Here is a 144179-nt window from a genome sequence, read left to right on the forward strand (position 1 = left end):
TCATATGCCTATAAATAAATCATTTGAGAGCTTCAAATTCACAACATCCAGAGCATACAACATTCATTCAAAGCTTTCATTCTCTCTTCTCTAAGCATTGAGCCTTAATCCTTATTCATTTTGAGAGATATAGATTGCATTGTATTGTTCTTATTTCACTCATTGAAGAGTATTTTCTGATAACCTATCCACTATCAGCTCTTGTATCAAAAAAAGGGTGTGTATAACCCTTGTGCGTGTAGAAAGTGTTCTACACAGGAAATAGTTGAATCACCACGTGTAAGGTGATTGCAAATGTAGAGAGTGTTCTACACGGATCCTTTGTAGCGGTATTGTTCAAATATGTAATAGGTTTTTATCTCCACCTGAAAGAGGTTGAATAGTAAATTTGAGAATTCTCAAGGGATAACTTGAGGCGAGGACGTAGGCAGTCGGGCTGAACCTCGTTAACATACTGAGTTTGCTTCTCTCTTACTCTTACTCTTTATATTTATTGCTATTTCATATTTTGTTTATATTTTATATTATATATTTGATTTATAATTGTTATTTTTTTTAATACAACTCAATTCACCCCCCTCTTGTGTTAGTCATCTGGGCAACAATTGGTATCAAAACTAAGAGTTCTATTATAAGATTAACTGTCTTTTGAGTTAAGATCTTATGGCTAACATTGCAGCTTCATTTGGTAAAGGTTAATCTAGCAGTCGGCCTTCACTTTTTTGTGAAGATAATTACTCATTCTGGAAAGTTAGAATGAGAATATTCCTTCAAGTTCAAGGTCGAGAAATCTAGAAATGCATTGTAAATGGACCTTATATTCCAACAAAAGTGGTTGATGGAGTAAAGGTCAAAAAGGAAGAAGAAGAGTTTGATTGTGAAGACGATAGACTTTATACTTTAAATTTAACTGCTATGAATTTATTATTTAATGCTCTTAATAGAAATGAGTTTAATAGAATAATGACTTGTGTTACGGCAAAAGAAATTTGGGATAACTTGGAAGTTATTTATGAAGGAATTTCGCAAGTCAATGAATCAAAAATTTACATTCTTACTCATGAATATGAAATATTTAAGATGAATGATGATGAATCTATTTCTAGTATGCACACTCGTTTTACTAACATTATAAACAGTTTGACAGCTCTTGGCAAAATTTATTCCAAGGTAGAGATAGTAAGAAAAATTCTCAACTCTCTACCAAAACGTTGGGAATCAAAAGTGACAGCGATTTTTGACGTTAGAGACCTCAAGAAACTCGAAGTGAATGAACTCATCGGGTCACTTATCACCCATGAGTACACATTGAAAAGAGGAGAAGGAGAAGGAAAATCAAAAAAGAGCTTGACACTTAAAGCTGTTCCTTATGAAAGTGAAAGTCATGACGATGAGGAAAATGAAGACAAAGATGAAGAAGTTACGATGATAACAAGAAGAATTCAGAGGTTCTTAAATAAAAATAAAACTCCTCCGAGGAAATCCTTCAAAAAGTTTTCCAACAAAGATTCAGGTAAAAATGACACTTCAATTTGTTATAAATGCAATAAACCTGGTCATATCAAGCCAGATTGTCCTCTGCTAAAGAAATATCAAAACAAGGGCAAGAAAACAATGAAAGTTACATGAGATAATGAAACAAGTAATGGAGAATCAGTAAATCTTTGTCTTATGGCTAAAGATGAGATTGAGGTATGCATGAAGTCATTCATAAGCAAAAACAAATGGTTTTTAGATATTGAATGTTCAAGACCCATGACGGGTGACAAAATTAAGTTCTTTGATCTTATATGTAAAGAAGAAGGACACGTGACATTTGGAGATAACTCGAAATTAAAGATTGTGAGAATATGTAAAATTGGTAATGAATCTTCTTTCATAATTGAAGATGTTCTACTTGTTGAAGGTCTAAAAAATAATCTTTCGAACATAAGTCAATTATGTGATAAAAGATTTACAGTTACTTTCAAAATGGATAAGTGCATTATTTTGAAAGATCATAATTATAATATTTGTTTTATTACTTTTAGAAGCAACAATGTTTATATAATTGATTTTGAAAAAATTACCTCACAAGATACAATTTGTTTTTCAGCTCAAAATGAAACTAGTTGGTTATAGCATAGAAGACTAGGTCATGCCAACATGGAACTTATTTCCAAACTTTTAAAATATGATCTTGTGAGAGGTTTACCAAAAATATATTTTCTTAAAAATAAAATTTGTGATGCATGCCAATTTGGTAAATAAACAAAAACTTCTTTTAAAACCAAGAAACATATTTCCACTACTAGACCATTGCAACTAATACACATGGATCTTTTTGGACCAAATAGAGTTGCAAGTCTAGAAGGAAAATATTATGCATTTGTTATTGTTGATGATTTCTCTAGATATACTTGGGTCATCTTTCTTGTTCATAAAGATGAGGCACATAATATCTTTATCAAGTTATGCAAGAGAATTCAAAATGAAAATGGCTATACTATTTTAAGTATCCGAAATGATAGGGGAAAAGAGTTTGTTAATAAAAATACTGAAATATTTTGTGATGAAAATGATTTTGTGCATAATTTTTCTACTCCTCGAACTCCTCAACAAAATGGGGTGGTAGAGAGGAAAAATAGATCTCTTCAAGAGATGGCAAGAACAATGCTCGATGAGAATAACTTGCCTAGTTATTTTTGGGCCGAAACGGTAAGTACTGCATGTTATATTATAAATAGAGTTATGCTAAGGTCTAAATTAGATAAAACCCCCTATGAGCTTTGGAATGAGAAAAAGCTCAACATTGATTACTTTCATGTATTTGGATGTAAATGTTTTATTTTGAATGACAAGGATAATTTAGGCAAGTTTGATGCAAAATCTTATGAAAGTATTTTTCTCGGGTATTATACTAATAGTAAAACTTATAGAGTATTCAATAAAAAGACTTTAACTGTACAAGAATCTATGCATGTAGTATTTAATGAATCTAATTTTTCACTCTCCAAGAAATCTATTGATGAAGAAACATGAGATATAAATATTACGGAAAGTCTCAATCTCAACAAAGAGAACACAATAGAAGAAGTTCAACATGGAACCATCAGGAAAAACATCAAAATTTAATACAAGATGCAACCAAACAGTGAAAATTTGTGAAATATCATCCAGTGAAACAAATTTTGGGAGAACGTTCACGAGGTGTAAGTACTCGATCATCTCTTAGAAATATTTGCAATCATACTGCTTTTCTATCTCAGATTGAACCCAAAAATATTGATGACGCACTTCTCGATGAATCTTGGATTCTATCTATGTAAGAAGAGTTGAATCAATTTGAAAGAAATGATGTTTGGACACTTGTTCCTAGACTCAAAAATCATACTATTATTAAAACAAAATGGGTTTTTAGAAACAAGAAAGATGAGTCCGGAGTCATTACTAGAAATAAGGGTCGACTTGTAGCCTAAGATTTTAATCAAGAAGAAGGAATCGATTATGATGAGACATATGCACCAGTCGCAAAATTAAAAACTATTCGAATGCTACTTGCATACGCTTGTTATAAAGATTTCAAATTTTTTCAAATGGATGTTAAAAATGCTTTCTTAAATGGTTTTATAAATGAAAATGTATATATTGAGCAACCTCCAGGTTTTGAAAATCATATTTCCCCAAATCATGTTTTCAAACTCACAAAAGCACTATATGGACTTAAACAAGCTCCTAGAGCTTGGTACGAGAGATTCAGTGGTTTCTTAATTGAAAAAGGGTTTTCAAGAGGAAATATAGACACAACTTTTTTCATTAAATATGAAAATGATGATATTTTTTTTATTCAGATTTATGTTGATGATATAATATTCGGTGCTACTAATGAAAATATGTGTCAAGTTTTTGCTAAGACTATGCAGGAAGAATTTGAGATAAGCATGATGGGAGAACTTACATTCTTTCTCGGATTGCAAATTAAGCAAGCAAAAAGTGGGACATTCATCAATCAATCAAAATATATTAAGGAATTACTGAAAAAGTTTGGGAAGGAAAGTGCTAAGGAAATTGGAACACCAATGAGCCCATCAACTAAACTTGATAAAGATGAATCCGGTAAGCCAGTTGATTTGAAAATACATCGAGGTATGATTGGTAGCTTATTATATTTAACAGCCAGTAGACCATATATTATGTTTAGTGTGTGCTTATGTGCACGCTTTCAATCATCTCCAAAAGAATCACATTTAATTGCAGTTAAGTACATTCTTAGATATCTTAGTGGTACAATTAACCTAAAGTTATGGTATCCTAAGCACACATCTTTCGATCTAATCAGCTACACAGATGCAGATTATGCTAGCTGTAAAATAGATCGAAAAAGCACTAGTGGAGCATGTCATTTCTTAGGTCATGCACTAGTTTTCTGATTTAGTAAAAAATAAAATTTTGTTGCACTATCTACTGCTGAGGCAGAATATGTTGTTGCGGGTAGTTGTTGTGCTCAAGTTCTCTACATGAAGCAACAACTTGAAGATTTTAAACTCATGTATAATTACATTCCAATGAAATGTGATAATACAAGTATTATAAATCTTTCAAAAAACCCAATACAACATTATAGAACTAAGTATATTGAAATAAGATATTATTTTCTTCGAGATCATGTGTAGAAAGGCGATATAATACTAGAGTTCACAAACACACACGATCAGTTAGCAGATATTTTCACAAAACCTTTATCAGAAGATAGATTATGTATGATCAGAAGAGAAATAGGGATGATGCATGCTATGAATATCTCTTAAAAGATAGACAACAGTTAATAAAAATAGAGATAGATTTTTTAAATACTTTTACATAAACTTGAGATTCTTAGCCTCATGTTTGAGAAGCTCATTCTCTTCATACAATATCATGTCATTCTTATCCATGAGAACCGGCAAGCGGAATGAAGAATCTAATAAAGATTTCAACTGTTTATTCTTCTGCCAAATGATTCCTTCCCTTGTATGAGACTCTTGAACAATTCGTTGAAGTACAACAATTTGTTCTTTGAACTTTTTAACTTCATGATTTTTGGCTTGTAGCCGCTGGGAAAAAGCAACAATAGAGGAAGAGTAGCGAGTCCCAAGACTCACCAAATCATAGATAGCATCAGAATCTGACTTATTAGCCAAATTATTATTTTCTTGCTGCAACATGGCACCAATGGCAGCTGCAGAAAGGACAAGAGGTTGATGTGCAGAATGTCTCATGGATGGATTTAGAGAAATGTTATAAGAATGAGCTATTGAGAAAAGAATAGAAAGCTTAAAATGAGAATGTTGAAGGAATGCAGATGAGTTATAGAGATGAGAAGAAAACTTGATGTGGATTGGATGAACTTTAAGACTGATTTTATAGAGATAGCATAAAGAACCAGACAAGCTATCATCCAAGTCAAAGAGCAATGTGATTTTTTTTCCCGATCGGTGAAAATGACATTTATTAGAAACTCGGAGCCTTCAATCTCGTTTGTCAACAACATCAAGCGATTTTTTCAAATCTCTAGCCACACTTGTCAGGTCACGGATGGATTCAATTTTTTTTCAACTATCTACAGTGTCTACTAACGCACCGTTTTCTTCAGTCCATTTACTTGTTGCGGATCCTTTTTAATGATGCCAAAAGGGAGAGAAGTGTTAGATTAGAACATTAATATTGTTTGAATTGCTAAATTTGTTATATATGCTTGGAATTATATTCATACTTTTGCTTGAAAAACTAACGCACATTCTCAGGGGAAGCTTAAGTATTAATACAGGTTTCAGGTTCTATCGAGTATTTGTCATCATCAAAAAGGGGAAGATTGTTGGACCCAAAGTTTCAAATTTTATATAATTATATATCTACACATGAATTTTGATGATAACAAATGAATTCAAAGAATAAAGGAGTCTCAAACTCAAGTTATCTACACAATGGAATCAAGCACATCAAGAAAACAAGTATGAGCAAGAAGGGAACAAGTTTATATTAAAGTGATAGAGTAATGTTGTGAATCTCTTAAAAATTCAAAATTAGGATTAAGGCTCAAAATTAATATTTTATCATAAAGCATTAAAATACATTTTCCACATGTGCATGAATATTTTGAAAATTAAATTTGAAAATTTTGAAGGATGATTGATTGTCATCTCTCATATGTGCATACCTTGATTAAAGGGTTGAACTTTGAAAATATTAAAGATGATTGATTGTTATCTTTCATATGTGCATGTTTTATTTGAATATTTTCAAAAGTGATTGATGCTTTTTTTGACTTATGCAAAAGGTAGATGATTTTGTTTGAAATATTTGAAAAGTAAAGTGTGCTCCTTTTATCATATGCAAAAAGTAAAAAATTAGGTTTGAATTTTTTTTAAAAGTAAAGTGTTCTCTTTTTGTCATATGCCAAAAGTAAAAGATTTGATTTGATTTTTTTTTTAAAAGTAAAGTGTGCTTCTTTTGTCATATGCCAAAAGTAAAAGATTAGGTTTGAAATTTTTGAAAAATAAATGATGTTGTCTTTGATAATTGAAAAAGAAGAACTTTTTATTTGAATTTTTTGAAAAAATGAATGATATTGTCTTTGACATGTGAATCTTTTTTAATTTGAATATGAAGTCTCATATGCCTATAAATAGATCATTTGAAAGCTTCACATTCACAACATCCAGAATATACAACATTCATTCAAAACTTTCATTCTCTCTTCTTTAAACATTGAGCCTTAATCCTTATTCATTTTAGGAGATATGGTTTGCGTTGTATTATTATTTGAGGAGTGTTTTCTAATAACCTATCCACTATCAGCTCTTGTATCAAAAAAATGGTGTGTATAACCCTTGTGCGTGTAGAAAGTGTTCTACACGGGGAATAGTTGAATCATCACGTGTAAGGTGATTACAAATGTAGAGAGTGTTCTACACGGATCCTTTGTAGCGGTATTGTTCAAAAATGTAATAGGTTTTTATCTCCACCTGAAAGAGGTTGAATAGTGAATTTGGGAATTCTCAAGGGGTAGCTTGAGGTGAGGACGTAGGCAGTGGGGCCGAACTTCGTTAACATACTGAGTTTACTTATCTCTTACTCTTACTCTTTATATTTATTACTATTTCATATTTTGTTTATATTTTATATTATATATTTGATTTATAATTGTTATTTTTTTTAATACAACTCAATTCACCCCTCCTCTTATGCTAGTCATCTGGGCAACATCTCTCGAACCTATTTCGAAGGAGATTTCGGATGAGTTGTCACCTATTTCTCCGTATTCTAAATGAGGTAGAGTCTTACGAGCCGTATTTCGTCCAGGGAAGAGATAATGCCAGAAGACTCGGTTTATCTTCTATGCAAAAGATAACTGCAATATTTAAAATGTTGGTGTATGAGTTACTGGAGATTTTATGGATGAATAAATACGTATTGGTGAAAACAATGCAATTGAGAGCCTTAAAAAATTTTCTGAGACAATAGTAAGTGTTTTTTCATATGAATATTTGCGATCTACAAATACTAATGATATTGGGAGAATGCTTACGATTGGTGAACAATGGGATTCTCAAGAATGCTAAAAAGCATTGACTACGTACATTGGAAGTGGAAAAATTATCCCGAAACCTATAAAGGTAAGTACTCTAGTCACATTCATGAACCAACTCTTATTTTAGAAGCAATTGTTTCATATGATTTTTGGATATGACATGTAATTTTTCACGAAACTTGTCCAAGGGCATGCTTCTCCAGTCAATTACACATTCAATGACAGCAAATACACTATAGGGTATTACCTTGCGGATGGTATTTATCCCAAGTGGTAAAATTTTGTGAAGACCATTCCATCACCACAAGGGAAGAAGGAGAAAAATTTTGTGAAGGCATAAGAATCTTCAAGAAAAGATATCGAGTGTGCATTCGGGGTACTTCAATAACGATTTGCAATCATTTGTAGACCTTCTCGAATGTTCAAAGTGAAGGAACTAAAAAATATAATGAAAGCATGTGTTATTCTACATAATATGATTATTGAAGACGAGTGTAAGGACAGTGAGGATAAACTTGATGATGAAGTCCCGGACCTGTTGAGCAATCATACAACTGAGCTTACAGACTTCCTTAAGCGTTATCATCATATTAGAGACAGCTAGGCGCATCATCAGCTCCAAGCAGATCTAATTGAACATAAACGACTATTATATTCCCAACAATAGACATGTCGCATTATAGTATGGTATTTCCTTCATGTTAGTAGTGACTATGTTTGAATTAATCAAATTTTCATTTGTATTTCCTTTATGTTAGTAGTGACTATATTTGAGGTAATCAAATTTGTGTTCGTATTTCCTTCATGTTAGTAGTGACTATATTTGAGGTAATTTGTAAAATTTTTTGCAATTGTAATGGTCAATTTCCTTGTTTCAAAATATTAATTTACACCACAAAAAAAAAAAATATTATTGTATCAATAATATACGCATCCATCGTTGTCTGAAACATAAAATAAAGAAATAAACTTTTTACAAACATAAAGTTAATTAATTCAAATATGCTGTAGCATTGCATCTTGTCATATTTTCTTTTACAGTTGCTAGAAATATAACCGTTGCATTTCTGGCATGGCACTCATGTCCATCATTATAATGTGCTAATTTGCTTCCTTCAATGTGAGCTTTACTTTATGCGCTTCCAACCTCGATCTTTCGTCCTCTTGAAGAATTTTATTTAGCTCTTTTTTCTGATCAATTGCCATCTTCTTGTCCTCCAACCTCTGTTTTTCTTCTTCGAGATGCAATTTTTGTTCCTCTTTTTCCTTGTCATATTGTATCTTCTCAGCTTTTAGGCGATAAAACTCTTTCTCTTGACTACGTGACTTCTTCAAAGCATATACTTCATCTTCCTGAGTTCAAAATTTCCTCTACTTGCTTGCCTTGGACTTTTCATTTTCCTTTCTCAGTTTTCCTTCCCATTGGTTGGTCCAATTCGATCACCTCATTCTTTATCACATTATCTGCCTCGAGATCAAAGACTGAATTTACTACAGCGCCTGAACATCAAGTTGGGGTCAGGGATGGGAACATCTTCTTCATTCGCTTTGGATCTTCTTTTGTGGAATGTCAAATCCACTTAAGTTGGTCCTTCAACAGGTGCCAACAATGTTTGAATTAGAAGGAGCATTTCTCTAGTGATTGGTACATAACCTTGGTCTTATCAAACTTGCATGTAGACAAAAAATTTCATGTTAAACCAATGTACACAAAAATTAAGTATTCGTAAAACAAGTAAGAGTATGAATATTCTACCTTGTCTTGCTTGGTCATGCCACTTTGATTCAAAATTTTAACCTGGGTTAGTTTCGCACAAAATTTGTTTGTCGCTTTTTGAATAACCAACAGCTAGACTTTTTTGTCTAGTCATTTGTGGTTTCTTTAAATTCTTAGAAGTACTCAAATATTTTTTTCCCAAAGTTGTGAGTATTTTTGGTCTGTTCCCTACACAACATCAAGGCTACAATTTAACCATGCGAAGACAAGTAACTTGTCTTTTTCGGAGGTGAAATTCGCACCCCTAACTGATTTCCTAACATTGATAGGATCATTATGGGGTACGGGTGAAGAGTCATCAATAGTCATAGGAGAGTTTCCACTTTGCTCACCGTAAACTTGGTCGAGTTGAGGATCTTGACTTAGGAGGTTGGTAAAGTACATATGTCTAGCGTCTTGTGAATCCATCTCTAAAAATTCATTGAAATGTTAAGACACATAATAGCATGAAGTTTAGGGTTTATCCATTGCCGGCTCAGAAATCGAATGGTGACATTTTAGAAATTTGGCCACCCTCTCATGGCTACAATAACAGGTTACCACAACTTGTTGGTCGTCCGGGTTACTTACCCATTGAGGAAATGACTATAAATTTTATGTATCCCTACCAGGCTTATCATCATCACAACTGATGGTCATTAGTTTTCACATTACTTCTCTATCACAACATAATACAAAACAACAACCAAATAGCATACAAATCATATTGCTAAATAAGAGCATTTCCATCTGGTCTATTTATATCGAATATATTAATAAATAGAGTTCATAATGGTATAAATATTGACAGCATGCGTAAGCAAGGAGCCCAACATTAAATGGCTGCAAAACTCCGCCCAAATCTTGATTACCTTTTGTAAAAAGTACCACAAACTGCATTATGGCCATCTGGGTGAGGATTACCCTGTCATATCGATGGGGCCTCATTAACACTAGTGAATTAACCCGCACTATAACACCATTATCACAGCCTAATAACAACCCTCTTCCCTGAGAGATACAAAACACTACAAATGACCCATCAACATAGAACAAATTACCCTTTGGAAATAGCAATGAAAGTGCACATAGCTAATAACTTAATTTGGGGAGAAAACAAATGTAACCATGCCAACCATAAGACCATGTAACCATGCCAACCATAAGACCAACTATCCACATGATAGGATACACATAAGACCAACTATATAAAAGCATGTAAATATATCTCTCACAAGAACTTTATTTTCTTTGTTGTTTCAATTTGTGAATCCTCATTTGGAGAGCTATGTACTTTCCAAGGACAGCAAAAAATAAAATAAAATAAAATAAAAATACAGCCTGAAAAAACATAGAAGAAACTAAGGTCATATACAGACCTAGATGGGGATGCTCTAAGAAAGAAAACATTTAATAGAAGACACCAAGTGAAAGACAAGGAAAAAGTGAGGCGCTTCCTTACTAACAAAATTTTATATACTATGTTTCTATTTTAATATATATGCAAGATGTGAAGCATTTATTATTTTTAATTATAGATATAAATATGATCTTAGAGTGTGGCATCATTACTCAATCTGAAAATAACTTTTTTGAGACCTTGAACTTAATCAACATTTCACAGAACAAACACTTCTTGCTTTTTTTTTTTCATTACTATTCGTAATTAATATTTCAGTGTGAAAAAATGAGAAGGTAGCTGCATCTAGTACCAGTATGTAATGAGAGAGGTCTTAGAAACCAAGGCTGCAATGGAGCAAGTGCCTACTTCATCAACCAAGAATTTAGATCACATAACTATAGAACTAAAGAAAAGACCAATCAACATCCTGTCAAGGTATGACAAACTCTTATTGCAATCATGTAGTATCTGTAAGGGAAAAGTCAAACTAATGATTGTGATAAATAGTTCCCGTTTTCAATGCATCACTGATATTTTATTTTGGAAATTGGTAGCATCTACAACTTTCTAAATAAAATACCAGGAATACCTTAAAACAGAGATTAGTAAGGCACAACAAATGGTTTTTTGATTAATTTATCAGTTTACTCCGATGAACAGATTCGATTATCACTTTCTTTATGCTTATCTATAAAAATTAAAAAAGAAAAAAGAAAAAAGAACACATCAGGAAGAAGAAGTGGATTGAAATTAATGGATGTTGAGGGTCATGCCTTATAAGCGAAATTTGGTGGACAGTAGCCCATGCTGGTTATACAAATATGGTTGTATGATGGGTGGTGTTAGGCCTGGAGAGGTGGCTTGTGGGCAATATTGATCCAATGCAAAAGACTTATCCATTATTGCATGCAATAAGGGGATCTGAATTGACAGAATATCATAATTTATGTACTCTTGACTTCATGGAGTCAATATAACAAGCAATGTTTAATTCATGCACATATTATAATTGAGCTAATGCAAAATCAAACATTCCATAAAACACATGCACGAAAAGTCCTCTAACGTGGAAATCACCATCTGCGTGGTTCTAGAATTTGCAGTATAGTCATTCACTACAGAGATTATTTGTAAGAAACATTTTAATATCCTAACCAAAAATTGGAATAGTGTTGATCATTAGGATCTAAGTAAGGCGCATCTTGATTCAATTAGAAACATTATACATAGGAAAACATATTTCAGTGATAAAAACTCAACATGCCATGTCAAATACCTTAACAGAAGCAAAAATACACTGATTCTTTTATTTCCTAACATTTGATTGTCCAAATAAAGCACAGGATAAGAGATATAATAGTCTTATAGCTACATAACATATAATCATTCACTACAAGATAAGAGATTAAACATCCGAAGGGAGCTTCATATCCAAGCCAAGAAATAAAGAAAATAGCTGCAATGAACACAATTTAAAAGGAAAAAAAAAAAAAAACCCCAGAATCTTTTCAATAACAATTACTTCTCAACCGATCCAATTAGTAGAACAAAACCTCATGCAAACCATAAAATATACGGATATAGAAAATAGAAAGAAACCCATGGAAGAAATAGACTAGCACAATAAATTGCGTCCAGAATTAGTATCTAGAAAAGGTGTTCATCAATGGGAAATCTACCAAAAATTGGTATCCCAAATCAAGCAAAACACATACAGCTAAATACACTAACTAGATATGCATTTCTCTCACAGACTTGATCATGGCGTCGGGAGGAAGAAAAAGGAGAAGAGAGAAAGAGAGAAGAGGAGAGAGAGAGAGAGAGAGAGAGAGAGGAAAAGAAAAATAGAAGAAAATGAGAGAAGAGAAACATACGATGGAGAAGAGAAAACATTTTTCACTTACAAAAATTGGCGATGAAGAGCTGCAGTCGATGCTGCTGAAATATGAAGGAGGGGCCAACCGTTTTACCCTAATGAGAGAGAAGAAGATGCGGGATGAATGGGAGAATACTGGAGCCAAGGAACGATGCGGATGTGCAGTACTTCAACAAATATGGGAAATTTCTATACATACCAGAAATGAAGTCCGTAAAATGGGGATTGAGATGTAGATGAGTTTTTTTTTTTTTTATTATCAAAATCCTAAATTATTCCCTAAATTATAGAGAAAAATGTCATATGCAGACCCGAATGTGGATGCTCTCAAACTTGTCCTCTAAATGTTAGTTATGCTAATCGAGTATGGATTTGAATGGTCCCCCCTGTGAGCCAAAGTTTGCTTCCCTCAAACTTGCCATCTAAATGTTAATTATGCTAATCGAGTATGGATTTGTCACTTAAATTCAATTTTCTTATTTTAATTTATTTATTTCATTTAATTGGTGTTAATTTCAAATGTAATTTTTGTAGTGATACCTAGGATGGCGTCTACGACTACCCCCTTTGCAGCATGACTTCATGTATATTAGAGTCTAGACCCACCATTGCTTATGGTTTGCACAATTAATCCATTAGTTTTTTTTTTCATTTTTATAACTTTATATTTATATTTCTAATTCATTTTATTTTTAACTTATTATTATTGCATGTTTTATGATCTTGAATTTGATTCTTACAACACTCAACAGTAAACACAACTCAAGTTTGAGACTCTCATTGAACTTACCGCCACCCAAAATTGATCAAACTTCTCCATGTTATGATTTTGTTAATTTACAATTAGTTGTAACGTTAATAATACGATTTGGTATTTATTATTTTTATATGTCTTTGTAATTTTGTAGTAGTTTACTAGTTGTCTTAGTTTATATCATTATAAATTTGTTATAGCTTAGTGCCTTACAAATGGTTAGTACTTAATAGACTAGTAGTATTAGTTGGAACTTTGAACTTAGTAATTAGTATATAGTTAATAGTTTCTATTCATATTTTTTTAAAAGTTTTTTTAATATCTAAATATAGTTGTACTTAAATTTTAAGCACATAAATAAGTTTAAATGTGTTGGGCCCAGAAAACTTATCTAGGCCCAAAATGACCCAAAAAATCAAAATGGGCCAAAGGCCCAAATGGGTGCATGCACCAGGGGGGAGGGGGTGGACGGTTGGATGTCCGCCCCCGCACCCCCGTTGACAAACGGGGTACCCTAGCCCTACATGGATGGGGGTGGAGCATAAGGGAAAAACCTCTCTCTCTCTCTCTCTCCCCCCCCCCCCATGTGGGGGCGGAGGGCGGGTAGCACCCATAATCGCATGTCATTTGATGGTTTTATTGGGCTCCAACCACGCCGAAAAATTACATCAACACTACCATATATTTTGGTAGCTTTACCTTCTTGCACGTGGTGAAAGGTCCCTATCCGAGTCATTACCAATCTAAGGTGTACCTCTAATTTACTTTCGTATTTGCCTTGTAAATGAAAACCAATTTGAAATAATGCCACATGAACAAGAATTGTCATCTCAAACTTTCAATGTTATAAATGCAAGGACAACATATCCATATTGAAATGGATAACTTGAATAGGGTATTTGGAAGTAGCTCAAATTCAATTTGGTCGAATTCGATTTGCACTCGATTTGTTTAGTAAAGGAGCACGTTTATAAACATAGAATCACAATGAATTATTGAACGATACAATTCGTATAGAACTTTGCTTGGTTGAATTAATGTTTATGAATAAACTCATATGCTTCAAACAAGTTTGTATAAAGATTGACCCAACCCCACTTGTAGGTAAACTTGCTAGCATATATAGTAATACACACATATATTAATAAAATTATGTTATATAGATTGAGGTATTATATGTAAATATTTGATAAGATATAGAGCAATAACACATATTAGAAACATTTACAATATATAGACATATGCAAAAATTTAATCAAATTTAACTAAATAGAGCCACTTCTTTTAGTTTGCATAATCTAAAACTTACTTTACGTTGAAATACTATCTTTCCTTTATACTATAAAAATATTATTATTTTCTTTACTCCCTTGTTTATTTATATTTTTCTTACAAGATAAAAAAGAAAGTACTTACATAAAGAGAAAGAAAAATACTAATTTATTATTTAAATGTTACAGTGCCACTTATATTTGTAGGAGAGTTTAACCTAAACTTGTTTTAGCTAATTTTTACATATGCCAAGGCAAATAAAATTTGATCCATATTCTTTAAACTTTGGCTGCCTAAATACAAAATATTTTACAAAAATACATACCAGAATATTAGTCACGCTTTAGTTAGAGAAATGACACATACAAGTTCCAAATGCACAAGCTTCGTGCAAGTTTTGTTTTTATAAAAAAGTGGATCCCATTATGAAAAATGTGAAAACCTTCTTCTTCTTTTTTATGGGATTCACATTTTTACAAAACACTTGTACAAAATTTATACATTTAGTGTTTATACCTAGTATTACTCTTTACTAAGTTCAAACAGAAGTCTTGCCACACTCTTAGGATTGGGCAAAAGCTCCGACCACTCCGACGTCGCTCCAACTCCGAGTTCAGAGTGCACATGCACTTCGAGCTCCAACTCTGAACTTCGACACTTTTTAAAGCAGAACAACATCGTTTTATTTACAATGAGGTCTAAAATGCAGGATCCCATTCGTTTTGTTCTCACTCCTCCCCCTCATTCTCACACGGGAACTCTCTCTGCTCTTTGGTTCTCCTTTTCCAACATCTTCTCTCCCCATCTCTCTTTTCTCCCTATTGCCTGCATCGCCACGAGCCACTGTAGAGGTAAGCCTTACATCTTATATTTTGTTATAAGGGTTTTAATTGTTTGTTAATTGAATGATTTGGGGTTTCAAAACTGTTGAAGTTGTTTGTGAAATTTGTTTTTTTTAATAGTTTTTGTTGTTGATTTAATGTTTGAATTTGGGGATTTCTATTTTTAGGGTTTTAGTCATGAGATTTGTGGATTTTGTTTGGAAAAAATTGAATGATGCTCTTCAGACAACGTCCACTCAATGTTCGCTTGAGTGTGGCTTAAGCGAATGTTCAGTTTTTGTGTTTTATTTATTTTTAAAACTTTAAACACCACTAGACACATATGTTTTTCCTTTTCAATATGTAGATAATTCTCAAAACATGTTAAATGACGGTTTTTTGTTAATTATTTCAAATTATTTTTATAGCAAATTATGGATGTTACAACATCTTGTCACAATTCTTCACAAGAGGATGATGCACAATCATTGGAGTCACTGACAGGTACTCCAGGCGGTAGACGTACCTCTTGTGCAAGTAGTTGAGTCTAAATAAATTTAGAAAACATTGAAATGCTTAATGAGGATGAGGAGTTGATGAATGTTGAGGTTGGTCAACCAGCACGACCTAGTAAAAGAAGGTCGTGAACGTGAGAATACTTCACCAAAGTTCCTAGTGATCATGATAACCTATAGGCACGATGCCACTATTGTGAGCAAGTATGCGGTTGTCATTCGAAAAAGTAAGGCATGTTAGTATTAATAGCACATCTTACGAACTGCCAGTGGTATAAGATAAACAAAGGGATGATGGCAACTGATCAGAAGAACCTGAGTTACAAGACTTCTATGGTCACTAATGACATGCAGATTTAGAAACTTTCAATCCCTTAATACAGTGAAAAGATGTTGATGGATGTTCTTGCAGAGATGATCATCACTAATGAGATGCCTTTGACCATAGTTGACAAGGTAGACTTCCACAAATTTGTGCACCCTTTAGAGTCACGCTTGTCCATATGGTGATCTGTGATTGTTTGAAGAGGCATGCCAAAAAAAAGGTAGTGTCAAATGAAATGTTTGTTGCCACTGACCAGAGAATGCCATTTATAACTGACACGTGGACCTCCATATAGAATTTGGGCTACATGTGTATCACGGCCCACTTTATTGATAATAAGTGGACATTATAGAAGCAGATTATCAACTTCAAATAAATTGTTGATAATAAGGGTTCATCCATTGGTAATGAGATTGATGATTGTATAAAAGATTGGGGGATCAATAAAGTGCTTTCTATCATGGTTGACAATGGCAATGCGAGTGACACTGCCATTGGTTCAGGTGGAATACAACGATAAATGAAGATATCATTCATGAGCACCAGTTTATCTATGTTTGATGTTGTGCTCATATTATTAACCTCATAGTTTCTGAGGGGTTGAAGGAGATTGATGATTCTATTACTAAAGTCCGAAAACCTTGTGAGATATATGAGAGCTTCACCCTAGCGGCTCCCCCAGTTTAAGGCAATGGCCGAATAGCTTGAGATCCCATCTTCCAGTATGTTGTAGTTAGACATTCTGACTTGATGGAAGGTTACATACATGATGCTGTATGCTTTGTTGGAGTCTGTTGGAGAGAGAAGGGGGAGAAAGGGGCTCGGTGTGTTGGACATAGTTGATTAGGCTAATGTCAGGTATTTTGTTCAATTTTTAAAATTATTTTATGACATAATTATGTAGATATCTTGGACAAAATATCCTATTGCGAACATGTACTCAAGGAGCTCTTTGAGCTTTTTGACCACTTACAATATAGTTGTGCTGATAGTATGGGGTTTGTTGAATGGTATGGCTATGAAGATGAAATAAAAATATAATAAATATTGGCAAATGTTGAGTTGAGAAGATAAATAAATTATTATTTGTGGCTACGATTCTTGACCCCCAATATAAGTTGGCGATTTCATAATTTTGGATTAGGGATGTCCTTGATGATAAGGTTGCTGATTAGTTTATTAGAGAGCTTAAGTATGATATTGATGATTTTATATACCCATTACAACAATAGTGGTTGGTCTTCAACCGAAAGAGATAGCTCTTCATGCCCAACCGGCTCGACATCTTCATTAGATGACACATATGCACATAATTTAAGTTTATTGAGGCTATGACAGTATCATCAAAATCGTGTATCGGGGAATATTATGCAATGTAAGTCTGAGCTAAAGCGTTACTTTATGGAAGATGTCAAGTCACCTAGTGAAATATTCCAAATATTAACTAGATAGAAAGATGAATTTTGGCAAGTTTTTAGTCCTTTTCTCAGTAGCCAGGGTTATACTAGTCATTCCTATTACTATGGTTGCCTCTGAGTTGGTTAGCACCGAAGTCATGTCTTAGATGCTTATTAGAGTTCATTATCCCCTACCATCGTCAAGGCCCTCGTTTGCACATAGAGTTGGTTAAGTTCAATTCTCATTTGAGTATATACCGTTGATGTCAAGAGCTATAGATTTGAATCGGGTAACTTTATGATTTTAAATGGTTCTTTACATAATTTTACTATTTTTATCATTTAATTTATAATTTATATGATTTTGTAGATCTAACTATGAACCCTAGACTAATTGTTGATGAATGAGGCAAACGCACCGTGAGATGGAGAATCCCTTGGCCCATTTATTGGTGAGAAACTCAATATCATGATTACCATTATGCAAAACTCGTCAGAATTAGAGGTGGAGGTGAATTCATAATGTGTCCTATTTTATGTCATGTATGACTTGACTGATGATTTAAAAGTCTATAGTTAAATGACTAAAGAAAAGATAGTGCATCTGATCAGTAAAACTTTATGTAGGAAAGCACTAACAAGTATCGAGTCGACGAGTCATCGACTCAAATAAATGAATTGTTAGGACTGATGCGGGAGACTGTGGCTATTTGAATCAAATATGTGACATTATTTATATTTTGGTGTTATAAATTTAAATTTATTGCAAATTTGTAGTTTTAAATTCAAATTTATCATTTGTGGACATTTACTCACATATTGTTGTATTATTTACTCACATATTGTTGTATTATATATGATTTAGTCATTGTATTGAGATTTTAGCTTTTTAACTTATTTTTTAAAGTATTTTAGCTTTTTTAATTATTTTTTTACATTATTTTTTTTTATCTTTTTTTAATATTTTTAAATAGAGATGAGCCAATTTTAATTTTAGATTGGGCTTAGATATTAGGTCGTGGGCCAAGAGCTGGGCAAGCCCACGTACACCTCGATCAAAGCATCAAGCTCCAATTATGAGCTCTGAACTCCCATCGGAGTCGAACTAATCAAAGATGATTTTTACCTCCAATTTCAATCGGCGTGGGGGTCGGAAGTGGGCATTGCGATTCCGACTCGGAGCCCATCCCTGCACACTCCCAAGGACAAAATAGTCGTTTGGTTATCTAACAGGTGTCGAGGTTGAAGTCGGTACTGTCCCCCACTTGTCACCGCACCTGATATTTCCTCGTCCACGCCTTTTAAAAAATAGAGAGAGAGGAGTGCAAAACGTTCTGGTTCACGCAGCCAGACGACTCAGGGCGAGACTCTCAAAAGTATCTGACAATTCTCCGTGAAGAAGTGAGAAAAAAAAAAAAAAAAAAATGCAGTACAATAACTTGGGGCGCTCGGGGCTGAAGGTGAGCCAGCTCTCGTACGGGGCCTGGGTCAGCTTCGGCAACCAGCTCGACGTCAAGGAGGCCAAGTCTCTGCTCCAGTGCTGCCGCGACCACGGTGTGAACTTCTTCGACAACGCCGAGGTCTATGCCAATGGCCGTGCCGAGGAGATCATGGGCCAGGCCATCCGCGAGCTTGGTTGGAAGCGCTCCGATATCGTTGTTTCCACCAAGATCTTCTGGGGCGGTTCCGGACCCAACGACAAGGGCCTCTCCAGAAAGCACGTCGTCGAGGGCACCAAGGCCTCCCTCAAGCGCCTCGAGATGGAATACGTAGACGTTCTTTACTGCCACCGCCCGGACATCTCCACCCCGATCGAGGAGACAGTTAGGGCCATGAACTATGTTATTGATAAGGGCTGGGCATTCTACTGGGGTACCAGCGAGTGGTCGGCCCAGCAGATCACTGAGGCTTGGGGGGTCGCCGAGAGATTGGACTTGGTGGGGCCGATCGTCGAGCAGCCGGAGTATAATTTGTTGTCCCGTCACAAGGTCTCTGATTTTCTTCTCTAATCTTTTTCTGTTTTGGTTTCTTTATAATATTATATTGCTTAATTGTTGTTTTTGGGAGTTTAATAATAAATTCAATCATAGTGCTTGTTGTAACAAATGTGTGGTTTTGGCCACCGGTATCTTGTCGGGATTTTGTTTTTGGTCCAGTGCTCTGTCTGTGGATTTTTGGACTGGGTTTGATTAACTTGTGCTCACTCTGAAGGCACAGTTTTTAGCAGGGAATGAGTGTATATTTATTTATTTCTTTCATTCAAGTTAATTAACCTGAATCAGGTTCCATTGAGTTTGCTGCACATCATGTGGTGGCTTCTAACGCACCGGTTTGGGAGTTGAGGATTTAAAGTCATATTTCATCTTTCATAAATGGGAGTTTGATAGTGAACATCTCGTGCTTGAAAAAGAAATTCGATTTTAACCCTTCATCTCGATACCACTTGAGTTTTGCTATAGTGACTTTGTCAGCTCTCCGTTGACATCAAACTCAATACCTAATGCCTAATGGAACAAAAAAAGCAACCAGAGATGCTTATCTTCTGTCACTTCTCCCACGTGAAGAGGAACCCCTGCAATGATTACGTGACTAAAATCCATCATATCCCAGTCCTCGGTTGGTTTGGTTTGTTGCAAATGCGCATCTGAATCAGAATCGCTCAGCATTCTTCATTTCACTACATGGTCTCTTATGCCTACCTAGCGGTCTCTTGTACCTCCCTCGTGTTAGAGCTGAAAATTTTCAATATCTTCCTCTTGGTGTCAGCGTTCTTTCAAGGTAGAACTCATATATCTTGAAAGCTACCGTAAAATGAACTAGGTGTCCAGTTCATAACCGCTATTTAGCCCATGAATTCTGACTCATAATCAATATTGAAGACATGTACATGTCTTGTATAGTTGTAACATACGAACCTAGAATTTAGATTAATTCAGTTAGAAATTATTTAGTTATGTTATTATTTTATTTATTCTTTTTATTAATTATTCATTTATTTATCTTCATATGCTTATAATTATTTATTTGTTAAATAAGATAATAAACCAGATTAAGTAGAGTTTTAAAGAGGTTTCCTTTATCTTGTATTCTTTATTTTTATCGGATGGATTTCAAATTGTTTTAAAAAAGATTCTGAGATCAGAACAACACTCAAATCAGATCCTATCTAAACTCCTTCTGAAGATCACGTAAATAAGAAACCCTTTCTCCATAAAACCCCACATTACTCAGACTCTTCACACACAAAGATAGGCAGAAAACTCACACCAGCCCAACGTAACAGCTCCTACAAACCTGGAAAACCACTCTCACAGCCAACCAAGGCAACCAACTCGCCAGAAACCGCCACAGAAAGTGCCGACCAGCCCATTCACGTCGAACCCACTCCCTTCCGGTAAGCCCACGCTGGAATCTTCTCTTCTTTCTCCCTTCTTGGTTTCGGTTTGACAGATCTCTCTCTCTCTCTCTCTCTCATGTCGTACACCAGAAACTGTCGGCCTGCTTGTGCCTCTGTGACCAGTACCAAGACCCACCAGTACCTTGATTCTCCTTCTCTTGGTGAGTTCTCATTTGCATCGCATCACTGTTTTCCTTCATTACTCTCTGACCCGTGTGTTCTCCAGAAGGGTAGCCACCCTTTAATTTCTTAATGGGACCTTGGGCCTTAAGCCCATTCGGCCAGATGCCTGGTTAATCCTTAAAAGGACTGTTTTTTTTTTTTTGTTTTCCACAAGCCTTGGGCCTTCCTATCTTCTAAAGAAGCTGTTTTCACAAATTAGTATATTGTTTTAAAGTGGACTGGTTGTGTTTACAGAAACTATTTTAGCAACTTAAATGGGTTGTTTTCTTTATTTGAGGCTGGGCTGAAAGTTAAGTCAGACCAAGTTTTACAACTTGTTTTTATTAGAAACTATTTAAGTGATTTAAAGTATGTTTATTATGTTATACTTTAATTAGAAAACCAACGAATATGTTATGAGTTTTGTAAAATATTATCTTATGAAGTCCTTGTATAATAGAATAGTTATTAAATTATCTCTTTGGTATTATTTAAGTATTTAGAATGCTACGACACGTTTTTCTAGAAAGTTTAGTAACGTCTAGTGCGTCGTATAGGTCACGAGCTACGACATGAGATCTCGGAAGCAGCACTAAGAGGTAAATAGTATGATCATATAAATGTACGCGTAATGTAAATATTATAATTGGGTATGATAATATGATATGGTTTTGATGGTTATCTACGTTGCGCTAAGAGCCAAGTCAAGGTTAGATTGCTTTCACGAACTTCTATGAATTACGATGATTTACATGAAAGTAACCCTATATATATGTTATGCTTTTATGGATTGTTGATCGATAGATTGAATGTTACTAAAATCACATGGAAGTCATGATATGATCATAGAATAATTTAAGATAGGTATTCTATGAATTAAAATAGCCAGATCATGCATGCTTCATTCATGTAGTACTTAGACCATGTATGCCATGTATTGTTCATGCAATAACTTAAGTCAAGCATGCCATGTAATAAATAGCCAGTCATGTATGCCATATTCATGTAGTTCTGAGATCATGCATGCCATGAAATGTCATAAAATGATTAAATCATGTTAGGCCATGTCATGCTATGCTATACCATGTACAAGAATATATCATGTTATGCCATGTACAAGAATATGCCATGCTAGAAAAGTCTAAGAAGTCCAAGAAAATTATCATGCATCAAGAAAGATAAACATTTTAAGGTAACACGGACCCAAGCGTGTTTACCACAATTATGCTAAGACAGTAACACGGACTCAAGCGTGGTTACCACAAGTTAAGTGAAACACGGACCCAAGCGTGTTTCACTCCATGTCATGCAAGTTAAGTGAAACACGGACCCAAGCGTGTTTCACTCCATGTCAGGCAAGATAAGTGAAACACGGACTCAAGCGTGTTTCACTTCATGTTATGCAAGTTAAGTGAAACACGGACTCAAGCGTGTTTCACTACATGACAAGTTATGTGGTGCCATAGACTCAAGCGTGGTTCACCATGAAATAAGTACAATTCAAGATAAACAAGTTACTCATGCATTCACGCTTCATGTTTGCCATGATTATGAATGTTTCCGCTCATGTTAATCCACGAATGTTATATGAAAGTTATGATAAGACTTTAAAAATCAAATTTATGCTAAGCTAGATAGTATTTTACGGTATGATGTATTATTTGCTGAGTATTTGACTCATTTTTTTGTTATTTGTCTTTTTGTTTTCTTCTATGTTGATTGCCACAGATGGTGATTATGATGATGCAGAGCTGGATGGCCAGGAGTAGATTTAGTATAAGGACTTAGAGATGAATAAGTGTCATTTACACAAGGATTAAATTTCTTTTATGTCATTTCAATAACTAGTCCTGTTTAAGACTAGCTCAGGTTTTGCTTTATTCAGTTTCAAGTTTCAAGACTATTTCAGAGTAATGAGGTATTTCAATAAAGTTTTTTTTTTTTCAATAAATGAGGTATTTCAGAGTAATGAGTCTCTTTACCGGGCATTTTATCATGTTTGTTAGTAACGTCTCTATCCTACGGGAACAGGGTGTTACAATAGTTTCCACCCTTTTCAGTACGAGTTCCTCCACATTTTCCCTCTAGTTTCTACAGTTATCCATCAGTCTGTTTCCTCACTGATAGTAGAAACTACAAGGGAGGAAACCATTAGTAGTTTACTAGAATTAAGTTAATATTGTTGCTAAGAATTATTAGCGGTCCTTTTTTCACACCAGAAGCGAATGACTGATTCGTGGGATAAGATCTTTCCCTGTTATTCCTTTGAGTTTTATTCCTAACTGGCCTTCAATTGTACAACATCTTTCTTAATATTTCACATTCTTAGTCAACACAATCAATCATTGCAGATATGGTCTTCCTGTTTTACGTGAACCCGGAATGTTAACATAGCCAGCCAGTTTGCTTCAAACCTTTAGTATTTTATCGTGCAAGTAAAACCAGTTTCTGTTCATATGTTGGAAAATCTGAAAAACCCAATTAACCTGGCAAATGCATCTTGTAGTTTATTGAATTTCTGAGTAATCAATACATCAAGCCTGGTATGCTATTCCTTATCTTTGTGATATGACTAGCATTCATTAATTTTGATATCTTTTACAAGAATCGCCATTTGTTGTAATTTGGTTTGGTAATCAATATGGAACGATCTTTTGAAATCGGGTGGCTGTGACTACTTAATGTTCTTATTGATTCAATGCATACATTGACATTTGAACTTTACCATGTTATTGTCTGTTTTGTTGCTAGTTAAGTGTTGAAGGTTCCTGATTTATCAAAAAAAAAAAAAAAAAACAGTGTTGAAGGTTCCTCTAATGCTTCTATGAATGTCTCTCTTTTTTTTTCCCCTCGAAAGGTTAGTTTTGGAAATCATGTAGTTTTGCAGCAGTGTTCATGGGATATAACCCTTTGCTTATGCTTGATTTCTAATCTTCTGAATGTCAATAACTTGTTATTGTCTCATTATCTGCAATATCTCTCTCAATTAATAAATTGTTGTCCTGTTACCTGCAATCACTTGACTAGGTTAAGTTGTCTGGGATTCTGTAGCTTGGATAGGATATTTCTGTTCCTTGGTTTTACCATAAATGTGGGGAGTTTGTTTCTTCAACTGCCTTTTGCTTGTTTGATTTTTCTTTATGGAATAGTTACTGCTGAAGGTCATGAGGATTCAAATGGTTGCAGCGATAGCCATTTATATGCATTTCAGTTCTGTGTATTCATATTTTTGTATGCTTACATTCTGACTGGATGCAGGTTGAGTCTGAATTCCTTCCTCTGTACAGCAACTATGGCTTGGGTCTTACCACATGGAGCCCACTTGCATCTGGAGTGCTCACTGGAAAATACAACAACAAAGCTATACCATCTGATAGCCGGTTTTCATTGGAAAATTACAAGGTAAGCCTTTTCTGTGTGAAGCACTTAGTTTTAGTTTTTGTGCCCATATTGTACGTTCATCTGCATAGTTCAATATAAAAGGGAAAAAAAATCAGTATAATACAGATACTTGTGTTGGTTTTGTTATTTATGAGTACTTTTCCTTGGTGTTATACTTAGTTGAACCAGAGTTCTACCCTTTTTTCTCTGAATGAAGGGAAAAAAAAAAAGAAAAAAAAGAAAGTAGAATGTTGTTAAACTGCGATTTTTTTTCTTGTAGAATCTCGCTAATCGGTCATTGGTTGATGACGTGCTGAAAAAAGTCGAAGGTCTGAAGCCAATTGCAGATGAACTTGGTGTGCCGTTATCTCAACTAGCAATTGCATGGTGTGCTGCGAATCCTAATGTCTCTTCTGTTATTACTGGAGCAACAAAGGAATCTCAGGTTAGATCCCAAAGTCTCGCATTTTTTTAAGCATATTGGCATGCAATTCCGCATTTTCCCTGATATTGTTGGGTTTGCTCATCATTCAACTTCATTAAAGAAGAAAATTAAAAGCTTTATTGATAATATATATGCAGCACCTGTTCGTTAACTGAAAAAAAAAAAAAAAAAAAACCTGCAAGAATAAGTAGCTAGTTAGCATCTAAATCTAATAAGAGAAATGATATTGGAAGTCGTGGTTGTGTAAGCGGCGTGCAGTCGCTTGGAAAAAAATGAATTAATATGGGACCCACATAAAAAAAAAAAAAACTAACTTTTTAATCGTGGACCTCATTCTTTTTCAAAGCGATTGCGCGGCGTTTGCAATTCCACGACTGTATGTAGCATTGCTCATCTAATAATTGATACTACCCATAATATCTAACATCTTGGGCCCCTTTTTCATAGCCAATTAATGAGTTTTTTTTATCCCTAGATTCAAGAAAACATGAAAGCTATTAATGTCATCCCACGACTGACTCCTGCCGTGATGGAGAGTATTGAGGTTGTCGTTCAAAGCAAGCCAAAGCGTCCAGATTCGTATAGGTGAAACAATATTTTCAATGCTATTCTCTATGCTACACATTGCAGCGTAGACTTCATTGTTCCAATGTTCCTGATGCTTAATTATTTCTTGTTTGGTTGAACCATTCATGGGACTTCATGTGTACCTGGTCTTTTTTCCTTTTTTTTCTTATTTTGCCCTTTGGGGGCAGCAAGGAGACGATCGTGGTTTGATATTGTACGGATTGGTCATGTGCTATTGAGAAAATCAGGTCAAGTTTATATTCCTTCTGAACCATTATGCCCATTTTTATCTCACATCTCATGCCTTCCATTCTATTCCTTCCATCTTTTCCTTGTAACTTGGTCTAGATTGAGCATAGATGGCGATGCATTTTAACCAAAAGATTTGCTAGTTTAGAAAGAAGGAAAAATCTTCTTGCAAGCAGAGTTTGTGTACCAATTCGCGTATCGATATTGATATGTAAGGCATTTGTTTAACGAAATGATGTGAATTGAAGATGGAAATAATTTTCATGAGATATAAGATAATTAATACTAAGTTTTTAAAGTAATAAAATATTAAAAAAAATTAATAAGTCTATAAGAATCCAGTGAGATATACATATACATAATTTTATTTATCAAAAAAAAAAAGATATACATATATATAATTATTTCCAGCCTTATATTAAAAAAGATTTAAGAAGTAAAAAAGAAAATTAAGAAAAGCAAAGAAATTGGTGCGACAAAAATATTAAAATTACTCTTAAAAAAATCTATATATGCTCCCCTAAATTTGTTCATGACACTAATGGAGACTGAATTACAAGTATAATTATAATTTGATAAAATATAATAAGATAATTAATGATGTCACTTCAAAGAGATAAATTTGATGTTTGTAAAATGAATAGGTTACTTGATAAGCAGTTTAAATTCAATTCGAATTGTATATTAAATGAGCCGTTAGATTATTAAACGATACAAACTCAAATAAAGCTAGATTGACTTGAATAATGTTCGTGAATAAACTTGTGTGAAGCTCAACTCCACTCGTCAACTCGACTCGTAAATATTTATACATATATAATACAATATTGATATAATTAATAATATACATAATTATGTATATAGACTTATAGTCCCCTACATATACTATATATAAATTTATAAATTATAATATTATATTCTAGTCTTAATGAACTATAAGTTATGATACATACATGAGTCTAGATTCCAATAAATATATAACATTATATATTTACAAATTACACCATATAGATGATATAGTCCATATTATATATATGCATTCATATTAGTATATGTATGTTAGAAAGATGGTATATTAATATTAGTAATAGTATATGTATGTTAATATATTAGTGTTGTTAGAAAGATGGTGGTGTTAGAACTAATTTACATTCATAATTTCATATACTATAGTCTATTACCAATGTATGGTGGTGTATTAGCATAACATATACTAATATACTAATATTAATATGAAAGAAAGATGGTGGTTTATTAGTATAATATCATATTAGCATATCATATGGTGGTGTATTAGCATATGTTGATATTATTATATTAACATATCATATTAGTACTTGTATTATAGTATATACATATGGTGGTGTATTAATAAATATATAGTATTATAAATTAATAACTTGTTAGTAGTATGGTCTTATATAATATATAACATTATAAATTTACAAATTACACCATCTTGTTCTCGTATTAGTATAATAGTATTATAGAGTCATATACTATAGTATATAATATATCTATAATATTATATTATGAGTAATAAATTATAATGTTTGATAAAATATAAAGCTTTTATAAAAATAAAATAAATATAAAGTAGACAATGTTATCTTTACGAGGAGTATTAATATTGTTTTAATCTATTTTTAATAAAATATGAACTTGTAATAATATGAATTAAAATGTTCCGTCAAGCAATATAAAGTTTTTATAATATATATATATATATATATATATATCTATATAAAGTTAGAAAATGTTATAAACTTATATATGTATTATTTTATACAATATAAATATTAAATATATAGTTTTATAAACTCTAATATATAACATATTTTATAGTCTTAACTCTTAGTCGTTGGATCTCTATAACTAAATCTAAGCTGGATCTCTATAACTAAATCTAAGCCATTAAATCATAAAGTTACATACCTAATTCTTAGCCGTTAGATCTGTAAATTTAAATCTAAGCCGTTGATTCATAAAGCAATAGCCCTAATTCGGAGTCGTTGGACCTATAGAAGCCAATCATAGCCATTGAATAAACTCATTACAACCCTAATTTCTAACCCTAGCCACCTCCTCAATTTCTAACCCTAGCCACCTCCTCAGTCCTTTCACCTTTGTCCTTCATGCTTATGCCATTTCACTTTCACTTTCACTATTTCACACGTCTCACTTCCTCTCAGATTCATTACGATTCACAATTCATGAAACCCTAGCCTCGTTGCTTACCTTGTGACTTCCATGGAAAGAAGCCTTGAATCAAGCCATTAAAGGCTTGTTGTATGTCTGTGAGCCTGAGACTGCTCGAAACCCTCGTAGATGGAGGCATCAACCGGATTTGAGGGGAGCTGTGATTGTAATCTCAATCTCAGAGATGGCAGTCAAGCCTCAATAGATAGGCCATTAAATGCTAGCATTTATGACTCCCAACCAATTGAATCCCTAATTTCGTGGTTCATGCTTCTTTGGTTCTATGTTTGGTTCGTCCATTAGTCGATTAGCCAAGTTATTTTCTTGTTTCTAACGATTTTGTTAGGAAGTTTGGAGATTTGGTCCTTGACTTCTTTAATCCTTTGGAAGTTTGAAAGCACTTATATAAGTATTAGAGTATTTTTTAACCTTTGGTTCTCTCATAAATATTTCTAAATTCTAGTGTTGTAAATCTAATCATGTGATTCATGTTTGTATTTGTAAACCCTAGTACTCCTTGATTTTGTGACTGTCCTACCATATGCCCATACATGTTTAATGGCGGCATATATGATATATTAATATGCATGCTTGAATGCAACTGTGAGAGTCTGAGACTGTGACTGCCTCTGTCTCTATCTATCACTCCAATCTATCTTGATCTTGCTGTTGTTTGCACATTGCACTTGCACTATATTATCAGTTTCAAGCTTTATTGTTGTCAAACTGAAAATTTTGAGGGAAAAACCTTCTAAAGCAAGAACTTACAAGTTAACATGCTTTGCTTCTGAAAGTTGAAGCAAAACTTGCAGTCCACAATGTAGTGAGTTATAATTATTCTTCCTTGATTTGGTTCTTGTTTTATGTCTATTGAAAGTATGTAAACATGCTTTCTTTAACATGTTTATGTGTTTATAAATTGTTTTGTTCTGTGTTTATGTGTTTATAAATTGTTATGTTCTGTGCATATGTGTTTATGAAATGGTATTCTATGTTTATGTGTTTATTTTATGTTATGTGTTTATGTGTTTATAAATTATTTTGTTCTATTCTGTGTTTATGTGTTTATAAGTTATTCTGTTATGTCACTTCTGTGTTTATGTGTTTAAGTTCTATTCTGTTTTATGTTGATGTGTTTATGTTCTATTCTGTATTTATCCAATGTGTTCTCTCTTCAAATATGAGAAATATTGGAGCTTTGCTTGACAAGTTTTGCTTCATAAAACTTTTTGTCTCTTCAAATATGAGAAATATTGGTGTTGTCCTTAATATCTTTTGCTTCATAGAATATGTTGTCTCTTCATCCCTATATCCATGTATTAAAGTATTTCCACATTTATTCTTTCTTTAAGTATTAAAGTATGCTTGGTTGAACATATTTTGGTTGATTATAAATGATCGTATACATTTCTTGCTTCAACTATTTAATTGTGACATCTTGAATATGTCTTGATTGATTAAACTCATTACATTTGTCATGTGTTTATGTTCTCGTTTCAAGTATTAAAGTATGCTTTCTTGAACTTATTTTGGTTGATTATAAATAATCATATATGGTTCTTGCTTCAACTATTTGATTATGACATCTTGAACATGTTTTGGTTGATTAATTTTATCCAATCTGTCTTGTGTTTATGTTCTTACTTCAAGTATTAAAGTATGCTTTCTTGAACCTGGTTTGGTTGATTATAAATTATCATATATGGTTCTTGCTTCAACTATTTAATTATGCCATCTTTTAACTTGTCTTGGTTGATTAATCTTATCCAATCTGTCTTGTATTTATGTTCTTGCTTCAAGTATGAAATGGTGTTGTGTTTAACATGTTTTGGTTGATAAATTTTATCCAATTTGTTCTATGTTTATGTTGTTAAGGTGCCTTGCTTTTGGAGGCACATCGAGCCACCAAGGCAAGACTCTATACTAAAACTGTTCCAGTCAAATTTGTTTGATTTTAATATCTTTTAATTGATTACTATCAACTGTATCAGTCTTACCTTCTGGAAGCACATTGAGCCCCATCAATGCAAGGCTGTAAACAAAATTGTTAGAGTCAAATTATTTTGACTTTAACATCTTTTAGTATCCTTACTTTTAGAGGCACCTTGAGCCACCAAGACAAGGTTATTTTGATTTTTGGTCAATGTCTATATGCTTATTAAGCATATATGTTTCTAGTTTGGTGTTTAAAAAATTTTAGACCCTAGCAAATGGATGATCGTGTGAATGAAGTTGATCCAGTAGAGGAGTATGAAAATGAAAACTCCATTGGGATTAGCTTAGTTGAGCCCATATCTAATGTTGATGGAAACACTACAAATACTGAGGCTCCTAGAACTACTGAGGGCCCAGCAGAAGTTCAAACAATAGCATATGAAAGAAAAAAAAAAAAAAAAGAAAGAGGACTTTTGTTGTATGGAATGATTTTGTTGAAATTGATAGAGATGAGGTTAAACAGCTTCAATGTAAGTGGTGTAGAACTTTGTTTAAAGCATCTCAATCAAGTTCTATGACTATACCACGTAGGCACTTGCTAATCTGTTTGCCTTATATGGGGTCTAAGAAAAAATAGGAAGTCTTAGTAGTTGAGTCTAAGGAAGCAGATGGTGGCTTTACTGTCTCAAACTTTACCTATTATTGTAGTAGGGTTTGATAGCTTGCCTCTCATATGATACTTTATCATGAATATCCATTTTCTTTAATAGAGCATAGGTATTTAATAAATTTATGAGTGCAAACACTCCACATTGGAAAAAAAATGTCTTAGCTGTTACAAAGACAAAATGCATGAGAACTTATGAGAATGAAAATACAGTTAAAAGTTTTACTTAAACCTGTTAACAAAGTTCATATCACAACTGACATGTGAAATTCTTGTAAAAAACTTTCATATATGGTAGTGATATGTCATTTTATAGATATTGACTGGTATCTTCAGCTACGTGTGTTAAACTTTTGTAATGTGCCACTTCCACACACTGACCTTCTTATTGATAATGCTTTAGAAAAGTGTTTTCAAGATTGGGGGATTGAGAATAAAATTAGTTCAATTACTATTGACAATACTAGTTCTAATGATGTTGCCATTCGGATCTTGAAAGATGATTTTAGATTGAAGAAAACATTGTCTATCGGAGGGAAACTGTTACATGTATGTTGTTGTGCACATATAACTAATTTACTCTTACAGTTTAATCTATGGAGCATCTAGACAGTTTGGTTTTTATCTACTTTGTAATGTTTAATTTTTCTAATTTCCTACCTGTTATTTGGACAGTTTACTTTGTAATATTTGGACAGCTTGGTTGTTCTATTTGATTTTGTTTGGGATGATATGAGTCATAACAGTTCATGTAATTTCTATGCATTGGCTCCTCACTATCTAGATTTCCTAAATTTTTTTAAATGACAAATTAAATTTTGCATTGCAAACATCTCTTGACGATGATGCAAGGGAAGAAAAATGATATTAATATTTTTTTACTATCACAGTGTATGCAGGTTGTCATGGTAATTTTGTTCTTGTTGGGAACTTGCTAACTTCTATCATGGTGATTTCATATTTTATTGAACTTTGGTATTTTCTAGTCATTGTGATTTTGTTAGTAACTAAGCTAATTTTGTTTAGTATTAAATTAGTGTATCAGTGTATGCCTATTGCTACTGCAGCGTGCTGGTTTATGGTTGATTCTTCTTGTGTCATGTTGTTTTGGTAACTTGCTTCAACCTGTCTAGCTGTTTTGGTAAATTCTGTGCTAACTGCCTGTGATATTACTTATTAGTGTATGCCTGTTGTTGAGGTGCCTGCTGGTTGGCAAATTTGATTTTGGTTGTGTGACTTGTGTCATGCTGTTTTGGTAACTTGCTTCAACCTGTCTGGCTGTTTTGGTAAATTCTTTGGTAACTATCTATGGTATTACTTATTAGTGTATGCCTGTTGTTGAGCTGCCTGCTGGTTGGTAGATTCGATTCTTCTTGTGTGACTTGTGTCATGTTGTTTTGGTAGTTCTAATGCTAGTTCTAATGTTGTCTGCTTCAACCTGTTTTGGTAACCTGTTTGAACTTTGAAATATGATTTTGGTATTGGTGCATCCAATATCTGAATCCTTGATGCACATATTTATTTCTCTAATTGCTTGTATAATTGTATTGTGTAACTGTGTTAGAGATATGACATTTATTTTCCTTGCAAATTAAGTTTTGCATGCTTGTCAAATATCCCTTGACAGTATTACTAAGTTAACAATACTTGAGCAAGGTATTAAAAATAACCTTAAAGTTTTTAGTATATTAGTGTATGCAGGGCAATTATGTCAAGATTTCTGGCTGCTTCATGAAGACTAAGAACTTCATTGATTTAAATTTTAGAGCCCATTTTATTTTTTTAAGTTTAATGTACTAAGTTTAATTTCTTATTGTTGTAAAGTATTTTTTGATTCACTTGTTCTATTAGGATGTAAATGTCATTTAATGTACCATAACCATAATACTCTAGAAGGTTTTATGATGTAAACTTGTATTTAATTTGTTATCATACTGATGCATTTTATTTTAATTTTATAATAGTTATTTTGTAAATAAAATATACTATAAACTAGCCGAACTCGAGTTGAGCTTGGGTTCAGCTCATTTATAAAATCGAGCTCGGGCGTAGCTTGGGCCCAACCTATAAACAAGCAAAGCCCAAGCTCAACTCGAGTTGTAAACAAGCCGAGCTCGCACACCCCATGCTTGTCAAGCTCAGCTCATTTACAACCTACTTCTTGCTACAATTTCTATCTCTTACCAGCTTCATACCCATATGCTTTCTCTTTTGAAATCATTCTAAGTACATATTCTAAGTACTTATTCTATTAAAAAATCACTATAGACACAAAAGATTGTCATAAAGGGATTTCACAAATAGATGTGGAATATTTTTTTTTTCCTTCAGTTTTTAGTTCCCTGCCCAAGTCTAACCCACTTTCATTTCGGTGTTTTTCCCCCCCTTCCCTGCCCGTGACCCTCACCCACGTTTCTTTTCTTTTTTTCTCTCTCACTTCACCTTGCGCTCCAATACCCCTTTCCACTTTCCTTTTCTGTTTTTCTTTTATCACTTCCCCCCTACACCAAGTAACCCTCCCCCCACTTTCCTTTTCTGAAGCCCTCCTAATAGCTAGACGACATCGCTGATAGGCCTTTACAGTCGGGTATGTATCTTTGTTTGGTTATTGAGAAAATGAAAGGTGATGAAAGGAAACCAACAGATTTCTCTCTTTGTTTGGCTATTAAGAAAATGAAATCAAAATAATGAATTTGCAACTTGTTCTTAGTTTGGTTGTTGAGAAACTGAAAGAAATTGCAAAGAAAAATCAATGAAAGGGAGGGGGGAGGGAGAGGAAAATTTTCTACAAACATAGGAGTGACACGTCAGTTTGTGGGATCCCTTTATATCTCTAACAGTCCTCATTTTGTTAACCTAAAGGAGTAAAATATATGAGGAGATGAGTTTTGCTAACCATCATCCCATTATAAATAATACAACACTCAAAATATCAAAATAAAGGCTATAAAATTAAAAATTAGTCACACAATGATTTTAAACAATTTGTCACACATATTGTGATACTGCTATTAGAGATGATGGTAGGTTGTTTCATGTTGTAGTTTGTTGCTTTGAAATAGCGGATGAACTGAACCTCACCGAAAATTTGTTTGGTTAGTTTCGATCCTCCATTTGTGGGACCAAATGGGTTTCGGTCTGGTCTCGGGGTCTGTGATTTTTTAACAAAACTAGACCAAAACCAGCCAAACAATATATATTTTAAAATATTAGATATATAATATATTATTTTATATAGTAATTGTATAAATTAATTATGAAATTTTTATCTAATCTGTAATCATCGAACATATAAATGTTAAATAATATAAGGTATCAATTAATAATATATCATAAATCATAATTTATATGATAATTTATGTCTTTATATGTAAATACATCATATATTCATACATATTCTTCTATTTACACTTAATTAAATTAATTAAGTGATTTTTTTTAAGATACCTAAGTTGCAAGCAATTATTAATAGTATATGTTATCAATTATCAATATATCATAAATCATATGATAATTTATATCATCATATGTAGATACATCATATATTCATACATACTCTACTATTTACACTTAGTTATTTTTCAATTTGTTTTTTCAATTTTTTGTATATAAATAGTTTTAGGCTGAAAATGGAATAAAATGTCACAACTTCGGCTGAAATCTTACTAGAAAAGTTAGTTGGGTCAAAAAATATAAAACTGACCCATTTGGTGTTAGGTCAGACTGAACGGACCGATACTTAATGGTCCGGTCCAGCCCATAAGGTCCGATTTGGTGTGGGAAAAGGGTGGACCGAAGTGGTCCGATCCAATCCCAGAAATGCCCTATGGACTGACTAGATCGGACCAAACCAAATTCACCCCTACTTTGAAATGTTTGATGAAGAGACTTGTTTCCTCTCCTTCAAGATTTTTGGTTAGAAAAAATGATAACATAGTTAATGTGAGATAAATATGTGTAAGAGGTGTTGGGTTAAAGTACATGTTGCTAGAAGAAATGCAAAAGTGCGGGGCTAGGTGTCACTTGTGACTCATGCACCAATCATTTTGCAGTGCTTTTGCGATATCAAAGATTTACGACTAGAGAGTTGCATGGCATGGCATGGCGCATGTGGCTATTTGGCCATTGGAGGGCAATAAATCCAGCCTTGATCAAGCTAGGACAAAAGAAAAAAAACAAAAACAAAAAATAAGAAAAGGGAGAAGAACTTATGGACATAGGTCTTGGGTGGGTGGGTGTAAGGGTAAAAATTTTTCGGTTTGGACTAGAAAATTGATTGGACCAGACCGAATTCACCTCTATTAAGTCTCAGTCTATGGTATCTTCAAAATTTGGCTTTCGATCTGGTACCAAGGTATGATTTTTTTGGACTGAAACATACCGAATCACTTACATATAAAATTTTTAAATATTTTAAATATATAATATTTTATTTATATAATAGTTGTATAAATTAATTATGAAATTTTCTGTAATCTATCATCATTGACCATATGAAATGTAAAATAGTATATGCTATCAATTAACTAATATATCATACAATAAATCATATGATAATATATTATTATATGTAGATACATACTATACTCAAGTACTAAATTAGTAACTATTAACATCATAAATATAATTAAAATTAATTATTTTTTTAATGAGTTAGTTACATAACATTAAAGAGCTCAATTAATTTTTATTTTACTAATTTAATTCATTTGTTGTATTAGTTTTTTTATCAAAAAAAGAAAAGAGGAAAAAAAATATCCTAACTCAAATGGATTGAATCAAACCAAATTGGTTCGATTGGATCGATCCAATCCTTGGGTCCAATCCTAACTCAAATGGACCAAAATTTCCTGTCTGTGGCCCCAAATTGGACGGATTATACCCCTAGCTTGGTGGAAGGGAGCCAAGAGCTCCTCCCCCCTCTCGTGGTAGTTAATTTGGCACACATAAGAGCTGATTGGTGAAATGAGTAATTAAGGACAAGCGAATGTACGAGTCTCGATCAAGTCTTTTATAAAAAAAAAAAGGATCTTACTAAAAAAAAATGACTTTTTTACACTTTTTTTTTATAGTGAAGTAATTTTCTTTTTTAAATGATCTATGTGAAACTTATGCTATTAGAGATTGTATATATCATTATTCTAGTGAAAATATTATTAGACTAGGCTTATGGGGAACGTGTTAGCTAGATAAAAGTCTTTATTTTAAGAAATTGGAGCTTTCAATGGGGTTAAAAAAAAATAGATTAAACTCAAACAGGACTGGGTGAATAAGGTAATTTTACACCCTCCAATGAGAGGGTGTCATGTCATAAATCCATGAAACTTACAGTGGGTTGCCTCACACTCTATTCCTTTGTGTTTTCTCATCATTCCTCTCTCTTTCTCTCTTCAGTCTCTCTTATAACTTCGAAAGAGGAAAAAAAAAAGGCATAGAGAGGAGAGAATTTTCTCAAGAAAAAAGAAAAAGAAAATCTTCAACGCATTGGTAGATCCACGATTCATTTTAATCAGATTTTCTTCTAATCCAAATGTTGCTATAATGCTCTTGCTACAGGGCATTCCACTACACCACCATCACCATCAATGCTCTCGAAGCTCTGATCAGAGTATAATGGGCTTGCCCAGCAACTGGACCCTAGTTGCCCTACTCAAATTGGACTTGGGCCCATGACCCAATACCCAAGGCCTAATTTGAAATTCAGATTGGCCCACCCCTGTTTAAAAATATTTATAAAAAAAATACTTAAAACAATAATTAAAAAAATCTAAAATATTGTAAAAAATAAGTTAAAAAGCTAAAATTTAAATACAATGACTAAATCAAACTACAAATTGCAAATAATAAATTTAGATTTAAAATTACAAATCACAATAAATTTAAATTTATAGCACCAAAATATTAATATAAAATAGCCATAATCCCCCACATTAGTCTTGACAGTCCATGCATTTGAGTCGATGACTTGATAGTGAGTTCCAATTTTCTTGCATCAAGTTATATTGATCAGGTGCACTGTCTTTTTCTTTTTCTTAAAGTAGGTGTTAACGTCGTGTTTTGTAAGTCTTTCAGCAGGGCTCTAAGCAATTTGGGTTTTTGACCTTGGGCTTGCAAATGCAAAGAGAACACCGCAAGATTGTGGTCATAGTGGTGGCCGGGGAGTCTTCGATACTAAAGTCAGTATCGTCTTAGAGTTTAGTGTAAGAGAATAGAGAGTTCAAAGAGAGTTTTTAGTACCTAGGGATTTCCTTTTATACCAATTTTCTGAAGTTAGACGACCATGCCCTATGTTAGGGTGATGTGTCCCCTTAGTAGTTTTTTAGTCAGGTTCCTTTAATGTGGCATGGCTTTTGAGGTAGCATAATTAATGCAGCATGGCTCTTTGCCCCGTTAACCTTGTGGATGCACGCTGTTAGGCTCTTTCTTCCTCATTTGTCAGAGGATCAAGGACTCTCGGTAATTTGGGCCCACCTATTTACTCAAAGTTACATGAGATTAAGCTCCGCAGAGAGATGTCGGGGTGAGGTGTTCCTCCTTCATTTGCATTATGGTAGGTTTCATGCACATTCTGGGTCATAGCCCGACTTCTGCCCTAAGGTCGGGGTCCTCTAACGGGCCAATGGATTTCCTGGTTAACCTAGGCCCCCTTCACATTTGGGCTTGCGCACTAGGCCTCTAGTCCGAGGGAAAAATCTCCTTACAATTACCTCGCTAATTCCCATTGGACTAGTCCGACGAGAATTTCTTCTTGCCTTTGTCTTTGCATCTTTACTCAACCTTTGTTGCTCAATATTCTCCCTTTTAGGGAGGGGTGACCCTTTCACCTCTTGGTACCTCCATGTATTAGGCCCTTGGGCTTTCTTGTTGGATCCTATCGTCATCTGATGTGACACGCGACACTTCACTCCTCGACTTTATTAGCACGTTTTCCGACGGTTGGATTCTGGTACTTGATTGTTGTCATGTTGTATCTCTTCTTCCATGGGATTTGAATGGTTTCATCTCCCATGTCCAGTTTGTGGGAGTTGGAAAGCCGACCGTTGCCTCTCTATATAAACTTCGCCTTGTCCTTCATGTTGCCATCTTACTTCCTTTGCCTTCCTCATTCATTTGAGTTTCCTTGTCCTTCTTTGCTCAACCTCTCCTTCCCGTTGTCACCTTTCTTACTCTCAACTCCAATGGCTACCAAGAAGACCACCAAACCCACAATTTTTGGGGAGCCAGACGTGCTTAAGGTTCATACCCTGGAGTAAGGCCACGTTGGTTACCACTGGCGCTTGGGGGCTACTCGTGAGTTTATGTTGTCATTGATTTCCACCTACCATGTCCTGGATATGGTGGTTTTTGAGATACTTGGGATGCTGGAAGGGCCATCGACATAAAGGGTTTTTCCTTGCTCGTTGCTCTTTTCCTTAGCATATTCTCTTGCGGGATGAGGTTGCCTTTCCCTCACCCTGTTCGTGACATCTTAGACCGCCTTGGGATGGCTCCTTCCCAACTTCACCTGAATGCTTGAAGGATTCTAATGTGCTACTGCATTTTGTGTTGGCATGCCCTGTTGAAGTTTGACCCGAAGCACGCTGACTTGACCGGCTATGAGTTCATTCTGACCCACAACGTCATAAGGTGTGCTAGGAATATTTGTAGTTTTAGGGTGATGAACGCCCTCGTTGTATTGGAGCAGTGGTATTGCAAGATAAAGGGCAGGACCAACAAATTCTTCATGTTGGGCCAGGGATGGGAATTTCATGTCGAGCAAATAAACTGTGCGGAGTTCCCAGTCAGGGCCATATGGGGGTGGTGTTCCTGACAACAAGGCAGTACGCTTGAAGGCTACTCCTAACGAGTTTCACCGTATAGCCATTATCAAAGATTGGGTGAAGAACCATCCAAGCACCATTGTCTCAGAAGCCCTTCTCGAGAAGAACATATCGGTGCCTCTCTCACCCCTCAGCCACACTATCTTTGCCAACCGCGACATTCCTATGCGGTCGCCTATCGCTGCGGCCAATAAACGCTCCCCTAGCCTTCCTATCAAAGCCAAGGAGGAGAAGCTTTGTGGGGAGAAGCTCTGCGACGGTTGCCGCCAGCAACGCCTGCTCTATGCCTAGCTCCTTAAACTCCACCTTGTGAATCCTTTGCACAGGTCGAAGGGAGAGGACCCCGTCTGTTCGGTTCCGTTGGCTGCCCCTTCTCTTGCCGTCCTTTTAGTCATGGAGTCTATGTCGGCTGCTGCTATGGTGGTGCTCGCCACACTAGCTAACCCACGTGAACTGTCCTATGGGGCCAATGTGCTCCAGCTGCATTTTTATGGGGCCCTCCTAAAGCAGGCCCCCCCGAAAGTCAGACTTGGTGAAGCCTATTCCCTTGAGGCCGTGTTGCCCCTAATTGCTATGAGGTGTGGTGTAAAGGTGGTGCGTGTTGAGCTTTGTGTTTGTGCCATTCAATGGTTATCCCTATCTCAGTTTTTGTTGTGTAGTCCATGTTCTGTCATTAGATCCCTACTCATTCCTATAATTGGGATGGAGTAGGGCTTCTCACTCAAGCTTGGTAGGCAAATGGGACTTCTCACGACCTAAGCCCATTCTGGTTCAGGCGCATGCTCTTCGGCTAGGGGAGAAGAAGATGGGGCCCTAGTCTCGGTGAAGGGCTTTTTCCAATTCAAGCTCCACACTGCCTTGCCACCTTCGACTCAGTCGGCGACCACAGGGGTGAAGCCTCTATTTGCTACTTCCACATGGAGTCTTAGCCCATTTGGAAGTAGTTTTGACTGAGTCTGGTTTCACTGGTGGTTGTCCTAGACACTTGTGGGTTTTGGGTGCTTGGGTTTGTCTTGCCCTCTTGTGTTCACATTTTCTATACTTCTGGGATGGTTGCCTCTCTGGCAACCTCATCGATGCTGTCTTTCTTGCCAATGGTACCGCTGTGTACCCTGCTGAGTTTGACCTCACATGCAGATCATTTTTGACTTCTTTCTTTTTGTATGGTTTCTTGCGAATATGTTGTAACCTTCCCCTTTGTAAGGATTCTGACTATTGATGAATAAAATGTTCTTTCTTTAAGCCTTTTGCCCCTTGTTGTCTTTACTATTATCGTTCATTTCTGTTTCGCTTGTTCACACTCTGCGCGAGCCCCTCACATGCAGTAGTATGTCGATCGTTCATTGGGGATGACACTATTTCTTCTTGACGAGTAAATAACTTCTCGCGTCATGAGAGTGGGAATGTGTGCTTGGAGGCACCCTACGGGTATAGTGGCTTGCTTGCCCCCGGGCTTCTGCCTTGGTTGAACATTACTTAGGCCAGTCTTGTCTGGCTAATCCTTGCGCTTGGCAAGGCGGTGCCAAGCAGATTGTGAGGCCGGGCTCGCCCTAAAATCCATTTTGGAGGTCGAGCAGCACACAGACAGAACTCTCATCGTTGATTCTCACACTCGGTGAGAGAGGACCAAGTGGCATGTGAAGCTGGGCTCGCCCAAAATTCCTTTGCGGAGGTTGAGCAACACATAGGCTCAATTGGCCTCATTAACCCTCGTGCTCAGCGAGAGGGGGCCAAGCGGCATATGAAGCCTAGTTTGCCCAAATGCTTTGATGGAGGTTATGCGCCATGTATGGCTGAGTACGCATCGTTGACCCTCATGCTCGGTGAGAGGGGGTCAAGCAGCTCGTAAGCTGAGCACGCCCAGACACTTTGATAGAGGTCATGCAGCATGTATGGCCGAGCATACATCGTTGACCCTCACGCTCGGTGAGAGGGGGTTGAGCGGTGTGTAAGCTGAGCTCACCCAGATGCTTCGACAGAGGTTGTGCAACATGTATGTCCGAGCATGCCACATTGACCCTCACGCTCAGTGAGAGTGGGTTGAGTAGCTTGAACATTAGCCCAAATACTTTGACGATGCTCGGTGAGAGGGGGTTGAGCGGCATGTGAAGCCAAGCTCACCTAGATACTTTGATGGAGGTCGCGTGGCATGTATGGCCAAGAACACCTCGTTGACCCTTGCGCTCGATGAGGGGGGGCCATTTTCTTTGTGAGCACTACAAAGGTCAAACCTTGATATAGGCTATTATTGACATTCACTAACATGACCTATCGGGTTGAAGCGGGGAAGCCATGAGCCGTTGCTCGTTTGGAGGAGATAGTCTCTTTCGTGGTTGTGTCGTGCAATCTTAGGACTATCTCGCACTCTGCTAGGAGAGGGGTAGAGGTGCCTTAGACCATTCTCTCCCCATTAATCCCCCCTGGTGAGGTAATTAGTTGACAGCCTTGGAGCCGAATTATTCTTCGTCGTGGTGGGATGGGGTAATGTTCAAGTTGCGTCAGGATTGGTCCCACTCTCCTCCGAGGGGGAGGTCGAGCTAGGCTGGGGCTAGTCCCACCTGTTGACCCTCATGTGGAGATAGTTTGTTTGGGCAGTATGTCTAACTAGACTCGCTCCCATCCGTTGATACCGCATGGAAGGTAGGTGAGGGCTGGGTCGATGTCATGCTCACTCTTCGTAGTGGTAAAGGTTGGGGTAAATGTTTGGGCAGCCTTGGGGATCGCTCGCTCTCCTTCGCGGGAGGGTCGAGATGACCTTTGGCTCACCCCACCCTTTGATGCCCCATAGGGAGACAATGGTCGGGCAGCACATATGACTATATCTGCTTTCGCCTTGTCGATGCCTATAAGGAAGGTAAGTTGTCGGGCTGTTGAGGACATGCCTGCACTTCTCTGTGGGAAGGAATGAGTAGCTTTCAGCATTACACTCATCCTTTTAATACCCCGTGGGAAGGTAATGTTGGACAGTTGTCTAGTTGGTCTGCACTTCAGCCGTGACAAGATGAGATAATGTTCGAGTAGCCTCAAGGCTGGTCCCACTCTCTTCCACTAGGGAGGCCGGGCTAGTCTTGGGCTAGTACCGCTTGTTGACCCTCACGTGGAAGTAGTCTATTTGAGTAGTTTGCTACTGGACCCACTCTCATACGTTGATATCACAGAGAAGGTAAGTGAGGGATGAGCTGGTACCATGCTCACTCTTTGTCGTGGAGGAATGGGTTAATGTTCGAACAACCTCAGGACTGGTCCCTCTTTCCTCCATGGGGGAGGTTGGGCTAGTCTGAGGCTAGTCCCACCTATTGACCCTCACATGGAGGTAGTCTGTTTAGGCAGTTTGCGACTTAACCTGCTCCCATTTGTTGATGCTCACAAGGAAGGTAATTTGTTTGGTAGCCGAGGGCTGGCTTGCACTCCACTGTAGGAGGAATAAAACAACCTTTGGTATTACACCATTCCCTTTGTTGCCCCGCGGTGAGGTAACTAGTCGGTGGAGATTTGTCTTTGGAAAAAGTAATTGTCGATGGAGATTTGCTCATTGAATTCCTAAAAAAGACTAGTGCTTTTCATTAATATAGAGTTTATATATTGGAGAATGAAATTTTACAAAATTAGAGGGAACAAGTTACTTTTTGTTTTCCTCATATGCGTCTCTGACAAGAGCTTGTCGTGGCTTCATGAGAGGTGCATATTCATGCTATGGGTCATCTTGCTAGTCTTTGGTCTTAGCTTCTACATATATCATTCATGCACCAAGGCTTACTCTTTGCAGATCTCCCCTATCCCCTGGGCCGTTGGAAATTTTATCTTCAAGTGGTAGGTAGAGGTGATTGCCTTCAACCTATTGAGGGTTAGCCGGCCAATGATGCCGTTGTAAGAGGAAGGGGCTCTTACTACGAAGAAGTCGACCATAAAGGGCCTGGGACCAGTGTCAAGATGTTTTTAAAATTGTTTTTTCTTTTTAAGTAGACAACGGGTTTAAAATATCTGTTTGATGGATTATGATTTTTCTTTGGGTGTAATATTTAAGTTAAAAATCTTTTTTGGGCCGAGATAATTTTTTGAACAAGTTAGTTTTTTCTTTTTGAGTTTGAGTCGAGGTCTAAAATTCAATAAAGAGTTCATTTATTTATTTGTTTATTTATTTATTATTTTCATCACTTTATTTTCACGTGTTGCTTAAGATCACACACAGCCTCGTAGACTCCACTTCGTCCGTTTTCCTCTTCATTCACGTCTCTTTCCCTAGGGTTTATTTTGGGTTCCCTATTTATACTATGGGTAGATTTTTTTCCTGCATGAAGAAAACCTCAAGTCGCAACCTTGAGTTGCCATGAAAACAAAAATCTCCTCCACATAGTGTCGCTCACCACCATGGCCCCTCCCTAGAATCACCGATACAAGGCATTGTACACTACCATGAAAACAGCCCAGCCACCGTGTTAGCTCCACTGCTGCAAACGAATCCAGCATGAGTTTCATTTTGGTGTCTCGTACACCACCTAAACCCAAGATCCCAGACAAAGCCACCACCATCCTCAAACATGAAAACAAACCATCGATTTATCTATTGCCCTCCACATCCAGCAAGAACCACCAGTGAAGCCACTAAAAACCTTAGATGAGGGTGTCCTGTTGCACCATGCTGAAACAGGGGAGGTATTTTTCCCCACTGTAAGTCATTGCAACCTCCTTCCACCACCCTTGTTCCTCCTCACTGTGAACCCTTCTTCCACTCAAAACCACTGTGTGATAGCCCTCTTCCCAGCCATGCAAAAAGAGCATCCAGCTACATTGAGAAACAAACGCATCTCTATTTTTGCTCCCCAAAACAGGGCACAGCTCCTCTTCCTCTGTAAGCAGCCCAACCAATTGCCCATGCACCATAACCCAGCTGTGAGACGTTGCCCAGATCCTCCCAAGTGCTCTTTCGCGAGTTTCCTTATTGTCTCATAGTGAGTTCTCTCTCTCCCTTGATGTTGTGTTCACTCTCTCTCTCTCTCTCTCTCTCTCTCTCTCTCTCCGGCACGTATGGCAGTTTGATCACCCTCCTTCACTCTCCGTGCTCTGTCACCACTCCAAGTTGTGCCGCCGTCGATAGTCTCCCACGCCGCCGCTGCACGTTCAGGTAAGCGGGATTCCTATACTAGACTTTACATAAAAGGAAAATGAAATGAGGTTGACTTTTAAAATATGCATTTTTGATTTTTTTATTTGAAAAGAAATATGAAAAACAACCTCAATTATTTGTTTCAACATTACTCATGAATTTTGTATGAAAGAGAAAGTATTTTTGTCATGACTAGTGTAGAGATGAGTTTATTTTTTGGCATTTTGTTTCTAAACTGTGCAGAAGAGAGCGAATATGAAATTTTTTGCATAAATTATATTATGTTTGGGTTGGTACCAACTGTTTTATTTTTTATGCACCCACTTTGGAAATAAATTGGTTTTCTGGTGGTCTTTCATGTGTGCACATTCAGGGCTCCGAAAATAATAAGGAAAATATTCACATTTTATTTCTACTCGATTAGCTACTAGGATTTACATAATCCTACCATGGGAGTTAAACATGGCCTCTGATGTGATATGATGTTCTGGTATGATGGTGGTCATTATGCTATGCCAAAGGAATTTTGAATAAGAATATTTTTGAACTTTCGCTCTGACATTTTTTGATAACATGTTTTTGGCTTCTGCACTCTGAAAATGAAAAGTAAAAATAGTTTGTTTTGTATTTTGAACTCTGTAAATGCTCATGTTTGCACACTAGTATATGTTTTTTGCTTACTGAGTTGTTGATAACTCACCCCTTATCTCTATAACATTTTTCAGATGATTTTGGAATAGTTCAGCTAAGGATTAGAATTATGAAGCATGAGTGAGATGATTATTTAAGCATAGTGGATTACTCATAGTAGGTTTCTGATGATTGTTGGATTTTTTAAAGTGATTTTGTAGTATTCTGATAATTTTATATTTTGGAGTCTGTAAATGTCTTGATGAAATGTGAGTTTTAAGTTACAGGAAGTAACTCTCCGACCCCTGTGGGACTGGGGCGTTACAAAGGGGGCCGTGCAAGGAGCGCTGCTTGCCAAGACAGATAAGGTGACCGTTTCGGTTGTTTGGACCGTCTCTCCAGAGAAACCTCAAAGTGACATAGGGGAGAATGCCTCTAAGAGTAGAATGTCTGCCAAGTTGCTGTTGTCGATGAAGATTCTCCTCATGGTGAAGTTGACAATCTGCATAGTCACTACCAATGCATCGTCATGTGGATAGAGGACTCCTTGACGGCTATTTACCAAGGGGATGTGGCCTGGTTTAGGAGTAAAGGTATTGGCTGTTTTGGAAGTTTAAGCACAAATAAAAATTGAAAATAAAGGTGACTCTATACTTCTAAAATTATTAAAATTAAGAGACTTAGAGAAAGTGTGTAGAAAACAAATTAAACTTGTAAGAAACAGTAAAACAAACATTTGGGATGCAATTTTTGGCCATTTCTGATTAGGTGATGGATTTACTTCTCTTTTTATCTTCTCTCAACCATTCTCTGATTCTTAGACATCATGATTGGATAATATAGCAATAAACTATAATTTTTTAGCTTAATAAAATTACTTGACAGATTATATAACAACTGTAAAACAGTGAAAGAAAACCATCAAAGCCTTATTACTTGTTCAAGAATCAATTGTGCCTTCACGTCTACAACTGATCAAGGTCAAGACCAGAGAACTTCAATCCTTTCTATATGTAAAATGAAATATAATCCAACAAGTTTATCATTAAAATCCCATAAAATTGAAGAAATCTAACCCAAAACAGTCATAGGTTACTCCTTGAATCCCAAGTTAAAAGTCTAGCCAAACATCTCTAAATTAGCAGAATGCCCCAAATGAAAAGTAAAAACTAAAATCTCCATTGCTATTTAAAAAGTGAAGGAAAAAAATGCAAGATGATAAACGTCAATTGAAAACCATGAACGAAAAATAGGAACTCCCCCTTCAAGAAGCAGGCCTCGAAAATAATACAAATCCAAAAGAAAGGCCGAAGCCCCTTGATTTGTTGCACCTTCCCCTTTCATTCTGCATGGCTTCCTTTGCACTTCAGTACCTCAAGCCTAATCCAAATGCGTGCTCTTGATTCGCTGGCTCCTATGCCTTGCTTCATTCGTGCCATAGCTTCACACATGTGCAACAAGCGCTACTCATTTCGTTCTAGAGCTCCCCTAGGCATGTGTTGGTTGCATCTCTCCTCTACATTGTTGTCCCTCAGCAGCATGTCATGCACTGCTCCACTTTCCTTCCCATATGTCGTACATGCCCTTGGCCTCAATTCACTCAACCCATAACCAGCCTTGGGAATAATAGTGGAGCCCACAATTACTTGCTTTTGTTTATTTCATGTAGCCGTATTTCCACCATGTTTCATGACTTTTTGAGATTATTCCTTACTGTCCATGTTCATGTACATGTACATGTGCAATTGCTTGGGTGCCTGAGTCTATATGCGGTACCAACTTTTTCTTTTCTTCACTTACTTTCCAAATAAATGCCCTACACATATAAGCATGATTTTAGAGTTTAATTATTTCAAGGAAAAATATGAAACTTTTGTGTGTAAAATGTTGGTATCAATTAATTTGGAATCCAGTATTAGAATTTGGTGCATAATTAAGTGATCAACTTTTCATTAATGTAATAAATCACTAAGCAATTTAATTATACATTTCTAACACTTTATCACTCCTTCCTCATCAGCTTCCTCGAAAGAGATTACAGGGGTGGGTTCAGCCCTTTTGTCCTTTGAGGGCGACATACAGCCGAGTAGACCTCTCAGTAGCAGGCCACCCTAGTGTGTGCCTTTCTTCCGAACGAGGTCGCTCCTCCACTAGTGAAACCCCCAGCTATAGTTTTGATCTCTTTCGATGTAGCTGTTGTAGGGTAGTGCATGGAGGTTCTCGCTCAGCCTCCCTCCTCCTTGGGCTTTTTGCTCTCATTTGTTGATAGCCCCCGTTGGGGCTTTTCTCTTTGGAGCACCCCCTCCATGGTTGCTCTTCCAGTTGGAATAGAGGGCATCTTGGTGCTACTTGATCTATCCAGTGCAAACAGTAGTCACCCATGTTGTGGATGACCAACTTGTGATAGGTGCAGTAGCGACAATCCTCCTGAGTTTGCTGGCGCTATTCTCACTGGATAGTGAAGAACGCCCAGTCATGTCAGTATGTCGCATTCCTCGAGGTAGGCTCCTCCTTCCATGCCTCGTGCGACTTCTGTTTAGCTTTTTCTTGAGCATGGCCTTTGATTGGGGCCTTCCCCTTCCGATCCACTCGTTTGAGTCCATTTTTCCTCTGTTCAACTAGGGTGCAGAGAGTGTCCTCGACGTTCATAAAGTTGTCGGCTTAATCCATGAAGTCCCAGAGGGTTGTAGGAGTCTTTTTGGCCAGTTTTACCATGAATGCGGACTGGGGCATACTCCATCCAGAAGCGCTACCAGGGTATTCTTCTCATCTTGGTCCTTTGCCGTTATGCGTTCCTTGTTAAATCTGGCTAGGTAGGCTTTCGGGCTCTCATCTTCCCTTTGCTTGATAGTGAGAATGAATGTTGCAGGGCGCCTCCTTCTACTAGCCCTGAAGTGGGTGAGAAACAGGCGGGCCAACTCTTCGAAATTTTCAATGGAGCTAGGTTTTAGGGAGCCGAACCGAACCACACCCTCGTTGGTCCCCTTAGAGTCCGCGAGAAGGCCCTGCAAGCCACCTCCCCAAGAAACCCATGCAAGGTCATATGCGCCTTAAACATCTCAAAATGCTCCATTGGGTCTCGGGTCCCTTCGTACACCTCTATGGGGGCAACTCGAAACTTTGGCAGTAGTGGACCACCATCACCTTGGCGCTATATGGCAAGCCTGTGCTGACGAGTAGTTGATCCACCAATGATGAGCTACCCATCTTTCTTATCATCTCCTCGTATTTCCCTTTGAGATTGTAAAGCTCATCCTGCATGTTTTTTCGTTCTTCCTACTCGTTGTCATCTCTCTCCTCTTGCCTAGACTCCTGGTGTTCACTAGTGCTGGGATATGTGTGATTTGCTGAATCCTGGTTGTTGTCTTTGAGGGCCTTGTTCTTCTCGTGGAGAACATTCCTCTTGCCTGTTAGCTTCTTCATGAGTTGCTCCATGGTGGCTATTATGGCTTCCATTTTTGCCAACGTTACTTCTTCTTGATCTCGTACTGACTGAAAATGGGTCCTTGCAGATATACAAAGGACATTTTAGAAATTTTTGGATCCCATAGACGGTGCCATTGTTGATGGCTTGTTTCGTATGCCTAAGGCCAGGCCAGGCTCTCAACTATATGGGTCTTCGCTTTCATGGGTTTGCAATCACAAAAAAAAAAAAAAAGTTTGCAGAGGAAGGCCTTAGGGTGGTCGAGGAAGCCTCTGATGCCTAAATTAGCGGCAATGTTTAGATAATATCAGAAAGCGAGTTCTCAGTAATGAATCCCTTTTTACCTGATGATTGGGGGCCCTTTTGTACCCTGCTTCGAGGGTTAGGCGGCTATGCCCTACGGCTTGGGTAGAGGGGTGTTCCCCCAAAACCCCTTCCTCTATGCCTTTTTTAATAAGGCGTGATCCCCTGGGTGAAGTAATTAATGCAGTGTGATTTCTTGATGAGCATTTTTAATGTAGCGTGATCCTTTAGTATTGCTTTAGAGTCTAGTTCCCTCCATCAAGAGTGTTCCCTTCCTCCTTTTGCTGGTGTAGCCATCCGCACTCCCTAGTTGGCGTCCCATCTCCCGACCCAGATCCTTTTGCCCAACTTACAACGATCGCGGGCCTCGATCGGGTATTTGAGGGGCTCTACAGGCTTGGGCTTGGATTTTCTGGCCATTTGAGGTGTGGGGACCCCCCTGATGCCTGATCTGGGTTGGCCCTCCTGGGCCTGAGGCTCTTGAAAAATCCCCCCAATACGGTACACTGAAACGGTACCGTATCGAAATCTTTCATTTTAGTACCTTAATCGAAACGGTCACTAGAATGATATTCAAAACTTTGAATCTATTACCATTAACCATATAAAATGTAAAATAATATATGCTACCAATTAACTGATCTTTCATACAATAAATTATATGATAATATATGTTATTATATGTATATACATATTCTATTAAAGTACTAAGTTAGTAACTATTAATATCGTAAATATAAATATAATTAATTATTTTTTTAATGAGTTGTTTACATAACATTCAAGAGCTCACTTAATTTTTATTTTAATAATCTAATTAATTTTTTGTATTAATTTATCTACTGAAAAATGAAAAGAGGGAAAAAAATATTCATGACTCTCGCATAATCGGAGCGAATTGGACCAACCAAATCTATCCGAACCTTAGTGATAATTGGTCCGTTTCTATTAAAAAAAACAGGTGGATCAAAATCTTCTATCCATAACCTCATACTAGACCGATTACACCCTTCTTCCCTCTCTCGTAGTAGTTAATTTGGCACACTTATATTAATTAGTGAAAAGAGATTGTATATATGATTATAAAAAAGTATACCTTATTTAGAGATGGTATATATGATTATTCTGGTGAACGTGTTTAAAAAAAAAATGGGCCTTGACCAAATCCAACGGCATCTGACCTATTTTAATTAAGAAAAATTTTATGTGCAGTCATTTTTACAGACTTTTTTATACACTTTAATGATATGATTGATTATATATTAAAAAAAAATTAATCTAATCAATCATATTAATAAAATGTATAAAAAATATATAAAAATAACTGTATATAGCATTACTCATTTATTAATACCATGCGATGCATACCAAATCACTATCTGTTTCCAGGAACTGGATGAAGAGATAAAACTCCGAAGGATAGAATGGCACGCACTCCAACACACCTCCAATCCCCGGCAAAAAATAGTAAAGACCACAAAACCACGACTATTTAGGCGCGTACCTGTCACCATCTATATTGAGTAGTCAAAGTTGATACAATATATTTTAGGCTATTTTTTATTTAAGAAAATATATTACAATTAAGGGTAACGTAGCTCTCTTTGCCCTTATTATTACTCCTCATCAAAAGTTTAATATAAATATGCTCTTTTCATGAATTTAAAAAAATTATTAATTCTTTCGAATATAAATGATACAGAAAGAAAATGAAATAAATTAAAGTGAGTTAAATCAATAAATATAAATGGAGAACGAAATTATAATTATTAGAAAATATAATTAATTTTAAATAAAATTATATTGACTCTACCTCGTGTGGCATGCATTCCCTGTACCTCCACGTGGCCTTCTCGTAAAACAGCATAAAATCATTAAAATAAAAAATAAAAAAAAAATTCCACCATCAATCATCCCAACCAATCTAAAAATCTTAAATCCTAAATCATCAATATTAAAATCAAGATCCATGAACTTCTCATATGATTGGCCCTTTGCAAGATCTGAAAACTATTGCGTTGGGTCTCAATGCGACGAGAGATCTATGGCATGGGTCTCGGCACTCTACTCGTCATTATTTTATTTTTATAAAAATATTTACTTATTTTATATTTTTTGAAAAAATAATATTTACAAATGAGAAATAACATTTCTAATTTTAAAATATTTAAATATATATAATTCTTTTGAAAAGATTAAATAAATACCATATTTATGATTATTCTTGATAAATTATGTTACGGTTTAATGATTCATCATTATTCATTTAAAATGGGTGAATGTTTTATTATATATTTTCGGTTATTTAGGGAAAGCACGCGCCAGGAAGTGAGAGTGACCGACCGCCCAAAGGTCCCAGGTCCCCCTCCTACTATAAAAGAACCAATTTTTCTTCCTCCAGATAGAAGGCAAGGCAAGGCAAGCAACAATGGAGAAAGCTATCAACAGGCAGAGGATTCTCCTCGAGCACCTCCGACCTTCTTCTTCTTCTTCTTACATCAGCGATTCTTCTATCTCTGTATGTGTTTGATTCCCCGAAATATTTTCTTGTTCTCCTCCTCTTTTTTCTTTTTTTTTTTTTTTTTTTTTTTTTACCGTTCAAGTCCGCTTCGCCTTTTTCATTTCGGGATTGGATGCTTTCATTTCGGTGGATTTGGCTTTCATTTTCTTGTTTTTCCAAGTTTTTTCACAAATCCGTGCGGTTGAAATGATTTGGAGACTTCGGAATTTGAATCTAGATGTCAACCTGTAGATGCATGGCTACAGTTTTGACCTGTTGTGATACTTTATAACTGCTAATAAGCTGCCAACGGAAGAAAAATACTGCTGTTTATGATTTTTGGCATGTTCGATAACCAACCAAGCGATTTCGAATCTTACTCCGAAAAGCTGTGGCACTTGATCTAAGTTTTACAACTTATGTTCTTTTTTTATTTGGTTTCCCATAAATAAATAAAGAGATGTTGGTAATCTTTACCAGGGATCGGCATGTCTGGCTGGGGACAGTGCTGCGTACCAGAGAACTTCGGCTTTTGGGGATGATGTGGTGATTGTAGCGTAAGTTGCTCTGTCTTGCAAATTACCTTGCGCAAATTAGCTTTTGTTTTGCAAATTTCTAAACTGTGAATTATCAATCAATCGGGCCCGTCGTGAATCGTATTTCGTTGAATTGGTTATCACACAGAGCACATCGGACGCCAATATGCAAATCTAAACGTGGTGGTTTTAAGGATACTTATCCCGATGATCTCCTCGCACCAGTTTTGAAGGTGAACCTTTTCTTTATTTTAATTTTTCAGTTATTATTTTGTTCTATCTATACATAGCTAAGATGCGTGGTAGTTGTTTGGTGCAGGCATTGATAGAGAAAACCAATCTGAATCCAAGTGAAGTCGGGGATATTGTGGTGGGTACTGTCTTGGCACCAGGATCTCAGAGAGCCAGTGAATGCAGAATGGCTGCATTCTATGCCGGTTTCCCTGGTATTGTTAATTTTATTTTCTCAGGCAGCCTTAATTTGTTAAACTTGAAGTAATCACTATATTTATCGAGGATATCACATTTGTGGTGTTTAGAAACTGTGCCCGTCAGGACCGTGAACAGGCAATGCTCATCTGGGCTTCAGGCTGTTGCTGATGTAGCTGCAGCTATAAGAGCTGGATTTTATGATATTGGTAAAGAAATGCATTTTTTCCTCCCTTTCTAGGGATATCATATGTTTATCCTTCTTTGAAAATATATCCTCGATCTTTGATAATTTGATTTAGGTATTGGAGCCGGGCTGGAGTCTATGACAACTAATCCAATGGCATGGGAAGGGTCTGTGAACCCAAAAGTATACTTTCTCACCTAGTTTGTGTGTGCAAGCTCTTCTACCAGATCCTACGGATCTGACATGATTTTCCATTAATAATGACAGGTGAAGGCCTTTGAACAAGCCCAAAATTGCCTTCTTCCCATGGGTATAACCTCAGAAAATGTTGCACATCGTTTTGGTGTAACTAGGCAGGAACAAGATCAGGCTGCAGTGAGTTGAATAAACCTTTGTGGTATTGTGACCGAATGATCTTTTTCCTGTTATTGATTATTATGCTTATGCTGTTAGGTTGAGTCACATAGGCGAGCTGCTGCTGCTACTGCCTCTGGTAAATTTAAAGATGAAATTATTCCTGTGCCTACGAAGGTATCCACTATTATTGCAGTTTTAGCAGAAATTTGTGTGTGCACAGATGGTTATTGTTAGGGAACTGATCTCCAGATCATTTAATTAGATTGTTGACCCAAAATCGGGTGAGGAGAAACCTGTTAAAATCTCCGTTGATGATGGGATTCGGCCTAGTGCAACAGTATCAGATCTGGCAAGACTGAAGCCTGTTTTTAAGAAAGATGGGACCACCACTGCAGGTATTGGATTAATGGCACCTGTCATAATCATCATCATCATCATCATCATATTATGATTTTGATGGTAAGTTGGGTCTATTCTACTTCATTTTGGTGCTTCTATCACAGGCAATTCTAGCCAAGTGAGTGACGGAGCTGGGGCTGTACTCCTAATGAAGAGAAGTGTTGCATTGCAAAAAGGACTACCCATCCTTGGCATATTCAGGTTTGTATCTTCTGGGTAAAATTTGTTCATTAATCTGATAATTTGCACTAGCTTCAAAATAAGAAGTGCTTCATAAATAAGCTTTAGCCTGACAGGTCTGGTTTATAGGTATATTTTCATTGCTACTTCCACCCACAAAGCCTATTTTAGTGTTGGGTTTCCACTAACATTCTGTTTACTTTTTATTGGCTTGCGTTGGTTTTTCTGGGGTCCACTTACTAGTCACTCTTTGCAGGATCAAAAAAGTGCTGCAATTATTACAAGCAGCATAATTCACCAGAACCCTTCGCCATATAAAAATCTAATAAGAAAAATAAATGGATCAATCTGTAATATCATAAGCTAAGAAAAATAAAAGAATCTAATTTGTAGTATCATAGTCTCTTTGCTCCAGTGTAGTGAAAAATTTCCAAGCATGCATTCCGTTATGCAGGGAATGTAGAACTATGTTACCTTCAATTTGCCTCTTTTATGTGGGTTTTCCACCGTTCATTGACAAACCATTAAAGATGTTGCAACCCAAAACCTCAGAGAGAGGTTCTTGATCTGAACAAGTGAACCATACAAGTTTAATTAGGGTGAGGATATCTCTCAGGCTCAATCGGACAACCTCATTTATCATGTCTTGTATGTTAGTTCATTGCCCTGACCTTGTTTATCATGTCTTATATTTTAAGAGTTGAGCCATCATGGAGATAGCTAAACTCTAGTCTTAACCCCTATCATAAGTTATTGGAATCAATTAACTCATCTAGTGAATGAGTGTTGAGATACCACTGACCCTAAACCTTAATCTCTTTCACGGCTATCCTTATAACTTAGTGCTGAAAAAGTGACTTTTTTATTTTTATTTTTATTTTTATTTTTATTTTTTTTTTAAATTTTATACTGATAAGAATACCTTTTGTTGGTCATGCAGGACTTTTGCTGCCGTTGGTGTTGATCCAGCTATCATGGGTGTAGGCCCAGCTGTTGCAATTCCAGCTGCAGTCAAGGCTGCTGGTTTAGAGCTTGATGATATTGACCTTTTTGAGATAAATGAGGTATTAAATTTTGAAAGAAATTTTAATAGTGGCTTCAGGCTCTGTGAATATACAATTACTCAAGAGTTTACCATTGCTACTGTGCAGGCATTTGCATCCCAATTTTTATATTGCCGTAATAAGCTTGGTCTTGATCCAGAAAAGATCAATGTGAACGGAGGTGCTATGGCTCTTGGGCATCCTTTGGGTGCAACAGGTATATACTTTGAATTTAACTTGAGTTTGAGATACTCCATCCACAATTTTAAAATACTCCTGGAACTAGTAAAGGTGATTCTACAATCTACACTAGAGGGTTCACATTTATGGAAGAAAATCTGAATAACTGACCTGGCCAACCTACCTGAAGCATTGTTGTCAGGAATAGGCACCAAGGGCCACCTATCAACCCTTAGTATTGCTTCAGTTTGGAAAGTGTTCACCAATTGATTGGTTCTAGGAGTGATTTCTGGTGGTCAAATGAACTTATAGGGGGGCAGTTTGCAGCCTGATTTAATTTGTTTATGCCACAATTGATGAGGTCACCATATAGTCAATTGCACTGGGTATAATTCCAAAACTGCTATATATATATATATATATATGTATCTATATACAAACATTGGAGGGATATGATAATTTGCTAAACTTGTTGCTTGTAGTTGAATCTTTGCTATATTAAGGTTTATATTTGTTTTGTGAGGGGGGAATGGTTTTATTTCCTGGGAAGTGCTCATCCTGATAAAATCCCAATATAGAGAGGAGCAAAAGTGTGTTTTGGCAATGAAATTGGTGCTTCAATAGAGGGATTGAGGGATGCTACCAAGCAAATATGCCCTCTTGTTTCCTTTTGGTTTATTCTTAATCTTTTATTTTTCATCAGTTGGATTTTATTGGAATTGCTCTAAAAGTTGGTGATCTCAAGTTCCTGTACTGCTGTATGCTGAGAATTGCTTTGTTTGGAGATTGTATTAAACAAATGGTTAGTTTCAAGAAATAGTGCTGTATTCATGAAGGGAAACAGTTGGGGGATTATTACTTTTTGTGATATTCCTAGATTCATTTTGCGGAAGAAAAACTTTGAAGTATTATTTTGATGATATGGTTTCAAATTGGAGACAGATAATTTAATAGATGGAGCATGAAAAATGCTATGAAGCTTTTTCAATGTGGAAATTGGTTTAAGATTACTATTGTCACAGGTGCTCGCTGTGTTGCTACTCTATTACATGAGATGAAGCGCCGTGGCAAAGATTGCCGCTTTGGAGTGGTATCAATGTGCATAGGTGTGTGCCCCACCCTTACTCTCCACCAACACTCCCCCCCCCCAAAAAACAAAATACACGCCCCGCTTTTTCTCTCCCGCTTATCTATGGGTGTGGGTGCAAGCATGTTTATCTACTGGAATATGTGGTTCACTACATGGTTATTTGTAACTGAAATGCAGGCACTGGAATGGGGGCAGCGGCTGTTTTTGAGAGAGGTGATGCGGTTGATGAGTTTTGCAATGCCCGGAAAGTTGACAGCGACCACCACCTTTTATCTAAGGATGCTCGGTAGATTATTCTTATCTGCACTGGTTGCAGATTCCTATTTATAATAACAGCCAGGGCTAGCATTGAAATCCCGGTAAAGAAATGTAATAAATATGGCATTATATATTTTGTATTTTTGAAATATCCATGGACATCAAAAGGTTGGAGTAATTTGTGGACGTTCTTCGCAATAAAGTCACCAAATGGATACATGGTTGGTAGGTAACTCACTGCGTTTCTATTAGTATCATAATCAGGTCCAACTTTCCTGTTAGGATCATAAGCTAAAATTTGGATTTGGATGTGGATTTATTTGCACCAAAGTCCAACAAGATTTTGGACCCTTTTAAATTCTTGGATTTGAAATTTTGTTCATTTGAAATTCAAATTCTAAAATCCAAATTTTAGAATTAACAAGTTTTGAATGTGAGTGGTGAAGTTTTTACATACCTAACGTTTGGCAAAATTATAGAATATTGAAAATTTTCTCATAGGCACCTAGATATTATAAGTTAATTCCTTATTACTGAAATCTATAAAGTTTTTCTATTCTCCTAGAATTCCTAACTTATTTGTTGAATTTCATGTATCAAACCATGCACAAAGACCAAGATTGTCAATAGTTGCCTTAATCCTCTTTGGAATGAAGAGCTAAGTTTCTATGTCACAGAACCTGTTGGGAGTTCTAAATTTCGTAAGTTGGCTGTACATATTTTTTTATGACAGATCAAATGGGATCACTGTGTACGTTGACTCAACAAACATACCTCAATTGTGCCTTAAATATGTTTGATATGTAGTATTTGTCTCCAAACCTGGTTAGATTTTATGACAATATCCTTTGCATTTTTCAACTAAAAAAGGTATCAAAACAACCTGATATGTTATTGCAAGCAAAAAGCTATCTTCTCTTCCTACAAAGCCAAAATGTAGTAATATTTTCTTTCCTTAGTGGAGAGACTCTTGCTGTATTGAATGAAAAGACTTGATCTAGAGTAGCATAAAATAAGGAAATAAAATGAATTGAAAACAAATACCATGATCACTTATTTATTTTCTTCACCTACTAACCGAGAACCATTTGTGGATGAAAAAGAGTCTCTCCAAACAAGAAGCAGGTAAAGTCTAGCAAAGATTTTTCTACACTTAAACCTGGCATCAATCTATTCTTTACTTCAAAATTGTAGTGTTTTTTTGTTTTTTGTTTTTTTTTTCCTTGATTTTCAGATGATTTAGCATTTTGCTTTGATCATTCGACTGTCTGCCGAGTGAAACGGTTCCTCGCTAAAGAAAACCAAAGTTCCAATACAACCAAAGAAAGAGATAGATCACACATCTTGGCCAAATGCCAATCCTCCTAGTTTGAAAGAGAAAAAGAGTGGAGTTTCGAGAATGAGAATCATATATTTTCTCATTTATTTTTATGAGTAAGAAGACACTAAGACGCACCCACTACACACCACACACTTAGACGAGTAGGGTGGTCCTTCCCCCATCGAAGAGCCACGTATCCAGGGTTGACCACATCATCACTGTTTTATGCCAGAGTATGTCCTGGTAACATGTTTATTGAATCACTAGAGAATTTCTTCTTTTCCCATGTTTGTTTTCTAGCCTAATGGGGAAAGCAAAGAAGTGAGGATAACAGTTGAGAAAGTTTCTCTCAGACTCAAAATGTTTCTTCAATAGGTGAGATTTGGAGAGAAAGTCAAGTTTGGAACATAACAAAGCACAAGGTATGCAGCACATGCTTTAACCCAATCAAAAATACCAAAGGAATGGATGAGTATTGTATATGTATTCCCATGGCAAAAAGAAGGGCAATTACCACCCAAAAAAAAAAAAAAAAGAGGAAAAGAAGATTTGACAAAAAGGAAGTTAAAGGAAAAGTTTAAAAGTTGTGATACTAAGCAAGCTCCTAATCACATCATTATGGTTTTTTTTTTAATGTATTTTAAAGTTAATGTAATAATCGGGTCCAAGCCCAAGTCCAAGCCTAGACACAAGCCAGGCCCAGGACTACAAGGAGCCCATCTCTGGAGGCCATACGATATTGTTTCAGTAAGTCTTCTTCCCCTTTCAGTTCTCTTCTTTCCTCCAAAACTCGGTCTTCCCTACTAAATTTCCCCCATCCTGATGGTCACCTCCCTCTCTCAAGAAGTTTCTTCTTTCTGAAACTTTCTCCCCTTGAAATTCATTTCCTCCCTCTAACATCTTCAATTTTACTCAAGCCTCTTTAGTTAAATTTTCTCTCTTCACTCTCAAGCTTTCTTGCAAGCTCGTTCTCTCTCCCTCTCTCGCACCCTTCTATTTTTTTGGTGTATTTTGGTGCTGCAATTTTTGTTAGATTTTTAGATTGAGTTGCCGAATTGAACTAAGGTAAGCATCATCTCTCTCTCTCTCTCTCTCTCTCTCTCTCTCTCTCTCTCTCTCTCTCTATGGATCTTTTCTACTCTCTCGGTTTTCCACTGTTCTTCCTCTCTTTCCCTCAACATCTCGTTTATGGCAATTTGTTCCCGTTCGATGATTTTTCTTGTTAAGCACAAATAATTTAAAACGTGTTAATGCCTTTAAAGTAAGATTCAAGAGATTGTTTGAACTGGGATTTGTATTTTGGTGTCATAGGGTATCTCTTACATTGTTAAGTAGCTTTGTCTCATGCCCGAGTTTGATTAACCACTGCACAGTTTTAGGTATGTTTAACCAGTTTGGTTACCAAATTCTCCTCAACTCATTTCATCTTATTATTATACTTTTTTTAAATTCCTATACACTTTTCCAAATTTCTATATAAAATATAATAAAAAATTTAACTTTTTAAAATCCCAACACACTCATAATATTTAAAACTAATATTCTAACAATATTTTATTTAACTCAACTCAACTTAACTTAACATCCAAACACAACCTGAGTATCGTCTCACCTTTCGCCCATTTAATTCGTGGCATGGTTGAAGATAGCTTTCCCAATAGAGTGTATCATGACTTCTTGGATAATTTTTTTTGGTGGTATTTATAGATGATATGTTGATATATTCCAAGAGCAACAGTGAGCATGAAGAAGATTTGAGAATAGTACTCGGGACACTCAGAGATAAAAAGTTGTTTGCTACGTTGAAGAAGGGTGATTTCTGGCTAGAGTCAATCGCATTTTTGGAAACCATTTGGAACATGTGGTTTTCAAAAATGGTATTTCAGTGGACCCAAGGAAACTGGAATCGGTAGTTAATTGGTCGGTGCCAAAGATTGTGCATGAGGTTAGAAATTTCTTAGGGTTGGCGGGATATTACTGTTGATTCATTGATGGTTTCTTCAAAATAGCAGTTCCTCTTACTGTCCTCACCAAGAAAAATAATAAATTTGAGTGCATAGAAAAGTGTGAAGAAAACTTCCAAGAGTTGAAATAGAGGTTAGTGACAGCCTCAGTGTTAACAATTCCTACTGCTAGAGGAGGGTTTGTGGTTTAGTGATGCATCAAGGCTAGGATTGGGGTGCATAATAATGCAACACGAGAATGTTATAGCATATGCCTCACGCCAACTAAAGGTATATGAACAGAATTATCCCACGCATTATCTGGGACTCTCAGCAATCATTTTTGCACTTAAGATCTAGAGACACTATCTGTATGGGGAAAAGTGTGAAATTTATATGGACCACCTGAGCTCAAAGTACTTCTAATGGTTGTGCGTGCTGGCTAATGATGAACTAAATAGGGTAATTCTTGAGGAAGCACACCGTTCTTTTTATGCAGTCCACCTTGAGAGTACTAAGATGTATTGGAACTTGAAAGAGACTTTTTGGTGGAATGGCATGAAAAGAGAAATTGCCAAATTTTTGGAATAGTGCCTAACTTCCCAATAGGTGAAGGCGTAACATCAGAGACCAGTAGGATTGTTATAACCACTTTAGATCTTAGAGTGGAAGTGGGAGCATATCGTCATGGATTTTGTGACAGGCCTACCAAGGACATTGAGTGGATAGGATGCAATATAAGTGATCATGGATCATTTGTCGAACATTGCTAGCTTCGTGCCTATTAAAATTTCTTATAAAGTGCCATTTCATTAGTTTTTTTGTGTTCTTGCTTGTCGCTGATGATGGGCATTAGTTAGTATTGAGTTTGTCAGCATTTCCATGATGTTTTTCACAAGGGAGTTAGTGATTGAATCCAAATTTTTTTTGTCGTGAGAGAAGGTGGCCTGGTTCGCATTACTAAGAAAGGTAGAAGGTGTAAACATGAGTTACTATTGGGTTTGGGTATTGCAAGATGGTTAGGGAGGGCATTGGAGGACTGTGCGAAGGGGGAAAGTAAGGATTATTATGCTTCTAGGAGAGAAGACTTTCGGAGCTTCATAGCTCAGAGATGCCACAATAGTCATGGGAGATTCTTAGAGGTGGCAGTTTATGGTGATGGGGGATGACAAAGTGTTCCCAAAAGAAAAGGGGGGAAGAGGATGGTGGAGACTGAAGGAGGTGGTCATGGAGGCATCCAAGCAGGTAAGAGAGGGGTTTGATGGGGCTGTCATGAGGCAGCCATGGAAGGAAACTGAAGGGGGAGGAAAGTCGTACAAAGAGGCTCTCATTCCAGTAGAGAGTCACGGTGTTCCAAGGTATGGGGTTGGTGAGGGGTACAGTGATGGTGACGTGCATCGAGCCCGTCAGGGTCTGTCACGAGAGAGGGACTATGGAAGAGATGTTTAATGTATGGTGAGGGAGCTGCAGGTGCAAATGGAGTATTTGTAGAGGGAGCTGGAAAAGGTGGTGTGGAAGGTCGGGGTTGATAAGGAAAGGGATGAAAGGGAGAGAGTTGGGAAAAGTAGTGTGTTTAAGGGCTATGCAAACGGTGCGTTTCAGGAGGATTTTAATAAATCCTCACGTGTGAGGCAGCGAGGGCCTCACGTGGGAGAAGGGCTGGGCTGTTAGGCCTGTGAGGTTTCTAAAGGGCACTTGCTCGTTTTCAGCTACAATACGGGCCTTGGTAGGCTTGTCTTCAAGCCCAGCAAGTAGAAACTAGCCTGACAAGTGTGGAAGGCTCGGGTTGGTCTTGAGAGTGATGGGGCAAGGCCCTCCATGCCGATGTCGATGCTGAGACGACACCAGAGGGCAGCGGATGCGCTGGAGTTGTCGCACCGGTAACAGACAACGCCGACGAGGGTGGGGGTCTTGCCGGTGGCTCGAGTGGACCAGTCGGAGAAGTCAAAATCTCTGACAGAGGTGTTTTTAGTCCCCTTTTCAACATAGAAGCTGCCGGTGGGTTGTGGGGTGGGAGATGATGGCTTAGTGAGTTCCAATGAGCTGAGTTGTGGTGCCTCTGTGATGGGGGTCAGTGAGAAGATGGCCTCAAGGGATATGATAGAGTTGATTCTGGCCCTTTCTTCAACACTGAACGACGCTTCTGCTCTGGGAACTGTACAGAAGTAGCTGATGGTGTGTACCGGGGGAGAATTGGTGGCTCAGTGAGTTCCAATGAATTTTAAAGTGGGGCTTCAGTGAGAAAATAGTACAAGGGGATATGGCTTATGATGTGAGGGCTAGCGAGAAACTGGTTTTAGGGGACTTAGCTAGTGATGATCTTTTCCTCTTGGATGAGGAAAACTAAGTGGGTTTTCTGACTAGGGAAGAGTGTTTGGAGGAATAGTTAGAGTTCAATTTACAAAACCCCATCCCTTTAAATTTTTTGTTTTCAGATCAGTCAAGTGTTTTGGATTGGGTGTTTGACACGGTGAGGGATATCCAAGATCTGGTGGGTTTGAAATGCGAAGGTTACGAGGAGTAATTCATGGCGTTACTCACTGCTATTGAAGCGGGACACCAACAACAAAGGAAAGCGGGTTCTAAGAAACCCGGTCTATCCAAAGTGAAACAAAAAATTGGCTCGTGGAATGTTGGCATACTAAACAAGGCCAGTAAGCATCTTCAAATAAGAAACTTACTGCGAGGGTAGAAGGCAGACATCGTCTATTTGCAGGAGACGAAGCTGAAAGTTATAACTACAAAATTTGTACGAAGCATACGGAATTGTGTACATGTGGATTGTGTTTATTTGGCTACAGATAGGGCCTCAGGAGGCTTTTTGGTGATGTGGGACCAACGAGTTGTGGAAAAGGGGAGGAGTTCATGGGTCTTTTTCGGTAGCATGTTCTTTCAAGAGTGTGGCCGATGGTTTTTTATGGGCCTTTGTAGGCGTTTATGGTCCCAACTCAGACCCTAATCGTAGATTATTGTGGGATGAACTAGTTGGCTTACACAGCTGGTGGGATCCTCCATGGTGCATTGGTGGAGACTTTAATGTAACAAAATTTTCCAGTAAGTGCTTCGGTAACATAAGAATGCGACCAGTAATGTCAGAATTTTCGGATTGCATCTTTGAGTTGAATTTGGTGGACTTACCATTGGCAGGGTTCAAGTACATGGGCGAATAATTAGACTTGGTCTCGTTTGGATCGATTCTTAATTTCCCCGGAGTGGGAAATTCATTTTCTGGAGGTTTGGCAAAAGAGACTTCATTGACTATGTTATGATCATTGGCCTATCTTGCTGGATTGAGGGGGAATAAAAAAAAAAGATGAAGGTACTTTAAGTTTGAAAACATGTGGTTGAAATCGGAAGGTTTTGTAGATAGGGTTAGACACTGGTGGTCTTCCTATGAGTTACAGGGTACCCCTAGTTTCAGGTTTAGGGGTAAACTGAAAGCTTTAAAACAAGATTTGCAGCTGTGGAATAGATAGTCATTTGGCGATATAGGGGCATAAAAGGAAAGTAAGACAAGAGAGATCCATGTGTTGGAAAGGTTACAAGAATCTAGGACATTAATACAGGAGGAATTAGCTCAAAAGCTAGTGCTGGTTGCAGATCTTGAGAGGATCGTCCTTTTAGAAGAAACTTCGTGGCGGCAAAAATCTAGAGTTTTATGGTTGAAGGAAGGAGACCAAAGCATCAAGTTATTTCACAGGATAGCCAACTCACACAGGAGATCCAATAATATTAAGACGTTGAAGATTGATGGGGTCTTTGGTAGGGATGAGAATGTGATTAATTCTTATGTAGCTGGTTTTTTTGAACAATTACTTTCTGAGCAGGTGGGCTGGAGGCCTAAGCTCGATGGGTTGGTTTTTGATTCTATTGGTCCATTGGATGGTAACCGTTTGGAGAGGCCGTTCGAGGAGGTTGAGGTATTTGATGTGCTAAGGAAAATGGCTAAAGACAAGGCTCCAAGTCCATATGGGTTTTCTATGGGTTTCTTCCAAACGTCTTGGGATGTGTTAAATGATGATCTCATGAAGGTATTACAGGAGTTTCACTCGGAAGGAAAATTTGAAAAAAGCCTTAACGCCACTTGCTTTGATTTCGAAGAAGGTTGGGGTGGAGGAGATGAAGGAGTTTCGACCCATTAGTCTAGTAGATGGGGTATACAAGATCCTTTATAAGGTATTTGCTAATCGCCTTAGTGAGGTTGTGGGAAAGATAATCTCAAAGCCCCAAAATGCCTTTGTAAAAGATAGACAGATTCTTGATGCAAGGCTTATTTCAAATGAATGTTTGGATAGTAGACTGAAATCTGGCAAGGAATGAACACTTTGCAAGTTAGATATGGAGAATGCGTACGACTATGTTAATTGGGACTTCCTACTCGACATTCTTAAGAGGTGTGGGTTTGGAGAGAAATGACGATCTTGGATCCATTGGTGTATTTCAACGATGAAATACTTAGTTCTGTTAAATGGAAGCCTAACAGGTTTCTTTGACAGTACAAGAGGCCTAAGACAAAGAGATCTGCTGTCCCCTCTACTTTTTGTTATTGTGATGGAGGCTCTAAGCAGAATGATTTCAGCCTTGGTCCTCAACGATCGGGTGTCAGGTTACTCAATCGGATCTTCAGGAGGGGGTTCTATTAACATTTCCCATCTATTTTTGCATATGACACTTTTATTTTTTGTGAGGCAAATCGTAACCAGATTCGAGTATTGAAGGCCCTTTTACTTTGTTTTCAATCATTTTCGAGGTTGAAAGTGAACCTTGAAAAATCAGAGATGGTGCCTATCAGGAGTGTTTAGAATCTAAGACAGTTGGCTAATACATTGGGGTGCAAGACAGCCTCGCTTCCTATGACATACCTTGGCCTTCTGTTGGGAGCCGCCTCAAGAGCGGCCTTTGTTTGGGATACAGTGATTGAGAAAGTAGAACGTTACTTAGCATGTTGGAAGAGAATATACCTGTCAAAAGACGGAATGATTACTCTGATAAAGAGTACACTATCCAACCTACCGACGAATTTCTTGTTCTTGTTTCCTATTCCAGCAAGTGTGGCGTTTCGGATTGAGAAACTACAATGAGATTTTCTGTGGGGTGGAATAGGCGAGGAATTTAAATTCTACCTAGTCAGGTGGGAGAAGGTATGTAGTCCCATTTCTAATGGAGGTTTGGGCATAAGAAACCTGAGATTTTTTAATTGAGCGTTACTTGGAAAATGGTTATGGGGATACCATAAAGAACTAGAAGCCTTATGGAAGATGGTGAGAGAGAGTAAATACATAGGCTTATGGGGAGGATGGTGCTCTAATGAAGTGAGATGGGCATATGGAGTGGGTTTGTGGAAACACATAAGGAAAGGATGGGGGGTTTTCTCTCGCCATTCAAGACTATGCCTAGGTGATGGAGCTAGAATTAAATTCTGGCATAACGTATGGTGTGGTAATGGTGCTTTAAAGGACCTATTTCTTGCTCTATTCAGGATCGCTAATACAAAAGACATTTGAGTGGAGGAAGCTAGGGAAATAGCATGGGGACAAATTTAGTGGAACATTAATTTTAGCCGGGTGGCAAATGATTGGGAAATGGACAGTATTGAAGCTCTTTTCAACCTTTTGTATTCCCTACAAAATAACAATCAGCAGGCTGACTTATTATGGTGGTTACCTACAAGTAAAGATATGTTCTCGGTTTGCTCGTTCTATAAGTCTCTTTCACAAGAACCTTCTCTTCAGTTCTCGTGAAAAAAACTCTAGAGACATAAGATGCCTCTCAATGTTCTCAATCATTTGCAGGCTGATCATTTGCAGGCCAACTTATTGGAATGGCACCATTCGAGGCATTATATGGCAGAAGGTGCATATCTCCTTTGTATTATTGGGATGAAGTGGGCAAAAGAAAAATTTTGGGGCCAGAAATCATCCAGAAGACCACCAATCAGGCTAGAATGAAAGCAGCTTAGAGCCGACAAAAAAGTTATTCTGATAATCAGTTAGAGTTTGACATTGGAAATAAAGTATTATTGAAGATAGCACCAATGAAGGGAGTTATGAGATTTGGAAAGAAGGGCAAGCTGAGCCCTAGATATATCAGACCATTTGAAATCCTTGATTGGATTGGACCTAATGGCATATAGGGTAGCACTTCCACTTGCACTTGCGGGGGTGCATAATGTACTTCATGTTCCTATGTTGAGGAAATATATTCCCGACCCCACCCATATTATTGACTATGAGCCACTCTAGATTCAGGAAGATCTGACTTATTTTGAAGAACCAATGCAAATTCTAAAGTGGAAAGAACAAGTACTATGGACTTGAACCAACCCCTGGGTCAAAGTGCTATGGAATAATCATGCTATTAGAGAAGCCTCTCAGGAATTAGAAGATGGGATGCAAGCCAAGTATCAACAGTTGTTTGACAGAGATCTTGATAGCTTGTGAAAAATTTTGACGACGTAATTTTTATAAGGAGTATAATGTAATAACTGGGCCCAAGCCTAAGCCCAGACACAGGCCAAGCCCAGGCCCACAAGGAGCCCATCGTTGGAGGCCATATGGCATCATTTCGATAAGTCTTGTTCTCCTTTCAGTTCTCTTATTTCCCTTGAAACTACTTCCCTTTTGGTTTTTCCCCACCACAATGGTTACCTCCCTCTCTCTAGCAATTTCTTCTTTTCGAAACTTTCTCCTCCCAAAACCCATTTCCTCCCTCATGCATATTTAGTTTTACTCAAGCCTCATTGGTTAAATTTTCTCTCTTCACTCTCAGGGTTTTCTTGTAGACTCGTTCTCTCTCCCTCTCTCACGCCCTTCTATTTTTCTGGTGGATTTTGGTGTTGCAATTTTTGGTAGATTTGTAGATTGAGTGAGAAATTTGAGGATGTACGGCGGAGTTTGTGACAGAGTTGGTGGCTGCGAACAGCAAAGCAACGGAGTAAATTGGGTGAAGTTTTCGTTTGAACATAAACTCAATGATATTCAAACTGGGTATATTAATCATGATGTCATGTTTGAACGGGTAAATTACACGTTCGAATGGATTTCGTATGAATTTATTCTATTCGAACAGTATAGATATCCGTTCGAACATTTATGTTATACTTAAATGTAGAAATATAATTCTTTATTGTTCAATTAAAAGGTTGGTGGGATCATTATCTTTCACAAAAACAAAGAATAAGAATATTAAATCAGTATACACATGATGAAAATACATAATAAATTAAAACAGAAGACGGTCAACCTATAGAAGATACTGTTAATATTTTAATATTTAAACTAATCAAGCCAAGCACTTTGTTGGTGATCTTATTCAATTTAAAGAAAGAACTAGTGATTTGTTAATTAATTTAAGATGTCCTCAATTATCTTATTTTAGATGGTATAAATATGTATTTCTAACTAAAATTATAACAAAAAATGACTGTCAATAACCATACTGCAAGGAAAAGTTCATAACTGGACTTCTATATAACTTCTATCCAAAAGGTACAAGAATCATCAGTAATATCAGATGGTGCTATTGATTTTATTAATCTCACATATGGAGATATAATAACTACTATGAATAAAATTGGTCTAATTATGTGTAATGATCTAAGACTAAAAAAGTAAATTGATAAAGAAAGAAATTTGCTATGAAAGAGTTAGGTACCTTTTGTGAACAATTTAGTTATACTCCATTATTAGTCCCATTTAAAAGACAGAAAAAAGTGAAAAGAAATTATAAAAGTTACTTAAATAAAAAATGAAAATATAAAAGACCTTATAAAAAGACAAAAGATAAACAAATATATAGTAAACCTATAAAAAACACAAAAAAGTATAATAAAAGAAAAAACAAACTTTTTGTTATAAATTTGAAAAAGTTGGACATTATTCATCAAATTGTAAGGTTGAAAAATAAATTAATGAATTAGATGTACTTGAAACAGTAAAAGAAAAATTATTAAATATTTTTATAATACATTCAAGTGAGGAAGATGAAAGCTCTTTGGAAGAAGAAGAATTAATTAAACGAATCAAGCGTCTCAAAACAATCTTCTGATAGTGAATTAAAAGAAGACTAGGTATATGTTTATAATTGCTTAGATAATAATAATTGTATTTGTAATAAAACCACTAATGTATTATTAATACATGAAAATATTATATAAGAATTAATAGATAAAATTAGTAATCCACAAGAAAGAAAATAATATTTGGAAAAATTAAAAGATACTTTTACTAATCAAACTACTTCAACACCTATCCCAACACATTCATCATATAATTTATCAGAAACAGTAAATAGATTTAAAACAAAAAAACAAAAAATTACTTTAAAGGATCTATAACAAGAAATTAATGAAATAAAGAAAGAAATTAGAAATCTCAAAGCCTCTAATATTAAATTAGAAATTTCAAATGAACAATTGATACAATAAATTATTCTATTAAAAATTGATAATAATACTAGTTCTCATAAAAAAGAATAAGGAGAAAGATCAGAAATAGTTATTAAAGAAGAACCAGATAATTTCATTAATATTCTTAATAAAATAAATTTTTAGAAATAGTATAATGAAGTAACCATCTCTATTAACAAATAATTTTCTTTTATATCAATTGCTTTATTAGATATAAAAAATAATTAAATTTAAAAAAATTTCTTTAAACAAGAATTAAGATATAAAAGATCGAAGAATAATTAAAAGATCTATTATTAATTAAAAAAATTAATAACTTTAAAATTATAATTGAAAATGAAGTATGCTCCAAGCCTCCAACTTACCTAATGCTTTTTGGAATAGAAAACAACACATAGTTGAATTACCCTATGAAAAAAGATTTTTCTAAAAAGAATATTGTTACTAAGGCTAGACTAATTCAAATGAATAATGAATTATTAGAATTTAAAAAAAAAATTGATGAATTATTATCAAAATGATTAATTGGAAAAAGTAAATTACCACGTAGTTGTGCTGCTAAACTTCTCTAGCATAGATGGGCTGACCAATGGATTTTCATAGCTTGCCAACACAAGACTCTCAATATGCTTCATTTTTTTTTATATGTTATCGTTGCTTAAAAATTTGTATCAGTAAATTTTTATTTTTTATTTTATTTTATTTTTTTAGAAAGAAAAAAAATACTTAGGTGGTTTCTTACAATGATTTTCAAATTCTTCTATTGCTATTTGTATATTTTGATATACATGATATCTTACCATCATTGAACAACAATTTAGTCTCTTTTTTAATTTTTTTTTCTTTAAGATGCTTTATTCTTTCCATTAAATGGTTTAATTCAAGTCTTGTATTATATTTTTCATAAATTAATTCTTTACAGTCACGAAAACTAGCACGAACAAGATAATAATTCATTATGAAATTAAAAGCAATAAAATCTTAAATAAAATAGCAATAAAGCAAATAAAAATTAAAACAATAAAATAACAATATATAATAGCCAATAGCTTTGATACCATACACGTATCCCAGATAATATATAAGAGATATATATTTAATAATTATAATGATAGGAAATAGAAGATCTTGAGGGAACACTACTGGAACGGAAATCTTTGTTTTAAAAATTTATCTCAATGAATTCTTTCTTTAAGTCAGATGAATTTACTACTAGTATAGTTATAAAATCTGAACTTGATAATATTAACCAAGAAGATTATAGCCTTCTTGGTTTAAATCTATTATACTATAATCTTCTTAGGAACATCATATCTATTATAGTATAATAGATATAGAAAGAAATTTACAAGACTGGACAATTCCTAATGTTCCTAAGAATCAAATATACAAACAATCTACATTCTCTTTTAAAATATTATTTCTTACTAATTATACTATTAAACAGTAGAAAAAACTATTAATCAAAATAATGATTATGAATCATTATAATTATTAATAAAAGAGGCTATTAAACACCATAAAAAACAAAAATATTCTTTTACACATATTTGATTAGTACAGGTGACCATAAAACCACTCATTAGAAAAGGATTAAATGCCTCAGTATTACTCTGTCTAAGAGACAGAAGATACTATAACTTTCGTGATTCATTACTTGGAATAGTAAAATCTAGCTTGTTTCAAGAACCGGTTTATTTTAATTGTTCTTCTAATTATTCACTTTTATTATTTGATACCAATATTTTATATGTTTTAATATTAAATATTAAAACAAATGGTTAACATATGATGAAAGGATGACATCTATTAACTGTAGTATATAAAATCTATTATAAACTGATGAAAACAACATTAGAGCCAAAAGCTCTTATTACTAGTCCAAAAGATTAAACATTACTATTACAATCTAGCACATCAAATTTTAGTATACAAATTCCTAAACAGATTAATTGGAATCAAATTACTCTCCTTAATGAATAGCAGTTAAAAAATATTATTGCATTACCTAAAATAGAAAACAATTCTAAAATGATCTAGATTACATAGATAAAAAAAGGATGGAATAGTCCAAATTGCCTTTCAACCTAATAAAAAAGATTTATTATTTCGACTTTATGATACTATTATATTTTCAAAATTTGATATGAAAAATGAATTTTGGTAAATCCAAATTGCTGAAAAAGATAAATACAAAAGGATATTTAATAGTTTTGTATTTAATAGATACAAAATGGTATTTGACTTAAAAAATGCCCGTAGTGAATTTCAAAATATTGTAAATGAAATATTTACTCATTTTACTCACTTTTCAATAGTTTACTGCATAGATCATGTATTAATAATTTTGTTCATCTATTGAACAACATTGGAAACATATAAATACTTTTGTTCAAATTATTAATCAAAACGGATTAGTTGTCTCAGCACCTGAAATATAATTATTTCAGAATAAAATTAAATTTTTTGGACATGATATCTACTAAAGAACTATTACACCAATTAGTAGAGCAATAGAATTTGCTAATAAATTTTTTGATGAAATAAAAGATAAACAACAATTGCAAAGATTTCTAGGAAGTTTGAATTATGTTGCAGATTTTTCTCAATCTCTTAGACTATTATGCAAATCATTATTCAAAAGATTAAAAAAGAATCCGCCTCCATGAATAGAAAAGCATAAAAATATTATAAAACAGATAAATGCTCATGTTAAGAAATTACTAAGCTTAGGATTTCCATCTCCTCATACTTTTAAAATTGTTAAAATAGATGCCTCTGATTTTTGTTACGGAGAAATTATGAAACACAAATTATCAAATAATTCTGAATAAATTAGTAGATTTCATTTAAGATGTTGGAATCTTGCTTAAAAGAATTATAGTACTATTAAAAAAGAAATTTTAACTATTGTATTATGTATTTCTAAATTTCAAGATAATTTGTTAAATCAAAAGTTTTTACTTAGAATAGATTGTAAATCAGCCAATGAAGTTTTGATTAAAGATGTGAAAAACCTGGTTGTTAAAAAAATATTTGTTAGATGGCTCGCTATATTAAGTATTTTTTATTTTGATATTGAACATATTCATTGAGAATCTAATTCTCTTCCTGATTTTTAATCTCAAGAATTCTTACAGGAAAAATTTTGTCATCTTCAAAGTCTAGAGGAAAGTCTAAATCTTCCTATGATAGACCACCATCTCTTTCTTATCCTTCACCCTGTCCTTCTGCCACTCTAAATGAAACATGTCATGTCACAATAGTAAGATCGTGGCGGTCAGGCGAAGAAGAAGAAATGAATTTTGATATTTGGTTGAAACATTTATGATCTTATAGATTTAATTTTATTTTGTACATTCTTAAACATTTTCAAAGATTGTCTTTTAGTTGTATATGATACATTATGAATGATATTTAATTTTATGTAATTATTAGTTCTGATTGGCTATAAGTTGGAATGTAAACCTCACATTCTAACATGTGATCACAATCGAAACCACATTCGAACATAAATACAGAACGTGAGATAACAACGTTTGATGGTACACTATCAAGTTTGAACATGTATTATTCTCAAACTTGGAAACGTATCCTTGCACATCCGAATGTATATCCCTTTTATGTCCAAACAAATGAAAATCCGATGTTTGAACTTTATATATAGTACCATTTGAATGTCACATTTAAAACGTTTGAACGTATTTACAAATTTTCCGAATGTCCATTTGTTCATGTTCGAACTATTGACAATGGAAGCTCACATTTAAAATTCGAATGTCACGCTTCAAATGTTTGAACGAATTGTACGTGCGAATGTATATATTAACCGTGCGAACTAGATCGAGTAAATGTTTGAACAACAAAACATACATTCGAACGTATTTTTTGATAGAATTGACTGTCACAACTTTTCATCACGTTCACACGAAGTTACTAATGTAAGACTATTGACCACGAGTCATGAAAAATACCGTCACAAAAAATATTTAGTGGCGCCTTAATTGGCGTGTTGGTACGTTAATGGTTTCTAACCATCATAAAAAAGTTTATGGTTAAATTTTTTTCAGTGACAATTTCATCCATCACAGAACATGAAAAATTTTATACACTACACTACCATCCTACTCTTATCCTACTATGGAAAATGTGTCATATTTATCACTATTAGATTATCCTTTATTAGATAATTATTTATCATCCAGTAATGATAAACATACCACATTATATAGTAGGATGCAATAAGATGATAGTATAGAGTATAGAATTACCCCCACAAAACATAGAATTGGTTGTTGTAGTGATGCATCCTAGCTAGTTTCCGTTGTAATGGACGGCATGCATAAACATGCGTGCTGCAAGTCATATACGCACACACATAACGGATACATTGTGTTCTCTGTTATATATTGCTCTTTTTGGGTTTCTTGCCATAAACATCCAGCAGTGGGTAATTAATTCCTTCCCCACCCTGATATTAATACATACATGCATGATGACACATTATAATTTGCTATGCCTTAAATTTCTGGCGCTTAATTTGCTTGTGGAAGCTGCTGCTTTTTTACCTACAATTACATTAAATGAATAGAAGTTACGGGCATTTTTTTTTTTTTTTGTTTTAATTCAGTGATTAAGAAAATATTTTTTTAATAGAATTTTTTTAAGCCGATTGATAGAAAATTACGGTGGTTGGTTATGATCCATACGATCGAGTTCATGGACCGATTTGTAGGCCTGCGTTGCCCAGCCCATTATTAGAGAAATTGAAGTTTCGGGCAACTTCAAAGATCGGCAAGTGGAAAAGAAAGCAACACACGAGAACACACCAAAATTTACGTGGAAAACCCTCCAGTGTAGAGGGAAAAACCACGGGGCAAATTCCGATCAAATCCACTATGATAAAATTATGTTACATCGACTCAAGTCTTTGCCCAGAACTTGAGTACTCGGTACAAATTGGGATAATAATAATAATAATAATAATCCACTCTCTGAGGAGCCGGCCGGCCGCTGTCATCACCAAAATCATCACCGTGACAGTATCCCAATTTGTTTTTTTCGTCGGAGCTGTATCGCATGCAGGCTACTCTTTTTTTCCTAAAACACACATAATGCACGTACACAATCAATTAATAATCTTATAGTGAAAATCATTGTATATATTAATTAATTGCATGTATTACGTACCTTTCTGCATGCCCCATGATGCTCCACATGAACGTGGTTTCTTGGCAAGCCTTCTAGAACAAAATTCAGTACTCCGATCAGGTTTCTTTCGACAGTCCTCTGGCTTTGGTGCAGTTTGGAAGTCAATCACCTGAATTTTTCTTTTTTTAGCATCTTTGTAGGCTTCACGGAGCTTTCTTGTCGTTGACACAAGCTTCAACTCCAAATCTTCATCTTCCAACGTGCTCTTTGACTTGTTGGAGGACTTGGGTACTACTTCTGAAATCATATTCTTCCCTTTCGAAGTATTTTCCTTCAAAACTACTTCTTTGAGCAGCCGAGGTTTCTGATGATCTGGACACTTCTCCGACATAGGTGCAGATTCGAAGTGATCAGTGCTCTGAATGGCCTTCTCTTTCTTCGCATTTTCAATATTTTCATGATCATAGGCTTGACGGAGCGTTCCTGTTGACGACTCGAGTTTCGACTCTGGATGATTCGAATCAGTATTGGAAGTGTTCTTTGACTTATCATTGGGCTCGGCTTCTGAAAAGATCTCCCGGTTTGGTGTGGTAACTATTTTTCTAATCCTCATGAGCTTTTCCATGTCCTTCCCCGCATGACGCTTGGTTTTTTCCTTCTTGGGAAGTGCTGAAGGTTCATGTATTGGAAGTGCACAGCGCTCCCAGATGGGCTTCAAAACTTCTATGACCCTCCGCATTTGCTTGCCCGGCCTACGTGGCTCGGTTTTGTCGATTATATTTCCATCATCATCAATATCGTCAAAAAACTTGAGGATATCGATCTCGGTCCGGCCGAAGAGAGCCTCTTCATCGAGTGGTGGACACGGAAGTGGACAATTCATATCCATGCTGTAAAAAACATATATGAAACCAAATTAACGATCGATATTGATCAAACCGTGCATGATCAAAATCCACTGTGGGAGCGAAAGAAACCCAAGAATCTTGATCTTGAATTCTGAGTTCCAAAGAGTTCACTGATTCTTGAGCAAACCGACCAAGAATCATGCAGCTAACATAATAACGATCTCGATATTCTTTAAGAACAAGGACTAAAGAAATCCAAGAACAAACATCGAAACCAAGGTCGAAGGACTTCGATCGATCAAAGTCATAAATAAGGGGAAACTCGCTGTGTTCATCGATCATTCTTGGATTCTCAGTTCCAAACATCTCGCCGATCACTAAAGAATCTTGATATATTTTCTTTGATGCAGAAAATAAAATCATGCAAGAACGTTGATATTCTATCAATGGGCGAGCATTATTTCTTGATCAACAGCATGCAAGAAACGCTAACAATGATCAAAACCATGGATAATATAAAACCAGAATATAGACGGAGGAGAAAGCTGCAAACATGGATCGATGAGAAAGACTACGTCGAGAGACCTCAACCTTGAAAATGGCGATCGATTATTGCTGAGAGACATGAACGATCGATCCAAGAGCTTAATCTGGAGGTTTGGGTTTCTTGGAGGTGGGTGGTGATCAAGGAGCTACCTAGCTCGCTTTGGAGGTTTTGGTTTTTGTGAGACGTAAGCAATTGGTTTGCATGTGATATCATCAGACTGAGGAATGAGGTTTCTGTGGCCATACTTGGTACGTATTTATAAGGTTTGAAGACCTCGAGTACCGTACGTTGTCAGTATTATTATGTTTATTTTTTTTAAGTCAACAGAATTTCAACCAAACGTCCAAGATATATATGATCAAGTGATATTTGTATTTCATGCAATTTGTAGTACCAATCCTTCATTTGCACGGCTTCTTGCATCTGATGACGTAACATGACGGCCACAGGAGTCTCCTGTTTGCTATATCTTCTTTATTTTTTATTTTTATTTTTTAATGTATTTTAGCGTCCTTCACAGATCCAATCTGATTAAGCGACGTAAGTCTTTGCATGAACAACTTCTACGGAACTTTGTTTTTACATTCACTTTTGCATGCCCATTTCATAAGTCCAAGCTAATTTATATCATATAATTAATAGAAAAACTCTTAGGACAGTCGCCCCATGTAAGTGCCGCATAACGGCTATTGATGTGACAATAAAATAAAATGCACTGTTTTGAAGATGAACCATTTGAATGCGAGCTCCAAAAGTAAGATCCCATTTCCTCCTTTCCTTTATCTCTGCTCCTCGCGAGAGTCCTCCCCAAAGTCCCCTTGAAGCTCCCTCCCTCGAAACCGCGGCTTATGGCCTCCCTTAGTGTCAGGGTTGAAAGTTTGAGACCTACATGGAGCGGCCTTCGATTTCTCCTTCCCTCATCCACGTCTTCCACTGAAGCATCCATCACTTTGTCTTCATCTTCTTCTTCCCACAAAGCCGCTTCCCCTTCATCTCAAAGCCCTAACCCTAACCTTTGAACTTCAAGCATGTTGCTCCACTTCCGGCATGCAGCTTCATTTCTGACATCTGCTACCACAAATCCGAGGTCCAATTTACATGGGTATATTTTTTACTAACATTCCATATTTTCCTCTTAGGATTTTCTTATCTACAAATTTTGTGATTTTTATTTTGATGTGTTCGATCTACAAACTATTAGGGTTTTTTAGGTTCTTTTTCTTTGTATTACCGAATGCTATTTTCATTGTTTGATTTGAAAGTGTGGTCTTTCTATTTTCTTTCTATTACCAAGAAACTTGAAGATTTTTTTTCCTTTTTGTTGTAATCAAAATGGCAATTTAATTTTTTTTTTGACTGATTTCTAGTACCCAAGATTCTTCTTTAAAGTTTTGTTGACCCATTGTGGAGGGAGATGAAAAGGAGAAAGAAGAGAAAACTCAAAACGACTATACCTTACTCTATTTCTCTATTTTCACTTTTGATTGAGTTGGAGCTCTTTAATTGCATTCACTTGAACCTGTGGTTTTTTTTTTTTTTGGGCGAGTGTTTGGTTTGAAAATTTTGAGCTTGGGTTGTAAGGGCTTTGTTTGTTTCGGTTTGCCTTGGAGGATGCTCTGTGTTTAAGGTCTATTTCGGTGTCTGCATTCTTTATCTTCTAAATGAAGCCTTTTTGTTGTAAACTATTGTTTGGTATGCCATAAAAGTAGCTGCCAATTTTTTCTTCTATTTGACTTGCCAGCTTTTCAGGCTTGTGCTCTTTCTTTTCTACTTGTTTAGGTGCTTGAAAATCTTGGATTTCCCTATTTTGTTTATCCATGGAAAGAAAAAGAGTAATTGATATGGTTTCTAATCTGTCAAAACTTGTAGCTATCAACCTTCTTAACTTCTTCACAATCTAGCAATGTGTGCCTTGCATTGAGCTTTTTGTGTATGTTATTTTGTGATTAGGAGTTTATTGTCCTTGCCTATAAAAAAAAAATAATCAAGAGTTATAGCTGATTTTTTTTTTGTTGTAGTTGCAGCTTCTAACAAATTTCTTTAATGCATTTTATGCCCAAAGTACACACTTGGCTAAGTATACACTACAACTTATTTTTGTATTGGACCGACTGCTTCTCCATCACAGGTAATCCAAACTATATTATAGTATAACATATCTTAAAATGTAGTCTTCTCAACTAATTGTTTCAACTCTTTTGCACAGCCTTCTCAATTGCATCTAGCAATCTAGGATGATGACGAAGACATTCGTTAATAATTGATGCAATTTGGTGGAGTAGAATATTTTTTGGTGGAGTTGCCAATTGGATATTTTTTGGTGGATATTAGAAAGTACTTTTTGTAAATGACTATTATTTGGCAAAATATTGTTGGTAGAGATGTCAAATTTTCATTGGAGATGAATATGTTCTATTGAAGATGATAATTTTTTGTAGTATTGGGCAAAACAATCACCCTACATGCAGTTGCTCCCTTTGTCCGATGTATAGTGTGTATAGTTGGAGCCATTCCTTTTTGTAATTGACTGGAAATTTGTAGTGGATGCAAGGACCATAAATTACGTTGACACTTGTGGTAGAATGATATAAAAGTAGATGATGTACTGGATTCATGTACTTAGATTTGCATATATATATAGATATATATTTATATTTATGAGATTTTATTTGATATATTGTTCCTAAGACCCGTTGGAGATACTGAGACATGCAGGTGTCAATGTAAGTCTGGTTGTGGCCAGTAGTTCAAGTACTACTTACATGGGTTTTGTTTCAAGTACACCTTCATTGCCGGTAGATCCTAATGAAGGCTTGCTTAAAGGAGTTTGGTGACAATTGAAAGCAACCACTTATGGGTTGTGACCATTGCAGTTTAGAAGAAGACATTGACCCAAATGGTAAGGGTTTGCCAACACAAATTCACTTTAACAAGTTAACCATTGGAATTAGCACACTCGTGAAATATGTTTTACCATTTGAATCACAGACTTACATTTTAGAATCATGCAAATAGCACAAACAATTAGCCCAAAATATATAATCTTACATAGAGTATTCCATAAGCTTAGCAATACAGTTGGACAGAAGCAAGCATTGCATCATAAATATCATCATAATAATGGTTGTCACAAGCAGAAGCATTGATACAATCCATAATTTGGGTCTTAAAATCCTTATTTCTTCCCGCTTTTCTTGAGTCCAGCACCTCCAACGGGTCCCTTTTGTGCCTTGGCTTTAAGATCCTTGAGTACCTACACATCATACAAGTCAAATCAATTTTTTTTTGGTAGGTATACAGTTAGTTAAATCAAATTAAGAATCTTTCTTTCCAAATGGAACAATATGTACTCATTCTCAAAATATTTAGGGTAATAGCTAAGTTCCAAAGAAACATATAACTAAGTTAAGATATAAAGTAGGAGATTTTGTTTTTGATAAGTAATAAAGCAGGAGAAAATCGAACTTCATCAAGTCACTAAGTTAACTCATGGTAATTTGATGTAAACATATCCGACTCCAACAGACACAAGCAATCCAGACTACATATAAGCCCCACAAACGAAAAAACACCACAATCAATGGTAGGAATTCAGAAGATCCAAAGAAATATGTTTTCCAGTGTTTAAAATTATAGACATGCGACACTATTTTTGGCTTGCAATATATAAGCTAAACACCAAATATGCACAAATCAAGAAAAGAAATTAAATATTCAAGCACTTGATAAGCACATCTTTATTATAACAGAGGAGTGGATAGATACGTACCATTTCATGGAAAATTGAAGTTTCTAGCTCTAAATTAGGAGCCCTTACAATGTAAAATTTTCATAAAGCTCAAAATTTCCTTTTCCTTTGATTAGGTACATAAAATCTGAAAATTTGTGGGTCATTTTTCTGCCAACCTTTTTCTGCCTAGCATGTGCCCTCAGAAGAGCAGTTAAATAGCTTTTGCCTAAAGGGTAAGATTATACAAAGAAACAGAAATAGCAATGATGTAAAAACTCGCTACCTCATCGAACAAGCACATCATTTCAAAGGCATTAACCAATAGTAATGCTACACATTAAGCAAAACACACTAAATATGCAAAATGTAATACCAAATTCCACAACCAGATTTCTACTCAACCGAAGATCATAGCAACACAGAGAACAAAATTTCGACAGGATATCCCAGCACTATAAACTGAACCAGTCAACTAACATTTTTCTATAGAAAACTAGCACATACCCATTAATTAAAACAAATAAAGAGTCAAGTAACAGCACAATTTTCTCATTACTTAAGATCTTGGCTTTTCTGCAAGAAACTATCCACAAAGCGAAGCTGACCTAATAACAAAAATGATACTATTACTTGCTTGGGCTTCTTGAACTTCCTTAACTCCTTGGCCACCCAACTACTACTTAAACAATGGAAAGTCAAGACAATGGTTAGTCAGTTAGATCTCACATCAAACACATAGAAGAAACAGAGTAAAAAGTAAATAAGAAAGTTAAAAATGCACTGCAAATAAGAAGTGTAATTTGACAGCTAGATGAAAATTTCTGGGGGAGCGACAAGATGAGTTTTCACAAGCCAAAGAACTTATTAGGAGACGGAGCCAAAGCCAAAATGAGAGTCTCACGGGCAAGAGGTGAAAGATTTTCATCTATAAAACAAAAGGGTAGCAAAGTAGAGTAAGCTTGAAGACAAAGGAATGGAGAAGTACCAGAAAGATCCGATTTTCACTATCTTTGTAAGTATTCACCCCTCACCACAAAGAGGACCCTTGCGAAGATGACCCACACCCCACGAAGATAACTCACATGAAGATGACCCAGTAGAAAATTCCCACAAAAATACCCACACAAAGAAGAAGACTAGCTCAATGGCTGCTTACGGCCCCTTAGAGATGACCCAAACAGAGTTGGTAACCCATGAAAATACCAGCACAGCTCGAAGATCTCGATGTCGAGGTATAAATCAAGAAGAAGACCAAACCACAAAGCTTTTGTGAGCACAAAGACCACGAGCTTGAGAGTAGACGACGTCACAAATCTAATCTGTGAGCACGAACACCACTGAAGAGTTTTCACACCAACAAGAAGCGGGAAGACCATGAGCTCTATTTTCTTGGACCTTTTTGAATTTTTGTTTTTTTTAAATAACTGACGTGGCATCAGCCGACTCCGCGGGGATTGTATTCGGCAACTGTACCTAGCAAAATTGTAATTAATAATATCATCGACACCATGACTAGGAATTTCTCAATTCTCACGCCAATCTCCCAAATTTTTTTGTCGGCTGCATGCATAGACGTGGTCTTAAAAACTAAGGGTGACAATATGTTACAGGATCTGTTAACTCAATATGAACACGACATGATAATAGTGAGTTAGAGATTAGTCTTAATGAGTTTTGGTCAAAATGAATTGACCTTTAAAACACGATTGCTTAACGAGTCAATTCATTTTGACCCGTTATAATACGTTAAGAAAATTAAAATTAAAATTATATCCTTATACCTAAAATTAAAATTTTAGAATTTCAATTTCGATATTTTTATTGTTTGAATTGTAATTTTGAACTTATAGTTAGTTTTATATTTTTTATAGATATTGTGATTTTAACATTTATATAAACTTATGCTAAATTTAATTAGGTTAAACGGGTTAATTTCGGGTCTATTCAACCAATTTACATAAATAGTTTGAAACGGATCGTATTGCATCGTATTAACCTATTTCGTAATATTCACTAATGGGTCAAAATGGGTTGACACGGCATGACCCGTTATGTTAATGGGTAGTGTTAGGGTTTGAAATTTTGTTACGATAAGCTTAACAAGTCGGGTTATGATTGACGTTTATAGTATAATATATATACTTTGACACGACACAAATACGATCTGTTAACACGATTGACACCCGTAATAGTGCAAATGTATGTCTTTATGCATGGGTGTTAAAACCTTATCCAAATTGACCGTCGACATCAACAACATATATATTGAGCGATCTTATCTTTCATGTCCCTTTTTTCTGTTAAATCCTTATCACGTCAATAATCCAATACCAAATTAATTTCTAATTAACGTAATATTTGTTCAAACAACTTATGAGGCAACTAATATTGCAATTATGTGCTCAACAACACCACAATCTCCCTTTTGAACACAATAGCTCTATTCAAATGGGCTTCTAATTACTCCATTTTATAACCACGTACACATGAGATGCTATATATCCATGCACTCAAGCAGAGGTTTGATACAGACTAAAACATTAGGGGTGCACAAAAAATGTGACATATATGCAGTAAAGAAATGGCTTACAATGCAAATTTAAAGTTCCCACAAAAGTAATATAACAAAAACTTTTAATAAATTCATGATCGTCGCACACTCTTGGAAATCATTTATGGCTAAACTATTGGTTAGTTTATATATATATATATATATATATATATATAAATAATAACAAGGCATTCATTCATTCTCATCAAAAAGAGTCCTTACAAATAGAACTTTTATCAATAGCCAAATAGCTTGACTTACAAAAGAAGGACATGAATCCCACTACATCACAATGTCATCAACCTCCCTTGCATATCTAGCCAACTGATGGGCAGCGCAATTACCCAGCCAATTAACATGCTCAACTCTTGCTTCTCGAAAACCTTGTATAAACTATTGGTTAGTTGGTCAGGAAAAAACTCTACCAAAATATGTCCAATACAAATATGAACAAATATGAGATTCAAAAGTTTTTCCTTAATAGTTAGTTACTTTATATCAGTATCTTAAAGTAGGAGTATTGAGTGAAATTTCAAAAATCTAACTCTGCACCAATTCAGTTTTGACTCCAACAAAACGTTAGAGTACAAGAAATACGGCCTATTGTGGTGATTTGAAAATTGTTGCAAAAAACTCACCCCAATAAACTGTTTTTTGCAACAATTTGCCACTCGCTGCAGGCTTTTTATGTCATGCTGCAATTTTTCAACAAATCTTTCATTAATTTGTTTTTTGCAGTGATTTTATTAGCTTTTGCATTGATTTCTACTGTCACAATATGAAATATTTTGTCATGATGCCGAAATTTACGTCGATATTACTTGTGGGTGCCAAAATGAAACCCTTTTAATATTTTCCCCCAACCTATTATCCCCCGACACCCTTCTCTCCTTCGATGTTGTTGTCTTCATTTTTGTCTACTTTCAAATGCATACACTACTCTTTGCGTACGGCTTGATCTCCGTTTGAGGCTCCATTGCTTCAACTCCTCCCTCGTTCTTGGATGCCCATTTTCCGAGTCCCATTTTCCCACACCCTTCTCCCCTTCGTTCGTGGCTCTCCATTTTCGGCTCCTTGTAAATCCACCCATTGGCTACCTTAGTTTGAATTTTCTCTCCATTTTCGGCTACGTACATAGCTGCTTTTACTCCTTCACTTGATTTTCCTCCTGCGGAAGCTAGCCTTATCCTTCCTTCCTCTACAAAATTCATACACAATGTCAAAATTTTTGTTTTGATGTTAATTTTGTGGGCAATCTAGCACTGTCAACCGAGGCTACAAGGATTATCTTCCATTCAGTTATCTTTGCATCTCATTTGCCTATCTCTCCCCCTTTGTGAGTACATTGCTTTCTAGAAATTATGGTTTTTTGGAAGTAGAATAGTTTATTTACAATGTGAATCCAAAAGCATGATCTTTCTTCCAGATCTACGCCTGTCTTTATAGAGATCTAAGAAGTCATGAGAAGGTAATCATTTTGTATAGTTTTGTAACATTTTGTAACATTCTAGAAGCTTTTGATTGCTATACAAAATAGGTAATGCTAGCTCCAATTGCTTTCTTTCCTTTTCTTGTTCTAGGTTCCATTACTATTTTCTACCTTCATTGATTATTGTAAGCAAAGGAAGCAAAAAACAGAGTGTAGCATTGAAAGCGAGCCTAAAGAAGATGCTTTTGAACAAATCTATTTAGCACAGGTTCAAAACTCAAGGCTGCAGTATGATTGATATTGTTTTTTTTTTTTAGTTTATATTTCTATTGATTTTACTATAAAATTAAAATTATTTCTTTTTATATTTCTATTGGGGCCATACCTTGGCTGCTTTTAGGTTATACCTTGCTTCCCTTATTTGATTTTTTGATGAAGCTAATAGAATAAGAAGTATGGAATCAGTATTTGTGGACATGTAATTCAGGTACTGATTATGAATGCTAACAATGAGGAAAGGGTTTAGTTGGAATCTCCGAGGGAAGATATTGAAGTGGTTGGTATATTTCTTTCTATGGTTTTTGTTGTCTATTTCTATTGCTCTCCCCAAAGGAGCCTTTTCACAATTTTTTTTTTCTAATTAACATTAGTGGAATTCTATAGCCTGTATTTTTGGAGAGGAGAGTAATTGCTTCTATCAACATGTGGATGAACAATGCTAACTCTAAATCAAGTACTCACTATGATCCTCACCACAACCTTCTATGCGTAGTTGCTGGCTACGAACAAGGTGTAGTAATTCTTTTTTATTCTACCCAATAGTTCAGTGTTTATGACTCTGTCAAGACAATTCTAAAGGTTGACAATAGATTTCTTTCACTTAGATGGTTCCATTTCATGTCTGGCTTTTATGGGAAGACATATTTGTCAAATCTAATTAAATGCCTGTCAAAAGAAAAGAATAGATCGGCTGGGATTTTGGTCTATCAATTATTTAATTTGATTGTGACATGTCAAGGTTTAGTGCATAATACCCAGCCGATGCCTTGACCAATAACATTAATTCTCTAGGATTAGATGAGACTGCTTTATTTATATTCAGGCTAAGACTAGAATTACATAATTCAATAGTTCCTTTTATTTCTACTTGTTTTGAATATAGTGGTACCAAAATTGGGTGGAATTAAATAGAATTTATTGCCTTTTTCTGATTGATTATTTATTTAACAGCCCCAAGATTAATGAATCTGCAAATATTAGTATTTTCACTAAAGTTATGAAGATTAGCTGGTTCAAAGCCACACACAGAAAAGCCCATGAGTAACAAGATCTGCATGGCGAGATTTTCTTCTTTTTTAAAGCTAGCTCATGAGTACTTCCAAAGGTTGGCTCTTTATTAGCACTTCTTGAGTGGTTTGGGATGACATAATTACATGAATCTAATTTCATTTTACCCAGGAAAAGACATCTTTATTTAATAGCCCCAAGATTAATGAATCTGCAAATATTAATATTTTCTCTAAACTCTTGAAGATTAGCTTGTTCAAAGCCACACACAGAAAAGCCCATGAGTAACAAGATCTGCATGACGAGATTTTCTTCTTTTTTAAGACTAGCTCTTGAGTACTTCCAAAGGTTGGCTCTTTATTAGCACTTCTCATTTTGTATAATATGTTTCTCATGACTTTATCAGGTAGCACTGATTTTGACAAAGTAACAATATATTTGGATAGTGTTTAAGAACTGAATCAAAATATGAAGGTTACCTGCTTCAGTGGCGCCAATTTTTGCTAACTGGTCAGAAATAGAGTTACATCTCATATCTTTTTACAAGTCTTGGTCCTGAATATGATCCTTTTATCACCTCTGTTATAACCAAAGTTGATCCACTATCCTTATATGAGATTTATAGCCACCTCCTTAGCCATGAACTTCGTCTAAAATTGCATTCCTCTCTAGTGGATCTTTCTCAACCCTCAATAAATATTGTTACCCATTCTGGTATGTCTTCTCGCAAAGGACATCAGTCCTCTCTCATTTCAACTCCTCCTAAAGAGGAAGAGGACATGGACATGGTTGATCTTCCCAAAATCTTAGTGGGACATCCTCTAGTGGAAAGCCCACATGTCAAGTCTGCCATTGCACATGCCATACTGCATTTCGATGCTATAACAGGTTTGATCTCACTTATCAAGCTAATAATGCTGCAAATCCATCTGCTCTGCTACCAACTCCTCAGCCATCTCAGGATCTCAACTGGTATCCCAATATCAGAGCCACCAACCATATCACCTTAGACCTTAGTAATCTCTCACTTCATGCTAAAGACTACACCCGTGGTGATCATCATCGGGTTCGTAATGCGACAGGTTTGGCTATCAATCATATTGGGGACTCCTCTTTATCATCAAGAACTACTCGTTTTATTCTTTCTAATATACTGCATGTCCCTTATATTACAAAAAATCTTCTCTCTATGCACCAATTTTGTTGTGATAATAATGTCTTTTTTGAGTTTCACTCTTCTCATTTTCTTGTCAAGGATCAAGCCACGGGCATATTGCTCTTTCACGATCCGAGTAGTGGTGGTCTCTACCTCTTTCCTTCCTCTATTCAAATATCCAAGAATCAAGCTGCCTTCCTTAGTGTCAAGACATCTTTATAAAATTGGCATTCAAGGTTTGGGCACCCTTCCTTGCGTCTAGTTTGTCACATTATCTCCAAGTGTAGTCTACCTCTATCATCTGCCAAAGCTCCAAGTGCAGTCAAGGACTTGGGTGAGTTACATTTTTTCCTTGGCATTGAAGCTCTACCTGTCCTAGATGGTTTACTTCTTACTCTGTAATGCTACATTATTGATCTCCTATAGCGTGCAAGTATGTTAACTGCCAAGCCCATTTCATTTGCTGCCCCATGTCAAAACAATATACTTGAGTGTTGTGTTTTGTTAATTCACAAAATGAATTTTGCTTATGTAATTATCTTTGACGATAGGATCAATCCACTCGAAGTTGGAATCGGTATGGATAGCAGCATACATATGAATAAGGGAGAAACTTTGACAGCAACTCCCCATAGTTCTCTAAGTATACATGGTAGCGAAAGGATTGTCACTCCACTAACAGTATACTCGAAGAAAAAATGAGAAAGATACCAAAATTTTCATTACTAAACATGGAAAGTAAGAATGACAACACTGTGCAATATATATAATATAATCTCAAATTATCCATTCTGGACAATTCAGGAATTAGTTAACACCCCAAATGTATACTAATTCTCAAATTAAATAGGTTTAAAGTTATTTATGCTATGTCACGCACAACCTATCAAATATAAGCACAACATGCAACCCTACATATTAAATTAACTTAAGTTGTGAATTTACAACCTAATAGGTGTGGGGTATTTCTTTAATACATTTTCCTAATTTTTTGTGTATTGGGGTATTTGTATTTATCAACTTAAGTTGTGAATTTACAACCTAATAGGTGTGGGGTATTTTTTTTAATACATTTTCATAGTTTTAATACATTTGTGTGGTGGGGTATTGCTATTTATCAGCTTAAGTCATGAATTTAAGGCTAAGAGTTCGAACGTTTATACTTTCACATTCGAACGTTACTTACCAATTTCGAGTCTTAAAACCATGTTTCCCTCCATAAACAAGATACACATTGCCACATTTGAATTTATATAAATGAAAGGTACTTGTGAAAAGTTACAACTTATATAAATAAAATAATACTTGTAAAAAGTTGCACCATATATAAGGAGTAGTTTGGATACAGAGGTGTTTTATCTCACCTCTGATCATATGGATACTTTTGCATCCAAACCCTAATTGTAGAATTGTTGGGATAATTTCAAATTGTGTTCCACATAAGGACAAAGTTGTGTCAACACATTTGTGCTTTGTCAAAAACCTGGAGAAAACGGGGTTAGCTTTTTCGAACACTATTAAAAACAATCTGATCATCTTTGGCATTTCCAGTTTTAAGCACAATTTTTTAATTAATTAAATTTTAAATAAAATATATTTTTATTTAATTAATTATTTTTTTAAGCACAAATTTTTATTCAATTAATTAAATTTTTAAACACAAATTTTTTAAGCACAATTTTTTTTATAATATTTTAATTAATTAAATTTTAGATAAAAAAATATTTTATAAGATATTTCTTAAAAATAATTTAAATTTATAAAAATATTGTCATCTTATAATATTATTAGGAAATATATTATAAAAATAAAATTTTGGGTAGGTAATTTATTTATTACTATTATTTATTTATAAATAAAACAAAATAATACAAATACTATGTAATGATTGGTGTGACCCATATCTATCAAACTCCTAAAAGGTAAAAACATCTAATCTCATTTTTTAATCCAAATGTACAAAATTTTCAAAAACTATCTCATCTCAACTCAATAATCTCATTACTATTTACAAATCATCTCAACTCATCTCATTTTATCTTACTATCTAAACGAATTCTAAATGAAATGGTATTTGTAAAAAGTCACAACTTATATAAAATGAAAGGGTATTTATAAAAAGTCACAACAAAAATAAAAGTGTACTTAATTGTAAAAATTCACAACTTTTCAAATTTTAGAGAATATATTAAAAAGATTTCTAATTCACCAAAAAACATAGCCCCTTGTTTGGTGACCGGCTCCTATTTCCAAAAGGCATGCCTTAATTGGTTCAAATTACTGTGACATATTTTTATATAAATTTTGACAACCGAACTAATATATTGAATAATGACAATAGTTTGTATTATTTTTTACTTAATAGTAAATATTTTAATAATTTTTTAGTCTAAAAATCAACCGATACAACTCTAGCATGGCGTCGTGGGGGCATCGGTAGCCATGGCATAATGTCATCTCTTCCTGAAGCTACGGCGTTGCCATTATTAATAGCCTCGTTGCATTCGACGGGGTTGAAGTGTTTGTTTCTTTGTTAATTGAATAGTAGCCGTTGGGTGAGGAAGAAAAACACTTGGTTTTTTCTTAAAGTTATACAGTAAAACGGGTTTGGGCCAAATAGACGTAAAGCCCATCCACTTATACAATTTCAATTTCCTTTGATCATTAGGTCAGGCAGTGTTAGAATTAGGTGTTTTGAACCCAGACCTCATGCACCATGGTAATCAGATCTTGGAATATTCTAGATCCTTTACACTATCCAATGAACAGCTGACGCATTAGCTTTCTATTGGAGCTTACAATAAGTCCACCCATATAAGATTAAAATTTTAAATAATTAAACTAAAAAGAACCTACATAGTATGGCGCCACCTTCGACGCCAACGCGGTGACTGGCAACCAAGATCCAATGTCATGGTGGCCCGGTAGGTGGACGGTGGTGAATGGTGATTGCCACCGGCCCTAAACAACGCTGAATTGATTTTTTTTTTGTGATAATTACATAATTCCGACCACTTTAAGGTGGCGGTATCTGATCAGTGACGGTTTAAATGATATTTAACGATTTTCTTAAAAATAAATTAGTATTAAAGTCATTATAAGAAAAATTAATTTTTGTGACTAGGTTGCGAATAGTCTTTTGGTTATAATAAATTAGTCACAAAGATTTATTTTTCTTGTAACGAGTTTTTAAAAGTTTAGGATTTTATATCTTTATTTGAAATAAAAATAATCCAATATAGTTGAGTCGATTGTAAAATTTGTAGAATATTGTGGTCGGGCGTCAAGATTAGAGGGTGTAGAATGTGGATTTTACGCCTAATCCTAACCGCAGCAACTCCAAAGTTATAGTTATATATATATATATATATATAAATGTATATATAATTACATGTATAATATGAGCAAGCAAATTTTAAATATATATATATATATATAAATGTATATATAATTACATATATAATATGAGCAAGCAAATTTTAAAAATATATATATATATATATATATATATGTGTGTGTGTGTGTGTGTTTTTGTGGCCATTAAATGCTTATTATATATTATAATTCTGAGATCAGGATACAAGCTTAAAATAAATCATTACAAGAGAGTAGAAAATAAAAAGACAATTAAAATAATATACACTGGAAAGCATAATTAAGAAGCTGACTTTGAGACTTGTGATGAGTGCGTAGGTTTTTAGCGGCAAAAGACAGTGAGCGAAAGCCGTCCGTCATGGGGTGCAAGAGTGGTGCTCAGATTCCGAGACACGAGTCGCATAGAATCTGTCAATGTAGGCGGTGGCTTTGCGATCGATACCTGGTTCGGCAGTCCAACCCCATCTGTCTTCATCGCTAGGGCATAATCTTTTGACGGTGTCACCTTCATCCCAGTCATCATCTCTGCTAGCGCTGCTCCCACCTGAGAAGCATACCTTGAATATGTTGCAGATTGAGAATGAATTAGAATATGACTTTCCTCCCATCTCTCAAATTATCTTCTTATCTCTCTAATGTGATTTAGGAATATGGTGTATATGAGTCTGCAAAAGCACGTACTCGACGCTGTTTGTTTTTTTCTGTCTTGATAATAATTGATCCGAAGCTTGCGCAGGGAGAGTGCTCTCTTTCTCTCTCTGAGGCTGAAAGAGCATGAAATATCTCATCTGTATTTATGGTGGAAGGAAAGGAAGCCAAGTAGGGACTCCCTGCAAGTTGTTGGCTGGTCAGGATTAATAATTAATGGACGGTCCAGATCCATTGAAATGAAAAGCAAATATACTTCCTGGCTGTAAAACCCAGATCATAAAAGCATATGTGCATGCTATGGTCCTCTGCTTTTCACCTTTCAGTTGACCCAAACAGTTGTGTTTAGTGGTACTGTTCTAGATTTTTTTCTTCCTTTTTCCTATCACTTTCTTTTACCAAGAAGATGCCCTCCTAACTCTATGTACTCCAGGTCGATGTTGGTGAATCTTTTTGCCACTTCACTTATTATCTCCATCCTTTTACTCTTCTAGCTAACTCCTCCGCCATGGTAAAGGATTAATGTTTTGATCATGTCAAGCAATGATATTAGGAGAATAACGTGAATCACGAGGGCGTCTAGATGCATGGAATGGTTTGACAGACAACTAAATCATGCAACTAAATAAATTGCAGCAAACATTACTGCTGATCATCCTCCTATCTTTTTCTACAGAAAGTTGTTCCGCATACTTTATTCTTGAGTGTATAGCTTTCTTAGCGAACATCAAAATGAAAGAAGGAAAATCAAAAGCGTGTTGCATGTGTGCTTTCTTTCTACCTTTCTTTCAGTTGTTTATTAATTTTGTGTTTCCCTTTTCCTTTCGGGGAACCTTTTGTGGAAGGCATTGGCTTGTAAGGGCCTCGATTTTGAAACAAAGTTCCCACTCCCTAACTCAGTAAGACTCCTAGCAGTGCATTCAAGCTGTCTACCTTTTTGGCATCCGAACCTTTCACCGGAGCCAGATTTTTGTATGCACATATCGTACTTTAACAATATAGGACGCACAAAATCTGTGTCTTTGCCTTTAGCTTCTTTCATTAATCATTACTATACATATGTCTTTCTGGTTGTAAATATCACATCTATTTATATTGCTTTGATGGAATAACAATATTCTCATATATAAAAAGAGAGAACCTTGCACTGTTTCATCAACCAACGTATATTATATACAGAACAACGAGATATTTTAGCTACTAATATTCCGTAACATGTGTTGGTTGATTAGAATCCGATGATCAATAGTACGTACTTTTTTCATTGATTCCAAAGAGAGGGTTGTTTTCACAATGATACAAACACAAAAAATCACGCACTTTATTAACAAGTTTTATTGTAGTTGGAGGCAAAATTTGGCATGTAGCTGGGCAACACAGAAATTATAACTTTAATAAAGTATATAGATGGGACAACTGTAATGCAGATCTAAATTGATATAAAATATTAGTTATTTTCTTTAAGATTATCATAATAATATTAGTTATTTTTTTTTAAATCACACTACAAAAGATGTAGTCTTTTGGGATGAATTTTTTTGTCCCAAAAGATAGTGATTTTGTCCCAAAATATATATTGGGATGAAAATAATCATCCCAAAGTTGTTTCAACAACAATGTCACAAAAGATATTGTGGGATGCAAAACACCTTTTTTTTTGTCATGATTGAATTTCATCCCAGAATCTCATTCGAACGGTTCAAATAATTTTCCGTTGAACGTCTAATTAGTTCAAACGCTGCATTCATGAGTGTTGGATCCACTCATTTTGGGACCCAACAACACTGCATTCCTTATCACATTTCCTCTCTCTAGGACCCACTTGGGTCACCTTTTCTAAATTTAGAGTTCTACTTTGAGATTTTATCCTTTAAAGTGAACCTCCATGATTCACCTTAGGGTTAAGACACTGAGACCTTCATCTTACTCTCCTGTTAACCGTATTCAGATGCATGATTCAAACCAACTAAGTCATGATGCCAATCCTAGAAAATATATCCATTACTACCTTCATGCATCCTCGCCTACACTTCATCATCATTCCCATTCATACATACCACATGACTTTAAGCCAACTTTGAGGCCTAAACATCATGTAACCATATTAAGGACATATTTTCTATTATATATGGTAAATCCGTTCGGTACACATGTTTCACCAGATGCATATGTATCTTACCCGCTTATCACCTAAGATCAACATATAACCTGTTGAACAACTGCTTGTGTAAACAAGCTCCATACGTCAATACCAACTTCTACTCAAACTGGTTAGTAGGACCTCCCTTTTTTCCTACCCTTTACAAGTTCATCCCAACACTTACACAACAAAACCTCATTCATACTACACCTCCGTTGCGTCACATAGCACGAGGATACTCCCAAGCTACATTGTGACACCCATCACTATGACAGGGTCACCTCACAACTACTCTGGTACACTGCTCTAGAGTTCCCGACACTACACCACACGTTCTATGCTCCTTAGCTATGCCATTCAACCATTTGTGATGCATTGCTACACATCATGGAGTACGTAGCATCTATACTCCCTTCACACTACGCTACACAATGCACACTACACGGTGCATCGCTGCACGAGATGATGTGTACTCCCTTCACAACACTACGCCACATTACTACTATAGTACACACTTCCCACCCGCACTTCATAGCACACTACTCAATTACGCTCAACACTTCACTATACAGTAAACTCCACAATCAATCAACTAACATCTAGCATAATTAATGAGGGAGAGAGGGTTATACCATTGATGAGTGTTTAATTGCTAGATTATATGTGTTATTTAGGCATTTTGATTACGTTTTTTGAATTTAAACTTTAATTTCATAATGCCAAAGTTTTGATTCAATGTTTAATGATTTTATTGCATAAATGAATTTCAAAATAATTAAGCTGAAGTTTAGCTAATACGGAAGAAGAGAACAATTAAGGAGAATTTCATACATCCAAAGTCAAAGAAATTCGAGTCATAAATAAGGAATGAAAGAGAAATTAATGAAAAATATTCAGAATCTGCAATCTCTTTTAGTATCTGTTAGTATTATGGTCATATCTTACTCCAATGATATCTGATTGAGGCGATTCAAGATACAATAGAAAGCTAACTCAATGGGCTACATTTGTTCTAGAAATATACATTTTTTAATTCGGCCATTTACTAAGTGAAAAAGGGCCCACAATATGTATGTAGAAATCTAGAGAATTACCTACCAAGAGAGCCAAGGTACAAAAAAGAAAATGCCCTTTTGGTTTTTGGGAGAAAGGATGCTAGGGTTTGAAAAAACTCATCTTCCAAAAAAAAGAATTCTTCTTCTTTCAAATGGGGAGCTAATTCCTTGGTGAGGTTAGGGATGAACTTGCTTGAATAATGATGATTTCAATTCTATCGGATTCATGTAATAAACTTTCTTGTTAATTCAATTCTTGTTTATCATCTCTTATTAGTCTTCCTTGTATTTGGATAATTTTACAACTAATACTTTTCATAGATTCAGACATGCTTTCTCTATGGGATTATTGAGGTGTTTATGATCTGTTTGTTAATCTTATTGGTGTGATTCTCTGCTATAGTATAGCTATTAAGTATATTATCGTCTTTGAATCTAAGTCTAATAGGATAGCAATCCATGCTTTCAAAAGAAGAGTGGTTAATTTTCAAGAATTACATTTGAGCAAATTGGTTATAAAGATATCTTTTCCGATTAGAGAGTCTGGGGCTATGATCTCTAATTGAGTATTCAATGAATCTGATATGGATAGTGTTAACGTCTTGTTTCGTATGCACTTGGGCTAGGTCGCTCAGTCGGATCGGGTCTTTACTCGAATCGGATCTTAAGGCAAGAGTGGGGTGGCCCTACCACCCAGGGAACCTCCGATGCCAAATTTAGTATAGAGATCGAAATGCTTTAAAGAAGAAGATGACAGTGAAGTATAATTCACAATAGACTTGGGTTCAACTTTTCTTATCTCGTAGTTCTGGGTGACCTTTATACTTGGTCCTTTAGGTCAGGTGGGCCATGCCCTATGTCTTAGGGTGGAGGGATGCCTCCCCCCTAAGTCTCCACTGCCATGCTGCATTTAATGTGGCGTAGTTTTCTTGGTGTCAGTCATTTAATGTGGCGTGAGCTCTGGTAGAGTTGTCTAGTGCCGTCTCTTCCCCCTTTTCCCTAATCATGGTTTCTTGCATTCTTTTGCAACATCTCATCTCAATGTTGATGATTATCTTCGACTTGCATGGGTCTGGAGCCAGCCCAACTCGCATGGGTTTGGGACCTGCCCTAAGCTACTAGTGGGGGCCTTTTTGGGCTCGGGCCGACATTCCCATGGCTCATGGAGCTTGATGAAGCAATGGGCCCGAGATAGTATTATGGGCTATAGGCCTTGACAAAAATACACCCCAATGGTCACCTCGCCAATTCTCATCGAGTTGGCCTGATGGGAATTTCTATAGTTACTTGCTTATTATGGCTGATCACTATTCTTGTCACTGAATGGTGGCATGGGTTGGTCAGTGGCCACTCCACGTGTTCAATGCTAATTCCCCATATGCTACCCTTGGGGTGCTGATATAGCTCCTATCCACAACTTTGAGACCGTGCCTTTAAATTCACTTTCCCCTCTGTCAGCATTACTATCTTTCTTCTACCTTCTATGTTTCTATTGTGTTCGCTGCCCTCCATTTCTTCTAACCTTAACTCTTTCTTGCTTTACTTAGTCTTCCTAGCCCCGATGGCTTCCCAGAAACCCACCAACCTGACTGTCTCTGTGCACCACTCTGAGGCCGACTCGTGGGAGCCCAAGTTCTTGGGTCGTCGCTGGCACTCTAGGGCCACCCCGACCTTTCTTCAGTCTCTAAGATTGACCTACCACATTCCAGATTTGGTTATTCTGGAAGTTCCTAGGCCACGTGAAGGGGTCGTGAGTGCGGATGGCTCGGCAATGAGGGTTGCCCTTTTTCCTCGCATGTTTTCCTGCGGGCTAAGACTGCCCTTTCCCCGTCCTATCAGTGAAGTCCTATACCACCTGGGACTGGCTCCTGCTCAGCTTCATCCAAATGCTTGGCGGATTCTGATATGCTGTTGTGTGCTATGGCGGATTCTCTGTTGAAGTCCGACCAAGAGAATTCTGATTTTACTTATTGTGAGTTTCTCCTAACTTGTCATATACAAAGACGAACAGGAGTGATCTGTAGCTTCAGGGGAGTGGCGCTTGGGCTAGTTGTGCTGGAGTCGAGATACCGTAAAGTCTTAGACTGGACTGGCATATTCTTCTTTGCGGGTGGTCGAGGATGGGAATTCCCACTGGGACAAATTTCCTAGGCCGAGCTCCCGATAAAGGCAACCTGGGGAGTTATGCCGAACGACAAGGCAATGCACCCTGTAGCCATGTCGGATGAGTTGCGCTGCATCGCGATCGTTCTAGATTGGGCAGCCCGACACCTGCTTATGGTTCACTCCGAGGTCCTCATTGGAGAAGATAGTCTATCTACCTTCCTTCACCCTTTGGGTCATGTCGCTCCCTTTGCTCAGGGTGTGGTGCCTGATCCTTTGATGCACTCTTCGAGGAAACAGGCCGCTAAATCCTCTCTAGAAGACAAAGGGAAAATGATCTATCTGGAGCTAAGGAGGGAGGTTCAGACATCTCCAAAGGCCTTGGCTCTACAAATGATTAGTGCAGCTCGTCCTGTCTCCGCAGAGATGGTTGGCCATCCTTCCTCTTCTGCAATACTCTACCAAAATCAATGGGCTAGGGCGTTGTAGGGCCCGAGTGCAACTTTTAAGTCCCTTCCTCTTGTTGTCTTTGCGAGGGATCCTAGTCGTAGGAACTCGTGCATCACGGTGGATAAGACCGACACTTCGCAAAGGGTAGAATTGATCAACATGCAGTTCTGGAGTGCTCTCTAGATAGGGCACCTCGGTAAACCCGAATGATTGAACTCCCTCAGAAGTTGAATGTCGAGATGTCTTCTTCTCCATCGTCCACTACTCGGTCTTTGATTGAAGCCTTCAACCTTGATAAGGCCTCGGGTCCCCTACGAATAGATCCCAATGACAAAGACGTCTCTGATTTTGTGCGCATCCCCACCGCAGGGTAGAGCCCGGTTGCTGCTGCCCAAGCTAGGTCTAGAGAGGGAAGGTCAGTGGGGTGGAAGAGTGGCGGGGGTGCAAAACTCTTCCACCCCGCCAAGAATTGGAAGGAATGTGCCAGAGGTGCCCTTAGCTTGCACCTCGCCGAGACTTGACAAATTGGTAGCTGGGGCAGTTGGTTCCTCTGGGGATGATGGTAGCCAGCTCGGGGGCTAGAGTGGTCCTTTTGTGCTGGTTTCCCCTGTTTTGTTGGTGAGGAAGGATAACCTGACTAGGCCTTATGGAGGTGATCCAGTGGAGTCCCCCTGAAGGGAAGTGCGTTCTTTAGAAATTGTGAACACAACAGTTCCTACCAATCCCCTAAATGAGTCCCTGAGGGAGGATCCTGCCATAGGCTACGAAGTGGAATGGCTACAAGAACTTCTCTTTGAGGTACTTCTCGCATTCTGCATTCATTTTCTACTCTCTTGGTCTTGAGTTTGCTTTCTACTCTCTAGTCCATAGCAAAGCAGGGGAGGGAAAAGTGGAAGCACTTGGAGGTAGAGCTAGCCATGGCTCGGGAGTGGGCTCTAAAGACCCAGGAATCTCTGAGTAGGCTCTAGGAATCACGAGACCTTCTCCAAATGGAGAATGAAGAGTTGAGGGGCCTACAAGAGTTCCACTTACGTTGGATCAAGATGCTGGAGGAGGAGCGTTCTGACCTGTTAGCCATTGTAGAGGATTGCGGGCTTTTGTTGGCTGAGGCCTGGGTCCACGAGGAAGAGGCACTGGCCAACCTGACTGCCGCCGGTGAGAGGACTGCTGGTTAAGAGGTGGTTATCTGGGATCTAAGCAACAGCCTATCGCAAGTGCAAAAGGTGGCCATGCGATCAATTAAGAAATTGGGAAAGGCTCTTTCTGTCCATGACGAGGCGTGGTCTCACGGGCATTTAGAGGGCTTGGACAAGATGTGTGACTACATCATCCTCAACCCTCAATGTAGTTTAAGGCACTGGGGGCCCATCTGCGAGCTTTGGACTTCAAGACCCTCCAGGCTGATGCCGCCACCCATAATTATGCTGGTGACCTAGGGCGGGAGGAGATCCCGGATGCGTTGTTGCTGGAAGATGATGACCCCGATGACTTCCTCCCTGCGAGTACTTCTTAGGCTAGCACAAAGGGAAGGGACTTGGAAGATCCCTAGGTTAGCTCTGAACGAGAGTGGAACCCTATCGAGATGGGCTTTTCTTATCCATGAAAGGGCCTAGAACTTCCCCGTCTTATCCCTCCTCTGCGGCCATAGTTCTTCTTTTCCTTGTCGTGTACTTTCTTGGGACCACGTCAACAATAAATGCCATGTGGTCCCTTTGTAAATTGTAGACAGATTAATCAAGAAAAACATTTATATTTCTTTTATGCCCTGACTTTATTCCTATGCCCTTACTTATCCTTTTGCACTATTTGGCTGCCGTTTACCTGTAGCATTTTTTTTTCCAAGATGACGCTTTAAATTCTGCTCTCCTGTTTTAATGTTGTACCCGCCCTTTAGTCTTCCCGAGAGAGTGAGTTAATGGCTGGCGTTTCTTTTGCAGATTCAAAGGGATTTTGAACAATCATTCATTTATTGCTCATCTATTGGTTGTCCTAACTTTATGGCATGGATGCCGTTTACCCATGCGTGCCATGAAATATACTCTGGTGGCTTCTGCAAGATTCACGTTTGATTTGATGGAGCCCTTTGACGTGCATATACTCTAAACCTTGGGGTGTGAACTGTCATTCCTAACATATATATTGGTCCTTCCCCTTCGTTGTGTCCCACCAAATCTTCCTTCCCACTTCCTCACGTGTTCTGAAATCTTGCCTTCTCTCTTTCCCCCCTTGCACTAATACTAGTTACTCTTAACTTCGATGGGTACCCTGGCTTAGGGTTGGCTTCGCGACGCTGAGTCTTGTGATGAGTTCTTATGGAGACATGGCAGCCTCCTTGAGGCTCTTGCAGATGCCCTTTCAAAAGTTATGATGTTCTTCATTATTGGGAGATGTTTTGAAAAGATGGCATGTCCCCAGCTTTGCGGGATAATCATTCAATTGATTTCCCTACCTTAGAACTCCTTGTGCAGTTTGCAGTTCTTCCTCACATCCCAGGTTGCCCCCGCATCTTGGACAAGCAGGGCTTCTTTCCCTGGCTGAGTTAGCGAAGTGGATTTTCTAGTGTCCTGGGCTTGCTCTGGCCCACACGCTTCCTCTCTGGCCCAGGGAGGAGTAGGAGTAGGAGAAGGGTCTGTGACGGGAGGGACGGCTGAGGATCTCTCCTTCAACTCGAGCTTTTCAGGGAGTCCATGAGCTTGAGCTGACCGTATCCCCTTCCACTTCGAGGCAATTTGTCTCTTGTTTTCCTTCCTCACTTCGGTACTTATTGGATGGTGCCTCTCTGGGGTTGCCATTTGAATCCTAGGAGCCGCCATTCCTTTTTGTCGGTGGTACCGTATCCTGCCGTTACCGATTCTGGCCTTCGAGCTGTTCTTTCTCTTTTGTATCTCTTTGTATGGTTTCTCACTGTTGTATCATATTCCCCTGGTTGTAATTGTCTTGACAGTTGATGAATAAAATTCTCTTCTATATGCCTTCCCGTTCAGTTGCCTTTACTTTTGATGTTTTTACTTGTGGTGCCTTCTATTACGCATGCCTTTCATAGGCATCGGTATACAGTCCACTTTCTCATGTTGCAGTGAGTGGATGATTATCCTACCAGTACCCTGTCGGGCATAACTGAGCTTTTACTCTTGTTGAGCCCTAAGGTTGTTTGTAGCATAATCGGCTTGCGATCTTACACGTAAGGTCCCTGTCTCACTTGAATTACGCCGCATAGCTGAAGCCAAGATGGAAATTCCCTCGATGTGCTGTCATGCAAACTTGGCATATTTTCAATAGATGGCCAAGTGGCGCGCGTAAGCCAAACCTGGCCAAGTTTACTATAAAAGTCAATGTGCAGGTGTATATATGTAAATTTAACTTGACCACCATCAACCTATCTTGCCGACTCGGCACGGTGGGGCCTCAAGGCCTCTGTGGGCTTAACTGGTCTTTGAACTGTCTGCATTCCTCATATGAGGAGCATGTTTATTCCCTCAACGAGCTTTACCACACCGAGGAGCCTTTTTTCATTCCCTTACGGGAGCTTTCCCGCTATGGAGTTCTGTCGTTCCCCTAGGGGAGCCTTCGTTCATTCCTTTACAGGAGCTTTCCCACACCCGGAAGCATTCCCCTTTAGGAGAGGATCGTCATCCTCTCAGGGGAGCTTTCCTTGACAAGAGCTTTCCCATGCCCCAGGAGCTTTTCCACACGAGGATTATTTCTTCAAAAGAGGTATGTTCCTTCCCTTAGGGGAGCCTTGGTTCATTCCCTCAGAGGAGCATTCCCTCATGGGAGCTTTCCTACGCGAGGTGTGTGGCCTCAGGGGAGGTTCAACATCCCCTCAGGGGAGCATTTCCTAGGGGGAGCTTTCATGCGTGAGGTGGAACCTCGAGGGAGCCTTCATTCTTTCCATCAAGGGAGCTTTCCCTTAGGGGAGCATTCCCGTGCGAGGTGGATCCTTGGGGGAGGTTCGACATTCCCTCGAGGAAGCATTCTCTTAGGGGAGCATTCTCATGCTAGGTGGAACCTCGGGGGAGTCTTCATTCATTCCCTCGAGGGAGCTTTCTTGCATGAGGTGGTTTCTCGGGGGAGGTTCGACATTCCCTCAGGGGAGCATTCCCTTGTGGGAGCTTTCTCGCACAAGGTGGAACTTTGGGGAGCCTTCATTCATTCCCTCAAGGGAGCTTTCCAGCACAAGGTGGTTCATCGAAGGAGGTTCGACATTCCCTCTGGGGAGCATTCCCTTGTGGGAGGTTTCCCAAGTGAGGTGGAACCTCGGGAGAGCCTTCATTCATTCCCTCAGAGGAGTTTCCCGTGTGAGGTGGAACCTCAGGAGAGCTTTCATTCATTCCCTCCAGGGGAGCTTTCCCACGCGAGGTGGTTCCTCGGGGGAGGTTCAACATTCCCTCGGGGGATCATTCCCTTGTGGGAGCTTTCCCCGCAGCGTAGGATCGTCATCCTCTTAGGGGAGCATTCCTTCAGAGGAGCTTTCCCGTAGAGGAGTATTTCCTCGGGGAAGGTTCATTCCTTTCCTCAAGGGAGCCTTAGTTCATTCCCTTAAGGGAGCTTTCTCACATGAGGTGCGTGGCCTCAGGGGAGGTTCGTCATTCCCTCATGGGATCTTTCCCATGTGAGGTGCGTTGCCTCAAGGGAGGTTCTAATTCCTTCAATGGAGCCTTGTTTCATTAACTTAGAATCGTACTTATCTATAGTTTTTGTCAGTTTCCTAAAAGAGATCTAGCATTTTCATTGATCTACCACAGGTTCATATTTACACAATATGCAGATAAAAATAAAAATAAAAATATGATAAAATGGGGAGGGCCTTGGTTGTCCTTTCTTCTTGGCATGCGCCCTTCCTCCTCTCTCCTAGTCAGGATAGCTTGTATCCTGATGGGAGCTTGTCACGACTTCAAAATTGGTGCATGCCCGTGTGTCACCTCCACCCTAGTGGACTTTGGCACCTGCATATAGCATTCCCACACCGAGGTTTGCCATCCTCAGATCTCATCAATTCCTTGAACCGTAGGCATGCAACACGATCGACCCTGTGTTGCATGCATCTTACAACGGGCTCCTCGTTTCTCAACTCCTGCTGTTTATGTTCCATCTTCTCCCAAGTGAGGCCTTTGGTTAAGGCCTTTTCCTTCTTGTGCCTTCACTCCACTTCTTTTTGCAGGGGCTCAATCAGGGCGATGAGGGTATCCTTTGCATTAATGAAGTTATCGGCCTAGTCCATGAACTCTCGAAGGGTGGTATGTGTCTTTTTTGCCAGCTCAGCCATGAACATCGATTAGGGCCAGACCCTCCGAGCAATGTCGCTAGTGTGATCTTCTCATCTTGGTCTTCGGTAGTCATCCGCTCCTTGTTGAACATGGCCAGGTAAGTCTTCAGGCTCTCATCTTCCTTCTGCTTGATGGTGAGGAGGTAAGCAACCGGGCATCTTCGCCTGTGACTAGCCATAAAGTGAGTGAGGAATAGGCGGGCCAGCTCATCAAATTTCTTGATGGATCTAGGCACCAGGGATCCAAACCAGGTTCTCACGGGTCCCTTCAAGGTTAGCGAGAAGGCCCTACATGCCACCTCCCTGGGGAACCCGTGCAACATCATGTGGGCCTCGAAGGTCTCGAAGTGCTCCATCGAGTCTCGGGTCCCATCATATACTTCCATGGGCAGGACTTAAAACTTTGGTCGCAATGGGATTGCCATCACCTGCTCACTGTACATTAGGCCCTTGCTGACTAGTAGTTGGTCTACTGAGGACGAGCTGCCCATCTTCCTCAATACCTCCTCATGCTTTCCCTGAGGGATACACAGGTCTTGCTGCATGCATTTCCTTTCATCCTGGGCATTGTCGCCATCCTCCTCTTTTCTCGAATGGTGTTCACTGACATTGGGCTAGTCTTGGTTTACCAAGTCGTGGAAGGTATCCTTGAGAGCCTAGTTTTCCTCCCGAACGTCATTCACCTCGTTATTGAGCCTTCCAATGAGCTGCTCCATAGTGGCCAACCTTGCTTACATGTCACCTGTCATGCCTCCGTCCTGCTCCTGTGTCAGCTAAGAACGGGTCCTTGCAAGCATACGAAAAACATGCTCGACCATAAGATTAGTCGGGATCCCACAAACGGCTCCAAATGTTAACATCGTGTTTCATACGCCCTTGGGCTGGGTCGCTTAGCCTGATTGGGTCTTCACTCGAGTCAGATCCTGAGGCAAGAGAAGGGTGGCCTATAGTGGCCCAGGGAACCTCTGATGCTAAAGTTAGTATAGAGATTGAAATGCTTTAAAGAAAAAGATGACAGTGGAGTATAATTCACAACATACTTGGGTTAACCTTTCTTACCTCGTAGTTCTGGGCGACCTTTATACTTGGTCCTTTAGGTCAGGTGGGCCATGCCCTGTGTCCTAGGGCAGAGGGAAGCCTCCCCCGGGAGTCTCTACCACCATGTTGCATTTAATGCAGTGTAGTTTTCTTGGTATCAGTCATTTAATATGGCATGAGTCTCTAGTAGAGATGTTTGGTGTTGTCTTTTCCCCTTTTCCCTAATCATGGTTTCCTGCATCCTTCTACAATGTCTCATCTCAATATTGATGATTAATTTCAACTTGCACTGGTCTGGAGCCCGCCCGACTAGCATGGGTTTGGGACCGACTCTGGGCTACTAGCGTGGGCCTTTTTGGGCTCGGGCCGACGTTCCCATGGCTCATGGAGCATGACGAAGTAATGGGCCTACAGCAGTATTATGGGCTATGGCCCTAACTAAAATACCCCATAACAAATAGAATTATCAAGTTCCAGTAAGGGATTCCCGGTGCTTCATTGCTATTAATTCTGGTCAAACTTTTTTATTATTACATTTTGGTTCTTTAGTTTATTTCTTTTCAGAAAGGATTTGTCTTACATTGTTACTTTAATTTTTATTTTCTTAAATTTTTAGTTTCTTTGTTCCTTCTGCTATTCTTTTAATTTGTCTATCTATGGAATCGACACCCTAAAGTTATGCTACAACTACCACATTATTCATTGAGCGTAATCAAATTTTAGCACCATTGCCGGAGAGATGATAAAAGAATTGTTAGATAGTTTTTCTTTTCAACAGTTTATAAATGCAGTAACTTCGTTCATTCTTTTAGCTTGCTGCATCTTTATTTTATTTTCTTTTTCTTTTTGTATTTTTTTTTTTAGCATTTTTCTCTACCTTGCATGCATAGGTATAGAGACGCATTTGGTCGATTTGCTTGTAGACCTATGTTAGAGTTAGAGTCAGAGTCTAATTTTTCTAGTCATTTGTTTAATAATTCTTCTAATTCTGAGAAAATGAGTGAATACAGAGATCAACCCATTAGGACCCTTCAGGATTACCTCCACTCTGCATGCACAACCACACCATCATGCTTCATGTTTCCAGCTAATGCTTGCAAACTGGATTTTAAAATAGGAATGATACAGTTACTCCTTACTCTTCATGGCTTCAAAAATGAAAATCCATATGTGCACATTAAGGAGTTTGAGTAAGTAGTTGCGACTTTTTATAGTCAAAATGCAACTGATGACATTGTAAGACTTAAATTCTTTTCTTTCTCTTAGAATGATAGAGCAAAGAGTTGGCTATACTCGCTGAGACAATGATCTATTGGGTCATGGAATGAGATGACTCAGGTCTTCTTTAATAAATACTTTCCCTAACATAAGACCAATGCTTTTAAAAAGGCAAATCTCCACATTTGTTCAAAATGACAGTTGGACTTTTTATCAGTCTTGGGAGAGATTAAAGGAATTGTTGAGTATGTGTCCTCACCATGGGTATGAGAATTAGCACTTAATGAGCTATTTTTTATGAGGGACTTACACCTAGAGAGCGCCAATTTGTCGAGATGATGTATAATAGTGATATCTTACTGAAAGATCCTGATGAGGCCATAGAATAACTTATTGAACTTGTTGAAAAAGCTCACACTTGCACTGGACCTAGTGCTATTGACAGCACAAATAGGTCATGACCTATAGGAAACCCAAATGGTGGTGGAATTTACCATCTCAGAGAAGATGATAACCTAAAGGCTAAGGTTAAGATGCTCACTAGGGAGCTAGAGGTGTTAAAGACTAAGGACTTAAAGCCAACACACGTGGCTAATCATGCAGAGTCTTTTGGACCATATTTTGTGTGTGGTGGGGTCGATTACCTCGCCCAAGAGTGTCCCACATTTGCTAAGATGAAAGGGATGTATGAGGAACAATGTAATGTCTTAAGTATGTATAAGAAGCCTTTTACACCTATATCTAATACCTATAATCTAGGGTGGCGCAATCACCCCAATTTTAGCTACAAGTCTGAAAACCAGCCGCCTACACAACCCTCTAAATCATATCTTGCACCATATCATGCACCTTCATCTTCTAGGAGTTCTTTAGAAGACACTTTGTATGCTTTTATTGAGGTACATGGTAAGACTAACCAAACGCACTGCCGCCGGCCGACGTGGCCAACACAGCCACCACCGTTTGACTCCCCTCCGGCCAGCGCACCACCCCACCAATTTCCAGCGCCATCCGAGCCGCAGTTAACCCCTAGAGCTCCACCTTTCCGCACGGTTTTGAGCCATTTTCAGCGCCGTTGCTCCACCTGCGGCCCCATCCTTTTACCACTTCATCCCCTACCTCTTGCCATCCTAATCCACCCATTTCCGGCCTTGATCCGTTACCGGAGCAGCTCCCACGAGCTCAACTCCGATTTGCTATATTTTCGCTTCCACTGCCACCCACGGCCAAAACTCACTTCCATTAGCTTCATAAATATCTCTAGACCATTCCCTACCAATTTTGTGTCTTGGTTTGTCCCTGTCCTAAATTGGGTAATTTATTACCCACGGCCACAGTGTAAAATACATTGTTACGTTACTTTTTTTCCGTCGTTTGCAACGTCGTGATCCTTCGAAAAATACCTTATAGCACTGTAAGTATTTTCTAAACTTTATTTTAGATTTAAATATATTTTTGCTCTTACAATTATTTATTAGATTGGTTGGTTGATTTCGGATTGAGTCTGAGGAGTTCAGGGGTCGGATGGATTGAGGACGGAGTTGCTTGGTTTTATTGTTTTGTAATTGGTTGGATGTTTGTATCTTGAGGCATGCATTGCATGATGCATTCATGTGCATTTTATTAAATTGAGAAAATCTGATTTTATATATGTAAATGGATTTTCGGGTGCGTGTGTATCACGACCCCAAGCCGAGATGGGGTATTATCTCAGTGGAGCTCCTCTGGTCACTCGGGAGCATAATATACTGAGTGATGTCCCCTGGGTTGTCGTTGGGCTACAATGGGAGCGGGCAGGATGGTAACACTCTCATACCGACTTCGTGGCCCTTCGCTGGCGAGGGCTAGAAGATGCTTGGCTACAAACGCCCAGGGCGCGGAACTGGGCATCGCTCGTTTAGGTGTCACACACGTGGTCGTTACCTGTGGTGTGGCATAGGAGCCAGGGTGTGCAGATGACCCCTAGGGGAGGTCATGGTGCATTCAGTCTAATTGGTTACTGATTTGAGTTGGATTTGGGCCAAATAAGACTTTTGGCGTGAGTTGGAAAGTAATACATTTTGGGCCAAAATGGGATTTTGGCATGCGTGGAAAAATGTGTTTTTTGTGGGACATGTGCATTTGCATTCTTCCATGCATATTGTTGAGTTCAATATATTTTTATCTTGTGGCGTTTGGATCTTACTTACCTACGGCACCATTTTGGTACTATAGATTTTGATGCAGAGATCGAAGAGGAGGATGAGGCTAAGCCTGAAGATGCGGCTCTGCCGGAGTATTAATTTGGGGTTTATGCCTTGTAGTTGGTTTTAAAACATATTTGTGGCTTGTAATATTTTATTATGTATGTTTTGAACGGTTTTGTATTAAACAAAGAAAAAATTCTGGTACTTAGTTATATGACTTTGTTTATCCGCTACGTGTTTTCCTTTGCACACTTGTTGCTTATACAAGCACTTGGTACTTGGCGATAGGGTGGTGACCCGTGTTGTCATCATCCCGATGTCTCGATTTTTCCGTGTACATACGTGGGATTTGGGGGCGTCACATGAAGGATGTAAATGCTATTGTGACACGAAGTGGTAAGTCATTACAGATCTCAACAACGAATAAATCAGAGGATGTGGAAAAGAATCAAGATAGTAGTGATGCCGAGTTGCCCAAGGAACCTGAAGTGACAAAGAATCCTGTTAAGGTACCATTCCCTCAAACTTTAAAATCAAGTAAGCGAACTTTGGATTCTAACAATAAAATCCTAGAGAATCTAAGGCATGTAAAAATCAATCTTCCTCTTTTACATGTAATTAAACAAGTTCCTACTTATGCAAAAGTTCTCAAGGATTTGTGTATAGTTAAGAGGAAGCACCATGTGAAGAAGACAACATTCTTGACAGAGCAAGTTAGTGCTCTAATTGAGCAGCAGATTCCTCCCAAGTACAAAGATCCTATTGTCCAACCATTGCATGCAGTATTGGAAATCATGAGTTTGGGCAAGTTTTACTAGATTTAGGAGATAGCGTGAATCTAATCCCATATTCTATTTATTTGCAGTTAGGATTGGAAGAAATCAAACCGACTACTATGGTATTACAATTGGCTGACCGTTCAGTCAAAGTACCCCGGGGTGTGGTAGAGGATGTTTGATGTGCTTAATTTCTATATAAGTTTTGTCATACTTTTATTCTTAATTTTATGCTAATTTATGTTTAATTTTCTTATTTATTAGAGTTTTTATTTTTTTTTATTTTTTGTTTAGGAATAAATAAATTGAATGAGTCATCAAGAGAATAGGAAACATTCAGTTATCGAAATTCCTGAAGTACCTTTTGATAATTGGAGGATAAATTTTTCTAGACAACTCCAATAAGGGTAATTTTGGTGTCTACAGAAATCCAAGAGAAACTCGCAGAAATTTTGTGTTAAATCCTTGGCCAAAAATGAATAACTAGAAGGCGGAAAGGGCATCAATTCAAAGGTTGCAAAATTGTCAAATTCCTAAAATACCCTTCAGTATTTAGAGCATAACTTCTTGTAGAAAACTCCAACAAGCGGAATCTTGGTGTCTACGGAAATCTAAGATACGAACCTACAACTTTTGTGTTTAAGGGAGGGCTGAAAATGAACATCTTGAGGGACAAAATGGAGCTCCAAGCAAGAGGTTGAAAATCTGTAGAATTGGAGTTCATCAACAATAAAGATTCTTGATCTACATAGAGTTTCCTTCTTAACTCTTTAATCTTTTTTTTTGTATAATTCTCAATATGAATTCCAGAATTATTATGATTAGTTTTTATTAGATTATAAACTATTTAGCCAATAGTTGAATGATTTGTTGCGCATGTTAATTCAAGAGACGGGAATGTGCCAGCGTGATTTGTGCGGCTTTTATGTGAAATATTATTAATCTTAATGTACTCAAATATTTTTTAATTTGCATAGACATATTGCGGGTTATCGTAGGTTGAGTAATTCTAATTCTACTCAAGAGAGTGTCTTAGATAAGTTCGAATATTTCGCCGTCAAATAGGATGACAATTGATTGATTGTATGGTTAGAATTGGGATTGGATTGGTTAGGTAAGTCGGATGCCTTAGTGTTTTCTTCTTGGGTGAAATCTTCTTCTTTTCAAATGTTTGGTCAATTCTTCAATTGTTGATTTAATTTAATTTGTTACTGTTTTTCTAATTCAAAATCCACCACTTTTCTTGATTTTTAAATAATTTATAATTAGAACAATTTCAATAGTTAATAGGTAAATAGTCCTTGTGGGTTCGACATCTTTCTTATTATTATATTACTTGGTACATTTCGTACACTTGCGAAATTTCACAACAATGTTCTAATTCAAATTGACAAATTTTATTATCCTATTAATTTCTTAACCCTTGACACTAGCTCTGTCGTTGATACTACTTCTAAAATTTCTTTGATTTTAGGTAGGCCTTTCCTTGTCACTGCTAATGTTCTTATTAATTGCAAGAATGGGCTCATAATGCTGTCTTTTGGAAACATGAATATCGAGGTGAATATCTTCCATATTGCTAAACATCCAAAAGATGATGACGAGAGCTACCAGACATACATGATTGACTCACTCATGGATAGGGGAGTTTCTACAACTCATATTTTGATCCCCTTGATTTTTTTCTTGTTAATTCTGAATTTGATCCTATCAATGATCCATCTGATATAGTTGATATTTGTGCTATTTTTTATAGAACTCAGGATTATGGCACTCGCGCATAGCAACAGAATTTTGAGGAGTTGCCTGAGAAAAGTGAAAAAAAAAAAATCCTTCAAATGTGGAAGCACCCAAAGTTGAATTGAAGCCTTTGCCTAAGAGTTTAAAGCATGCTTTCCTTGATCCAGAGGATGCATTTCCTGTCATTATCTCATCTGAATTGTCAAAGTCTCAAGGTGAGAAACTAATTCGGGCCTCAAGTGAGCATAAGTCTGCCTTAGGTTGGAGCATTGCTAATATAAAAGGTGTTAGTCTCCTATTCTGTTCTCATAAAATTAATTTGGAGGAAAGAACTAGCCATCGTTGAGACCTCCAGCATAGGCTTAATCCCACTATGAAAGAAGTGGTGAAGAATGAAGTGTTGAAACTATTAGATGCAAGAATCATGTATTCTATTGCTGATAGTAAATGGGTAAGTCCTACACAGGTTGTTCCTAAAAGCTCATTTGTTACTGTGGTGAAGAATGACCTGGGAGAGTTAATCCCTACAAAACTTGTGACTGGGTGGCGGATGTGCATTGATTACAGAAAATTGAATGCTACCACCTAGAAAGACCATTTTCCTCTCCCTTTTATTGATCAAATTCTTAAGCGTGTGGCTAGTCATCCTTTTCTATTGTTTCTTGGATGGTTATTTTGGTTATTATCAAATTGAAATTGCATTAGAAGACTAGGATAAAACCACTTTCACTTGTCCTTTTCATACTTACGTTTTTCATAGAATACCATTTGGATTGTGTAATGCACCTGTTAATTTTCAACATTGCATGATGAGCATTTTTAGTGTCATGATTGAAAATTGTAAAGAAGTTTTGTGGATGACTTGACTATTTTTGGATCTTCTTTTGATGCATGCTTATTGAATTTAGAGAGAGTGTTGACTCGTTGTGAGGAGAATGAATTAGTTTTGAATTGGAAAAAATGTCACTTTATGGTACCTTTAGGTATTGTCTTAAAGCATATTATTTTTTCTAGGGTAATAGAGGTTGATCAATCTAAGATTGAATTAATCTCTAAGTTGCCTACACCTAGGATAGTAAAGGATGGGAGATCCTTTCTTGGTCATGTGAGCTTTTATAGGAGGTTCATATAAAATTTTTCCACCATATTTAGACCATTATGTGTTCTATTAGCTAAAGATGCCCCATTTGATTGAACACAAGCTTGTCAAGAGGCATTTAAAATGCTAATTGGCAAGCTTACCTCAGCACCCATAATGAAGCCACTTGATTGGACTTTACCTTTTGAGATCATGTGTGATGCTAGTGATATTGCTGTAGATGTTGTTCTTGGACAGCGAAGGGAGGAAAAACCTCTTGTCATTTACTATGCTAATATAACTCTAAATAGTATTTAGATGAATTACTCCACCACTAAAAAGGAGTTGCTAGTTGTAGTGTTTGTTTTGGATAAGTTTCATACTTACTTGATTGGTTCTCCTATTATTATTTTCACAGATCATGCAGCCCTCAAGTACCTTCTTACAAAAAAGGATGCTAAGACACAGCTAATATGGTGGATTTTACTTTTGCAGGAATTTGACATTACCACCAAAGACAAGAAATGAGTGGAGAATGTAATGGCTGACCATCTCTTGAGGCTCACATTTGAGGACACCTCTAACCACCTGCCAATCAAGGATGATTTTCCTTGTGAGCATTTACTTTCTTTAAATTCTCTATCATGGTTTGCTCATATTGTGAATTATTTGGCTGCAGGTGAGATACCAAGGGATTGGAGTGCTCAGGATAAGAGAGAAAGTTCATGACTGAGGTACGTAATTTCTATTGGAATGACCTTTTTCTTTTTACATACTGCCCTGACCAAACTTTAAGGCATTGCACTCTTGATGAAGAGATTGCTAGCGTCTTAAATTTTGTCACTCCCAAGCTTGTGGGGGCTACTTTTAAATGAAGAAAACTACTGCAAAAATTCTGCAATGTAGATTTTATTGGCTCACCTCGTTTAAGGATGCAAATATCTATTATCACTCATGTGAAAAGTGTCAAAAGTTAGGAGTTATGTCCCATCGTAATATGATGCCCTTAAACTAAATTTTAGGGATTGAAATTTTTGATTGTTGGGGTATTGATTTTATGGGACCATTTCTTCCTTCTTTTGGATATCAAAACTTTTGTAGTGAAAAATGTTATAATCAAAACTTTTGTCTAGCTTTTAAAACTCTCTTAAGCATGTCACCTTATAAGCTTGTTTTTGAAAAGTCTTGCCACTTACCTGTGGAGCTCGAGCATCAAGCTTATTAGGCCATCAAGCATTTCAATTTTGACTTATTAGGCCATCAATCATTTCAATTTTGACATGGGAGAAGCAGGTAAGGTTAGAAAATTTCAGTTGACTGAGTTAGAGGAGTTGAGAAATGATACTTATGAGCCTAGAATCTATAAGGCTAAAATGAAAGCATTTTATGATAAAAATATTTTGAGAAAGACATTTATGTCTAATGATCGAGTGTTCTTATATGATTCTAGATTCCGTAAGCACCCAGGAAAACTTCGGTCTAGGTGGACTAGCCCTTTTGTAGTGAAGAAACCTTTTGTAATGAAGAATGCTTTTACAAATGGTGCGGCAGAAATAAAGAATCGTAAGGATGGTCGGATTTTTAAAATAAATGGTCAATAATTTAAAGTATTAATTGATAGGCAAGTTCTGAAAGTGGAAAACATTATACTTGTAGATCCAGTCTATCAACCTTGACCACACCACGCAGGTATGTTTTTCTTTATTTGTTTTGTTTGTTTTGTTTTATTGTTGTTTTATCTTATTTTGTTTCTTTTCTTTTTAGTTTGATGTTGTTTTCTTTGTTTTTATTTGCAGTTTAGTTTCATTTTTTCATTTCAGGTTATCATATTTAGTGCTTAGTGAGCCACCCACATCACTCATCAGGTGTATTCTATAATTTTTAGTTACTTTCCATTTAATTTTGATTCTTAAACATTGATGACAATATTTCATTTAAGTTGGGTGGTAGTGGTGAAATTCAATATTTAAAATGCTTGTTGGAACTTTATGGCATATTTTCATGTGTCAATTTTTTGCATCACACTTGCATCCTTTTCACATATGTACTTATTCTCATTCATAGTCATCTTCGTGAATTCACCAAACCCATCATAATCATTTTTTGCTAAAGTATTCATAGAATCCCTAATGCACTCATCCAAGTTTTGTGATAAGTTTGACACATGTAGCTAGATAACTCTTTTGCATATTTATGTGAGTTTTGAAGAGGATTGAGAGCCCACAAGGGTTAAATCTTTTCCTTGTGTAAAACACTTTCTACACGCACAAGGGTCATACACACATTTTTACTGATACAAGATTTGATAGTGGGTAGATTATCAGAAAACACTCTTCAATGAGTAAAATAAGAATAATACAGCGCAAACTATATCTTTCAAAATGAACAAGGGTTAAGGCTCAATACTAAGAGAAGAGAGAATGAAAGTTTTGAATGAATATTGTATGTTGTTGGTGTTGTAAATGTGAAACTCTCAAATGATCTATTTATAAGCATGTGAGACTTCATATTTAAATTTAAAAATATTCACATGTCAAAGACAATATTATTCACTTTTCAAAAATTTCAAACTTAACTTTTTTAATTTTTGCATATGACAAAAGGAGCATACTTTACTTTTCAAATTTTTCAAACAAAATTATCTACCTTTTGCATAAGTCAAAAAGAGCATCAATTACTTTTGAAAATATTCAAATAAAACATGTATATGTGAAAAATGACAATCAATCATATTTAATATTTTCAAAATTTAAACCTTTAATCATGTCATGCACATGTGAAAGATGGCTATCAATCATTTACAAAATTTTCAAATTTAATTTTCAAAATATTCATGTATATGTGGAAAATGTATTTTAATGCTTTATGAGAAAATATTAATTTTGAGCCTTAATCCTAATTTCAAATTTTCAAGAGATTTACAACTTTGCTCTATAACTTTAATGTGAACTTGTTCCCTTCTTGCTCATGCTTGGTTCCTTGATGTACTTGATTCTATTGTATAGACAACTTGAACTTGAGACTTCTTTATTCTTTGAATTTATTTGTTATCATCAAAATTTATGTGTAGATATATAATTACATGAAAGTTGAAACCTTAGGTTCAACACTGATCTACCAAAATTTCCTGATACTCTTTAGGCTTAAAGTTTCGTTGATTTATTGCACAAGATTGAGTGGATTTAATAATTTGAGGAAAAAGAGTTTAAGGGTAGACAATCTTCCATAGGGTGGAAATCTATACAAATGTACAATACATATCTTGATGAAGATAACCTAGTCGATGAGGTAACTATTTTTATTGAAAACATAGAAAATTTGGAAAAAGAAAATGGTGGTGAAGTTTTGAAGTTTGAAGATCATGAAAAAACTTTTGAGACAATTAAATATGTTGATTTTCATGGAGTTGATGATTTTTTTTCTCAAATTCTCCTATGCAAAATATATTTTTTGGATTTAAGATGTGGGAGAAACTTAATTTTGGAGTATAAGATGTTCAATATTATTTTATTTCTGTCTGATAAAATCAATTTTAGTTTTTTTATGATCATCGGGATGATACAACAAAAGGAAAGAAAAATTGGTCTAATTGGACATCCAAGAGATCAAGGCAAGAAAATTTAGAACTCGAGGTGAATTCTCTCCAATCTAGTGAGAATGGTGCAGATCCAAATTGATATGAGATATTAGTTACCTTTTCCAAAATCATTCAAAATAATATCAGTTATTTTCTTTCAAATCATATATTTATACTTATTCTTACCTTGTTAGTAAATATTTTGTTTTAAGTTTGGAAGTGATTCTGATTTTGAATTTGACCAAATTTTTGGTAGGATTCTTGTTTATTTATGTATTAATTTCTCATACAATAATTTAGATTTTTCATTTTAGGAAAAATCTTCATAATTTTTAATTTTGCAGTTATTTAAGTCTAGCTTATGGGCTTCTTAAAATAATTTCAAATTTTATTATTAATCAATCTTATTCAAAGTTTTCTCTGTATTTTGGGCAAATCTCTTATTTCTCCATGTGAATTATCTATTGAAACTAGCTTACAGAATAATCATTATTATGTCTAGCATCAAACTGACAACATGTAAGTCTCAAAGAAGACAATAAAGTTATTAAAGAAAGATAAACAGAGGACACCAATGGACAATAGGGTTTTCTTCAACTTCTTCTCAATTCTTCTCCTTTGTCTTTTTTAAGGGAGTTTCCTCTCCTCACCACGTACAACTTGTCGTAGGACCAAACAATCATAAAAGAAAATATTAAATCGACACAACATCTTTAGCATGGCAGAAAAAACCGTCAACCTACCAACACACATTTACTTGGTGACACACATTTATGATAGCTTGAATTCTGCCATTCAATATATTGTGCAAACGTGATGACTAATTTGTGATGGTCCATTTTTGTCACTGAAAGAATGTGCGAACGTATGACTAAACAATCGAACGTTAACTACCATGAAAGACTCAAGTTCGAATGTTATTTTCTAATGTTCGATTATAACAATGTGAATGGTTAGTTACATGATGTTAGAATGCTACAATTGTTTTTAATTCGAACTTGATGGAAAGGAATTCGAGTCTAATAATGCTTGGCTAACATATTTGATGTTAATAGCACTAGAGTTCCTTGAGAAGGTAGATCAGTGCAAAATTGGCGAGAAAAGTTTAAAATTTCTCTGTTGGGCGAGAAACGACGTTCCTCGGTTGATGAGAAAATGGGAGCAATATCGTGTACGTGCCAATATTTTGGCTATAATTTTGGTTACGAGTGTCAGAATCATGCATTTGACCCCAATTTGGAAAGCTTTCTTTGGTAGCATGTCATGGTCAAGTTGCTAATTTAATACTAATACTACTCCTAGCAGTGCATTCAAGCTGCTACCTGTTTGGCATCTAAACCCTTCACCAGAGCCAGATATTTGTATGCACATATCGTACTTTAACAATATAGGACGCACAAAATATGTGTCTTTGCCTTTAGCTTCTTTTATTAATCATTACTATGTGTCTTTCTAGTTGTAAATATCACATATATTTATATTGCTTTCATGGAATAACAATATTCTCATATATTCTCACATCCCCAGTGGCCAAACCAAGTAGAGACATAAGTGAATCTTTCTTTTATAATTCTCAGAGTCCCGAGTGTATAAATAGAAAAGACCACATAGAAAATTACTTTATTTTAAAGTGGGTGCACTCAGAGACAGAGAAGTTGGTACCAAACCAAATAAATGCCACAATTTTACACTCTTGGTAAGGTCAAAGCAAAGCAAAAATAAAGATAGGTAGAGAATTAGAATGTTATGCCAATGGTTTTCAGATGCCACATCATATTAAAATAGAATACTGAGTAGAATCATATCATCTTCACATAATCAAAATAGATTCAAAAAATCTTCACATAATCATGCAAAAATTTTCAAATTTCACATTTCCTCTTTTTATACAACTAAAAACTGAATGCCAAGATGTTACTCATGTCTACACCAGTCATGATAGAAAATACTTTTTTATTTTATACAAATTTCATGAGTGATACAAAACAAATAAATGAGGCCGTTTTAAATTTATTTTCAAAATAAAACATGCATCTCTTTTACAAATCAACCTCAATCAATTTTTTTTTTTTTTAAGCAAAGTCTAACATAGGAACCCCGTTTACCTAACTGTTCAACTTTTTTGAGAAATCCCCACGACAGTGTTAAGCAAAAAAAATCGTCACCTAGATATTTATTTTAATAACATATCGAACTTTATTGATAATAAAGATTACAGACATTTATCAAACCATATAGTTTGAAAAAGAAAGTTTGGAATACAATCCTCCCAAATCTCACAATTCTCAATATTCCATGCATTCCTAGTAAGTTTGTGAGCTGCCAATTTCACTCCCTATATACGTGTGTAAAAGAGCAAGAAATAAAATAATTTGTAAGTCTTTTAACTGCTGAAAATAATGCCCCTAGAGTTGAATCAAACATATTTTCTTTCTATAAAGACTCAACAACTAATAGAGAATCTGATTCAACTATCAAGTTGGAGATACCCCTTCTAGCACAAAATTGAATGCCCTGGAACACAGCCAATAGCTAAATAGCTTTAGGATTTTCAGCATCATACTCTACCTTACTAGCTGCCATGATCAACTCTCTTGTATCATCTTTAAGAAGAAATCCAAGGCCTGCTCTCTTTAGATCAGCAAACATGGCCCCATTAGTGTTTATGTAAATTTCCAATAGTACGTAACTATCTAGTTAAGCTCATGCTTTATAATTAAAAACCGAAATACTAAATAATTTAAATATCATATAGCCTAAAATATCTTCATTCTCCAAATAATTAACTTTCACTTAATCTCTCCAAATAATCCTGTGATTAACCTATACAACATATTACCAAGCTCCAACACACTGCCAACACTTACTTGGAAGGAAGGGTATTTCTGTAATTTAGCTACCAAGCTAGACTTCATGTGGGAATCATTCAAAAGAGGTTTTACCTTTAGTTTATGCTATCTCGTAGAGAGAGAGAGAGAGAGAGAGAGAGAGAGAGAGAGAGAGAGAGAGAGAGAGAGAGAGAGTGTGTGTGTGTGTGTGTGAGCGCGCGTGCGTGCGTGGCTATGCTTCATCATTCAAGGCAATGGGGACATGCGAGAATACTCTTTTTACCATGTGGTGGTTGCTACATGTGGGAAGGTTGGCTGAGCAAAGGAAGGCATGGCATGCTACGTGCATCAAAGGGCTGTTATGTGGTTCCTCGGTCATGGCTAAGGGAGCGGTAAGGGCTGTTATGTGGTTCCTCGGTCGTGGATAAGGGAGCGGTGGGTAGTGTTGATCCCCTTTAGCATGGTCTCATGAAGGGCTAGACATGGGTTTGAGGTTTGGGGCATCAAGTGTGTTGAGGGAAGAAAGGAGTTGCAATTGGCTTGTTGGAGATCAAGAGAATGCATGAGAGACAACCCTAGCTAAATGAGGAAGGTAGGAATATTGTGTTTTGCCATGAACCTTAGTGGAAGGAGATGTGCATGGTGAGGACTTTATAACTAAATTAAACATTGGGTCTCACGGTTTAGAATGGGTCTGAGCCTTGGGGTAATCAAGTAGGTTAATTTAAAAAATTTTGGGTCCAAGTATTGGGTAGTGAATGGTCTTAACAAATGGGTTGGGCAGTTAGAGCAATTCAATTAATCTCTTTGGTTTCTCCATATTTTCATCAATCGAGTATTTAATAAATATTAATGGGCCTCGACTCAACTTCTAAAATAACCCAACTCGTTCCATAAATTTTTCAACCATTTACCAAACAAATAAATTTCACTTGGTCCATAAAATATCAATTGAATTTAATCTAATTATCAAGCCCAATAAAATAAAAATCTATATTCCGTCGAAATAAATTTTGGGCCCGTGATCTATTCCAAAATTACTCGTTAAATCACAAGTGGGCTTCCCATACATATTAACCTAAAAACATTTATAGAACTCATACTTGTCTTGGGCTTGGTGCTGGGTCAAGGTGTTACATCTATTGTTTAGCTAGTTGTCAAAATAATCCCTATTCTGCTCGAGCATCAAAATGACAATTTATCATTAGGTCCAAAGTTAAATTATACACGTTTGAATGTGCAAGACTCTGTTTGCACATCGTATGCCACACATTTGAACATAGTTTTGTATGATCAAACGTTGATACGGTAGAACGTTTGTTATCTCACATTGTAACTGAATTTTGTTCAAATGTTGCTTCAAACATTAAAGTCATGTTCAAACACGTTAGGTTTACATTTGAACATGAATTCAAAATGATTTAAAAATTACATTAAAAATATTCGAAATTATCCAAAGTGTATCATGCATAAAAACATGGACAAAACACAAAATTGGTTTAAAGGCTTATGGTAGGAATTAAAATAAAAATAAAAAACTCAAGTTCATTTCTTATTGTTTTTCCGAGCACCGCGATTTTGCTGCAATGGCCTTATGTGTTCCATTTGGACCAGCATCTCTCTATATTTCTTGTTGCACTTCAATCCACTTTCTTTCCTCCTGCTCCATTTGTTTCTCTTGCAAACCTATCTCCAACTCTAACTATTGAGATAAGAGATCCTCTGACTCTTGTTGTCTTGTCTTCATTTGCTCAATCTATTGGTGAGCAACGTCCATACTCTTTGGTAAGATTATTCACTCCGGAACCCGAGGTCATGATTGTTGAACCAACACCTTTGAAAGAATGTCCCAGTCCTCTCACTAAACCAGACTTGATTTTGAAGAGGTAGATAAATATGTTGATAGCATTGGGAGACAATTCTTCAGAAGCAGACTACAACTCATTCATTTTCTTCTACAATAATTACAAAAACCAATCAGTAATAGCGAAAGAAAAAAAAAACATAAAGTGATCAATAATGACATATGCTTTGAAAATTGAATTTAACTTACATAATTTCTCTTTGGCTACAGTATGGGTTGTAGCATAGACATGAATGAGAGGGAAATTATTAGGATCCTCGCATTTCTAACTAAACCATATTAGTAAAATCATATTAGCACTTGATTAAAGAAAACTATACAAAATAGATAATAACTAGGGCTTGAGAAAAGGTCGCAATATTTCCTCCAATCATCTAAATTCATTTCTTGGAAAGGTGTTTCCATCCCCTCTTCCAACGCTTTAAATTTCTTAAAGTGTTTGCGGCACTTACCCTGATGTTGAAATAATGTAGACACCAACTCTTTTTTTTTTTTTTTTAAATAGCCGGTAGCCGCCCACATAGCAGCCCCGTCCCAAGTTTATTAAGAAAGCCCTCACATATGGCGGAGGAAAACCGTAGTTACATCACTATCAACAAGGATTTTACAAAAAATAAACAAAAAAACCAAAAAAATCCCTGTGATCAAAGGAAAAAACAACGAATAACACAATTACATCCTAATATAAGGAAGACCCCACATATCCATACAAACTAAGCCACGAAGGATTCCCCTATCAAGATCCAACCCTGTAAAAAACTTACCTCTATTAAAAGCCCCTTCTTTGGCAAGATAATCTGCAACCATGTTTGCTTCTCTAAAAATATGTTGGATGGAACACTGTAAATCAGCAAACAAATTCTGGATGTCATCCCAAAAATCCCACAAATACCATAAACTGCATCTGCCAGCCTGAATCCATTTCACAATAACTTCTGCATCTGCCAGCCTGCATCTGACACCAACTCATTCACAATTTGTACATCCCCTTTACCATCAAAATTGAGCTCAAATTCATCCTAAGAAGTGAATACTTAAAGATATTGTGCATACAAACAATAACATCAACTTACAATAAACTAATAAATTACTCATAGAACTTGAAGCATATAAACTCACCAGAACACAACGGTCCAAATGTGATCCTAACCTCATTTAAAACATCTCGCCAAGATAAAGGCATATAAGCTCTAACTATTGTCTTGACATAGGAGGAAAGCCACACACTACTATCATCCACACCTCCTTTGCAGTCATTAGGGATATTGACCTTAATTTTCCGATTTCGTCTTAATTTTTCCAACCGCATGACACATGTTATGCCACAACCGTGACGTATCAATAAATCAGCTAATATATTTAAATGTATTATAAACATGTAATTATCCCTATGTGGTATATAAAAATTAAGTTTTATTAAACAAAGTACTTACAATCATCAGTCGGCTAGTCTGCCTCAGAAGTAACAAGATTAGGAGTGTTTTCCTCAATAAAAAGTAAGTTTTCAAGTTTTGGACATGGCCACGGTGCACATTTCAGCATTGCCTTTTGGATGGCATGCTTCCAATTCATTATAATTGTTAATGAGCTAGCATATAAGTGATTTGAGAAAATATATACATCAATCTAATTAAAATAAGTAATTTACTACATTTATTCTCCATCATCCTCAGATGAATCGAGATATCCGAGTAGAACTTCTTCTTACGCACCAAAGTCAAAAAAAGATTCATATATTGTCCAATGTCTTAGTAGACCCTTATACTCAGAGAGTCATCTTCAACATCGCTAAAATCATCCACAACTTATTACGCACCAAAGTGTGTGTGCGCGCACACGCATGATGACCCGCTTTTACGTGTATTTTTACTGAATGGTTGTTTTTAATTTAATTAATATATTGGTTTATTTATTTTAAATTATTTTATTTTTAAATTGGTTTTAATTTATTTGATGTGGTGTTTAATTTATTTTAATCGTTTTATGGTTTTTAAAATCGTTTTCGGCGGATCTGTTTTTGGTTTCCGGAGTGAGGATTGGATCTCATTTCTTTTCTTTTCTCCTTTTCTTTTTCCCTTTTTCCTTTTCTTTTTCTTCTTTTCTTTCCTTTCTTTCTTTTCTTTCGTTTTCTTCTTCTTTTCTTCCCCGTTCTCTCTCTTCCCGTGCGCAGCAGCTCTCCTTTTCATTTCCGTCGCCGCCCCTTTGACCGCCCCGTGCGCCGCCGTCCCGCCGCCGTGTTGTACACCATCCCCACCATTCTCTTCCCCTCCCACCAGAGATCATCCCCACCAATTTTCAAGACCATCCGACTAGCCGTTAGCCGCCACGAATGGCTGGAAGTCACGGCACCAGCCCTGTTTTTCCCCTCTGTCACCGGTTGCTTTCTTAGCCCAGAACTGCCGCTCGCCTGCGGCGTGGCTTACACCACCCACCCAGTTTTCTTCCCCTTCCACCAGGGAACATCTCCACCAAGTTTCACCTCCATCCGAGCCACCGTTAGCCACCACGAGCCCCTTCAAGCCATATGGATTTTCACCGATTCCAACGTCGTCGCACCACCTCTGGCCACCATCTCTTCACAGCTTCTTCTCCTATCTCTTACCGACCTAACCCACCCATTTTCGGCTTCGATCCATTTCCGGAGCAGCTCCCACGAGCTCAACTTCGATTTGGGCTTTTTCCACTTCCTCTGCCATTTCCACCACCACCCACGGCCAAAACTCATTTCCTTTAGCTTCATAAATATCTCAAGACCATTTCCTATCAATTTTCTACCTTGGGTTGTCCTCGTTCGAAAGTGAGTAATTTATTACCCACGGCTACAGTGTAAATTACACTGTTATGTTGCTTTTCCTCCGTCGTTTGCAACGCCACGAGCTTTCAAAAAATACCGTATAGCATTGTAAGTATTTTCCAAACTCTACTTTTAGATTTAAATGTATTTTTCTCTTACAATAAATATTTTCTGTTGGTTGGTTGATTCCGGACTGAGTCCGAGGAGTTTGAAGGTCGGGTCGATTGAGGACGGAGTGCTTAGTTTTGGTTGTTTGTGATTGGTTGGTTATTTGTGCCATGAGGCGTGCGTTACATATTGCATACATGTGCATTTTATTTTAATTGAGAAAATCATGTTTTGTTGGCGTAAATGGAATTTTAGGTGCATGTGTCTCACGAGCCCAAGCCGGGATGGGTTATTATCTCGGTGGAGCTCTTCTGGTCACTCGAGAGTGGATAATACTGAGTCACATCCCTGCAACGATCGGATCGCACGATACGGTAACGCTGTCGTGTTGACTCTATGGTCCTTAGAGTGGCAGGGACTAGAGGATGGCCTGGCCAGGGACACACTGGGTGCGAGTTTGGGCATCGCTCGTTTAGGTGTCACACGCGTAGTCGTTACCTACTGTGTAGCACAGAGCCAAGGTGCGCGGATGATCCCTAGGGGAGATCATGGTGCATGCATAATTGGATTGTTTTTATGGTTTTCGGATATGGGCCATTTTCTGGAAAAATGGCAAGGATGTGTTGAGGCTTTGTGATCCATTTTCTGGAAAAATGGTGGTTTATTGATTTGAGCCATTATCTGGGATAATGGCGAGAACTGGTTTTAAAGGTTATGTTTTTGGGCCAAACCGGTTTTTGACGTGTGTGGAAAAATGAGGTTTTACGGGACATGTGCATTGGCTTTTCTTTCATGCGTATTGTTTGAATTTTATATGTTTTTATCTAGTGGTATTTGAATTTTACTTACCTGCGGCACCATTTCTGGTACCGTAGATTTTGGTGCAGTGATCAAGGAAGAGGAGGGAGGAGGAGGTTGAGCTCGAGGATGCGGCTCCGCCGGAGTTCTGAGTGGAAGTTAATGTCTTGTTGTTGGATTTGAATAATATTTGTAGTTTGTAATATTTTATTATGTATGTTTTGAATAGTTTTGTATTGAACTAAGAAAAATACTGGTACTTAGTTATATGGCTTTGCTATCCGTTGCATGTTTCTTTTGCACATTTGTTACTTTTACACACACTTGGCACTTGTCGTTAAGGTGGTGACCCGTGATGTCATCATCCGGACGTCTCGATTTTCCCGTGTCCGTGCGTGGAGATTTGGGGGCGTCACAGGTGGTATCAGAGCGGTTTGGCTCTGGGTAAAACCACATGTCCCGTAGGTAGTACCAAACTGTTTTTAAAGTTGTGTTTTAAAATTTATTTTAAGTAAAGTTGTTATTTGATTTATTTTATTTGTTTTGAATTTATTTGAGCTAGTTTGCTTGTATTTATTTATTTAGTTATGTTATTGCATGCTGATTTCTTTTTGGTTCTTGTTGTGTGGCTTGGTTTTTGGTTTTATGTTGGTTTTATTTGTTTTTCTTAAAGGGGGTCAAAGGTTGTGGTGGCAAGAAAATGGTTAGGCTAAGGAAGTTTACTCAAGAGCCTCGGGACGATACGCCGAGAGATGATGCCATAGCCCAAGCGCTATGGCAAATGAGTAAGTTCATGCAACATAATTTTAGGCCGCAACAAGGAGGGCTTTGGCCACAAAAAGGAGGTCCTTGGCCACATCAGGGAGGGCCTTGGCTATACCCAGGAGGGCCTAGTGGCATGGTACAAGCTGGATGCACCTATGAGCGCTTTCTGGTGCATGGAACTCCACACTTCACTGGGGAAGAGGATACACTTCAAGCTGAAAAGTGGGTCAGAGACTTGGAAAGGACTTTTGAGGTGTGTGGTTTCACTAAGGCGCAACGAGTACTCTATGCCAGCTATCTGTTGCAAGGCACCGCTTCTGAGTGGTGGGATACCAAGAGAGTAATGCTGGAATCAGAATTGGGGTCTTTCGCCGCTGTGACCTGGCAGCGCTTCAAGAAAGAGTTTAATAATCACTTCTTTCCCACTTCCGTGAGGTGGCAAAAGGCAAGAGAATTCTCAAACTTGGTCCAAGGGAGCATGACCGTGGAATAGTACGTCCGGAGATTTATAGAATTTGGGCGATTTGCTCCCTACCTCATCGCCTAGAAGGAGATGCAAGCCGAGTGTTTCCAGGAGGGTCTATGTCCTGATATACGCCGAATGGTGGTCAGCCACCGAATATCCACTTTTCAAGAATTAGTTGATTTGGTCACTCTAGCAGAGCGTGAGGTTAGTTTGAGTGTGGACACCCCTCTAGGTCAGAAGAGGCTGAACATTGATGGTGAAGGAAGCAGTTCTGGATCACCACAAAAGTTTATGCAGAGGACAGGAATCCGATCATTGGCAGCTCCCAGTGTGCATATGGGGGGCCGAGTTCCAGTTTGTGGCAAATGTAATAGAGCTCACGGAGGCGAGTGTCGTCTGGGTAGTAATCAATGTTTTGAATGCGGTCAGACGGTGCATTTTGCTCGTGAGTGCCTTAGTCGAGTTCAAGAAAGCCGTGGAGCTCATCGCAGTGGTAGAACTAACCAGAGGCATTTAGCTCGGGCTCGAATGTACGCAGTGACTCTTGGTACTGTTGGAGGCGAGGTTACGGAAACTCAGAATGCTGGAGTCATGGCAGGTATGGGTCTAATCTAATCTTTCGTGATGAATGCCCGGTGTGGTTCATTTTTTTATATATCATCGAGGCTTGGAAAGAATGGCATGATCGGGGTGATCTTTTAGGAAAGTAGAATAATTGAGTTCTTTGGTTCCGTGGAGTTTATGAAGTGGTCTATAGCGTAGTAGGTTGTAAGTTCAACAAATTTTGATGTTAGATTTTATGAAATTTCAGCAAAGTTTTAAAGTTTGGGGCCTTATAGATTTTAGGAAAATAAGTTTATGGTAATTAAGGTGTTAGGTTCGACAAGCTTTGGGGGAGAATGATTAAATTTCGAGTTGTAGATTTCGTGATATGGATGAGTAATTTGGTGGCAATTAGGGCTTTAGATTTTACAAGCTTTTAAGGTGAATGTTTTGGATTAAAGCCACCAATCTTGAGAATTTCAAAAAATGATTTATTATCTAGTAATGTTTTAGAATTTGAAAGATTTGGGAGTCGATTTTTCTTCTATGGGATGTAAGTTCCTTGATCTTAGAAGTTCCGGAAGATGATTCTTATTTGATTTAAGGTTTTAGAATTACAGAGTTGAAAGACTGATTTATTATAAGAATTGAGTTCTTAGTTTTACAGACTTAGTATTGTAGCTTGATCTACTCTAGTGAGTGATTAGTTTGTAACCATTGAAATGGGGTTGATTGGAGTTGAGTTATTGATATGAGAATTTTTCTAGAGTAGATTTCTTTGAGGATTGAAGATATCGAGTTAGTTTCGAAAATAATTATGGTTAACCGAGGTTGTAGTGGCAGATTTTAGGAAATGATTCTATCGACTCGAAAGATATAGGTCCATCAGGGTGTTGGAAATAGTAGATTTTGTGTTGGTATTGAATACGATTGAATTTGAGGCTATATGATCCGTAGACTTTTGGGAATGGATTCTTAGCAGGTTTAAGGTCATTCTCGGTACCAAATTTTAAGCAATGGCTAGTTGCTGATTTAAGGATACAAGTTGAGTAGATTCAGGAATGATTCTTGTTGAGTTGAGGATATAAGTCCAGGTGATGGAAATGTGATAATGGATCACTTGTACGTTTGAATGATTTGTGGTATTGGCTAAGAGTACATGAGATCGATGAGTAGTAATGGTAAGTGCATATGGATTTCGGGGAGTGATGGTCCTAGTCTCATCTATTTTTGGCTTGGTAGAAGTTGAAGAGGAATCGGTGTGGTAATATTAAATTCAAGAGATTTTGGCTTTGAGTTGTTTGGTAAGTTGAACGGAATGTGCAGTCGAAGCGGGTTATCCATTGGGATGATGGTTTGAAACGACTGTTGTGTTTATCTTGAGAATTAATTGCAACTTGAAGTCATAGGAATTTAAATTGGTGAGGCTATACTTTTCTTTGGAGATCAAGTATCTAGTTGGAAGAATTGGGGATATGGTTATTTAACTTGAAAGGAGATCGTTAGGTCACCATGTGTAGTGTATGAAGTAATAAATCTTGGAAGTTGAAACTTGTGTATCAACGGTGGGTAGCGTAATCATATGTATGAAGTAATAAAGCAGTAGGATCCATGAGTGTTGTTTAATAGTTTTGATGGATTGAAGATTATCAAGATATGGCCTGTCTTGAGATTTATTTGTGAAGTGCTATTGAAGGAATTAGTTGTACTAAAACTAAAGTTTTTGAGAGTACAAGTAGGTGGGTGAGTTACCAAGAGCGTTCCGATTATGTCTAGGTGAAGTCAATGGTAGTTTATAGTGAGTTAGTTATTGCAAGATTAGATGTTATTCAAAATATAGGTAATGAGCTTGAAGTGTGGGATATCGGATAGAGGTTATGGGCGCTCTCGTTGGTTGGCCGGGAAGGACTTGGACCTTTTGGAGATGTTCCTTATCTTTAGAAGAGACAGGTGTATTTTGGGATGATGTTATGTGTTTTCAAATTGGGGCCTGGAGGTTGATTAGTACTGGTTTCCGTCATCAATCAATGGATGTATTTTTGCGGAATGTTGGTTTTCGTTTAGGGCAGCAATGGCCAACTGAGGAATGAGTGGAGATTTGTAGTTTTTGGAAGTATATGATTCTCTATGGAAATGTGGTAAAGGTTTTCTTGTGATTAGGTGTGGATTGAGCTTGTACTTCATGATATTAATTTTTGAGGATATAGCCTTTATATATTTTGATGAGTTATCAGAGTGTGCGCGAAAGTATAATTTTAGGAGATTCTTAGAAGTTCAAATTTTGTGTTGATTTTGAAGAATTAGTAGTGATTCGAAGTTTTAATGGGAGATTAATCATTTGATCGTACAATTTCGTTTATTGATGGTTAACTTTGGAAGTGGCTATTAGGTTACCAAAGTTGGAATGAGATGAAAGTTTGGAAGGTAAAATAGAGACGTTGTTGATATTAGTAATTTATAGTGTGAAGATAATAACCATTGGATTTGTTGGGAGTTGTCGATGATATGTATCTCTCAATTATGTTTAGAGTTGTATCCTGTATCTTTTTGGCGCTGGTGTTTGATCTTTCAAATTTTGAGAACAAAATTTGTTTTTAAGGGAGGAAGGATGTGATGACCCACTTTTACGTGTATTTTCACTGAAGGGTTGTTTTTAATTTAATTAATATATGGTTTATTTATTTTAAATTATTGTATTTTTTAATTGGTTTTAATTTATTTGATGTGGTGTTTAATTTATTTTAGTCGTTTTACGGTTTTTAAAATCGTTTTCAGCGGATCTATTTTTGGTTTCCGGAGTGAGGATTGGACCTCATTTCTTTTCTTTTCTCTTTTTCTTTTTCCCTTTTTCCTTTTCTTTTTCTTCTTTTCTTTCCTTTCTTTCTTTTCTTTCTTTTTCTTCTTCTTTTCTTCCTGGTTCTCTCTCTCCCCGTGCGCAGCAGCTCTCCTTTCCATTTCCGTCGCCGCCCCTTTGACCGCCCGGTGCGCCGCCGTCCGGCCGCCGTGTTGTACACCACCCCCACCATTCTCTTCCCCTCCCACCAAAGATCATCCCTACCAATTTTCAGGACCATCCGACTAGCCATTAGCTGCCACGAATGGCTAGAAGTCACGGCACCAGCCTCGTTTTTCCCCTCTGTCGCCGGTTGCTTTCTTAGCCCAGAACTGCCTCTCGCCTGCGGCGTGGCCTACACCACCCACCCAGTTTTCTTCCCCTTCCACCAGTGAACATCCCCACCAAGTTTCACCTCCATCCGAGCCACCGTTAGCCACCACGAGCGGATACGGTAATGCTGTCGTGTCAACTCCGTAATCCCTAGAGTGGCGGGGACTAGAGGATGGCCTGACAAGGGACACGCTGGGCGCGAGTCTGGGCATCGCTCGCTTAGGTCTCACACGCATAGTCGTTACCTGCGGTGTGGCACCGAGCCAGGGTGTGCGGATGATCCCTAGGAGAGATCATGGTGCATGCATAATTGGATTGTTTTTATGGTTTTCAAATGCGAGCCATTTTCTGGGAAAATGGCGAGGATGTGTTGAGGCTTTGTGATCCATTTTTTGGAAAAATGGTGGTTTATTGATTTGGACCAGTATCTGGGATAATGGCGAGGACTGGTTTTAAAGGTTATGTTTTTAGGCCAAACGAGTTTTTGGCGTGCGTGGAAAAATGAGGTTTTAAGGGACATGTGCATTGGCTTTTCTTTCATGCATATTGTTTGAGTTTTATATGTTTTTATCTAGTGGTGTTTGGATTTTACTTACCTGCGGCACCATTTTTGGTACCGTAGATTTTGGTGCAGTGATCGAGGAAGAGGAGGAGGAGGCTGAGCCCGAGGATGCGGCTCCGCTGGAGTTCTGAGTGGAAGTTAATGTCTTGTTGTTGGATTTGAATAATATTTGTAGTTTGTAATATTTTATTATGTATGTTTTGAACAGCTTTGTATTGAACTAAGAAAAATTCTGGTACTTAGTTATATGGCTTCGTTATCCGCTGCATGTTTCTTTTGCACATTTGTTACTTTTACACATACTTGGCACTCGTCGTTAGGATGGTGACCCGTGATGTCATCATCCGGACGTCTCGATTTTCCCGTGTCCGTGCGTGGGGATTTGGGGGCGTCACAATGAGGGCAAAACTGAGGATTAGAGAGAGAGAGAGAGAGAGAGAGAGAGAGGGGGGGGGAGATTTAGGGCTATACCGACATGGGCAACTGAGAGGGGTGGAGATTGTTTGCAGCGGTGCAACCATGGGTGGAGGAGCTGGGCATCGCATTGGTGGTGGCCGAGTGGTTGCAGGTGGTTTCCTCCCTGCTTGGATTTCTAGCCAGCATCGTGGGGTGACACTTAGAGAGGCTGAGCATGGGAGGGAGGTCACGGTGGCTAAGTGGGGCTTTGATCTTCACCCTTGGTGCACAACAGCTTTAACGTCTATCAACTTGGGGTGTAACAATGCACAGTTGAGGACTGAGCAAGAAAATTTGCTTTGTTTTGAGGTTGGAAAACAAAGGCCATGATACCCCATATTTAAGTATATTTTAATTAAATATTATTTTTATTAAGAGCATGGGCTTTATTGTTTAATGTGATATGAAAATAACTAGATTTTATATCAAATCTGATAAAGTAGCCTACATACTAGAATAAAAGATGGCATTTTAAAAGATCTATTGATAGTTTATATGAAGAAAATAAATTCTAAATATTTCATTACAAAAATAACAATGAAAAAAATATTATTTTATGAAATATTATCATAAGAATCTGAAACATATATTAAGTTGTGTTTTTATAGTTTTATTTCTACATGTACGTAGCAAATGACCAAGATATACTTTTATATGTAGTTATGGTTTTATGATTTTTCAATCTCTTTTGAATTTACATAAGAGAAATTATGTTAGTAGTCCTAAGATGTGCAAACTCTGCCCACTCCCTTTAAAAAAGTGGGTAAATCTATAACTCACATGAAAAAATTATTTTTTAATGGTAGATTTCACTCTTTTTTTCAAAGGAAGTGCGTAGTGCTTGCAACCCTATAACTGTATCTATTATTAATCTTTACATAAATGTGTTACAGTAGAAAGTTGGCCCCCTTAACATAATTGTTGGTTCTGCCACTGTTTTAAGGGGTAAACTTATGTATCACTCACCAACTTATCTCTCCACTATTTTCATCAACCTTTTTCGTTAGATCAATCAAGTAATACACTTAGGCCGCTTGGTAAGTTAGTACAAATGGATTATCTTCATACCACTTACATGCAATGTTGAGTCAATGTATTGATAACCTACCATTGCTTAGATCCCACCAATAATATTTAAATAAATATGTTACATTTTTATCAAAGTATTTCAATCAAATAATGTCACGTATGACACTATAATAGTTAATACCCTCTATCGCATGACTACCCTCAACTAAAAAAAACCACATTTTTTGGTCTTTTGATTATGCTAACCCTCCACGATATGGAACCTATAACCCCGAACCATGCAACAAGTGTAACGAATGACACTCTTTGAAGTACCAAGTGACAATGCATACAACTATAATTTTGGATTATGGTCATGTAGTTGTAACATCATGTGAAATAAAAAACATTAGTATTGTTAATTTAAAGTAAAAGAATTGATATATGACATGAATTTAACAAGCAGCTTAAGTGCATACATGTTGTTCAAACCATTTCAAATATTTTTCTTAATGCTTCACCTTTACATTCTCTACGCCTTGTTGTCTAAGTTAATCCATATCCTCACTAAGTGGAATAAAAGCATAAAATGAACAGCATTTTTGGTAATTGAGTTAGCTTAAATGTGAATTAAATTTATAATCACCAATAGGACTATCTGGAATACTCATCAATCTCACGATAATTATTTAACACATATCACCAAGCTTTATATAACTCTCCACCAATTAAGTCATAACCTGACTGTGCACCCAATGGATGTACATTTTGGGATAATGCATATAGTTCAGGAGAAGAGTATATGGCACTAAAATTAGCATTCCATTGTTAGTTGAAACGCATCTCAACCCATGAAAACATAGCGAGCAAAAATGTCAACCATACATCGTTTATCTAAGCCTCTGTTAGTCCCTTCAACTCTGTCTTTATTCCCAACTATGTGCTTTAGCCTACCAAGAAATCTTTCAGCCGGATGCATCCAACAAAACTACATTGATCAAGCTAGCATGACCTTTCGAGGTAAATGCACTGCTAAGTGAACTGTTGCATAAAAAAACACATAGAAAGATCTACTCGAATTTACATAATATCATTGCAATATCCTCTTCTGTCTTACTCAACACATCCAAATCTATTACTCGTGAGGAAAATTTTTTAAGAACATGAATAATTTAGTTAATGCTATACAATCATTAGATGTCAGCTTTGAATGCTTATCTGTAACAATCTCTATAAAAAATAATAAAAAAAAATACTTCACTTTGTCCAATTTAACCTTGTTGCGCCAATTTTCTCTTGTTCTTTCTTCGACACTTGCCAAACTTGTTCTCCCAAAGTTCCATTCATTGTACCACTATCTCATCCCCATCAATTCATTCGAAAAAATTCTAACATCCGCTCTCCCGTCGAAATTGCTACATGCAATCACCATTCATGACTTGGTGACAAATACCATCTATGGCCCATGAAACACAACTGTTGTGACTACTTTAACCACTCACTTGTAGTTTCTATATTGCAAGTGGGACATTCCAACTTGCATTTGGTACTCCAACCTGAGAGATTACCATAAGTTTTAAAATCATTAATGTTGAACTCAAGATTTCAAGTTTCATGTGATTATAAATCTACACATAGATTTTGATGATAACAAATGAATTCAAAAAATAAAGGAGTTCCAAGCTCAAGTTGTCCACACAATGGAGTCAAGCACATCAAAGAACCAAGCATAAGCAAGAAGGAAGCAAGTTCACATTAAAGTCATAGAGTAATGTTGTAAATCTCTTAAAATTCGAAATTAGGATTAATGCTCAAAATTAATATTTTATCATAAAGCATTAAAATATATTTTCCACATGTGCATGAATATTTTTGAAAATTAAATTTGAAAATTTTGAAAGATGATTGATTGTCATCTTTTACATGTGCATGTCTTGATTAAAGGGTTGAACTTTGAAAATATTAAAGATGATTGATTGTCATCTTTTACATGTGCATGCCTTGATTAAAGGGTTGAACTTTGAAAATATTAAAGATGATTGATTGTCATCTTTTACATGTGCATGCCTTGATTAAAGGGTTGAACTTTGAAAATATTAAAGATGATTGATTGTCATCTTTCACATGTGCATGTTTTATTTGAATATTTTCAAAAGTGATTGATGCTTTTTTAGACTTCTACAAAAGGTAGATGATTTTGTTCGAAAATTTTGAAAAGTAAAGTGTACTCCTTTTGTCATATACAAAAAGTAAAAGATTAGGTTTGAATTTTTTTTAAAAGGAAAGTGTGCTCCTTTTGTCACATGCAAAAAGTAAAAGATTAGGTTTGATTTTTTTAAAAATGAAAGTGTGCTCCTTTTGTCATATGTCAAAAGTAAAATATTAGGTTTGATTTTTTTTGAAAAAGTGAATGATGTTGTCTTTGACAATTGAAAAAGAAGAACATTTTATTTGAATTTTTTGAAAAAGTGAATGATGTTGTTTTTGACATGTGAATCTTTTTTAATTTGAATATGAAGTCTCATATGCCTATAAATAGATCATTTGAGAGCTTCACATTCACAACACCAAGAGCATATAACATTCATTCAAAGCTTTCATTCTATCTTCTCTAAGCATTGAGCCTAAATCCTTGTTCATTTTGAGAGATATAGTTTACGCTGTATTGTTCTTATTTCACTCATTGAGGAGTGTTTTCTGATAACCTACCCACTATCAGCTCTTGTATCAGAAAAAGGGTGTGTATAACCCTTGTGTGTGTAGAAAGTATTCTACACGGGGAATAGTTAAATCACCACGTGTAAGGTGATTGCAAGTGTAGAGGATGTTCTACACGGATCCTTTGTAGCGGTGTTGTTCAAAGGTGTAATAGGTTTCTATCTCCACCTGAAGGAGGTTGAATAGTGAATTTGGGAATCCTCAAGGGGTAGCTTGAGGCGAGGACGTAGGTAATGGGGCCGAACCTCGTTAACATACTGAGTTTGCTTCTCTCTTACCCTTACTCTTTATATTTATTGTTATTTCATATTTTTTTTATATTTTATATTATATATTTGATTTATAATTGTTATTTTTTTAATACAACTCAATTCACCCCCCCCTCTTGTGTTAGTCATCTGGGCAACAATTTGTATCAGAGCTAAGAGCTCTATTATAAGATTAACTATCTTTTGAGTTAAGATCTTATGGCTAACATTTCAGCTTCATTTGGTGAAGGACAATCTAGTAGTCGGTCTCCACTCTTTTGTGGAGATAATTACTCATTCTGGAAAGTTAGAATGAGAATATTCCTTCAGGCTCAAGGTCGAGAAATCTGAAAATGTATTGTAAATGAACCTTATATTCCAACAAAAGTGGTTGATGGAGTAAAGGTCAAAAAGGAAGAAGAAGAGTTTGATCGTGAAGACGATAGACTTTATACTTTGAATTTAACTGCTATGAATTTATTATTTAATGCTCTCAATGGAAATGAGTTTAATAGAATAATGACTTGTGTTACGGCAAAAGAAATTTGGGATAACTTGGAAGTTACTTATGAAGGAACTTCGCAAGTCAAGGAATCAAAAATTTATATTCTTACTCATGAATATGAAATGTTTAAGATGAATGATGATGAATCTATTTCTAGTATGCACACTCGTTTTACTAACATCATAAACAGCTTGACAGCTCTTGGCAAAGTTTATTCCAAGGTGGAGATAGTAAGAAAAATTCTCAACTCTCTACCAAAAGAGGAGAGTACACTTTGAAAAGAGGAGAAGAAGAAGGAAAGCCAAAAAAGAGCTTGGCACTTAAAACTGTTCCTCATGAAAGTGAAAGTGATGAATATGAGCAAAATGAAGACAAAGATGAAGAAGTTGCGATGATAACAAGAAGAATTCAGAGGTTCTTAAAGAAAAATAAAATTACTCCGAGGAAATCCTTCAAAAAGTTTTTCAAGAAAGATTCAGGTAAAAATGACACTTTAATTTGTTATAAATGTAATAAGCCTGGTCATATCAAGCCAGATTGTCCTCTACTAAAGAAAGATCGAAACAAGGGCAAGAAAGCAATGAAAGCTACATGGGATGATGATTCAAGTAGCTCAGATAGTGAAGCAAGCAATGGAGAATCAACAAATCTTTGTCTTATGGCTAAAGATGACATTGAGGTAACAAATCTTGATAATATTGAAAATCCTTCATATGAAAAATTGCAAAATGTTTTAGAAGAGGTTTATGAGGAATTTGAAAAATTGGGTATCAAATATACTGCTTTGAAAAAGAAAAATTTTTCTTTAAGGAAAATTTTTCTTTAACAAATGAAATTGATATTTTAAGAAAAGAAAATATCATTTTGAAAGATGAAAATCTTGAATTGAATAAGAAGAAAACCGATTTAGAAAATATTGTTGAAAACTTTACGAATGGAAAAAGAAATTTTGAAAAACTTCTAGGTAGTCAAAGATGTGTTTTTGACAAGGCAGGTTTGTGATATATACCAAAACAAAAATACAAACCTTATAAAAATTTCTTTGATAATCCTTCTATATCAAAGACCAATAATCAAAATTCTTTTCATAAAAATAATTTTGTCAAAAAAATATATTATTATAATCATTCAAGTTTTTCATATATGTCACATGCTATTTGCAATTTCTGTAATAGAAATGGTCATAATTATCAAACTTGTCCTATTAGAAGAAATCATACAATGACTGTTAGGGCCATATGGGTACCTAAAAATCTTGTTTTTTCTAATACTAATAAATAAATGACCCAAAGAACTTGGGTACCAAGAAAAATCATTTTAATTGTTTTTATAGGTATGCATGAAGTCATCCACAAGCAAAAACAAGTGGTTTTTAGATAGTGGATGTTCAAGACACATGAAGGGAGACAAGACTAAGTTCTTTGATCTTAGATCTAAAGAAGAAGGACACGTGACATTTGAAGACAAGTCGAAAGGGAAGATCGTGGGAATAGGTAAAATTGGTAATGAATCTTCTCTCATAATTGAAGATGTTCTACTTGTTGAAGGTCTAAAACATAATCTTTTGAGCATAAGTCAATTATGTGATAAAGGATTTACTGTTACTTTCAAAATGGATAAGTGCATTATTTTGAATAATCATGATTGTAATATTTGTTTTATTGCTTTTAGAAACAATAATGTTTATACAATTGATTTTGAAGAAATTACCTCACAATATGCTATTTGCTTTTCAGCTCAAAATGAAACTAGTTGGTTATGGCATAGAAGATTAGGTCATGTCAACATGGAACTTATTTCCAAACTTTCAAAAAATGATCTTGTGAGAGGTTTACTAAAAACAAATTTTCTTAAAGACAAAATTTGTGATGCATGTCAATTTGGTAAACAAACAAAAACTTCTTTTAAAACTAAGAAACATATTTCCACTACTAGACCATTGCAATTGATACACATGGATCTTTTTGGACCAAATAGAGTTGCAAGTCTAGGAGGAAAATATTATGCATTTGTTATTGTTGATGATTTCTCTAGATATACTTGAGTCATCTTTCTTGCTCATAAAGATGAGGCACATAATGCCTTTACCAAGTTATGCAAGAGAATTCAAAATGAAAATGGCTATACTATTTCAAGTATCCGAAGTGATAGAGGAAAAAAGTTTGTTAATAAAAATATTGAAACATTTTGTGATGAAAATGGTTTTGTGCATAATTTTTCTGCTCCTCGAACTCCTCAACAAAATGGGGTAGTAGAGAAGAAAAATAGATCTCTTCAAGAGATGGCAAGAACAATGCTCAATGAGAACAACTTGCCTAGTTATTTTTGGGCCGAAGCGGTAAGTACTGCATGTTATGTTATAAATAGAGTTATGCTAAGGTCTAAGTTAGATAAAACCCCCTATGAGCTTTGGAATGAGAAAAAGCCTAACATTGGTTACTTTCATGTATTTGGATGCAAATGTTTTATTTTGAATGACAGGGATAATTTAGGTAAGTTTGATGCAAAATCTGATGAAGGTATCTTTCTCGGGTATTCTACTAATAGTAAAGCTTATAGAGTATTCAATAAAAAGACTTTGACTGTACAAGAATCTATGCATGTAGTATTTGATGAATCTAATTCTCTACTCTCCAAGAAATCTATTGATGAAGAAATAGGAGGTATAAATAATACGGAAAGTCTCAATCTCAACAAAGAGAAAACAATAGAGGAAGTTCAACATGGAGCCATCAGGAAAGATCATCAAAATTTAATACAAGATGCAACCAAACAGTGGAAATTTGTGAAAGATCATCCAATGAAACAAATTTTGGGAGAACCTTCACAAGGTGTAAGTACTCGATCATCTCTTAGAAATATTTGCAATCATACTGCTTTTCTATCTCAAATTGAACCCAAAAATATTGATGACGCACTTCTTGATGAATCTTGGATTCTAGCTATGCAAGAAGAGTTGAATCAATTTGAAAGAAATGATGTTTGGACACTTGTTCCTAGACCCAAAAATCATACTATTATTGGAACAAAATAGATTTTTAGAAACAAGAAAGATGAGTCCGGAGTCATTATTAGAAATAAGGCTCGACTTGTAGCCCAAGGTTTTAATCAAGAAGAAGGAATCGATTATGATGAGACATATGCAACTGTCGCAAGATTAGAAGCTATTCGAATGCTACTTGCATATGCTTGTTATCAAGATTTCAAACTTTTTCAAATTGATGTTAAAAGTGCTTTCTTAAATGGTTTTATAAATGAAGAGGTATATGTTGAGCAACCTCCAGGTTTTGAAAATCATATTTCTCCAAATCATGTTTTCAAACTCACAAAAGCACTATATGGACTTAAACAAGCTCCTAGAGCTTGGTACGAGAGACTCAGTGGTTTCTTGATTGAAAAAGATTTTTCAAGAGGAAAGATCGACATAACTCTTTTCATTAAATATGAAAATGATGATATTCTTTTGATTCAGATTTATGTTGATGATATAATATTCGGTGCTACTAATGAAAATATGTTTCAAGTTTTTGCTAAGACTATGTAGGAAGAATTTGAGATGAGCATGATGGGAGAACTTACATTCTTTCTCAGATTGCAAATTAAGCAAGCAAAAAGTGGGACATTCATCAATCAATCAAAATATATTAAGGAATTACTGAAGAAGTTTGGGATGGCAAATGCTAAGGAAATTGGAACACCAATGAGCCCATCAACTAAACTTGATAAAGATGAATCCAGTAAGCCAGTTGACTCGAAAATATATCGAGGTATGATTGGTAGCTTATTATATTTAACAGCCAGTAAACCAAATATTATGTTTAGTGTGTGCTTATGTGCACGCTTTCAATCATCTCCAAAAGAATCACATTTAATTGCAGTTAAGCACATTCTTAGATATCTTAGTGGTACAATTAACCTAGGGTTATGGTACCCTAAGCACACATCTTTCGATCTAATCAACTACACAGATGCAGATTATGCTGGCTGTAAAATAGATCGAAAAAGCACTAGTGGAGCATGTCATTTCTTATGTCATGCACTAGTTTCTTGATTTAGTAAAAAATAAAATTCTGTTGCACTATCTACTGCTGAGGCAGAATATGTTGCTGCGGGTAGTTGTTGTGCTCAAGTTCTCTATATGAAGCAACAACTTGAAGATTTTAAACTCATGTATAATCACATTCCAATCAAATGTGATAATACAAGTGCTATAAATCTTTCAAAGAACCTAATATAACATTCTAGAACTAAGCATATTGAAATAAGATATCATTTTTTTCGAGATCATGTGCAGAAAGGTGATATAGTACTAGAATTCACAAACACACACGATCAGTTAGCAGATATTTTCACAAAGCCTTTACCAGAAGATAGATTATGTATGATCAGAAGAAAAATAGGTATGATGCATGCTATGAATATATCTTAAAAGAGATAGATTTTTTAAATACTTTTACATAAACTTGAGATTCTTAGCCTCATGTTTGAAATGCTCATTCTCTTCATACAATATCATGTCATTTTTATCCATGGGAACCGGCAAGCAGAATGAGGAATCTAATAAAGATTTCAACTGTTTATTCTTCTGCCGAATGATTCCTTCCCTTGTGTGAGACTCTTGAACAATTCGTTGAAGTACAACCATTTGTTCTTTGAGCTTTTCAACTTCATGATTTTTGGCTTGTAGCCGCTGAGAAAAAGCAACAATAGAGGAAGAGTAGCGAGTCCCAAGACTCACCAAGTCATAAATAGCATCAGAATCTGACTTATTAGTCAGATTATTATTTTCCTGCTGCAACATGGCACCAATGGCAGCTACAGAAAGGACAGGAGGTTGAGATGCAGAATGCCTCATGGATGGATCTAGAGAAATGTTAGAAGAATGAGCCATTGAGAAAAGAATAGAAGGCTTAAAACAAGAATGTTGAAGGAATGCAGATGAGTTATAGAGATGAGAAGAAAACTTGATGCGGATTGAATGAACTTCAGGACTGATTTTATAGAGATAGCATAAAGAATAAGACAAACTATTGTCTCTTCAAATCTTATTTAGTCAAAAGAAATACAAGATATGCTGGACACATATTGTCAAAAGTTTTCTTACTAAGCTAGCGAGATTAACAGTAGATTATCCCTATTTTTCTAGTAAATGATGAATCTCTGCTGTTATCTGCCAATGTTGACCTTGTATCTGAACTCTTTCTCGTTCCAGCTCCTCTATTTGTGGTTGCAGATCATAAGCATACAATGGATGGATCTAGAGAAATGTTAGAAGAATGAGCCATTGAGAAAAGAATAGAAGGCTTAAAACAAGAATGTTGAAGGAATGCAGATGAGTTATAGAGATGAGAAGAAAACTTGATGCGGATTGAATGAACTTCAGGACTGATTTTATAGAGATAGCATAAAGAATAAGACAAACTATTGTCTCTTCAAATCTTATTTAGTCAAAAGAAATACAAGATATGCTGGACACATATTGTCAAAAGTTTTCTTACTAAGCCAGCGAGATTAACAGTAGATTATCCCTATTTTTCTAGTAAATGATGAATCTCTGCTATTATCTGCCAATGTTGACCTTGTATCTGAACTCTTTCTCGTTCCAGCTCCTCTATTCGTGGTTGCAGATCATAAGCATACCAATTTGTAAATTTTTTCAACTCTTGGTTTTCTTGCTTTAGCCTTTTATTCTCACTATCCTTATTAGCAAGCTTCTGTCGTAACTCAGATATTTGCATGTTAAGATGATCAATCTCACTCACCCTCGCCATTAACCTCCGAGACATGATCGTAACAGAGGCAGCATATTGACTACTGAACATTCTTGATTCTGCAATAATCCCAGAATCAGCCTTACTAGAAAAACGGTTATCTGCTCCTATCATGGTATTGATGGCCTCAGGAGAGAAGATTGATAATTGATGCGTCAAGCGTTCCTAATTCAAGTCTGGAACATTAGTGGAAGAGAATTGCTCAGCCATTCTATCGTTGTGGAAAAACAGAACTCAGGTCAAGAAGCGATGTATTTTTTTGGCATCCGATAGATGAAAATGCTCATTTTTTATAGAAATTCAGAGCCTTCAATCACGTTTATCAACAACATCAGACGATTGTTTAAATCTCCAGCTGCTTTAAATTCATAGAGTTAGGCCTTGAGACTTTGCAGCATTTGTCGGGTCACGGACGGCTCCTTTTTCAACTATCTACAGTGACTATTAAACGCATCATTTTCTTCAGTCCATTTACTTGCTGCCGATCCTTTTTAATGATGCCAAAAGGGGGAGAAGTTTTAGACTAGAACATTAACATTGTTTAAATTGCTAAACTTGTTATATATGCTTGGATTTTATATTTATACTTTTGCTTGAAAAACTAATGCATATTTTCAGGAGGAGCTTAAGTATTAATACAAGTTTCAAGTTCTATCAAGTATTTGTCATCATCAAAAAGGGGGAGATTGTTGAACCCAAGGTTTCAAGTTTCATGTGATTATAAATCTACACATGGATTTTGATGATAACAAATGAATTCAAAGAATAAAGGAGTTTCAAGCTCAAGTTGTCCATACAATGGAGTCAAGCACATCAAAGAACCAAGCATGAGCAAGAAGGAAACAAGTTCACATTAAAGTCATAGAGTAATGTTGTAAATCTCTTAAAATTCGAAATTAGGATTAATGCTCAAAATTAATATTTTATCATAAAGCATTAAAATACATTTTCCACATGTGCATGAATATTTTTGAAAATTAAATTTGAAAATTTTGAAAGATGATTGATTGTCATCTTTTACATGTGCATGCTTTGATTAAAGGGTTGAACTTTAAAAATATTAAAGATGATTGATTGTCATCTTTCACATGTGCATGTTTTATTTGAATATTTTCAAAAGTGATTGATGCTTTTTTAGACTTATACAAAAGGTAAATGATTTTGTTTGAAAATTTTGAAAAGTAAAGTGTGCTCCTTTTGTCATATACAAAAAGTAAAAGATTAGATTTCAATTTTTTTAAAAGGAAAGTGTGCTCCTTTTGTCATATGCAAAAAGCAAAAGATTAGGTTTGATTTTTTTTAAAATGAAAGTGTGCTCATTTTGTCATATGTCAAAAGTAAAATATTAGGTTTGATTTGTTTTGAAAAAGTGAATGATGTTGTCTTTGACAATTGAAAAAGAACATTTTATTTGAATTTTTTGAAAAAGTGAATGATGTTGTTTTTGACATGTGAATCTTTTTTAATTTGAATATGAAGTCTCATATGCCTATAAATAGATCATTTGAGAGCTTCACATTCACAACACCAAGAGCATATAACATTCATTCAAAGCTTTCATTCTCTCTTTTCTAAGCATTGAGCCTTAATCCTTGTTCATTTTGAGAGATATAGTTTGCGCTGTATTGTTCTTATTTCACTCATTGAGGAGTGTTTTCTGATAACCTACCCACTATCAACTCTTGTATCAGAAAAAGGGTGTGTATAACCCTTGTGTGTGTAGAAAGTATTCTACACGGGGAATAGTTGAATCACCACGTGTAAGGTGATTGCAAGTGTAGAGGATGTTCTACACGGATCCTTTGTAGCGGCGTTGTTCAAAGGTGTAATAGGTTTCTATCTCCACCTGAAGGAGGTTGAATAGTAAATTTGGGAATCCTCAAGGGGTAGCTTGAGGCGAGGACGTAGGCAGTGGGGCCGAACCTCGTTAACATACTGAGTTTGCTTCTCTCTTACCCTTACTCTTTATATTTATTGTTATTTCATATTTTGTTTATATTTTATATTATATATTTGATTTATAATTGTTATTTTTTTAATACAACTCAATTCACCCTCCTCTTGTGTTAGTCATCTGGGCAACAATTAATTATCCAAAATATTGCAATATGCAATTGAAAAGATGTTAAGGTTGATGCATCAAACGTGTGAACACCATGTTCCCATAGCTCTTTGAGCTCTTCAACTAGTGATTGCATGAACACATCAATATCATTGCTAGGCGATCTTAGGCCAAGAATAAGCACAAAGTTATCATAAAGTCTAGTGCCTTCATGTACTTCCATGGGTAGATTATATGGAATCAACACTAGAGGCTAAGTGTTGTAACTTGTGCTCATATTACCAAATGGATTGAATCCATCTATTGTAAGGCCAAGACGTACATTACGAGATTCACTTGCAAACGGTTAGTGGTTAGTATCAAAGTCTTTCCATGCACTTAAGTCAACTGGGTGCCTCATATATTTCTCATCCTTCACCCGTTTCACCTCGTGCCACCTCATATCTCTAGTTGTTTTGGCACACATATATAGCCTTTGCAATATCGAATTTAATGGGAAATATCGCAAAATTCCTGGGTAATGCCAAACTTTGTACTTAACCTTCCACCTAGACTCTCCACATATAGGACATTGTTATTTATCCTCATGCTCCTTCCAAAATAACACACAGTCACTTTTTACAAGCATGTATTGACCTATACTCAAAGCTAAGATCTTTTCTCAATTTTTCTACTTTATAAAGATTCTTTAACAATGCCAAATCCTCTAGAAGCACCTTTTTAAATAAGTCCAATACCATGTTGAATGCTTTCGTCGATACCTAACACAACAACTTAATGTAAAGAAGCCGCATCAATCATTTGACAATATAGATACCTAAGCCTAATTAATGAAGTTTTTAATGCCATGTGCATACTCCACATAAATGTTTTTAAGTCTATCCACAAGACGCATACAACTTTTATCCATTTCTAAATTAACCTATGGAAACCAATTGCACAAAATATCACATGCATCATGCTCCAACATCCACCATTTTTTTTTTTTTTTGGTACCAAAAGTTAGTTGGTCTCATTCCATTTGAAATGATATCATCCATATTGCATAAAAGATGATACTTTGTGCCTCTTTATGTTAGTAGAAATTTCGACAACACTTCCACGTAGTTCTCCAAGTATACATGGTAGCGGAGTCCTAGTAATAGTAAGATACATGTTTGAACTATACTTGAATTCCATTACAATGTCCAAACATTATGTCATACCTTCAACCTCAACCTTAAGATTCAAACGTACATTAGTGTAGTTTGAATGATGTGTTTAAGTTCAAACAATAAAACTACTAATGTTCACACGATACATCCTAATAATGTGAATGTTATTATATATAGTTCGAACGTTTGACTTATAGTTCGCATGTACCTCCGTAGTTTGTATGTAGCGTAGGAAATTCAAATGTTAGTTAATTAGTTCACACATGATTTTAACTAGTTGAATGTTACCTATCCTAGTTTGAAAAACCATTCAAATATTTCTCAATTTAACCAATCACGTTTTATATATTTTATAAAAATATATAATTACAAAGGTATTGATGGATTTGTTTAGGTTTTTCTACTAGATATTTATAATGTCTCAATAGCTCACAACATAGAAGCATGGCAAGGAAGGAATCCTAAACCATACGAGGATCAAAGATTGAATAGTTATGAAAGAGTGCGAGATCCCAAAATTGACGAGTTCAACTCAAGTCCATCTTTGTCGCCAAAAGGTGAACCAGCATATGCGCATGCATGGGGAAGATATGCCTAGAGATGGTCCGTGAATTCTGCATCCAAATGCGAGACATGACACTATCTGTGGATAGTCACACCATATATGTAAGAGGTGTTGAGTTTAGGGTATTGGTTGCATCTTAGCCGAGTTACTAGGGATCCCTCGAGTACTAGAGCCCTCATCTTCATTGGATTAGGCCAAGAAAGCACTAGATGTTGGGACATATAGGACTGTCAACCCTACTAAGGACAAGCTGACAAGCATAGATGGTAACCCGTCAAGTAACATTGGGACTGTTGGTCAGGATGATGACCATAACAAGGACTTCCAAGTTCTCACGAGAAGATATCACACACTGTTCGAGATGAAGAACTCATTCCACCACTGCTCTCCTTTTCATGATGTTGCAACTAATGTAGACTGGGTTAGACATAAGGACACCTTCAATAAGGCTCATGCGCAGTTCCTTCTTTGCTTGGCATCAGGAAAGCCTATTGACTTACCTTTGCATATTTTGGTGAGAATTTGATACGACTTTAGTGTCATCTCCACTGACAACCTTTCTATGGGATGATCATTACTCGATTGGTACTATTATGGAGAGTGGCACCCCAAGCTGAGTCATTGGTTGAGCATATGAGTCCATTCAACATGACCTCTCCTCAGCGCAACCTTAGGCAGGTGAATGTGTGTGCTCGGCATAAGGTTGGGCCTCCATTATATATTGTGCCACCAACCCAGACAGAGGCTGGTGTTGCTACCCATAGCCAAAGTACTAGTGGGAGCCACTAGTTAGCGCTACAAGGGATGCGCATCTTACCTGGGTTGATAAAATGTTATCGTAGATTACAACACACATTTATCGACAGTTCAATGTACATATTGGGCTTCTCTAGGTATCATTAGAGGGCAATATTCTCAATTGGCAATCATTTAGATATCCTAAATGATAAGGTTAATACTTTGACATATGAAATTTCATACTTTTAGGAGCAACAACTACTCAAACAAGGGAAAGAAACAAACATAAAAATATTCATAGAGATTTACAATATGTTTCCTATGGTAATTGGGGTCATGAATTATGGTCAACTGTATTATGTCATTTATATGTTTTGCTCTTTAAAGTAATGAACAGTATGAATTAATATATTTCATGTTTATGTATTTTGTTCTTCTAAAAATTTTAAATTTTAAATTTCCTTCCAATAGTATGTTCCTTGTTTTGGTCTTACAACATGTTTTGGTATTTAGATCTCTACTCCAATAATTTCACATCACGATCATACATTCTAATGTTAAACACATACTTTCACATAGCAGCATAACGTGCACACAATAGCTTAGGCATGTTTACATAGCACTTATTATGTCCAAACATTATTTAGCCAAACAATAAAATATGACTTTAAGAATTCAAGTTCGCATGTAAATACATTAACATTTGAATATATTCCAACACTATTCACACTCAATTTGTATACATTCTAACATCTATTCTATGCTGTTTAATGAGATATGTTTGAGCGTATTGAACTATAAAACAACAGTGTATCATTGACATTCAAACATAAGTTTTATACATGCAAACTTTTTTAAATAATTTTCCAACTTTAGTGAAGGTAAAAAAAAACTGGTAAGATGTTTGAATGAGTTTAACACTATCAAAAATCAATTATTCTCTGTTGAAATTGAGTTTGATAAGGAGATTTAGGCATTAATTCTACTCACTTCACTGCTAAATAGTTGGGAGGTCATGAGAATGGTTGTGAGTAATTCTACGGGTAAGACAAAGTTGAAATACAATGATATCCAAGATTTTATTCTTATTGAGGAGGTACGCAGAAGAGATTCTGGTGAGATCCCTGGTTAGGGTTCTACCCTTAACGTTGATTCTCTAGGCAGGGGACATGATAGAAACTCAAATAAGAGTAGTTCAAAGTCCAAAAATAGGGTCAGGAGCAAGTCAAGGTCTAGTAGCAAAGTTCTTGCTAGAATTGTGGCAAGAGAAGTCACTTCAAATGAAACTACAAAAATCTGAAGAAGATGGAGAATGACCCTGCAAATGCAGTATTTGAGGAAGTACAAGATGCTCTACTTCTTGTAATTCACAGTCCAATTGATGACTGGGTTTTGGATTCAAGAGCTTCATTTCACACCACTTCACACCAAGAAATTATGTAAAACTATGTTGCTAGTAACTTTAGTAAGATGTATTTGGCTTATGGAGAAGCACTTGATGTTAGGGGAGTGGGAGATGTGGGTATTATACTCCCAAACATGAATGTGTGGACTTTGCATAAAGTTAAAAATATTCCTAAGCTGAAGAAAAACTTGATCTCTGTGGTATAGCTTGATAATGGTGGTCATCATATAGTTTTTCGATGGTATATGGAAGGTTACAAAAGGAGCGATGGTCTTGACTTGTGAACAAAAAATAGGTACCGGCATATGAAATCAGGATCAAGCAATATGATTGCTACTATTGAAGCTGAAAGTATTGTAGAGCTATGGCATCGTAGGCTTGGTCATATGAGTCAGAAAGGGATGAAGGTACTTCTATCAAAGGGAAAGCTACTAGAGCTAAAGTTAGTTAGTCTGGACATGTGTGAGAGTTACATTCTATGGAAGCATAAAAGTGTCAGTTTCTTGAGGGATGGTAGAGGACTAAGGTTAACAAAGCTGGAACTTGTACACGTAGATTTGTGGGAGCCTTCCTCAGTCTCATCTCTTGGAGGTTCTCGATACTACCTCACTTTTATCGATGACTATAGCAGAAAGGTTTGGGTCTATTTACCATAAAAGAAATATGATGTATTTGAAACAATCAAGAAATGGCAAGCCAATGATTGAGATTGAAATAAATTTGAAGGTGAAATGCTTGAGGTTTGATAATGGTGGAGAGTACATTTATGAAGGGTTCAAAGAGTACTGCGTAGTGTATGCTATCATAATGGAGAAGTCCATTCTCGGGACCCCACAAGAGAATGGTATCGTTGAACGTATGAATAGGACCATCAATGAGCATGCTAGGAGCATGAAGTTGCATGATGGGTTACCACTGACATTCTGGGCAAATGCAATTAACATTACATTTTATATGATTAACTGTGAGCCATCAATTCCTTTAGAATGCAAACTACCTGAGGAGGCGTGAAGCGGAAATGAGGTGAAATTTTCTTTTTTAGAAGTCTTTGACTGTGTTTCCTATGTTCATATTAAATGTTATGCTCACAACAAGATTGATGCCAAATCAAGAAAGTGTTTATTTATTGGCTACAAGTATGAGTTGTTTGGATACCACTTTTGGGATAATCAGAATCGGAAAATCATCAGTAGGAATGTGCTTTTTAATGAGAAAGTAATGTATAAGGATAAGTCTAGTACAACAGCAGATGTAGCTCCTCACAAGTTTGAGTTTGTAAGCCTAGATAAACTTCTTGAGATCATAGTGCAAAGCGAAGGTGTGAGTGACAAGGAGAGTGAGTCTGGTGCACCCTTCCCTATTGCTCAGCCATCAGATCCAAAGTTTTCTACACCTACAGTTGTTGTCCGTAGGTCTTCTAAGACTACCAGACTTCCACAATGGTTCTCACCCACCTTGAATTATATTCTACCAATTGATTGTGATGAGCCACAGAGTTATGATGAAATCTTGCGATATGAGAATTCGAGCAAGTAGCAGTCAACTATATATGAAATATGAGATGGATTCTCTCTCTTAGGGAATCAAACATGGGAGCTTACTGAACTTCCAGCAGTGAATAAGACTTAGTGTGTATACCTAGGGCTGTTCAAAAAAACTGTAAACTAAACTTGGCTGACCCGAACTAAATTACGTGACCCAAAACTCATCGAGCCGGAACTCGGAACATACCAAATCCTTCCAAAAATAATCAGTACCAAACTGGGTAATTACCTAATTTTTGTTTCTTTCTAAATATTAACTAGTCCTATGTTAATAAATAGTGCTATTTATCACAACCCATTACATTGATTCATCATTCATCTCACATTTCGTAACCCTAAACATCTTGTAATGTCCCTCTCTTCTCTCATTGACCCTCTCTTGCAGACTTGCTGCTCATGCATTTAGGGTTTCTAATTCTCTCTCGGTCTCGAATCCTCTGGAATGGTTGGCACATCGACTCTCTCTATTTCATTTGAATCTCGACATAATTTCCTATAATATATGTAATCTCTCAATAATTGTGAATCTTCAGGAACATGGATGTGACATCCCTCATTTCCTTGAGTTTTTAATTAGTTATTTTACTAATTATTTTATTGGTTCCTTTATTTTAAATTATTATTATTATTATTATTATAGTATTTTATCATTTTTACTTTTTTTTCTCATTATTAATTATTGTCTATTATTTATTGGCTCTTTATTTCAAATTAGTTTTATTGTTATTTTTTACTATTTTATTTTATTGTTACTAAGTTGTTGTGTTTTATTTGTCTTTTTACTTGTTTTAAGTTAGTTAACTCTATGTTTAATTTCTCACCGTTGGATCAATTTTAAGACTCCAAGATGAAGGGTTGTGTTTAAAATCCCAAGCCCTTAGCTTTTTCCCTTCCATTTTCCCTCTCTCTCTCTCTCCTCCCTTCAGCTCACCCACGCCGCAGCCCCTTCTCCCTCTCACCCAAACCATTCACTCAACCCAGCAACGCCGCTACGTAGCAACCCAGCTAGCCATCCCACGCTGGCGACCACCCACCACCCTAAGCTCCTCTCCATGCGAATCCCTCTCTCTCTTTCCGTGGTTGCCCAGGCCAAAACCCATGAGTTTCTCTCCCTTTTACCACTACCAACCCCGCTGTGCACCACCCACCTCACCACCGCCCATCTCAACAACCTCCCCTCACACTAGCAACCATCACCCCACTAGACCCAACCTCCATCTCTTAGCCACTCTCTCTCTTTGCAACACTCAAAGCCCACGAGTTCTTTAACCCAACGCCATCATCTACCGTTCCCTGGCCACTGCACCACCATTACCAAGCTCCTCCCTCACTAGTGACCTCCCCTAACCAACCTCATGTGCCACTGTAACCCCTAGCCACCACACACCCTCCCACTCTCCCATGGTTTCCCTCCACTCCTTTGACCCCGATCCGCCACCCACAGCCACTAGCCATCACCATCAATTCCACCGACCTCCATAAGCCCCCCAATGCTCAGACTAAGCCCTTATAGCTTCCCCCTTCATTTTCCAACTTTGTGACCCACGGCCACCCCTGAGAAACACTACTTCACCGCTGCTTCGCTTCTTTTGGCATCACTCTTGATCTTCCATATTTTCATTTATATTGTTGTAAATAATTTTTCAAAGAATTTATTGAGATTTAAATATATTTTTACACTAACTTATTTTCTATAGTCTAATTGGTTGTGACAGGCCTTGGGTCTGAGAAGTGTTGATTTTATGAATTGTGGTTGTTGTCGGATGTGGGCCTTGGGCCAGATTGGAGGATGGGTTTATTTGTGGAGTTGGATTGTGATTGGTGTATTTTATCTTATGAATGATGTGCCATGACATCCAATATACTGTTGCATGCATTTTTATGTCTCGTGACTGAAAACTGGGTTTTCGTGTTGAGAAGGGATTTTTGGATGTGTGTATATCACAACCCCTAAGTCGAGATAGGGCATTATCTCGGTAGAG

The 144179-nt window shown here is 36.6% G+C and overlaps 2 protein-coding genes and 1 long non-coding RNA gene across 3 annotated transcripts; all 3 read left to right on the forward strand.

Annotated features, from left to right (window-relative positions):
* The first annotated feature begins 18799 nt into the window (after positions 1-18799).
* On the forward strand, positions 18800-25893 carry LOC122300298 (probable voltage-gated potassium channel subunit beta). Its single transcript, XM_043110833.1, has 4 exons — positions 18800-19655; positions 24485-24628; positions 24888-25052; positions 25528-25893. Exons 1-4 carry the CDS (start codon positions 19092-19094, stop codon positions 25639-25641), a joined length of 987 nt encoding a protein of 328 aa, XP_042966767.1. The 5' UTR covers positions 18800-19091; the 3' UTR covers positions 25642-25893.
* Positions 19662-23012, forward strand: LOC122300299. The gene is made up of 3 exons (XR_006239973.1): positions 19662-21225; positions 21784-21825; positions 22955-23012. It is a non-coding gene; the product is annotated as an uncharacterized LOC122300299 (long non-coding RNA).
* Positions 25894-50316: 24423 nt separating the features above from the next.
* On the forward strand, positions 50317-55342 carry LOC122300300 (3-ketoacyl-CoA thiolase 2, peroxisomal). The gene is made up of 14 exons (XM_043110834.1): positions 50317-50468; positions 50931-51007; positions 51135-51219; positions 51306-51432; positions 51526-51624; positions 51718-51785; positions 51870-51977; positions 52056-52133; positions 52222-52354; positions 52463-52559; positions 53479-53602; positions 53690-53798; positions 54784-54867; positions 55029-55342. The coding sequence occupies exons 1-14, from the start codon at positions 50379-50381 to the stop codon at positions 55139-55141; spliced, it is 1392 nt and encodes a 463-aa protein (XP_042966768.1). The 5' UTR covers positions 50317-50378; the 3' UTR covers positions 55142-55342.
* The last annotated feature ends 88837 nt before the right edge of the window (positions 55343-144179 follow it).

This window comes from Carya illinoinensis, chromosome 2 (genome assembly GCF_018687715.1).
Source record: "Carya illinoinensis cultivar Pawnee chromosome 2, C.illinoinensisPawnee_v1, whole genome shotgun sequence".
In the NCBI taxonomy this organism is placed as follows: domain Eukaryota; kingdom Viridiplantae; phylum Streptophyta; class Magnoliopsida; order Fagales; family Juglandaceae; genus Carya; species Carya illinoinensis.

Excerpts from the sequence above, each read along its gene's own strand:
- LOC122300298 (XM_043110833.1), top strand. The coding sequence starts at position 19,092 with ATGCAGTACAATAACTTGGGGCGCTCGGGGCTGAAGGTGAGCCAGCTC. Across the intron at positions 19,656-24,484 it reads ATTTGTTGTCCCGTCACAAG|GTTGAGTCTGAATTCCTTCC; the intron begins GTCTCTGATTTT and ends GACTGGATGCAG. Across the intron at positions 24,629-24,887 it reads TTTCATTGGAAAATTACAAG|AATCTCGCTAATCGGTCATT; the intron begins GTAAGCCTTTTC and ends TTTTTCTTGTAG.
- LOC122300300 (XM_043110834.1), top strand. The coding sequence starts at position 50,379 with ATGGAGAAAGCTATCAACAGGCAGAGGATTCTCCTCGAGCACCTCCGA. Across the intron at positions 51,625-51,717 it reads AGCTGGATTTTATGATATTG|GTATTGGAGCCGGGCTGGAG; the intron begins GTAAAGAAATGC and ends AATTTGATTTAG. Across the intron at positions 52,560-53,478 it reads CCCATCCTTGGCATATTCAG|GACTTTTGCTGCCGTTGGTG; the intron begins GTTTGTATCTTC and ends TTGGTCATGCAG.